Here is a 131,863-nt window from a genome sequence, read left to right on the forward strand (position 1 = left end):
AACAACAACCAATGAGGATGTCACTGACTCAGTGAAGGCTGCAGTCTTGCAAACCCCAATAGTGAGAGTAGCCAAATCCTATGGGTCACAATTACTCAGTTGATTTTACTGAGTTCTATTGGGTAATTTTATTAGGAGCCTCACATATTAACTGACATAATGCTAGACAGTTTAACGGATGTTACCGGGGCAATAAGGCATGTGCCAGACAGGGTGTCTGGGTGCTCCTCCACCTGTCGGACACATGAGGTCTCCCACACGGAGCCATTTTTATGATGTCTGGGCACAGCTTGCTCTGTGTGAGTGCCGGGGATTCTTGGTGTGAGCTAATTGCTCAAATCAGCAATGCCTTCATTTCCAACAGCACTGAACAACCCTCGCCATCAGCTATGAAGGTGTCTTCTTTAAAGTGTTTTACAGAAATGTTGTTTTCGAATAACGACGTGACACAGAGAAGGACTTCTTAAGCTTTCATCTCCAGGCACTGAAACTCCCTGCGGGGAGAAAACACCACTCCGTGTACTCGCAGCGCAGCGGAGGGCCCAGGCCCCACGGGGACTTCCCGCCGCCAGCCCCTGCAGCTCCCCACCTTCTCCTCCCCTCACCGCCGGCTGATGGCGGGGCAGGTGCGGCCATAGCGGCGCCACAGCCCGCCGGGGCGGGGCAGGCCCTTGTTGATGGTCTCCTAGCAACGGCTCAGCCAATGGGAGCAGGGCTGGGGCGGGGTCACGCTGGGGCAGGGGGGTCACCCCGCGGGGCCCGGGGAAGGGCTGGAGCGGTGGTCGCGGCAGCTGCGGGTTGTGGAGCCGAGCCGAGCCGAGCCAGGCAGAGTCGCACCCGCTCCGAGCCGCCTCTGTGCTGCTCCGCCGTGGCGCCGGCAGCAGCCGCAGCAGGTGGTGCTACGCGGATGGGTGCGCGGATCTCCCCTCACCGGCGCGTCGGGAGGAGGGTTCCGCGGGGCTGCGTCCCGCCCGCGAGGCGTGGCGGGTAACGGGCGCTCTGCGGCGCGGCGGGAGCGGGAGGTACCGGCGCTGCGCTGGGCTCTGCTCGCCCGGCCGTGGGAGCCCGGAGAGGGAAACGCCGGTTCCGCGGTCTGCGCTCGGCCGGGCCGGGGAAGGGCTGCGTGCGGCTGGGGAGCCTTTCTGGCCGCGGCGAGGCGGTGGATCTTAACGTGCTCCTTCTTACTAGGCTCCGGCTGATCGCAGGGACGAGGGAGAGCTAGGTTAGCGGCTTGGGTTTGCCGGCTGTCCCCCCGCTGGAAGGCCTAGCGATTTGTTGATCTCTGTGAAGCTACAAGCGTCAGATGCTCTAAGAGGTGAGAGCTGTAAAGGTTTCTACTGAGTCAGTGAATGTACGATTGCTCGGGTTGAGCTGGTAGTTTCACGTGATGTAAGAGTAGAGGTTCTGTAAAGAATTTTGTGTCTCTGTCTGTTTAAAAATATTTTTTCTTAATTACATCAAAGCCTATTTCAATTTGACAAGGTCTGTTCACAGTATTACTGCACTCCCTCTTTATGTAAAGCACTACTGCTTTCTATGCTGTCAATGAAATAGTTACATGGGGCTCCATATGCTACAGAGGTATGGTTAGAATTTTAGGGCAATGATTTAAAATAAGAGGCATGCAAAGTAAAATGTGAGCCTATTGCGTAAATTTTGATAATGAAGGTAGGAAACTGGGAGGCATTGATGGAGATTTGAGAGTGTAAGTATTGTGGGGGGGAAGATGGTTCATGTGTTTTTGTGAGAAAGCAGTGGTACTAATATAGAATCATGGAGTGGTTATCATTTGGACTTGAGAGAGTAATAGGCTCATTGGGGTCAACATCTTACCTGGAAGTGTATGGCAGCAGATGTAAAGATAAAGATTGTAAGTACAGGTTTGTTGTACAGTGATGCTTTTATCCATATATCCTTTTAGTATACTGCAGTTTGGAGCTAAAGGAGTTCTGAGCAGAGGTTGCATCTCTTTAATAGCTGCTGATAGGTGTTTTTTAATGAGTTGGAGCCAGTTTATATTTAGCATTCACAGCACCTCATGGTGATGTAAGTCCACTGTTTAACTGTTTTGTATGGAAAAAAGCTCTTATTTTCCAGTTGCGCTGAATGTTTCATTTCATTCTGCTTAACAGTTGTGTTATAAGAAGCAATGGGTATTTATTTTCTGTATGTTTGGCCTATTTATCTAGCTGCTGTCTCTTGTAGCTGAAAAGTTGTAGCTTAGTTTCTTGCATGAAAGCATTGGTTGACCTTCTTGCACCATTTTCAGGTCTGTTCTATCTTTTATACAGGGAAGGTATACCAGCATGTGGTGTTTCAGCTGGGGAAGCTTAGTGTTCTTAGAGACATCATGGTGATCCCTGTTCTCTGCTTCAATGTTCTGTTAGCTGTTATTTCCAGAGGACTAATCATAGTGACCCTGGGATCTCTTCCTGAATGATAATACCTAACTGGGGCTGTTGGTTTAAGCAGCTAATGGAGTTGTCTTTTTCATTGTGTTTGTTCTTATGAACATGGAATTTCAGCTGCTGATTTTATTGTGTATTTGCTTAGTATGAGGACGACCTTCTCCAGTTCTTGTCACTCAGTCTGGTTTTTATTTTTCTGAATAGCTCTGTACAGTACATGAGCTTTCTCACTTACCTACTCATCACCTTTTTAAATTTACTGAACAACAGAGATGCCTGCAAAGGCCCCTCTGTCTCTTTGGGATTTGCAGATGATATAATTTCATACCCTTTCCTTGCCATTCTTTGACTTATTCCTACAGTTCACCCTTCCCTATCCATAACTGGTCATTAATAAATCCCCTGACATCTCAGTTTAAGAGGTTTTGGAAGGAAACACTATGAAAAGCTTTTTGGAAATTCCTTTATGCTGTTTTGCCTAGGTATGTCTGCTTATTTTTTTCTTCCAGAGCACTGTGGTGGATGTGCTAGTGTGTGTTCCTTCCAGAGAAGGTATGCTGACCACCAGTCCTATTTGTTTCCAGTTACTAAGTCTGTTCTGTGACACTTCTGTTTTGCTCAGTAGAAACCTAGAATTTACATGAAAGCCTTTCCTTGAATTCCCTGGCAATCTTTAGAGAAATTAATTGCAGCTACCATCTTCCATTGTATGCCTGATCTAACCTGCAGGTTATACGCTACTGAAATGTGAGTTTCACAGTTTCTCAGATCTGGAATACTAGTTTAGGACTCTGCCCAGTAACTGTTACAAACTTTAGGAACTAAGGTTGTGGTTTGTTTTGTTGGTTATTGTTTGTGGGGCTCTTTTGTTTGTTTTGTTTTTTTCCCCTTTTAAAAACCTTGTCTGCTTGCAGAGACATCCAATCTATTTAAAGTTTGTCCAGAGTTAATCTTGGTGCAGGGGGAATGAAGAGGAACCGCAGGAGACAGTTCCCTGAGGTTTTTCTCATGGGTAGCAAAATGTTCTGGTCCAGCTACATGTAGTAAATCGTTTGTGAATGCAAACAGAGAAATGGAGTTCTGAATATTAACAAAAATAGTGCTATTGTTTAGTAATAAGGAAATGCTGAGTGTTAGTTCAAAATGGGGTAGGAATTTGGGAACATGAAACGTTTTCATGTGTTTCAACTTTTTCAGTGATTGCGTTAACAGGATTTCAGTTGTCTTGTGTTTTTAAAAGGTAGAGCTGAATCTTGAGGTAGTAGATCAGATTATGTGCCTTGTAACCTGAGTATTTGAGGCAATGACAGGACAGTCATTGAGCATTGGCTTTTATCAGATGTGAGAGTATATTCTTGTGTGGTTATATATGTTGAGACAATCAAATAAGACTTTATATTCTTCTTACTCTTTATTTTTTGTTTTGCTTTATAAGTAAAACAAAAATATAGTTGGGATTTTCTGAGTGTGATATGCTCAGAATCCAGCAGAGACTCAATACCCATAGGCTGGGTGGTTGACTTGCCTTTTCACATTACTTCTGGCAGCATGAGAAGTTTAGCTGGAAATTTGAGATTACTGAAAGTTCCCATTGAATGTGGGTAAGTGAAGGGAATTTCCCCACCCTCATTTTGCAGTTAATAGAATAACAATGAAATTGCCAGAGCCTCGTAAATGTGGGAGGAAAGATCCAGGGTCTTCCTTCGATTCCAACACCCATCATTAAAATTACAGTGTTAAATAAAGGTCACTAAAAGTGTAATAACTATAGTTGAAAGATTACCTTCCTCTAAGAATTTATCACTGGATATAAGCCTTTTTTAGTGCCAAATGTAAATTGTATTATTAAAACAGCTGTAGAGAGAGTGAATGTCAAAACTCTAGGGAGGAAATGCATGGACTTTTATGGTGCTCTTATGAATTAAAACAAGTATATGTCTCATGACTGTGTCAGGGATATATCTGTAAACCCACAATGTCATGACTGGAGTGTACCCTAAATTTACACAGCCTGATGTGCCTTTGTGTCTACCCAGATAAAAGCCATCTGTAAAAGGCATCTGGATTACTTGAAAAATGTAAAAGCTTTAAGCAGATTCACAACTCCTTTTGGGATATAATTTTTAGTAGAAGGAATCATATCGCCTTTTAAATAAATGCTAACTACGCCACCTCCCACCCCCAAGTTTTCCAAGTTGAGATGTATATATGTGCCAGCTTGTAGTAGTATTTGAAATATGCAGAGAAGGAATGTTTGACAATTTCTGATTGGTACTGACTTTTTACATTTTTTTCCAAGGCATTGCAGTGTTGGGGGCAGGTAGAAAACAGCTCTCTAAAAATTATCTTTCCCTATCTTCTCTGTGTTGGGGGGTGAAAAGTTTTCTGGGTTACCAGATACTGCATTTCCCATTTGTGTCACGCCCTATGTAGGTTCCAGATGACCAGATGGTGTAACATGATCACAGCACAGTGCTGTGACAAGGGATTCTCTTCTGATTGTCTGAATGAGTTTTTTACAAACCCAGTTACAACTACTCCTTTTCAAGTTCAAGCGTGATACTGAGAAACTCTTAAGTATGCTGCATTGTGTAAAGTGTATAATCCTATTTCTTACTGCTAGTGATACTTGAATTGTGATATGGTCTAAACTCAGGCTTACTTAATCATATTTCTGTCTGGAATCTTGGTACATTGATTGTCAACCCCTCCCCAGTCCCACAAACCACAAACCAGTAATTTTAAGAACAGCTCCTTTCAGCTCTCTGGGTTTGTGAAATGTACTATTTTTGAAGTTTAATCTACGTTTGCTCTTGAAAAGAAAGATGTATCTGTTAGTGAATCATGTAGGAGTTTGGAATTATTCCTGTAGGCTTGTGTCAAAAAATTCCCCAGGTGTCTTTCTAAGAATCAAGTTCTGCTATGCTATTACCATGAGAGTTTTGTGTGTTTTGTGTTTTTTGTTGTTTTGGGCTTTCTTTTTTTTTATACTTTACTTGTTCCAGCAAGCATTTGAATGCCTTGGTTTGATTACTGCTTCCTTGGTGTGAATCAAGCTCTCTGGTTTTAACTGGCTGTGCTTTGGGGAGGCCTGTGTTAACGGTTTTTTGTTTCCTTTGTTTTTAGGTTTCTGTTAGATTTTTTTTTTTTTTTTGACATTAGTGTGAGATGCTGGGAAAGTGCTTCCTGCTGCATGTTTTCCCAACCAGGATTTGAGGAGGGAAAAATACAAACAAAACAACACAAAACCCCTCCACCAAAACCACCCCACAAACCCCCCACAAAGCTTTACTGGTTTTGTTTGATTTAAGTTTTTCTGTGTTAACTAAGATAACCTTGGACATCCCTAAAGTACTTCTCAATTTTATGCATTTTATTATTCTTCCATAATTTTGCAAAATAGTGCTTCAGAGTAACACATTTTCCGCTTCTACATGAATATGTTCCTTGGTACGTTATGGTGGTTAAAGAGAGTGCTGTAGCGTACCAAAGGTTTAGGGTCCCTTCTGAATACAGTGAATCTAAATTAATTTTGCATCCACGCTGTCTTCATCAGGAATGCTTGTCTTCGGCTCTTGCATACTTCAGTGAGGCTATATTGAGCTGTGTTGCTACAGAGGAGCTGCCTAAGCTGGTAAGGAAATATAGCTAGTGGATCTTAATCACTAGACAGCTTTAGAGGTCATTGTGAAGGTCCTGAACTGGCAGTAGAAGCCATGTGGAACTGATAAAATGATCTTGGCATGGGACTAAATGCTTGTAGCATTCCCTTTTGTGTCTGACATGGGATTATCTTGTTCTGCACATCTGAGTTTAATTTTAAATACAGTATATAAAGATGCTTCAAGTACAGAGTGCTGAATTACTGCTTCAAAGCTACTGCTTTATTTGACACAGAACAACTTGGGGTACTTAAGGTAGTGGTTTAACAGTTGAAGGAAGTTTGAGTTTGGCACTTCCAAATAAAAAAAAAAAGAAATTGTTGAGGGTAATTTTTAATCTGATGTATTTTAAAACACTGTGCAGTGTACTGCAGGTGGCCTTTTCAAGACAAAAGGCTCTAGAACTTTCAAGACTGATTAATGTGGGAAGAATATAGTTGCATTATCTGGATTTTATTGTACTGCCTATGTATTCTTGCTTACTCTGTCTTCACTAGACGTGTTTCTGAACCTGAGTTTGTGTGTTAATTTTCTTTGTCCTTTTGTTGGTGTACCTAGAAGCGGCATGTCACTTGAGAGGAATCTTGATAAAGCATCTGAATGAATCTGCATGTGGCTTGTAGGGTTCAAATTTAGTCCCGGTGTGGGAACGCAATCATCCTTTAGTTCTGTTTCTGCTTCCAGTCAAACATTGTTTGGTGTGATAGATGCTGTGTCAGAATACTATTGTCAATGTAGAGAGGCCTGTGGGTTGGTAATACCATATGTTGAGGGAATCTGGGTGATAAGATCTCATAATGGGCATGCAGTCTATTGAAGAATAATAGCCAGTTGGTTTGAAAGTTACAGCATATCTGAAATGTGAATAGTATTTTTGTGGACTTTCCAGCAGTCCTTAATGGAATTTATGTCTTCAGTTTCTCCACGATCTTTTGAAATACTTTATTAGAATGCAGGATTGTAATGTCAGTAATAAGAATATACCTGTAGTTTAATTTGCTGCCTTTTCCCCTTGCATTTGCAGGTTTCTCTAATAGATCTAACAGAAATGAAACTGACATGTAAGATGTGTGTTCTCTTAATTCATAGATTGACTTTGAATTCCATTTTTAAAAGCATAGTTGTTTTGGATGGGTGTAAAAAACCAAACACCACCAGCCTACTGCTACCCCATCCCACCTTGCCTCCCTCCCCCCAGACCAAACCAACCCAAACAACACCACTGCCACAAACAACAAAACAAATCAACATTGGGCATCTTGGTTTTACCGGGGGGGGGGGGGACGATGGACTACCTGAGAAATGTGCATAAATGAATATGGGCAGAGAGAAAGCAGAAAAATCTGTTTCTAAAGAACAGCCATTAGATTGTCACATTGACTATGTTTTCTTGGTGCTTTAACCTGTACTTTCTGATATGTAGTTCAGCAGTTCCTGCAAGCTTTCAACTCATCTAAGGAACAGATGTTTACCTTTTTTTCCAAGTAAACTTATGAATCTGGAAGAATATCCAGCTGCTCATTTTATTTTATAGTGCTGAGCATTTTGTACACCGGTATGATCTCTTAAAAAATTGATGCTACTTTGGGCACTGTGTTCTTCACTTTAAAATGTTGATAAGGATTCTCACTGTCTCTGTTTTCAAGAGGTCTTTTTTCCCTCTTCCTTTCCTTTCTGCTCCCTTCCACAGGTAATAGCTTTTTCCACAGTGATAAAAATACAAGGTTTTTTGGTGTCAGAAACTTAGAAGTTGCTTATCCAGAGTGTATTTATTGGAACATTACTGGAAGGGCAGGGAAAAGATCCCTGTGCTCTAGAAGTCTACAGAGTCCGTCTAAAAGTGATGTGAGAATTTGTTCCAAAGTGCTAATTGAAAAAAAGGGTACTTTTTTCCTGCTAGGTGAAGAGTTTGTTTCCCTTAAGTATCATTGTTCATGAGGTGATGAGTTGTGCTGTCTGAATCTTAAACATCCAAGCTGGATTTTAAGTTTCCAGCAGTGTAGTAACTCTAATGCTATTACATGCCACCCTACTGTGCAGTGGAGGTAGGGTGAGGGGGCAGTCTGTTCTTTCTCATGACTGTGGCTTTCCTTTAGGGTAAGGGTTCTCCTATTTGTGTTCTTTAACAGTTTTGGATATTCTGCAAAAAAGAAAGCCAGGGAAAAGCAATATGGAATCCTAGAATAAACCAAATGTATAAGCTAAGTTAAATTTAAATGGCTAAATACCTATTAGAAGTTCATTTGTGCTCTGTCAATATATCTTCTCTTTATTATCCTTCTATTTAAGTAATAATCCCACTCACACAAATTTATGTTAAAACTTCGCGTAAGTTTACCTTAATAAAATTGCTTCCTAGCCATATGGCAGGAAAATATTTAATATTTGGTTTGCTGTGTTTCCTCTGATGTACATCAACAGAAGTAACTGAGTTATGTATAGTGTGAGTCTTTGTTTTCATGTGTTCATGGCATTCTAGCTTTAGTTAATGGCTTACAAGACTTAGTTAAGTTTAAGGCTAAATATAGATATATGCATCAGTTTTATGGCGTAATATTTACTGTACTTACTGTGTTCCAAATGTTGTGTGAAGAAGTAGAAAAATTTCATGTGGCTCAAGTCCAATAATCACTCCTTACGCCTACTTTAATCTTCTAGCTGTATTAGCTGCTATTGTTAATCTAAAATGCTCTTGCTATTTTAGGAGATGCCTACGTAACGCACATTGCCAGCAATTGTACTAAATACTTCACTGCTGAACCCGTTGCTCAGGTACCCTGCCTGTCTTTGTTGCTATGGGAGACTGGAAGACTATTACTGTGCCAGTGCTGTCATCAGGTAAACTGGTAATATTTTTGAATTTTTTGGGTTTGGTATCTTTACTGGTGATGTTATAGCACTTAAGAGAGTGATTGGAGTTTCATGCATGACATTTGACTAGTTAAGCAGACTATTTAAATAATATATAGTACTTGCAGTGCTTTGTTTTTTTCATTTTGGATTGTGTCTGTACAGATATGCTGCTGTAAAATACTGTCCTTAACATATGGTCACACCTTTCAGAATATGTTGTATTTTCAGAGGTTTCTTTACTTATTCTATGTTCTTTTTGCCTCATAAATTGATTACAGAAGTATCAAAGGAGTAAATGGTTTCTTTTACTTCTATATAGTGGAATAGTGAAATTTGTGGATCTTGGCAGATGAGTAAAATTTGAAAGGATTTAGTATCTTAAGATACTAAGTCTTTCAATCTTTGGTGGAAGCTTACGCCTTTTATTTTTTTATTATTTTTTTTTTAATTGTGAATTGTTCAGTATGTAGTTCCAAGTAACATTCTAAGCTCTAGAAGTGTAAATTTCTGTAAAGAATAATTTGGGTGGTAAGGGATTTGACTTTTTGTGTGTCCTAAACTATTAGCCCTGACTTGTTTCTTAATGTTTTTAACTTTTAGATAGCAAAAATACTTTTCAGTATACCTCAGATAAAAGTATTTCTTCCCCAAGTATGAACTCACAAGTGCTGCGTTTGTCACTGCCTTCATCCAAAAGTATGCATGACTTTCTCAGTGCCTTCTGCACAGAAGAGAATATTGAAGAGAGTGTATCCTATCTTGATAGGGTGAGTTCTTGCTGTTTATTGGTGATTGTGTGAAGGTGACATTACATCAGTTGCGGTCGTACAGATTCACTGGATTAAGAAGGCTTTTTTTCTCGATGCTCAGAAGCTGAAGTTGATGAGAAATAGGTTTTTCTGGGGAGATGGTGTGGGAATATAGGAGAAGATTAATATAGAATTGCACATGATACTGTTTCTCACTTTTGGAAAATTGTCGAAGATTGTTAGTTATTTATTCTCCACCCCCCTTGTCTTTTACCAGGAACTGACAACACTGGGTTTTCCCTCTATTTATGCTGAGTCCAAAGGAAAGGAATTAAACTTAATATCTATCATAAATTGCATGAATGAATTGCTTGTACTGCAGCACAAGAACCTTCGAGCTCAGGAAGAAGTAGAAATGCAGCATCTAAAACTGGGTAGTGATATGGATCACTTACAGAACTGCTATGCGAAATTAAAGGTAAAACCAAGATAGTTCCACAATTATTATTCAGTGCTTCTGTTTAACAGATTGTAACATTTTTAACAGTGAATGTTTGTTTTTTTTCCCCAGTACTAACGGGGAGTTGTATTTTAATGTGCAATTTGGGTTGGCTTTGGGAAGTATATTTCCAGTTGAAAGATGTGTAAAGTTAGTAAGTTTTCAGTTCTAATTCATATTTAGAATTATGGCCTCTTTAATCAAGGAAGAGGAGAGACTGTTAATGCATACTGTGGGTGAAAATGTTAAATAGTTCAGGTCACCATTCAGTACCACTTAAAAGAATTATGCCCACCTCTAAAAGTTGATTTCCTGATATAACTGTAACTAGTAAAACTGTAGTTAGCTTTTCTGTACTGTGTCACAGGGTTATTATCAGTCTTTCCCCTATCTGTAGCGCTTTGTGTGTGTGTGGATGGGTGTTTCTGTTTCTATTGTATTCCCTGGATAGCCAACTACAAGTTCTCTTCATACGAATTGCTCAAACTCTTGTCAAGCCTGAAGTTACTAAGCTTCATTTTATCACAAGATAAACACATACACAAGGCAAATCCCTGTGGAGTAGCTGATAAATTGGAAGTTCATATGCTAATTCATGGGCGCTTGCATGTGCAGTCATGTTAGTGTTGTCTTTCCCTTGATTCTGTCAGGAAAACAAAAACCATCAGTGTATGTTTCAGAGCTTTTCAGGCTAGTTTTTCACTGGAGCTGGCCAGCACTCTCTCCTTCACAAATACTGCTGTAGATTCTCAATATAGTAGGTCATCCACATAGAGGCATTTCTACAGGGTGTTAAAAATCGTGTGTAACTGCACTCAGTTTTTATACCAATACTATATAATGCTAGCTTCTGGGTAACCACTCCAGTTACTTTCCCTAGACAAATAGCATTAAGGTGATGGTGTTGGGATGGGTACGTTGTTAGTACAACTTCAATCCCAGGGCATTTAATTTAGCTGTCAGCTTGCAAAGTTTCTTGTGTAAATTCTTTCAGATACCATGCAGCAAACGTCTTGACTTACACTATTTTGTGCCTGTGTTCCAGTGTGGTTTGCTTAGAAATTCTTGTTACTTAAATATCTCTGCACATTCATAGCTCAATACTATATATACAAAGAAAAAGAGCTTGTATGTAGTGTTTGGCTCTGTCAATTAAGTTGGCATTTTTGGGTTTGAGTTCCACATTTGTGGAAAAAAGTCTAAAATTCTAGTTTTGCATAATGTGTTATAATGAGATCGCCTCTTTAGCCTTACTCTACGTATGTGCAATAGCTTGTTTGTTTTGCTGTGGTCACAGGCTACATATCTGTGTTAATTGTTCTCTTGATTATTTAACAGAAATACTCCAGTGGGACCATAGCCCCAAGTTCATACAGGTTGTTCAGTATCTGCCTCACCCTCCCAGTAAAGAAATGCTTACAGAATCCCAACTTAATGAAAAGTTTTCATTAAGTAATTTTAAGATTATTATTCAATTTGAGGTAATTCCTGTTAAAGACCAAGCCAAATTTTTGTTACCTGTGAGAAGGAGTGTTGCTTGTACTGGGGAATCATACTTCTTGCTCCAGGAAATAGAACTAAGTTGTCATTGAGAATGCAAGATCATCCCCAAAACATTGGAGAAATATATAGGAAAACTTACTTCAAGTGAGGTGGTTTGGCACTCTGGTCTGTATGTTCTGTTGTGGGTTTGTATGTTTAGTTTGTGGTTTTTTTTTTTTTTTTTATTTTTTTTTTTAGAGGGTGTGTTTTTTGTTAATCTTTTGCTGTTATTTCTTACTGATACTGAGCTATCAACACTCTTTCCTAGGAACAGTTGGAATTATCTAAAAGGGAGATAGTTGGACTTCAGGAAAGAGACAGACAACTGCAAAACAAGAACAGAAATTTGCACCAGTTACTTAAAAATGAAAAGGATGAAGTGAGTTGTCATGTACATTAACACAAGTCATTACCTAGATATTCAGCAACATATTTTTATTTTAGTGAGTCTTGTAATTGTTCACATTGAATTCTGATTTTCTTGGTAAATGTTACCTTTCACCAGAGTGAAATTGGCATGTTGCATATGGATACATAAGTTCTGTTAGGGATAGGTCCAAGTTATAATATTTGGAGAGAGTAGTGCAGAAATGCATATGTGCCATTTTCTGAGGCTTTCTGTACTTCTGAGCATAGCTTTATCGTAGAAGTTTAAAAGAAGAACCAAGATCAGAAGACACTTTGAAATTCAAGGTGCTGTTTAGTTTAGGATTTGTGTCCAGTGTGCTTCTCTCCCTCCCATCCCCTCTTCTGTACCACCTCCCGCACCTCCCCCTTGTTTATATGGCTCTTAAGTTTCTGTGAGGGTTCTCTGTGACCATAAAGCTATTCATGCAGTTAGTGATCACAGCACTATATATATATATAGTGAACATTCTGAAGTTGCAGCTTAAAATATTCAATGTGATGTATGTTTGTTTGTAAGCTTAAAACTGACGATTGAGGGGAGGGGAGAAAAAAAATACAAACCCAAGAAACAAAACAAAATCAAACCCCAAGCCGAGGTATTGGTAGTGCTGGCCAAAAAATTTGTTTTATGATATGTTTTAATGTTCTTTTAAACCAAATGGAATAATCTGTCTTCCAGCATCCTGCTGCCCAGAAGATTAGTACTTTATTATTTTTAGTGTAAACCTAACAAGTATTATAATATGTTGCTTGTGATACTGGTTTCTGCAGAAAAGACACCAAATGCCCTGAGAAGTCTGAGGTCAGAATCCATGGGCTGGGAGGGTTTTTCTGATTCCTTTTGTCACTTCCTTTCACCAGAAAGACAGTTTTAATTAGAAGTTATGATTTTGCTTCTTGTGTTTTGGTTTTCTGATAAATCTGTTGTAGTTACGCTTTAGTTGAAAAAAATACAGTTTTTGTGGCGTTGCTTTTAGGTACAGAAGTTGCAGAACATAATCTCAAGCAGAGCTACACAGTACAATCATGATATGAAGAGGAAAGAAAGAGAATATAACAAATTAAAGGAGCGCTTACATCAATTAGTCATGAACAAAAAGGACAAAAAGATAGGTAAGTAGCTCTGAATTTTACTACAGCAAACCAGCATATTCAATATGTTAACAATGCTTTTATGTTCTGGGTATCTTTAAAGTCAGTATGGCCCCTTGTAGGTCTTTAGATGTTAGAACATTATGTAAAGGATGTAATATTTCCAGTCAGCTGACTCTGTAAGGCTAACTTACATTGTTCTATAAGGTTTTTTACCAAGCACAAACCAAATGGAGATCATTCCAAAATGAGAGGGTTTTTTTACTGGGGGAATTATCTGGAATCAATTCCTGAGATAGAGCTGTCTCTCCTCTACTTTAGAATTGCTGCTGCCATCACGAGACCTTAGTGTTGTAAATATTTTATTATGCTCACCAGTTGCAATCAGGAAGGAACACTGCATGGCATTTTTTTCCACCCTTAAGATACTAAAGTCTACTTGTGTTAGGGACAAGCCTTGAGAAATTTTGGAGAGGAAGCTATATGACATATGTAGCACCTAGTGTTTTGTGAAATGAAATCTCCTTTATCATATGAGCACTCAGATGTTATGCTGCCTAAAAATTGTGTTCAAAGCATCAGTGCTATTTAACATGAGTATGGTTTTTGTGGTGTGCTGCTAAAAATGGGTATCAGTATTATGTATTAAGAAAAATATCTGCATGATTTGGTTCATATATCTTACCTTAGCGTATTTGTGTCATTTATCTCCAGTGGAAGTCCTGCTCTTCTTGTCTTATCCTTCCTGCCAGCCCCAAAACACTTAGCTGTTTTCTAGCTGTAGTGCATGTTGTGTTTTAGTAAGCTGGTTTAATTCACTAAGCCAGAAGAAAACTATTCATATTGTTGCCAAGCTGTTTTTCTGCTGGTTTAGTCTGCTGAAAGTGCTTGAGGGTAAGCTAAACCAGATTAGGATACTAGCAGGAACACCTATTCTGGCTTCAGAAAATCTTCAGGTGTCAGCTCAGTAATCTTTAGAAGCCTCACCCTGTGGTCAGCAAAATTTACCTGTGGCATGTTCTTGACTGCGGTTGGCTAGTACTAGCTCAACTATCAGTGAAGTCAAAATAGCAGGGGTTTAAATCTAGTTATTCTTTGCTTGATAGCAAACTAGAATTGTGCTTGGACCACTTATCTGTAGTGATGGGTCTGGGTTTTGTTTTCACGTGCTTTTGGGGTTGTCGTGTTTTGTGTGTGTTTTATTTAGATTTTTTTTTCTTTAAATGTGGAAAGAGAGGCCTCTTTGTTTTAAGGAGCATCTTGTGGCACATTAGGAAGTTGCTTACTCTAAACTGCAGGTATAACTGGCATTACTGGCAGAAGAGAGGTTAGAATTGATAAACCTCTGATGAAGGTTGAAATAGGGATGAAGATGTCATTAAGAAATACATAAGAAAGTATAAACCAGGATGAGAATACATCCCTCCATGAATTTCCAAACACAAATTTATTTTCTTTCCTTGGCTATTTTGTTCAGTTACTTTAAGCAGGGCAGTGTGGTTTCATATGGGTTGGAGGATTGAGGGGAATATTTGGGTAATGTGGTCTCTTGACAATAACTACATGTAAATGCAATGTCGTGTGAATGTTATGTATTTGCATGTTGTTCACGCTTTGAAATATCCTTTTCATTTGTAGCTATGGAAGTTCTAAATTATGTTGGTAGAGCTGATGGGAAGAGAGGTGCATGGAGGACTGATAAGACAGAAGCCAGGTAGTTGTCTTAGAACAACATTAATTGAAGTTTATGTTATGGCTGTTATGTTGTTACTGTAAGATTTCTTCCTCCAGAAATGAAGAAGAAATGTACAAAGTTCTGTTAAGTGATTATGAACAACGCCAAAAACAACTTCTAGTGGAAAATGCTGAGCTGAAAAAAGTTCTTCAGCAAATGAAGAAAGAGATTATTTCGCTTCTCCCACCACAGAAACAGAAACTTAAAGAACGGCCTGAAGATGGGCCGGTAAGTATTCTTCAGTTAAAATTAAATCTGTGTGGTGGTTTAGTGCTGGAGTCTTTTCACAATTATAAAAAGATGAAGTAAAAGTAAACTTTCATGTTTATTGTGGCTTGCACATCAGTTTAAACAAATCACTTAAACAAGTAACCTACTAACCGTTAACAATACCCAGAGTATTCTTCCCAGCCAGTCAATGGAAAGCTTGAAAGTATACTCCAAGCAAATTGTGAATGCAGTAGCTACCTGTATGTAGTTCTATGTATTGATGCATTTGGGATTTTGTTTGCCTTCCATACAAAATGTTGATGCTAGCTTTCAAGGTGCTTATGCAAAGAAACCAGGCTTTCCATAGGATCCTTGGAGCTGGAGGATATATAATTAGGATGTGCTCCTATATGGATTAGAGTAGTTGTTGGTTCCTTTTACAGAGCTGCTGGTAATTTCAAGGAAAATGTTCTGTGGGGTTTCTTGTTTGTTTTCAGGCTTTAGGTATTTCTTTGTTTACAGAGTGTGTGCATATGTATATATTTATTTTATGGAACAGTATGGGGCACATTCATTGTTTATCATTCAGTTTGCTGATTCCCTGCTAGAAGTTGCAGTTATGTCTTGATGTCAGAGTGAATTAGGGAATAATCTAGAAAGTTAACTGAGCTTTTGCTTAGCCAAGTCCCTGAGCATAAAAATAGAGTTGAAATACAGCAAACATGCATAAAAGCTAGATTCTAAGAATCACTCAAGATTGATGTACTGGTAGTAGGGTATTAAGAGAATACAGATACTCTACAGAACAAAGTATTAGGCATTTTATATTACAAATAGTACATGTTCATAAGAAAGAGTATGTGTAGATAGAGCCTGTCAGAGTGTACTCTTTTTGTGGGCTCTAGTGCTTGCTATTTGAGAAGATCAGCTGTCCTGTTGTCGTGGTTTAAACCCAGTCAGGTAACTCGTTCACTCACTCCCCCCTCTTCTTTCCCTCCCCCTACTCCCGGAGGGACGGAGAGGAGAATCGAAAAGAATGCAACTCCCACGGGTTGAGATAAGAACAGTTTAGTAACTAAGGTATAACACAAATCACTGCTGCTACCACCAATAATAACAATGATAAAGGAAATAACAAGGGAAGAGAATACAGCACCTCACCACCAGTCAACCGATAACTCGCCCCCCCCCCCAGCCCGACCAAGCACTGACCCATACCTCCTCCGACCCTGCAGACTCCCAGCCCTTCCGGGTAACTCTCAGTTACCTCCTGGGCATGACGTGCTGTGGTATGGAATACCTCTTTGGTCAGTTTGGGTCAGGTGTCCTGTCTCTGCTTCCTCCCGGCTTCTCCTCCTCCCTGGCAGAGCATGAGGCTCACAAAGTCCTTGGTCAGACTAAAACATCCTTGTTATCAGCTCTGTTCCCAGGCTGAAAGTCAAAACACAGCACTGCACCAGCTACCAAGAAGGAGAAAAATGACTGCTACTGCTGAACCCAGGACACCTGTTCAAGTTGCTGTACTATTCCTTTATTTCTGAGCTATCTAAGGTGCATTTGTTCAGCTTTAGAATGCACTGTGTAGGAAAAGCACTAGAGACTCTGGCCACACCTTCGTAAGGTGTGAATAAACTCTTTAACTTCACTGGATGACTTGCCCTGTATACCACACAGAATGACTCCCATGTGTATTTAGTACAGTAGTCTGTAATGTGCTGTGTGTTAACCTTTACTTTAGAAGTTGATTATGTAGATATAATTATTACTATAGCTCAGCAATGAGAAGTTGATCTTCTGTAATGGGTATCTGGTATAATTTGTAGTATAAAGCGTAATTGGATATCAGTTCTTTAAATGGTCCAGCTGTGAGGCCAAGAGAGTTTGGAACAGTCTTGAGTAAGCTGGTGAAAATCCAGCTGTGGGAATGGGGTCCTTATGAACTTGTGTATTGAAACAAACTTGGGAACAACAGGCTTAGTGCTCTGAAATTAACCACTGATTAGATGAGCATCTGTTAACTGTTGTAGTATTAATGGGCTACTATGGTTTTGTACTTCCCATCCAGTATTTCTTGCCTACTTGTAGATCAAGGGGATTGTGTAGAATGATTTAGATGCTTAAGAGTGGAATATTCATGCCAGTTATTCAAATGACTATAGCTTTTCAAATTAAACCTACTGAACTGTCCTGGGCTAGTTTTCTCTTTGCTATTTAGATTTCTATATGCTAGCTGTTCACTATAGCATTCAGGTTTGATGCTTGAACTGTAGCGAAAAATGGAAGAAGGAAGTGCTAGCTCCACTACTGTCAGTGTGGTAGTTTGGTTGGTTGGGGTTTGTTTTATCATCATGGAGAAAAATGAGGCAGAAACAAATTACTTAATTCTCAACAGGAGAAAATCTTTGTCTTTAAATCCTGTTCATGCTGCATAGTGAGTTTATGGGCAGCTACAGCTTAAGTTTGATAGCATAACTCAGCAGTCTGAACTCCTGGCTTGAATATGTGTGAGAGTAAGTCTTGCTAGCTGATATACTCCGTCTGTGGTGGGATTCTGGGGACTGCCAGGTCACTTCTGTCTCTTCAACATGCTGGTAAGGAGCTAAACTCCCTGACAGTCATATTTCCCTGGTTGGAAAAATCAGTCCTGTATAGAAGGGTTTTCTTCCCTTCAGTAAATTAAATCCGTATACATATTTAAATCAATGAGTGCATGTATTTGAAATAGTGGAGTGGTTTACACCTTCTTGTTTCTGCTTCTACAGGTGCTGTCAGACTTGGAAGAAGATATTGGAGAGTTAAATAAAGAGAATATGTGGGAACTGTCTTGTGAAACTGTGCGAGAACAGCTTACCAACAGCATTAGAAAACAGTGGAGAATGTTGAAAAATCATGTTGAAAAGCTAGATAACCAAGGTGAAGTTTATTTGTATTACATTTTCATGTAAAGTACTACTAATAATTCCATTTGGTATCATGCCCTGAAGACTTATTGTCTAAGCTAAAACGGAAGGAAGTACCTGGTAGCCTTTCTGAAAGGGCTTGTGATTTTTATAGTTTTTCTGTGTGAATTTCATTTGTAGGGAGTGATTGCATACCAAGCCTGTTGTTACGAGAAAGGACATGATTATATTTTGACACAGTAAACAGCAACTTTACAAAGACATAATTGTTTTTCTTTTGAGCATACATGCCCTGTACTACAATTTGTTGCCTTTGCCCAGCTTTTTGGAATGTTCAAGTAATGCAGATGTAATTTGAAGTGATTGGAGGCAAAATACATAAATCCATCTTGGGAGTCTAGGCTTGCCATAACCATACCTCTGAGGCTTCTGATGGCATTCTAAAGTGAACTGGCTGCTGGTGTGGTGATGAACCCTCCTTGTTTCCAGCTGTTAAACAGCATTAAAAGACAGCTAAAAATATATAAAATTCTTTCCTAGTATTATTTTCCCATGCAAGCAGATGCTGCTGCTTACAGGGATATCTGCAGTCAAGAATAAGACTGAGAAGGTCATGCATGCAATTGCAAATAAGAGCAGATGGTCTATGTGAGAATACATTTATGTCATAGGAAGGATTTGTTTTAAGTAATACTTGATCTGGTGTAGCTAACTGGAAAAATAATTGTAAGCAGCAGGAAAAATGTTTTGAGCATTTGCTGTTTTCTTGGAGTCACCTTTTGGTTTTTTTCTGATTTATAGAAATGGCCATAATGTAGTCCACCAGGTTTCAATTAATATTCAAACACTGACATCAGGGGATTGAAGTTTGGCTTATTACAATCACTGTGATAGCTATGCGTGAAATTAAAGCAGTATGTAATTACACAAAATAGATCTTATTCTTCTCTAATTCATTCTCTTACTGGGATGAGAATGTGCTTGTGATATTTGTTAGCTCCTTTCCTCCTTCACAGGATTTGAAGGAAAGATCTATCTTTTTATATCTGCGATAAATATAGTTGCTGTCATTTTTATGAACACACAAGCCCTTCAGAAGTGGGCTTGGAAGAATACACTAACAGCACTTTACTGAAAAGAAATTCTTCACTTGTTTTCTTTTAAATAACTGCTGAAACAAGTGGGGGGTTTTGTATGACGCTTATTGCAGTGCAGATGCTTGGTTTTCCTTTAGGGGTGTGAAATGGCTGTTTTCATTGCTATTTTTTTCCTGAGCTGGATTTAGTGCATAGCTATGTGTGTAGCACCAATTCTAGATCTCATCTCCAGTAGTGCTTTTGAACACTGTGTGTATATCTTTCAGGATGAAACAAACAGTCTAAAATCTTTTGGTATTGCTGTAAGTCCCTGATATGAGGGATTTTTGTTGTTTTGGTTTTGTATTTTTTCTTTTAAGCAGCTTTCTTCCTTCCCCTTAGTATCACGTGTACATTCAGGAGCTTTGAATGAGAGAGATGTCATTTCAAGAGAAGACCATGAGATGGAAACTGAAAAGCTAGAGCTGGAGATCCAGCAATGCAGAGAAATGATCAAAACTCAGCAACAGCTTTTACAGGTAGTAGACTTTAATTTTTCTTACTTTTTCTCATCTGAATCTAAGCTGGTTTTTTAACTTGTCACTTTTCTCACCTCTGAGCCTTTCTCATTTTTTTTAAATAATGCTTTTGAAATAAAACATCTCAATGGCTAGTCTGAGTATAGGTGTGCTAGTGGGCTGGTTAGTAGTTGAAAGAGCTGGTAATCCTGGTAAGAATAATTTGGGGGGATAAAGGTGAAGACGACTGATGGCATCAGCTGACTGACATTCTGCTTGCTATCTGGAACTCTTCCCCTACCAGCCACTAACTTGATACTCACTACGTTGCTTCTATTATAAACTTCAGCCATTTTTCTTTATAAAACTGAAAATCCATGGAAGTTCTTCTTCTCTTAACAGTCACTCCCAAATCAATGTTTGTATCTCTTTGCTTTATATCTGCAGCAGCAGCTCATGTGTCCATGTGATGATGACACCACTGTATTACTACAGGACTGCTATTTACTGGAAGAAAGAGAACGTCTTCAGGAAGAATGGAGACTATTTCGAGAACAAAGAAAGAATTTTGAGAAGGAACGAAGGAGTTTTACAGAAGCTGCTATTAGATTAGGACTTGAGGTATTAAAAAAGTGGGAAGGTGTTAGAAAAGGAAACTGCTATGGAAGATGAGTCATGATTAAGTAATTTTACTGCTATACACACCGAAGTGCAGCCATCCAACAATATCTGTTTGCTAAAATCTATAGAGAAAGATCATTCTCATACTATATGAAACATATCTTTGGTCATTGTAGATCATTCGGTTGGCATAAAAAAAAAACCAAAACCAACCAAACAAACAAAAAACTAAACCAAAGAAGTAGGATTTTTTTGTGTAATAGAAAATACAGTTGCTGCAATTGGAATGACTAATTTTTTGTTTCAGCAATATGTAAGTACTTCCAAAAATCAGTCCACTTAATCACAAAATCCTTTAGTAGATAATTCTTAAGCTTGGTTTCCTACAAAAGCAAGGTTTATGCAAGTTTTGGTCAGATTTGGCTGCATTCTCTGAGTTCTCAAAGGTACTAGATTCCTGAACTGTTGACTAAACCAGTGACTATTTCAGAAATGCAAAGTAATTGCTGCCTTTTCCTTAAGGTTATCTGTTCTTTTCTTGTAGTGAAGTTGGCCAGTAAGCACACATACTGGAACATGGCTGGCATAGATGTGTTTCTAAATGAGCTTGAGCATGTGTGTTCTTTGGTCCAGCCAGCAGTTATGGTTGAGTGCATGAAGAGGCTTACAAGTTTAGCAGGGGAAGGAGGCCACGATGATGTGTGTGGTCATGAAACTATGATTGTACAGTTACGGCAGGAAAATATTGAAGGAAAAAAGAAATGGACCTTAGATTTATTATTTAGAGAACTGCTTGCTTTGATATGCAGAGCAAAAAGTTGGAGTGGGATATGATTAAAATTGATAGAACTGTGGATTCATTTGGTCAGATAAAAGCAGTACTGTTCACCTAATCTCTTAAGGTTAGGACTAGAATGAACTTGTAGAACCTGTTTTACTGATGGATTTTTGAGATGAAATAGCTTGTTGCTTGATTCCAGAGGCATTGGATCTTCTTGGAGTTTGTCTTTTGCCATTATTTTCCTTGGGTTTTTTGTGCTCAATGACAGAAATAAAACAACCCCTTTCTGACACAGTTTCAGATGGAATTAATCAGTGTTATTTTCAGTATCACTTTTGTCAAGGAAAAGGCTCAGGGTTGAGGTTTAAGCAGTAATCCTTACTGGCAGCTGCGCAGAAATGGGGGCTACCTCCAAGAGGTAGTGCTACACTGAAGGGGAGCATAGGAGGTAGTGATAGGAGATGGTGTCACTGGAGTGGAGAACAGTAAAATGAAAGGATTAGTCAGACTTCAGTGAAACAAACCATGGGAGTTGGCTTGAAAATAAATACTTTCTCAGCTAATCCTTGTTGGATTCAAAAGCTTGTTCACATGACTGTAATTCTGTGTTAAACGGCTGTCTCTCCTGAATTACATGGACATGTTACAACTTTTTCTTAGTTGGAATAGCATGAACGTGGAGTAACTTTGTTCCTGTGGTTGTAAATGTAAACTGTCATTTCTTTTCTTAGAGAAAGGCATTTGAAGAAGATAGAGGAGCATGGCTGAAGCAACAGTTCTTAAGTATTTCTACTGATTACAAGCACTCTGAAAATGTGACAACTCCAAGTGCCTTCTTAGGAAGCAAGTATTTGGTTCAAACTATGTTCTTGTAATGTGCTTTTTCTCTCCCTTCCTCCTCCCTTCCCTCTTTTCTTTCAGTTAGAAGATGCAAATATAAACAAAACTATAAACCCCCCCCTCAAACCCAACACCCACCCTCCAAAAAAAAAAACAACAAAACAACAAAACCCCAAAACAACAGATAAAAACAACAAAAAAAAAACCAAACCCCAAAATCCCCCAACCTAACACTTCCCAAGGCAAATTTTACCAGGTATCTGTGCCTCTGCCTGTCAGGGCACATCTCCTTTTAAAAAGGGAATCGTTATAACTCCTTCCCTGATGATAATTATTTATGTAATGATTTTATATTTGTGAGGTGATGTGTTAAATGTCAAGTACCTGACAGTACAGCTGTTATGAACAGGGAGTTTCTAGAGTTATGAACATAAATGTAAGCATATTAATTGCCAAGGCAGTTGAAGAAATCATGACCTATAAAGATCTATATAGATAAGCAACAAGTTTTGGGAACAAGAACATCATAAGGTGGAGGTGGCAGCGTTAATGATGTAGTAATGAAACATGCATACATACATATTCAATAAGAAAAGAATCCTTTGGAAAAAAAAGTGAAAAGTGTAATGATTACAAATTTGAGCAATAAACAATTTTAAGATTTGTATCTCGATAAAGGAATAATGTCAGGGAAAAAAAATGACAAAATGGCCATGTTATGTATGCTTTAGAATACTTACTGAAAGTATTTCTTTTTTTTTTCTTTCAAACTGGTAAGCTCATTTCCCGTGCCCTCATTCCTGAATATGCACATGCAGTGTTTTGGTCTTCATCACTGAGTCTTCAGTACTTTCTAAGGGCTGTGTGGTGGGGTTGAGATCAAAAGTGAAGGAATGGGGGAGGAAAAAGTAACAACAATCTGTTAAAAAGATTCTTGTTATGGCAGCCAACAATTAAAAAATGTGTGAAACATCTATCAAGTGAAGATGGCTTGAATTTGTTTTCTTGTTGGGTAAACTAGCCAGCCTCATGTTCTGGGATTTCCTTGTTTCTTCTTTGTGCAGTTCTTTCTGTAAGCATGAAATGATCTTCCACAGTAGGAGAGCTTTTAGGAATAGAGCTAAAATTGTTTGACTGTTGCTCATGAAGAATGACTTGATTTAGTGATTTGTGAGCAACTTGAGATCTGTTTAACATTCATTGTATGCTGAAACTTTTTTTGATTTTTTAATTGCCTTTTTCCAAATTCTATTGTTTCTGGATGTATTTAATGTGATTTTTCTCTTCTAAATGGCATTCTTTGATCTTTTATATATCCTAATTGTAAGCTACTCGATAATAGTCATAGAAACAAAAATGTCTGCCACACAGAGTCCGAGCACCATTTGGATATTATTCCACAGTTTATTAGAGTTGTTTTCATGATGAATTTTTGGTTTTCACAACACTTGTCCAAAAGCTCTTAATTCTGTAGTGCTGTGATGGATGCTGCAGAATACAGAACCATTCTGTTTTTCCACTTCATATGAAAGCTTTGGAATCTAAGTGTGAGGAAGAGTTAGCAAGGATTGATCTGGCCCTGGCAAGTTTGGCCATTGTCTTTCCATCAACTTTAGTGATAGTTAAGTTCATATAAATGCTAAAGCATTTAACTTGGTGCTTCTACTTTTTCCCTGTACTCTGACAAGTTTGCATTTTTTCATGTTGGTATTGATTACTGTATCCACCATATGCTGGAAGAAACTTTTACTTTACTGAGTGGCTTTAAACTTGACTTTAATATGACTATGTGCAGTGATGATTGTATATGTAAATGCTTCACTTTCAAGTGTCGAATCCTAATCTGAACATAACTTCATTCAGTAGCATTACATGTGCTCATAAAATTTTATAGAAATCTGTAACAATAAGATTTATTATTCTAGGCATCCTGCAAGATATTTGGTGTTTTATATGAAGTAGAACATACAAAGAAGTGAGTCCTTCAGATGTTTTCGATTGCACTGTAGTTTAACTGTTGATATGTATCTCTCTTAGGTTCTGACCAAGACAATCGATTACTGAAATCTACATCTCGACAAAGAAAACCTCACTGTATGTTGGGTGGTCCTGTTTCAGCAGAACCTTGCCAGATATCTCAGTATATTGCACGTAACAGGTATCTGAAATGAGGTTGGTTTTATAGTGGTACACTCTACGCAGAGACTGAGTTGTGATAACTTACGGAAAGCCTAATCTGAAGTTTATGATTGTTACATTGCAAAATACATTAAATAAAAATGTCTATCCTAAGCATAATTTATTTGCATTATAACATTCGCCTTTTTTTTTCCCCAGTTCCAGTGCTGCATTAAGAAGACCTGCTGGAGATAGCATACCAAATCAGTGGGTGGAAAGTGACAAACAAACAGAGTAATGCACAAAGTCATGGGAAGACTCTGGAGTTGGCACTCTGCTATGTAGAAAACTTGCACATAAACTGCCTTAGACTTCCTAGGGTTGCCAGCTGGGTTTTTTTTTGGTTGGAGATTGGTTCATAAACTTCTCATTATAAAATGAAACAATGCCATGAGTTTGTTCTTCTAGAGGATTATGTGGTGATCTGAATTGTGGTGTGTATGTATGTGTGTGCACATGGCTTTTATTTTTTAGACCATTTTTGCTTCATTTTCTTGCAACTGTGAAAGAAGATAATTTAAAATATATAAAAGCTTTGATATTTTTTTAGTAATAAAGCTCTGATTCTGTGAATGAAGCAATAGTCTGACACTTTGACTGTAACAAAATATTGGATCCTTGTGTTCCTTTTCATCACAGGCAGAGATAGCACTTTTAGAAGTTGTTTAATTATTGGAAACCTTCAGTTATGTCTCAAGTGTAACTGGCATTAAACTTCTTTTGCCTCAACTTGAATGTACAGCATACTGTAGATTTTTAACAAAACAGGTTCTATATTTATTGTGTGATTTGAAAATACCTCTTTGATATTTCAGATGACTTAAAGTGCAGAATCTTTATATATTTGTAAATAGACAAAGTGGTTATGCTGAGAAACCATGAAATGAAACACATGCATACATAGTATTATTTTACATGGCATTTTAAATTTGTTTTATAGTGATACTGAGTTTACAGATGCATTAGGGCTTTCAGTGGTTCAGTGAGGAACCAGATTATTTCAAATGTGAACAATAAATGTGTAATTTTATTCTAAGAAACCTTGGTTCTCTCTTTTGTATGCACTAAGCTATCATGGATGTCAGGCTGTCTACTGACAACAAATCCGATGCTGCTTTGGAATTTTGTTAGTTTCACCTTGTAATCAATTCCAGATTTATTTTTTTTTGTAGCTTTTGGGAAATCTGTTTTGTTTATAATGTAATAAAAATAGCCAAGTGGAGGTAAGATGCTTCAGTCTCCTTCACCTGACTCCATGCATGCAGTTTTTCCTTGCCCATTACAAATCAATCTTGTCTTTGTTGGTTTTCCATGTGCCTGTGAATCCATGTGCATAGCTCTGATGCTTTTGGAAGATGCCTAAGAAACTTGTGCCTTTCTTACGTTCATAGGAAGGAAATTAACTCTGAAGCTTAGAATCCTTTACTGAAAACACACTGCTGCTCTGCCTATTATTTTCAGAATTGGATGTAATGGAGTGATTGGGCCACCTAGAGAAACAGGAATTGAGTATCATAGAAAAGAGAAGAAAGGGGGGATCTCCAGGAAGCTAAGACAACTGCAGTTTCTGCTGATTAGCTCTGCATATTGAGTGAGATGAAGTAGTGGCCAATGCAATCTGCATAGGATACTTGTATGGTTTTTGCAGAGCACCCTTAAGGAAGCAGAGATGTATATAATGTTCTTGGTCAGCTTTCTGCTGCAGAGGTAGTCAGGTTGGAAATACAAATATCATATTTCTTATCTTTTAGTTCTTCTACAGTTCTTTGTCAATAAATAGGTGATCATAGCAATGTCATCTGCTGAAAGCATTTAGTAGCGTGTAGTTACTGTTAGGCTTACACCTTCCCCACAATGTGCTGGACAGCTCTTGACTGAATTCTACCCATGGAAGAATAAATATACATATTCAGAAGGTGTATTTAAAGATGTAATGTGGAAAACTTAATATATTGACAGTACTTTACATGTAGAATTCTTACTTTCAAGTTGACATGTTATGTGAATCCATAGTTGAGGCGGTATCAGCATGCCACTAGGGGCTGCTACTGCTCTGAAGTATTACCGTGTGCTCGTTGGGGCTGTGATTATGATCCCTTAAGAGGCATTCAGTTTAGTGGGACTCTTACTAGACAGTTTTTCTTCATGATAGTAAGTTTTAGGATAATAATGCATTTGAAGAACTAAATTTACCTATTTAATGTTTTGTGCCTATTGAATTGTTAGTACAAAATGTTTGTTAATTGCTATTTTTTAATGTATCATGTCTGATAGAAGTGGAAAATTGTTTAAATGCCTCCATGAAAGAATCAACAGTGCTAGGTCTGTGCATGCAGTTGAGCCCTGAGCTGCCTCCTCAGACCTGGTCTGGAAGCCTGAGGCATAGGTTCTGTTCATAGCCCTGTCCCTATAAAGAAAGAAAATGATGCCTGAGTTTTTGGATTGCTCTCTATGCAGTGATGAGGAAGCTTTTTAAATCTGAAGCTACTGCTTATAATGGTAAGAACACTACAGATGGTCTGGTTGGTTAGTGCGGTGACACTGCAACACTTCACTGGGGTGGAAATGACTGGCATTTTTCTTAACTTGTAGAATGTGGAAGAGCAAAGGGAATTAACTGCTTGCAAGAATGTAGTATAGGTGCATTACTACACACAGGTGCATATGGCCTACTTCAGAAGGAACAAGAAGTACTGACTACCAGTGACTGATAGGCATGCAGCTACTGTTAGCTACCTATGCATGACATTGGAAAGATGAGTGGTTCTCTTAAACCACTGTATTTCATGTCACAGAATCTTTAAAAATAATATGCATTGCTGCTTTTTCAGTCTACATGATGAGAGAGTTCTTTTACCATAAATACCATGCTTAATGCTTTCTTCCTCCAAAACAGCCACACTCCTCCTGACTTGAAGAACTGCTTCCACCAGCTTCTGCAGATCCACAGAAGGACAAAAAATTGCAGTTAGAGGAGGACAAAACTATTCCCATGTGTATGGCAAAACCACCCCCCGTAACCTAGCTTTTCCTTAGGGTTTATTGTATGTACACTTTATACAGGCCAAGGTAACTAATACATTCACAAGATCTATCAATTTAAGGAGGTAATTCTTAAAAGGAAAATAAATATATATGCAGAGTAATGGCAATGCTGTGTATGTTGAATTGGCTTAGCTGCTCCTTGTGCTGCTGCTTTATTTTTGTAATTTTTTTTTGTACTTTGCGGTTTTTGTCTGTGAAGACATTGAAGACATCTACTTTCATCCCTTCCTCTACACTCCATGTGACTTGTGAGAGAAGTAGACAGCAAAACATGAAAGGCTGATCTAGTTACATGCAAAAACTGATGCCCAAAGAAAACTTCAGACTGTCAGATGATTTATTTTTTGCATTCAGGCACTATCTGTGACCTCTCTTGTTCACAGTTGCACTGTAATTAAAATAATGAAAATCCCACAGTCTGCATTTTGTTGCAGTTTTCAGCCTGATGCAGTACCCATGTTCCTTTTTTGTGCAAGTTTTGACTTGTACAAGACATACAGCTAAATGGAATGTGTAACAGGTAAGCTTGTTTTAATGAAACATCCAATAAAAAAAGTTACAGTTGTATGGAAGAGCTTGACAACATAATAAAGAAAAGTTTGTCACCTGTGATGTATAATAAATTCATAATCATGAAGGTATTTCTTGATAATGTCCCCCCAAAAATGTGGTTGGATGACCCCCTTTGGAAGACTGTAACTTTTCTGGGACACACCAAAACTAACTTTTCCTTTTTTTTTTTTTTTTTTTGATTATCAGTGTATTACCATACCCAAAAAGGGCAAATGTGTTTTGTGCATCTCCGCTTGCCTCCATGCCCCTGACATTTCTAAAAGAGAACGCTTACGTGAATCTGTTCCTGGCCTGTCACTGTAAATCAGTGATGCCTGCCTATGTCAGGCACTTGGCTACATTTTGAATTTTGCTCCTTAGCAAATGTAAAAGATCTAGCTGACCTGCACTCCTGTTCCCCCTGCTTCCCTGCTGCCGCTCTCTGCAGCTTTTCATTGTTCATGTTTAGCTGTCATTTACCTTAGAAGATAAAATATTTACAGATTGCTTATGAAATCTTTGTGCATTTAAAAAATATTCATGGTCAGTGTGACCAGAGCTGAAAGGGCATGCTGATCCCTGGGTTTGTTATTTTGAATACACCTGTATATTTTCCATATATACAGGTTTTCAGTAGGATGTTAGGTCAGATTATAATATGTAAGACTAGCAAAGGTTTAGCTGTCCTTGTCTCCTGCCTACAGTGCTAACTGTAAACCAATGCTGAGTGAAGAGAAAGGGCATTCTTAATGCATGTGACACTGATGCTACTTTGTTAATTGGGCCACTATCAGTGAGATAACAGTTTGGGTCAGATGCCAGGTCAGCATAACCAGGGCACAAACAAGCTGATCTGTGACTGAATACCAGCAGCCAGCTGGTGACACAATCTAGGAAATTAAGTAATGTGTTTATTATAAATTTATTGTAAACAGCCTGGTAAAATTGTTTTACTGGGATAAACAGAAACCTTTGAACAATCTAGCAAAGGGCTTATATGAAAAAATCAGTGAGATGCCAAGGTATGATTTGATTTCCATTATTCCATCTGAAGAGAAAGTATGATTGCAAGAAGTGTTTACATAAACTGATAAAAAACTTGAGAATTCAGCAGAACCTGGCCACGTGTTCCTGAGCTTTCTTCCATAAAAGTCTCACCATGACAAGCAGAGCCCCATTCACCTTCACTATGAAGGGAATCATACTTGCACTAGCGCTCGCCTTTGTAGGTAAGCCTACATATCCCTTAATCTCTTTTTCCCAAAATTTCCTTAAGGCCAATGGCAACAATTTGATCTAGACAAACAGTTACTCATCTGTTTTCTGTCTCTTTTTGCAGGTAGCCAGAAGGTTGATATTGGTAAGTAAATTTCCTTTTATGGCCTTCTTTTGGTGACTTTGTTGTAATTTCTACTTCCTGGAACGTGCTTGCAAGTATTGTGAAAAATTGTTCTTGTTTCCCCACAGACCCTGGATTCAGTAGCAGAAAGAGCCACTTGTACAGCTATGAAGGCTGGGTGTTGAATGGGCTTCCAGAAAAAGATTTAGCCAAAGTTGGCGTGCGCTTGAGCAGCAAAGTAGAGATCAGTGGGCTGTCAGAGAGCACTTACCTCCTCAAGGTACTGTGTCTACTACCAAATGTACTATGCAACAGTAGACTATAAATCACAGTTATAACTGCATCTGGTGAATCTGTGGTTTAGGAAAGCTATTGGAAATACAACTAGAGCCTTAGTGCTGTAGATAAAATCATAGAATAGTTAGGGTTGGAAAGGACCTTAAGATCATCTAATTCCAACCCCCCTGCCATGGGCAGGGACACCTCACACTAAACCATGTCATCCAAGGCTCTGTCCAACCTGGCCTTGAACACTGCCAGGGGTGGAGCATTCACAGCTTCCCTGGGCAACCCATTCCAGTGCCTCACCACCCTCACAGTAAAGAACTTCTTCCTTATATCCAATGAAACTTCCCCTGTTTAAGTTTTAACCCATTACCCCTTGTCCTGTCACTACAGTCCCTAATGAAGAGTCCCTCCCCAGCATCCCTGTAGGCCCCCTTCATATACTGGAAGGCTGCTGTGAGGTCTCCATGCAGCCTTCTCTTCTCCAGGCTGAACAGCCCCAGCTCTCTCAGCCTGTCTTCATACGGGAGGTGCTCCAGTCCCCTGATCATCCTTGTGACACCCTCAATGTCAGGGAATGATCTCAAGCTAAAGTCTTGGAAGTGACAAGTGATTTAGCATCCAGTCACCAGTGTTCGCTGTGGAAATTGTTTGTTTGTAGCAGATGTTCCTCAATACTTTATGAGGGAAATAGAGGTGCCAAAATCAGGGGTTCTGCTAGAAAATCGCTGTTTCTAACTCAAAGCATTCAAGCCTCCTCTGTGTTTAAGATTTGCTTCTAGTCTCAACACACATTTCCAGTCTCTGTGGGAAGCCAGACTTGGGTATGCAGAGTTATTGTCATGCTGGAAATTACTAAATGTAGACTTAAAAAATGATACAAGCTAAAAATAAAAAGTGATACGTGATGAAAGATTTAAAAATGAAAGGCATCAAAAAGGAGCATGTAATAACATGTAGTGTTTGGATAATGCAGAGAGAGATCTGTACATGTGCAATCATGCCTCTGACAGCATCAGTAGAGATAGGACCTGACCCATCTGAAATAAATATGTTTGTTTCAGAAAAAAATCCTTTATTTCTCTTTTTAATTTAGTTACAAATCAGAGTTTCTTTTCTGGGCACTGAGTTCAGTGGCAGAGCTCTTGCTGGTTGTAGCCGAGTGGTAGATCTGGTAGATCTTTCACTGATGAGAGCAAGGTGTCAAAATTATGGGCTAGGCATTGCAACCAGTTTAGTAAAAAAAAAAGAAATAATATTGGAAAACAGAACTTTAGAAAGTTGTTTTTTTTTGTTTGTTTTTTTACATTTAGAATGCCATTGATCTTTTAAATACAGAATTTCACCTAGAGCAAAATACTTATTTTGAGGCTGAATTGAAATTTTTATATTACTTTTTGAATCAGCCTTTCTCTGTATACAGTTAATGCAAGTAAAATGTTTAAAAGGTCCATATGAGGTAATAGCAATACGTCAACTGCATCTGTAAGATGAAATACCAGTGCTGATCCTACAGGGTTTGTACTGGTTTTATAATAGTGTAAGCAAGAGACAAAAGAATAAACTGCTGAATGAATTCCTAAGCCTACATCTGGAAAGAAAGAGTGTATAACTAGTGATTATGTTAATTTCTTCCAATCTATTTGCATATATAGTATCAAGGTAATTTTATTCACTTACATATCTTTTCTTTATTTCCTCCCAGATCCGCTCTCCACAATTCCAGGAATACAATGGCGTCTGGCCAAGGGACCCATTTACTCAGTCGTCCAAAATCACCCAGATAGTTTCTTCATGTTTTAGCCGGCCCTTCAAGTTTGAATACGATAGTGGACGGGTTGGAAACATTTATGGCCCGGAAGACTGCCCCAATATGTGTATTAACATAGTGAGAGGAATACTGAACTTGATACAGATAACCATTAAAAAGTCACAGAATGTGTATGAATTGCAAGAGGTTTGTTTTTCCATTCTAAAACTACTTTACTGAATGTATTCTCTTTAGGTGCTCTTCCTAGAAGTTTCTGTTTGTTTGCATCTACTTTCGAATGTTCATCATCAAAAAAAAGATAATTTTCATTCACGCAGAAGAAAATGTGTGCATATGTGTTGAACAAAGTATCGGGGCTGGATTCTTTTTAAGACTTAACATACAATTCTTTCAAGAAAAATGAATAATTAGCTATGGAAGTATCTGTTATATGGCTTCCCTGAGTCAGCTACTTGATCCATTTTACTTGCTCATTGTTGACATTAGTTAATTGATTACTTTTTCATTTTTAACTCTTATCCCCTGACTATTTTTCATATGTTTATTGTTTAGTTCAATAGGATTAAATATGTGTAATGGTTAAAGGTTTCAAAACGTAATTAAGACATTTCAGTAGGTCCTTACCCTCATGCTGCTCCTTCAGAATCTTTGTTCAGTAAAACTTCTCACACAGTGAAATACTGGCATAATTGGGAAGTCTCATTATCTATTGATCTGCTAGGCTGGAATTGGAGGTGTTTGCCATACAAGGTACATCATCCAGGAAGACAGGAAGAATCACCGAGTCTCTGTTACCAAAACCGTGGACCAAAATAATTGCCAGGAAAAAGTCACCAAGAGTGTTGGAATGGCTTACATCTATCCTTGTCCAGTTGACGTGATGGTATGTGAGACATGAAGAAAATCTTTATTACAAGCCTGGCCATTCTGCTCCTGTTCACTATTTGGATCTCTCTGTCCTCCTCCAGAAAGCAAGGCTCATAAAGGGGACTGCAGCTTTCTCCTACAAACTGAAGCAGTCAGACAGCGGCACTCTGATCACAGAAGTAGTGTCACGGCAAGTCTATCAGATCTCGCCATTCAGTGAACCTACTGGTGTTGCTGTCATGGAAGCAAGGTAGGCAGAGTAAGGATTCTGGCAGTCCCTTTCACCCCCAGTGGAAGTGAAATGAGAATTGAGTTCCACAGCAGTTCTGTAAAGCTGCGAGTACTCATACTCGGGGTTTCCACACTCCTAAAAATTCAGTGAACAGTTCTTTATTTGTGCCCTGGTGAACTTGGCACTATGGGTATATGGAAGAAAAGGAGAAAAACTCTTTTGCTTGCTTATACTGTAAGAATGCAACTTTACTACTCTGTCCTAAAAAAGGTCTAATTTATAGTGTTACGAGGAAGATGTTGCATGTAGAAATAAGATCATTGATTACAGAACTATTTTGTTCCAATTAAGAGGCTTTGTCCATTAGCAAACTGTAATATTTTACTGTGATAAGAATTATTAAAGAGTAAAACTAATACTGTCACAGTATTGCTGAATCAACAAACAGCCAAGGCAGATGGAGGAAGAGAGCTAATTCATTCCTCTGGTGACACTTGTCTCTTGACAGACAACAACTTGCCTTGCTTGAAGTGAGAAGTGAACGGGGGAGTGCCCCAGACATTTCCATGCAGGGCTATGGAGGCCTTCGTTATGACTTCTCAGCACTGCCACAAATGCCACTGCAGCTGATCAAGATGAAGAACCCCGAGCAACGGGTATTGTATTTTTAGGTCTTCAAATTGCTTTCCTAATTGAAAAAAAATAATAGAAGAGTGATGATCATAAATTCTAAAGGATTTAATTACATATGCCCTCTCTCTTTCATGTTTTGTAACAGATAGTAGAAACGCTGCAACACATAGTCCAGAATAACCAACAAGATTTCCACGATGATGTTCCATACAGATTCTTGGAGCTTGTCCAGCTCTGCCGGATAGCAAGCACTGATACTCTTGAATCCACCTGGAAGCAATTTTCAGATAAACCCCGCTACAGGTATTTCATTGTATTAACTTACAAGAACCTTTTCCATTTTTGGAGAATCAAGAGCTAACACTTAGGTGTTTTTTTTTAACCTGCTTGCAGGCGATGGCTGCTGAGTGCAGTTTCTGCAACAGGCACTGCAGAAGCACTCAAATTCATTAAGACCAGAATTCGTAACGATGACCTTAACTACATTCAGACTCTTCTAAGTGTTTCTTTTGCTCTTCATTTAATGAAAGCTGATGAAAACACCGTTCCAATAGCAGCAGTGAGTAAACCTGTGTGAATCTTCACTATCTGATTATAAAAGGAATGAAAACTGACAACAGCCTTTGATTGTTCAGTACATCAGAGACTGGATACTCCTCTCATGTACACTACTTTTATGCAAATGTTGAGCCATGGAATTCTTTTGGCATTACATATGAGAGGGGAGTTCAGTTTTGTGTCTTCACTTTGCTACATGGATACGCAAGTCTTTTTCCCATAACAGTGTCAGAGAATAACTCCCATTTTAGTTTGCTGGGATCACATCATGCCTTCTGCAGACTACGTTTTGTCCACTTCAATCACTTACTTCTGAAACAAATGGTGATTTGCGTGTAATGTCATTTAAAAAGAGTAGCTCTTTTAACTGCAAACTATTCCTATGAACCAGAAGTGCAAGTAGTAGTGCAAACATCAACTATTTTGATACAATAATGAATCATGTATTCTGAACATTTTGCCACCTCTAGTCAATATTATTCTTCTTAAATAGGGAAAAATGATATGATGTGAGAATGCATCATTAATGTAACCTATCAATCTCCATTATAATCTCCATTAATATAATGGAGTTGCGCATTTTTCTAAGCACGTTCCATTTATACACTGATGTTCACCCATAATCTTTGTATTTTCAGAGACAGGCTTAGTTGAGGAAAATCAAGATGGCGCTTTGCAAACCTATATATACATTGAGAATAATGGAGAATTAAACTCCTAAGCAAATATGATGTCTACACACTGATTTAATTTGTTTGGATATGAACAATAATTGAAATTGCTCCCCTTAGATAAGCTCTGATGATTTTCCTGCTCTGAAAGCTATATGAAGCACCATATTAAATAGCAATTTTTTTTTTCCTCCTTTTTTTTCCCCCATAGGATTTAGTAACCAGTTCTCGAATCCAGAAAAGTCCCATGCTTCAGCAAGTTGCCTGCTTGGGATACAGTTCTGTGGTCAATAAATACTGCTCTCAGGCCTCATCTTGTCCTAAAGAAGTTCTTCAGGTAGGTGTCTTTTTGTCAAGTTGTTCTTAATAGAAAGGCAATTAATTAATTAATTTGCTTTTTCACTGAAAACAGTTTTCACATTGTAAGATAAAATCCTGAGAAAAGCCATCACTGAGTGATGTTATTAAATCAGGTGGCTTTATTGTGATAGGCTTTTCAGTGGGGAAGGGGAACACTGTGGATAATCTGTATGTTAGGAAGACTGAACTGCTCTGTCTATAGCCCATCCATGATCTGGCAGATGAAGCAATCAGCAGGGGCCGCGAAGACAAAATGAAATTAGCTCTGAAATGCATTGGCAACATGGGAGAACCAGCCAGCATCAAGCGCATCCAGAAGTTCCTTCCCATATCTGCATCAAGTGCTTCTGACATCCCCATCCACATTCAGATTGATGCCATAATGGCTTTGAGAAAAATAGCTTGGAAAGACTCCAAAACAGTAAGTAAGATCTGCCAGGGAAGTGAATTAGAGAATATATACTGTAAGGGTAATGAGCTTAATGGTATCATGTGCATGGATTCAGCATGGTTAAAAAAAAATAAATATATATGTATTATTTTTAAGACCAGCACAGTACAGTTTTATATTTAAGCTGATGTTTTCTGCTAAGCTGTAATAGTTATTAGTCAGTAAGATATCAGCAGTGTTTCTTTAGTCATCTGTCATAACGGACATAGCCTATGCTGTGGTGGAAATTTAGCCACCTAAAAGTCAGACATTTAATTTAAACTGCCTTGATAGTTAGAAGGAGAGAGACACTTCCTATTGAACTCCTGGGCAAAATGTTGACATGGCTCTGCCTCTTCTAGACCTTTCCCACTGACCACCTGTGGAGGTTGCTCATGTGTTGAGCATGAGCAAGACTTCTGCCTTTCAGATGGTTTAGATATAGGAGATGTGTGAGACAGCAGATAGCATCCACTCAGTCTTCGGTGAGCTGCTGAAGCTCCCCTTTTAAAAGTGATCTAAAAAATAGTGAGGCATGCTCACCAAATCAGTGGAGCTACTCCAAAAAATGAATCTGCCTTACCATTTACTGTTGTTTCTTCCAAAGTTATTCACTGCTCTTTGACCACAATGCAAAAATCTATGCTGATGTTTTTTTGGTTGTGGTGAGTTGACCTAATATATTCATACATGGATGTTTATTTCAGATTCAGTGCCAGCCGTTCTCCATGGGGCTGTTCCTCCATGGCCTCTTCTTAGTAAAATTATGTGGAACCATGCAGTAAAAAAGATTAGGAAACCTTTCTGCAGGGATAATGACCCCCTTTCCCATATTTCTTGTGGGTTATGTGTGGATCCAGTCTGTAAAAAAAAAAAGTCTCAATTACTGGTAATTTCAGTCACTGTTTTCTCTCTGAAGGTGCAGGGACATCTCATCCAGATCCTTGCAGACAAGTCGCTTCCTCCGGAAGTGCGAATGATGGCTTGTGCTATTATCTTTGAGACAAGGCCTGCCCTTCCTTTGATAACAACAATAGCTAATGTGGCAATGAAAGAGAGCAATTTGCAAGTGGCCAGTTTTGTGTATTCCCACATGAAGGCTTTGTCGAAGAGCAGACTGCCATACTTGTACAACATGTAAGTAGAGACAGGAGCGAAGTTGGCAATCTGCAGATAGTAAATTCTGTTATGTTCTTGTTGGTGAGCACTGCATGTGCTGACAAACTGAATTCAGTTCATATTCTGATGGGGGTGCATCTTATTTTTGAATATTATTACCTTTCCCATTTTGTTTAGATCTTCAGCTTGCAATATTGCCCTTAAGCTGCTGGCCCCCAAACTGGACAGGCTCAGCTATCGGTATAGCAAGGTCGTGCGTATTGGTGGTTACTTTGGTGAGTAAAAGCATTTCATTGACCAGGAAATTTACATTTCAGAAACCCATTCTTAACAGACATTAAGTCCTTGGAGAAATATGTCATTCTGCATTTCAATAAGATACTGAATTAAATGTGACAGTCATATATTTGAAAACACATGAATAGCCATTTATTAATTTGTGCCTAAAAAGATTTACATAATGATACATCAGCGCTGGCAATGGAAAAAGCTGCAGAAATATGATCTTGAGTCATAAACGGAATGGTTATTAAAAAAAGATGTCTTTTCTTTACTTCTGCTATAGATAACTATAAAGTTGGTGCTGCTGGAGATGTCTTTGTTATGAACAGCCCAGGAACAATGTTCCCATCAGCAATAATTTCCAAGCTGATGGCATATTCTGCAGGGTCAGTGGCTGATTTGGTGGAGGTAAATATTTACCTGAATTATTAATCAGGCAAATTGAAATTAAAATTGACCACAGTTTCATCTCTGTAAGTTTCAGACTGCTATTTCTTGTGTTGTTTTGGTAGGCTGGTGTCCGTGTGGAAGGCCTCACAGATGTTATCACAAAACGGAATATCCCGTTTGCTGAATATCCTGCATACAAAAAGATAAAGGAGATTGGAAAAGCTGTAGGTATTTTTAGTAATGCAATGTATGCATTATATGAAGGGGTATTTAGTGAGGTTTCTCATATTAGTTAGGCCCTGTCTCAGAAGGTAAATACCTGCCTAGCAGTCAACTCAAGTACTTCTGTGAAAGCAAGATCTGCAGTGGAACTGCTGGAGACATCACTCCCATGATGTTTGCAACAGCTTCTGCAAATTCTCGCTCTGGCCCAGCCTCTCCCCAGCTTCATGTACGGCTGCACAATGAGCATTGGGAGGAGACAGGGGAGGCAGGCATCACGTGTGTTTCATGGCTGGCAGGTTTCCCCATCCTTCCCTTCATCTACCTCACTTAGTTTACAAGAACATACCTTTGTCTTCGGAGAAAAGGTGATTTGTTGCTGTGCTTTCAAACTGGGTTTGGTGGTACTAGTGGCCCAGGCCTTCAGGCCTTCTGTGTAAATGTTACTGAATCAGAATACTAAACACATGAGGATACTCATGGGCACCATGATGAGAGGGGAAGTCTGAATTAGTGACACTGTGCTACCTACGAAACAGCAAAGAAACACCAGCAGCAATGGAAGATTGCAGCTTGGTCAGTGATGGCTTTGATCACCTTGCTGAATTACCATTTGTAAAGTGTTGCATTGAGGAACTTTGCTTATTTCTTTATCTGCTCCCTAGCTGCTGGGATGGAAAGAGCTGCCGACAGAAACCCCATTGATATCAGCCTACTTGAAACTATTTGGCCAAGAGCTGGCCTATGTCAGCATCAATAAGGAAGTCCTGCATCAGATTGTGAAGGTACCAGGGACCCCTACTTCTCTTTGCAAGATCTGACAGCATTGTACTTTTATATCTCAACCTCTTGGATCTCCGTTTTACTGCAGGCTGTGCTAGAACCAGCTGACAGGAGCACGACGATAAAGAAAGTTGCCAGCCAAATCCGCAATGGCATTGCAGGACAATGGACGCAGCCGGTGTGGCTTGGAGAGCTGCGCTACGTCGTTCCTACCTGCACTGGCCTGCCGCTGGAGTACGGGTCATACACGAGTGCTCTGGCACGAGCGGCAGCCAGCGGTGAGTGGGAAGTACAGGATCAGGAGGCTGAGAGGGACAGGCCAAGGTGGGCTGGAGAAAGAAGTGGAAAACCAGGAAGTTAGAAAAAGAACTAATTTTTGTAGTGGAGAGGAAGTAGTGAAGATGCTTGAAGAGAGGCTGGACACACCTGATTTCTGACTCATCTTTGGATGGATTGGAGACAGAGAAGTTGAGGTGGAAATCTAAGAAACCAGAGAGAAAGATCATAGTGTTCAAGGGCAGAGATAAACATGGAGAGCTGAGATAAACATGGGCAGAAGGGGGTGGCTCCCAAGAGATGCACACACAGGCTAAGCAGGATTCAATGGTGATTTAATCGGAGGAAAAAATAGAAGACAATCAAAGGGGAACTACCAGTAATGTTAGAGAAGGCATGAAGAGAAGAAGGCTTGTGAAAAGAGGCAGAGAGCTCTGTTTTAAAACAGTAAATATGCAAGTACAAATACTTATCAAGAAGTTAATTCAGTGATCGTACTGTGTTGTGCAGCAGACTTTTAGTTTAGGCAAAACTGACCCTTGTTTCTGCTGACACCACATGAGGAGTCTCTTTACACAGAAGTCTTGTATATGCCCACTCTTCACTGCTCTTAGTGTGTGGTTTATTAGTTTGTTTTAATAACAACTTTGAATACCCGCCTCTTGTTTTGTGGATATTTTTATTTATCTATTTTTGTTTAAATAACATCCTTGTAGCCAAGCTGGGAAGGTATGGATTGAACGGATGGGTTACAAAGTAAGGCTGTCTGGATTGCTGATCCTCCAACAGTAGTCAACAGGTGAAAGTCTAATTGGTGGCTCATTGTGAGTTACTCATGACAAGCTTCTCAGCATTTGTTCATTGTCTCATCTAGCAATCTGAACTTTGGAAAAGTAGGCTCCCTCAACAAATCTGTGTCAATGATGACAGTGAATTGGTGGGAGCAGTCACTGCACTGGGGGGTCAGGCTGTCATCCTAGGGGTCCCTGACAGGCTGGAGGGGATGGCCTGACAAATGTGTGATGAAATTCAGCAAAGGCAATGCAAAGTTCTTCACCTGGGATGAAGTAACCCATGCAAGTGCATAGGCTGGGCATCACCCAGACAAAGCAGCTTTGCAGAAAAGGGCTGGAGAGGCCTGGAGGACAAGCTAGTATAATGAATCAGCAGTGTGCTCTTGTGGTGATGAAGGCCAACTGCACTATTGGCTGCAACAGTGAGAGCAGAGCTAGCATGAAAATTACTCTTTCCCTCTATTTAGCACATCTGAGGCTGCATCTGGATTTCAATATCCAGTTTTGTGTCTGCAGTACAAGAAAGATATTCACACTTGATATGAGTAAAGATTGGAGAGCAGGGTTTGCTCACCATTCACTCTGTCTTCTGGCTCCTTGCATTTCTGGAATTTTAATGTTATACTGATTAACAAACTTTCAATTTGGGTCAGCTCTTTCTTTCTTCCTATATTTTTATTTCCACTTTCAGTTGCATCATAACCTTTTACCATGTTCAAATGTTGTCCTGTCATTTGCAGTTGATGGAAAGATAACCCCCCCTGTAACTGGAGACTTTAGACCTTCCCAGTTGCTTGAATCCACCGTGCAGATTCGAGCAGACATAAGCCCAAGGTATGGCAGGTTTTTAAGGCTTTACACTTGATGGAGTTCTATGAAAAGGCACAACCACGTGTTGAAAAGGAGCATCTTTCTTAACACCTGACTGCTTCACTCTGTTTCAGCTTGTATGTACATACAGTCGCAACAATGGGTGTCAACACGGAATACTTTCAACATGCTGTTGAAATTCAAGGCAAGGTCCTGGCAAGACTGCCAATCAAGTTTGATGCCAAGATAGATGTGAAACAGAAGAACATCAAGATTGAAACAAATCCATGCCATGAGGAAACTGAGATAGTGGCTGGAAGGTATGGTAGTCTTATTTCAGAATAATTTCTGTTGCTGAAACCTTACCAAGTTTGCAATTTGCTGATGTCTTACAGAGGTTTCTAGATAGGCAGAGTGACTTTTCAGTGCGTAGCAGAACTTTTGGGATAAAGAGCAAGGAAGAGAAATAGAGGAGTTAAAAGTCAAAAGCTACCTAAATTATTTAGAAATTTAATTTTTATTTTAATTTGCCTGTTATTGTGTGGGTTTAATTTTTTATTATTATTATTTTATTGACTTTCAAGGGGGGTTAAATTTTTGTTTTTAAATGAATGCCTTTCATATTTTGGAAATTTGTTTAAATTCATCCTGATTTTGAAAAATTTCCTGTGATACAAGAAACTGATATTTGTCATGAACTCTTACGTCTTTAATATTTCTGTTTATAGTTGCATATAAAATCTCTATGTTCAGACATCATATCTCTGTGCTGTCACATGATACTGACAAGGATGTATTTCATGTAATCTAAAGACAAGGGGTCAGAGTAATTCAGCATTTTTTGCACATATCTCAACAGACATAAAGCTTTTGCTGTATCAAGAAATATAGGAGAACTAGGTGTTGAAAAGAGGACCTCAATTCTTCCAGAAGATGCTTCATCAGATATTGTGGAAGAACCTTTCAAACCAGCAGAGAGAGCTTCCAGAGAAGGTTTCACAATGGTAACCTATTGATTTTTTTTGCTTATATGGTAATATTTACCCTCTCCATGATGCACATATGTGCAGTTTTACTCTTGCCTATGGTATGCTCCCAATGGTATTCACATACTCATCTCCAATGCAGCAAGAAGCTGACAGCATGCCAAGGAAACATGCCTATAGCTCTCAAGAGGATCTTCGCCATGGCATAGGAAGAAAAATTCATAAACAAGATATTTGCATCAAACTGTATCGCCTTGGTTGTCAGCTCTGCTTTTCCAGAAGGTCACGAGATGCCAGCTTCCTAAAAAACACATATTTGCACAGATTAATTGGAGAACACGAAGCTAAAATAGTCTTGCTGCCAGGTACAATACTGAGCACAAGCCTTGTCATCTTAGGTTTGTCAGTGCTGTTTGAAGCAGTACAACATTCTAATGTGTGCAATTGGTGTGTAGTTCGAACAGATGCTGATATCGACAAAATTCAGCTGGAGATTCAGGCAGGATCCAGAGCAGCTTCCAAAATAATTCATGAGGTAAACTCGGATTCTGAGGAAGAGGATGAATCATCTCCATATGAGGACATTAAAGCGAAGCTGAAAAAGATTCTAGGCATTGAAAAGGTGTTCAAGGTAAGAGGCTTTGAGCATGGGAAAAGGGAGTATTTTCCCATAGATGAAGCCAAGAATTTGAAGTTCCATGTGGAAAGCTGATGTGTGAAAGCAAGGATGGGGTTAGTTTGAAAGGTGCCAGTGCCAGGCCTGTAAGCCAAAGCCACATCTGGAGGGACTGATGCTACGGAGGGCATCCAGCTTGGGCTGATCCTCTGTGCTGAGCTAGATTTCAGCTGGGCAGAGTGGATATAAGGGAGTTCTGCAGCTTCTGCAGTGAGTGAAGCAGGGAAGTTATTCCTTGAAAGGCTGATGTGAGCAGCTTGTCTGACGCTCAGAGAAGTCCTACTTTGTAAATACCGAACCAGATGTATCACATCTCTTGCATTTTAATTTGAACTGTTTTTGCAGGCTGCAAATAAAACACGACATCAGAAGAAGCAACCTTCTAAGAAAGGAAACACTATGCTAACAGAGCTTGAGATAGACCCCAAGGCAAAAAATCCCTCCAGTTCATCTTCTGCCTCCTCAACTGTCTCCTCTTCCTCATCATCTGCTGCTTCTCCTGATCGTAAAAAGGCTGTGGATGAAGATGAGAATGATGAAGTAAAGCAAGCAAGAAACAAAGACACAAGCAGTAAGAGTAGTAGCAAGAGCAGCAGCAGCAAGAGCAGTAGCAGCAGCAGCAAGAGCAGTAGCAGCAGCAGCAAGAGCAGTAGCAGCAGCAGCAAGAGCAGTAGTAGCAAAAGCAGCAGCAGCAGGAGCAGTAGTAGCAAAAGCAGCAGCAGCAGGAGCAGCAACAGGAAGAGTAGTAGTAGGAGCAGTAGCAGCAGCAGTAGTAGTAGTAGGAGCAGTAGCAGCAGCAGTAGTAGTAGTAGGAGCAGTAGCAGCAGCAGTAGTAGTAGCAGCAGTAGCAGCAGCAGTAGTAGTAGGAGCAGCAGCAGTAGGAGGAGGAGGAGCAGTAGTAGTAGTAGTAGTAGTAGTAGTAGGAGCAGTGGCAGCAGCAGCAAGTCATCGAGTCACCATAGCCACGGGCATCACTCAAGGTATCTGAATGACAGCAGCAGCAGTAGCCACAGCAGTAGCAGCAGCAGCAGTAGCAGCAGCAGCAAGTCATCAAGTCACCATAGCCATAGGCATCATTCAGGACATCTGGAAGGTGGCAGCAGCAGCAGATATTCCAAAATATGGGTAACTTTGCCAGTAAATTGACTGATGCTGCTAATGTTTGTGAATCATATTCCTGATGGCAGTTGGCTTTGCATAAATCCTGAAATTATGAATTGACACAGTAAATTTTAGCAACATAAAATTTCAATATTAATTCTGCAAGCACACCTGCAATCACTTGCTCAGATGTCTAGTTCAGAACACCTCAAATATGTGAAACTTTTGCTATAGGCATGGAACCATTTTTTTGCTAATTTATTGCTTTCTGTGAGTATATATTGCAGGTTTCTGTCTTAATTTTGCAGCAGGAACATGTTTTATATAAACTACTTCATGTCGTGCATTATGTGCTTGTGACTAAGCATACAGAGCTACATATGAATGATAATTAGTAAAATCCTTACTTAATTCCCAGTGCTTAGATTTCAATGTAATTACAGCATTTCTTTTCTTCTGAGACTTTTCATCTTCTTGTGGTTTTTTTTTTGTGTGGTTTTTTTTTTATTTTCAAAGGAAGATGATGATATTTATCTGTACCGCTTTAAATCAGCGCATAGACAAGAGGTGAGATTTTCTTTCCTCAGTAAATTAAGTATGGAATTTGTTGTGAGTCAAATGGAAAGCTTAAAGGCAACTTGTCTTTTTTGAGGAAAATTACAGTACTGATAACATTTAGAACACCAAATCAACCATGGTGGCTCTTCTAAGCTGCATAAAGACAAAGAGCTGTGTTCTCCTTTATGTTCTCCACATGATGCAATTTATGGCTCTGCAAACTAGATGCAAAGTTCTATCAAAGCAGTACAAGGGACTGGGGATGCACACTTTAGAGGAGCAAAGGTTCTACCATCAGAGCTTGGGTCATTTGACTGGCTTTGATCACTTTGTTTCTTGGGCTGGAATCACTGTCGATTCACACCAGGATAGTGGTGTTGACAAACACGGGAGGATACCGTATTTTAGGGTACTTTAGTATAGCAGAAGTTTCTTCCTAGGGTGTGGGCCAGCCAGGAGCTGTATGCTTGATATTAGTGTTTCTTAAAAAGTAGGAAGTTCAGCTGTGTGTCCATTCAGTTGGTCCATTCAGTGTGTCTTCCAGTTGATCAGGCCCTTCCATAAGCAAAAAGTTCTCATCTTTCATGTTGAATCCAGAGGCTGGTTCAATTTGACTCCCTCTGGTCATCATTTTTTGACACAGGGAATTCTTATCTAGACACTTTCTTATATGTCTCTTCTGAGGGGTGAGATATATTTGGGTAAAGAAGATTTTTCAGAGTTAGATCACATGTACTAAGCAGGACAAAGCATACTGCAAGTCATTGAGCTGTTCAGAGTTCGAATGCAAGTTTACCAACACCAAGTGCCAGGACAGAGAGTATTCTGCAGCACTGCCTTGTGCAATTTGTACAAGCATGCTTTTAAGTTACCCTCTACAGCATGACGTGTTTTCTTCTTGCAGTTCCCAAAAACGAAACTCCCAGCTGACCGACTTAGCAGCACGTATGCCTCTACCAGATCCATTCATGCCTCATCTCGAGCTGCTTCCCGGGTTAGTTGCATCATTTCTAGGGGATTTTGTCAGCTTGGAAGAATGGCAGAGTGGCCTTGTGCTTGCAGTAATTGTACAGCTAGGATAATGGGAAGAGAGACATAACAACCTCTCAAGTCTCACCTACCTCTCAAGTCTCACCTATCAGTTAAGAGTGAGACACGCATCTTAGTTCCCATATGCACTTTCCTCAGCAGTGAGGTGAGGATCCTTCTTACTTGCACTACAATCCTTCCCTCATGGTACTGCTAGCCAACAGAAGCTGCAGAGACTGATCCTGTGACCTCTGCAACAAGGAGGGAAGTTGAGGTGCTGCAGTGCCAGTGCAAGGATGGTGGTGGAGGCCGAGGCTAAAAAGAGCCTCAGTGGAAGGCATGCTCCAGAAGCGACATGTAGCACTTTGGCTCCTCACCACCACACAGCCTGATGCATGCAGGCTTCCTTACTGGGCAAAGTGAAGTCTAACAATAGAGTGAAGGAATTACAGGTCACAACATGCTTAAGGCCCTGCTCTCAAGGGGGGAGGTTCTTGATGAAGACAACGTCCTGGAGGATTATATTTTGTGCCAGGGTACTGCCTGCCCCACTGAACTCACAGCTGAAGTGGGAGGTGAAAGCCAACAGACCAGGCAGGCAGGCAAAAAGCAGGTGAATATATGAAGCCCAAACCATAGTCATTACTGTAACCTAATAATATGAATATTTCCACAGCATGAACTGTAGCTTGGGAAATGGCAAAAATTTTAGCCCATATAGAATGAGCCATGCACATTAAAGACATACATGTTATAGGCATGTATTTGTGTGTGGCACATATGCTGGTGCATATTTGCAATTCAGTTGCTTATTTTTCATTTTCCATCTAGATCTTGCATCTAAAATGTTAACCCTTTTATAATTCTATTCTTTGCATACTTTCTCTCCCTTCTTAGCCTAAGTTTTTGGGAGATGTTAAAACACCAGTATTAGCTGTTTTTCTTCATGGCATTCGTAATGGTGAAAAGATAGGAGGCCTCCAGCTTGTGGTATATGCTGATATTGACTCCGTCAGGCCCCGGATGCAAGTATTTGTGTCAAACCTCACAGATTCAAGCAAGTGGAAACTCTGTGCTGATGCTTCAGTCCTCAATGCTCACAAGGCAGTGGTAAGGCTCAAAAATAGTTACATACAGCTGTATGCATCATAGGAAAACCATGTTCCATGCATTTAGAAATGGACTGTTTCTCTCTCCATTATAGGCTTATCTGAAATGGGGCCGGAATTGCCAGGACTACAAGATTTCAACTGAGCTGGTAACTGGGCGGTTTGCTGCCCACCCAGCTGCACAAGTGAAAGTGGAGTGGCCTAAAGTTCCTTCAAGGGTCAGATCCATAGCAGAATGGTGAGGTTTTAGTCTTTAATGACACTCATCTGTTGTATCGGTCAGCTGGGAAAAATCAGCATCCACTCATGAGGATTAAACTGAGTGGTTAAAGTACTGATTATTATTTTATTCTTTGATCTGTCTGAATACTGCACTTGGACATAAAAGCTGAGTTGGGAGATCATAGCCATGCTACCGTAATGTACACTAATCTTTATACTGGGCATAATTGCTGAAAACTGAGGAACAGATCCTTCCTGTCACTGAAGACTTGATAAGTAAAGCAGAGAGTCATCATGGGGACCTCATCAGTTACCCTGAAGACTCCCTGTGCTACTTACAGATGTGAAGCAATCTGTTTGGGATGTGTGCTGGTTTTTGCTTCTCTATTTCACCAGATCTTTCTGATTTGAATTTTTGAAGGTTTTACAAGTTTGTTCCTGGGGCTGCATTTATGTTGGGCTTCTCTGAAAAAGCAGACAAGAATCCTTCTCGACAAGCCAGGGTGATCGTGGCTCTAACTTCTCCAAGGACGTGTGATGTTGTTGTCAAGCTTCCTGATGTAATTGCAAAATATTATTATCACTTTCCTATTTTTTCCTATTAGAAAAGTGAGGCTGTTGCATTTTTATTACAGTGGGTCAATTCTAAGAATGAAAAATTAAGTAAGCATCAGGTTGGGTGCAAATGATTAAAACAACTTTTGGTTATTTTCAACCTTTTTATATTACATCCAAGAATATTTATAGAATGATTTTGTTCATGGAAAGGGAGAGTGTTGTGGGTACTTATAATGACACGTTTCCATCTGTAATAGCTCCGTAAGTGTTCACCTAACCACCTCTGAAGTGTCACCTCTGAATAATTCTTTCCCTAATAATATCTGACTGACAACCCACACTATGAGAGAAAACTGTAAGCAGAAGCAAAAGAACTCATGGTCAGATGACTTGTGTTTACATAAAGTCTTTGTGAGCCAAAGTAGAAGAAATTGAAATAAAATTCCAAGTAGGAGAAAAAGTTCATCTCAGCTGTTTGCTGAATATGAATTGTGAATACCTGGTACAATTTTTGAGTGTGTTTTTGAATTCTTTTTCAGATGATCCTCTATGAAAAAGCCATGAGGCTTCCCCTGCCACTCCCTGTAGGTCCGAGGATACCAGCTTCAGAGCTGCAGCCTCCCATATGGGACTTCTTTGCTGAAGCCCCCTCTGCAGTGCTTGAGAATTTGAAAGGTCAGGGTCTAACTGGTTTCAGAAGCATGACATCCTCTGTCTCCTGAATTAAATGAGCATCTTCTGAATTTTTCTGGGATTATTTGTCTCCAGTTAATTAAAACATGTGATATAATAATGTGAGGATGGTTCTACTGGGAGAGAATATTATGCATACAGTACAGAAATCATAAACATTTCAGGGATCAAGGTACAATAAACTTTCTGGAATTATTTTCTGACAAAGGAGTATATTTTCCATGCCTTTTTTAGAATTTATGGGTGCTTAGTAGCCAAAAGCCCCTGTAATCCATGCAAAAATATCACAGAGTGGAAAAAAAATATAAAGCTAAAATAATATAGCACTAAAAATATTCCATTTAATGACTTTCTTTTCATGGAAAAGCAAATACTCACTGGCATTTTATTTAACCAGCTCGCTGCTCAGTTTCCCACAACAAGATAACAACCTTTAACGAAGTTCAGTTTAACTACACAATGCCAGCAAACTGCTACCACATCTTGGCTCAGGACTGCAGCTCTGACCTTAAGTTCCTGGTGATGATGAGGAATGTTGAAGAAGCTGTGGACTTGAAAGCAATCAACATCAAGCTTGGCAATCAGTAAGTAACTCCTGCCAGATGCTGGGAGCATGAGGGACTACGTTGTCCATACTTAATATCAGAGGAGCTTACATCTGAGCTTCACTGTTATGGTTAGCAGCCTATGGGATTTCAGCATTTCCCTTATTTACTTTCCATGTGATGCTGATGATGTTATCCTGCATCTTATGTAACAGGAATACCCCTGATGTAATTTAAGTAGTTGAAATGAGGTTATACTGTGACCAGTGATACTCAGTGGGCAGGAAAATATCTTTGTCACTGTATGCATGTAAATGTCATACAAACAGGGTATGAACACTCTTCTTGTTAACAGTGAAATTGACATGCGCCCTGTGAGAGGACAGGTGAAACTGCTGGTAGATGGGGTTGAAAGCCCCACGACGAATGTTTCATATGCATCTGCTGGTAAGTGAAGCAGCACCTGTTGTTTCATTTTCACATGTTCTAGGAAAAAAAGGTACAGGAGGACCTTGTTTCATCTTGTGCTATGCAGTCAGTGACTATATACAGTGCAGGTATTTCCTGTAGAGCTGTAGTATTCGAACTGGGCTACATCTTACTGATTGTGTTAGCAACTGCCAGTGCTGAGCTCTGTCCTATTTCTTATGTCCTAGGGAAGTTATAATTGTGGTAGAAATGGCTCCAGTGACAGTCATGGTGTTCTTCATATTTTCTTACTCCTATATAATATACTCAGGGCCTTGTACAACTGTACAGATAATATAGGCAGATCTAATAATTTCTAGAAATAGATATATTACTAATCCAAAGAAAAATGAATAAACCCCTGATCACTAAAATTGTTTTCCACCATTTACAAACACCTAATCTTTATAAGTGTTTTTTACACTTTTCTACATTGTTTTGCTGTATGTTTCATTTCTTGAATAGAAAAAATTGAGGAATTTCAAGGAAAATAACATTTTAGAAACATGACAGTTGCTTTCTTTTTTTCTTAAAGAAGTTAAGTTGGGTCTGTTCTGGATTTGGTTTTGCTTTGTTTAATATTATTTTCTTCCAGGTGCTCCTCTGTGGATCTACAGTGAAAATCAATGGCTTGTACTTGTTGCCCCAGCCTATGGCATTGACAAATTGTACTTTGATGGATACACATTCAAGGTATCTTTCTACCTATTCATAAGCTTGTGTGTTGAGAAATTTCCATAGATTCCCTTAAATCTGTATGTATGAGTGCAAGAGTATACAGTGGCAAAGCCAAATACGGGCAGGGCCCAAAAAAAGACCCAAAGGGAAGATGACACTACAGGTCTGCACAGTCCTGCTCTTTATTTCTGAGCAGAAGTAAGAATCTTTCACCAACAAAAATACCTTATTCTTGCAGTACAGGTGTATGTTGGGAAATGGGCTTGTGAGTGCACGCACACTGAGTCGGCACTGCATTTGCAATAAAGATGAGTTTCAGTTCCTGCCCACTCTTCTTACAGCTGTTTAGATCTTCAGATCAGCAAAAATGAAGCCCTTCTTAGAGATGAATGAATGCTTTAAAGGCTGCACTAAAAATAATGTGAAAATGGAATGTAAGAAATCAGTAAACCAGACTATATCTATCGTCTGTACTATGAAAACATCTACCAAGCAAAAGCTTCAGCCTATTAATAGTCTAGATTATTAATAACTTAACATACCAGACTGGCACAGTAGGTTTTAAAGGCTGGAGCAGTTAAAGACACTGCAGCACCACAGGGCTTTGCCATCTGACAGACAGATGTTTTGAATTCTTACCAAAGAGATTTTAAATGTTCGTGTAATCGCTTATACTGGAAGAGACCTGATAGCAAAAATCTGCTCCATAGGTGTCACTTTTTTTCTAACTTGAAATGGTTCTCACTATTTTTCTCACAGATTCAAGTTGCTTTATGGATGGCAGGGAAAACATGTGGGATATGTGGAAAATATGATGCAGAGTGTGAAGAAGAATATCGGATGCCCAATGGATATCTAGCTAAAGATGCAGTGAGCTTTGCACATTCTTGGATTTTGGAGGAAAAGCCATGCACAGGAGGTATGCAACCTCTAATAAATTTAATATATTATTGCAGTTGTTTAGAAAATATAGAATCTGTTTATAAAATATTAAATCTGTAAACATTTTGGAAATAAAAAAAATTATAAGAATTCATTATTAACTAATATATTAAGTATTAAAATTACTTGCCAGTTTAGAAGGAAGTAAGAAGTCTCAAGTTAAATAAATGAGGCAAAATACACCAGTCCGTTGACATCTTTGTTTCAGTTTTGAAGTATTTTAGATGATCAGGAAAAGAAATATAAGAGGATAAACTCACATGGAATGCTTTGATTTAGACATAACATTTCCCAGACATCAATTTCCAGCATTTGACTCATCAAAAAATCAGGTGGAGATTAGTAATGATTACCATGTCTGACCATCTGATTTTTGGACTAGTGCAACCCGTCAAGCAAAGCATTCAAGTGCATGAACAGTTCCAGGGAATTAATTACATTGCTGAAATAAAAAAAGCTGTCTTTTAAGTGTTTCAGTAGATTAGGATCTTATGGTGTGCTGCTGCTGTCAGCTGAGGTTCTGATGCAACAGCATTCCACAGTGCTGCAAGGAGAACCAGCACGTTCCCTTTGTGAAGAAGATTTGTCCTGGTCGGAAGGACTTCCTTGACCCCTGGAGATGGCTTCTATATGTTTAGCTGTGCATTAACTCTTATCCTTCTATGTCTTTGTCACTTATACTGGGCATCAAACTTGCTATAGATGGCTATAGAGTCCACATGCAAGTACACAATAACAATGCCATGATTGGTAGTGACCACATATTGTGTTTCCTTTTAACATATGGCGGAAATGGATGGAATTTTAGAGACTAAAGCTTATGATCAGGAATAAATTGTGGTCCATTTAGTTTCTCACACACATGTAACTGCTTGTCTTGAGAATCCAAAATGTGGTCAATATTACTGGCTGGGAGCAATGACTTTTGATCTCTCTCAGCAGCAATTCTGTGTCTGAATGACAGTGGTAATAGCATAATTCTTTAGTGATTACTTCTATTTGGGCAGAAATCCCCCCCTTTATTTCCACTGCTGAGTATTCAACATTTTCAAATTCTTTTGCAGCTATTCAGTAAGCCAGTTTACTTTGAAATACGTTTCTTATAAAGTAAATTACTTTGTTTCTACATGCTAATCTAGAAATAAACCAGTTGCATTTGAAATTAAGTTTATGTGGCTTTTTAAATCAGCTAATTCGATAGGGAGCTACAAAAAGTTAATTTCAAATGCAACTGGTTTATTTCTAGGTTAGCGTGTAGGAACAAAGTCCAATGTATTTTATAATAAACATTTTCCAAAGTCAGCTATGCTGCTTCACTTCTGATCAAAATACAGTTTTCAGAGAGGCAAGTTGTTTGGAAATCGCCGGCGTTGGCAGATGGGTCCTTCTGGGGAGATCTGAAGATTTTGAATGTAAGCTCATAAACTATCACCAATGATTGTGTTGCAGTCTGCAAACTGAGGCGCTCATTTGTGAAGCTTGAGAAGACCGTTCAGCTTGCGGGTGTAGAGTCCAAGTGCTATTCTACAGAGCCTGTGCTGCGCTGTATGAAAGGATGCTCTGCCACCAAGACTACTTCTGTCACTGTTGGTTTCCACTGTCTCCCAGCAGGTAAATCAACAGAAATCTTACTGAATAGGAGCTGCACAAAATACTTAATAGATTGTGCCTTGACTTAGTTATTCCACTGTAAATGTATGAATAATCTAATACATTCACAGCTAGAGACTTTCTGCAATATTGATTGAAGACCTTTTCCTGTTTCACTAATATGTAAACCTTCCTTTAGTGAGAGAGATTTTTTTTTTGTTGTAATTTTACTGTGGTTTTCATTATACCAAAATTTAAAATCCAAACTGAACTCTCCTTCATGGTGCTTTGAGCTACCAAGGTAGGGTCAGGGTAACAGCACAGCTGTGTGTTACAGCCCGTGAGGATTCAGCCACATCTGATCATGTGCAGCACCCTGAAACAGGGATTGTCGCCTTGTATATTTTTATATATCACACTTCAGGTGTGATCCTATTTCACTGAACTGATTTAGGCAGTAGAAGGGCAGGTGTGGACAAGATTCCTGCATACAGGTGCAGCAATATAGGAGGATGTCCTTTTTATAGGTATGTGGTAGATTATAAGATATTAGATAAGGTAGATACAGTTTATATAGATGATAGGTTCCTGTCTGTGTCCCAGGCTTCCTTTAAGTTCATAATATCCTTCCCTAAACGTATTATTAATAAAATTCTACGCGGAAGTAGTAGTTTTAAAGGTAGAACTGGCTTATTAATTAAGCAGGTTTCCTGGAACATCTCTGTGTGACTTCTTAGGCAAATATGTGAACCAGCCAGGAGAAGCCAAGCCTGCTGTAATTAATGACTAGTGTATGGTAAATACTGTACCTTGCAAAATGACTTCTGAGGTAGACTGTTTATTTGCATTTCTTGTTGCCCATCAGATTCTGCTACCAGTCTGACAGACAAACAGATGAAGTTCGACCAGAAGTCAGAGGATATTCAGGACACTGTTGATGCACACATAGCATGTTCTTGTGAGAACGAAGACTGCAGTGCGTGAAGCTGTACATTGCAACACAGGAAAAAACAGAAACACTTTAGTATTTTTATTGTGTGGTGTAAGAAAACTCATCCTAAGGAATAACAGAGATACTATATTAAGTGTTGTGTGGAATCTTCCCAAGTAATTTAAAGTATTAAACTTTATTATTGTAGAAACTGTTATGATTTCCTATAAATATCTGATTTGGTAATAAATCCATGCATGGAAAAATGATGAAGACTTCCTTATTTTGCTGGTTATGGAAGCAGAGGTCTGTGTTGCTTCTTTTCATCCCCAATTTCATAGACTTCTTGAGTCTGTGACTGTCTTCTGTGCACCAGGCACGTGTCCATGTCAGGCCCCATCACAGATATGGGTTGGGTAGCTGTCATAGCAGTTTGCTGCTTGTGTCTCCCAGTGCTTGCCTCCCTGGTGCTGGGATCCTGTGCACTCAGAGAAGCAACTGCTCACTTCTGTGTGGTGCAGCACCCACACAGCTGTGGTAGTCTGCAATAACTACATGTGTGCCAGTGCTGCCAGTGGGATCAAGATCGGAAACTAAGCCTGAATGTCATGCCACTGAACAAGGCTGCTCTGAGACTCAAGAACATATTATGCTTCTGATGCACCACATGCAGAAGCTAGTACAAATTAGGGGACTTTGGATAGGACATGGTGGAGCTACCCAAATATGCCACCTGCCAAAGGGTCCGAAGCAGAGCCAGACCTTTGTGTTTTGGGTGAGATGCCCCAGCCCCTGTGCCCAGCACAAGCCATCGCTGTGGCCACCATCAGCCTCCTGCACACCTGCTGCAGGGATCTCTGGGTACTGGTGAGGGACATGCTCATCTGCTGTGAGCACTGGAGCCCAAAGGATTCTAGTGGATTTGGAAGGTGTTTTCTGCTTGCTCAAGTCACCATTTTTGCACAATTTTCAATAGAAATGGTATTGTACTTTCTTAAGTTTATCTAATTTAATTCATCCTCATTCTTCCAATTAATATACATCCGGTCCAGCCATTTTAGTTACTGACTGGAAAAACATTCATTTCTTATGTAGAAGTCTGTTAATGCAAAGCTGAATGTGATCCTACCAAATAGGTAAAAATGTAGCTCTTCAGTATATTACTGGGGAAAAGAAAAGAAAGAAAAAATTGAAGCAAGTTATTCGATTCTTAAAACCAGTAGAAAGCAATGAAGAAAAGTGGCACTTACCTATGACCATGTGGGGTGAAGAGGTAGTCACTGGCCAGTTCTTGAAAGGACTTGAGAGCATTCTGTAAAAATTGTGTCATTCTGCTTTCCCCAGCACCTTTGGTACCTTCAGTGGATGCGAGTTTCATTGTTTGGATGTGAGTTTTATAGTTTGGAAGTTAATGTTGTTTGTACCAAAAGAAGTATTTTTGAGAGACAGGCATAAATACACATTGACATAAAGTTTAATTGCTGTCATGGTGCCTTGCACTGCAAAGTGACAGGCAGTGTTTGGGCACTACCTGGCAGCAGTATAGTGATGAGTTGGTGGGTTTGCTGTTTGCCTGGAAGTCACAGTGATGGGGTACCGACCAGTGATGGGAAGTGCAGTACAGTGATGGAAAGTCACATGGAGCACAGACATTCCAGGTAACCCCCGAGGCTTAATCCAGAGGAAGCCAGGGCTTTGCATGACCCCTGGAGGATGGGCTCTAGCGGTCTCTGGCATGAGCTCCAGGCTCCAGTGGGGCCAGCCCACACTGCTCCCCTCCTCCCAGCCTGCCGAGGCTGGAGCATAGTTTTGGGTATCTTCCTCCCCCTGTGTTCAGGTGTGAGGGGTTCAACGAGCTTGGCAGGAGATCTGTGAGTGAGCATCGCTCAGCCACCATGGCAGTCAGAGCACCCATGGGGCTGTGGGGGAATGCAGACTACGGGTGTCCACCTTGTGAAGAGCTGTGGGGAGGCCCCAGCCAGCCTCTGCCCCTCTCCTCCACTGCCACTGTAGAAAGAGTTGAGTACAGCTCGAAGGAAATGCTATCCAGGGCAGCTCCTGGGCACAGCAAAGTGGTTCATTACCCTCGGGATTTTCTTAGGATTTCTTTTTTTTCTCTTTCTTTTTTTAATTCAGGCTATATCCTTTGGAGAAATGCGAAGCATGAAAGGGCTGTGAGTGTATGGGCAGAGAGCCTGGGTGCTGAAGTTGTTATCGATGTTCAAAATGTTTTTATAGAACTTGACTTCCAGTTCTATGAAGAAACACCAGAAGACTAAACCCTCACAGACGGGTTTTTGCTTACACCTGGAGAAGCATAGATGATGCCATGCCATGGCAGCGGCATGGCCAGGGATGCAACGTTTGCTGCCCAGAGCGTGGGACGGGTGGGATGGGGCGAGACTCTGCAAGCCCTGGGCTGGGGGATGTGGGGATTGTGGGAAGAGCCTGCCCTTGCAGCCAGGCACAGCCTGTACAGTCCCTGGGGAGGACCCTTATTTCATGCACACTTCTCAGTGTCACTGTTGTAGTGTGGTGTTTCAGTGATATAGTGTTATAGTTTTGAGACACTGAATACAAGCATTGTTGCATTAAATCTGCCATCACAGCAGATCGTATCAAGCTCTTCTGCTTGTGCTGCCCCTGACCTCAAATCCTCCCTGAGCATGGTGGGGTTTTTGTTTATAATAAAACCTGCAGCTGCTCATAGTTACACCATAATACATTAGCTTTTGAGCCTTAATTACCACTCACCACTAGCTGTGTACTCAAATCCTTTAGCTACGTTTACCATATGCCAAATCTGCAAAGACATGACACAACTCGTTAGTGAATGGCTTGGCTTTTCTAACTTGGGCCATCAGTTTCACATGAGAAGGGCTAAACCAAGTGGGACCAGATTATAGTGCTGGTAAAAACACGGTGAAATATTTGCCATGCTTGAAAATTATTTTTTTTTACCCTATAGATGTAATCTTTGTTCTAGGAACCAAACCCACAGTTTGTCAGACATAAATTATACCCCAACTGCCAGTTATAAAAGCCCCCATCAGCTAAAGAGCATTGTGAAAACTAAGCTGCCTTGGATAGCAGCTAGTGATCTGCTGCTGAGAACCTGCATCCAGTCCCTTCCCACCGTGACCTGGGCAGCAGCTTCGGTTCCCCACCCACCGAGGGGAAGGTTGGTGAGCAACGTGAACCTCTCAGCCAGAACGCTCCTCCTGCAGGTTCCTGATGGGAATGGTCCAGGAGGCTCTGGCTGAGCCCACCTCCATGCCCCTGCTGTAGGGGATCCAGGGACTAGGCCAAACCCCAGAGCCAGGAGCAGCCTGAGGGACCTGTGGGTCTGCTCCAAAGGGACAGGGGAAAGGCCTACCCATGGGAGAGGGGAGCTTCACCATGCGGTGAAGATGCCGCCCTTTGCTGCGTGATGTGAAATGAGTTTGGGTGAGCTGCACTTCGAGCACCTTTGTAAACCAAGAGGCTTGTGTCTGTAAGGCCCATTCAGCCTCCCCTGTCCCACCTCGCACGGCTAATCCCAACAGTGAAAGGGGCTGATGCTTCAGCCCTGGAAGAGAAGGCAGGTGAAGGAAGCACGAGCTTCAGTGGTGTTTAGCCATGGCCTTGTGACAATGACGGGAGGTTTGTGTTACAGGGTGAGGCCACTGTCCCCCGAGAGCAGCACTGTGGTGACAGCCTGTCCTGCTCGGCCCGGTGTCACAGGAGGGCTGCCTGGGCATTTTGCACAATCCTGCTGGGGAACTATCAGTTAGATAAGCTGTGTGCCTTATGGCCAGGTCAGGGTAACCTGGGCAAAGTCAGCACAGACTGCAATAGCACTGGCTTCTTCCAGTGAATAAGGATAATCAGTAGTTTTTCTTGCATGATAAATATTTTGACTTTAACCATACCTTAATACTTTCAAGCCCTTGTTTCTAAAGGCACTTTCAGTGAATTCAGTTGGTGAAGTAAGAACAAAAGTGCCTGTGATGGTTTTGGTTCATAAAAACAGCTGGCACCTTGTCCCTGACCCCCTGCCCTCAAAGGGCTTGAGTGGTTGATAAAAAGTTGATAACTCGACAAAATTCACTGTGCCTGTTAATAATTCTTCTATAAAAGCCATGCATTTTCTTCTGCAGTCTTCAGTTGCTTTTAGCATGAAGGGACTCATCCTGGCCCTGGTGTTCACCCTCGTGGGTAAGTTGAAGCTTTCCCAGCACTGATGATAGCCACTGCAATCCTGAGCAAACTGCATCTCCTCCGGGCCTTTTAGAGATATTTACAGCTCAATTTGCTGAGGCCCTTTTGTGACTTTGCTGCAACCTACTAGATTTCTGTGCCTAAGATTAACAGCAGGGGAAAAGCCAAGCAAGGAGCAGCTAGTGAGTGAGGCTGCCATGGGCTTTGTGTCCCTGGGGTGTGGGGGGCACCTCGGGAGCCCATTTCTGGTTGTTTGCCAACCATTAGCATACTGAGTAAATGAATCATAAATTAAAGGATCCACAGAGATGTTGTTTTTTTTTCTCATGAATCCTTCTCTTTCCTTCCACACAGGGGCCCAGAAGCAGGACCTTGGTAAGTGCACTCCCACCACCAGCGAGCAGCTCCCACTCTGCCCTCCCCTGCGGCCATGCCTCGCCCACTGCTCTCATCTACTTTTTTGGCAGTAGCAGCCTCACCCTTCTTTGCTGGGATGGTTCTTGCAACTTACATCACAACAGCTATAGCGAAGGAGATGTTTCTGTCCTGTCTTTTGTTTTTGAATAGAGCCCATTTTTCATACTGGCAAGACTTACCTGTATAGCTATGAAAGCTTCATCCTGCATGGGCTGCCCAACAGAGGCATGGCAATGGCTGGAGTGAAGCTGACCTGCAGGGTGGAGATCAGCCATGTGTCTCACAGTGACCACCTTCTCCAGGTAAACCACCATGGATGTGGGAACCCACTCACCCGCCTGCATCAGGTGGTGGATCTTACCTCTGGGCTGGTAAAATAAACAACAAAGGATGCAGAGCTCACATGAAAACTTAGGGCCCTGCCCAGTGCCAAGAAGACCCCATAAGCAGAATGTCAGAGCAAGCAGCTTTGCCCAGGCAGTTATGATATCCCCAGCACAAGGAGAGGTGTGGGCATGGGCACTGAGCTTTGTATCCATACCCCCGAGTCACACTGGGGGAGAGGCGAGGGCATCACTGGAGTGTCTACAGGTGCAGTCAAACTGCTTTTGGTTACAGGTAGTGACCTACAGACAGTACCACAGGCTTCCTTGCAGCCCCCACTTCTGGGCAGCGGGAGCCAGAGCTGCTCCAACTCTGTGGCCATTAGCACTTTTCCTTGACAAAAGCTGCCTTAGGTTCATCTCTATGCAGAATGACAGCAGGCAGCTGCTTTGAAGAAATGTCCTTAATATACAGTATATATATTAATATAGTTTCATTAAGGCAATATGAAGCTTGAGTATGAAAATGAGAATTCATGCTTGAAATATCCATGTTTTTCAACCTGGTCTATAGCCTGAGAAAAGCTCGGTGCTGGAATTCAGATATCACATGAGGAAGTCCCATCTGTCTCCATTATCTTCCTTTTGATGTTCTTCACATAGGCATTAATTCAAATGTGAAGGATTGTAATGGTAATGCTTGTGTTTGGCATAATGATATCAGATCTGGAAGCACTGTTACTCATCAAAAAGATTAAACCAAACAGTTTAAAATACTGGCACAGAATGAAAGGCAACAGAAAAAGGGATCCAGAAGACACCACGTGGGGAGAAAGCTGTAAGAGATGCCCTTAGCGTTCATCCTTGGAGTTTACTCTATCTGTACTCCTTGCATATATTATTGAAACAGCTTGAAGGAATACCTGTTATCAAACTTAACACACTGCTGCAATTGCAGGCTCCATGTACCTTGCTAGAGTTGCTATAACTTTAGCAATTGCAGACAATAGTCTTGAGTAGGATTTAATTTGAGAAAGGTGTCAAGAGGCAAGCCACCCTTGCAGCACTGACTATAAACGCCTAGAATAAATCAGAGCACTAAACCTACACCATTTCCCTCTATGCAGGAACATGTACTTTTATGTACAGGGGTGGGTGATGTGTGTGTATGTGACTAGATATGTATGTGACTAGATACGTACGTGCATGCAGGCATGTGTTTCCCACTAGGTAGCAGTCAAGGACTTGTATGCAAGCTTTTACAGCTTGGTAAGCTTAAAATGATGACAGCTGCATCCAAAGTAAGAGACTCAGCTCCTGCTGGCCCATCTCCCATGCGAGATCTGTGGTCAACTCTGCTTCTTCATCCATTGTGCCACAGCTCTGGAGCTCTGGGACCTGCCAGACCTAAAGCAGCAACCAAAATAGTCCCCACGTGTTTAAGTAAGCAGCTTGAGCAATGGCTTGGTTGCCTTGCAGACTGAAGGGAGATCTCACTGGACATGTGGGGAAAATGGGTGAGTATCCTTTCCGTACAGACTGCTGGCAGCTGGTGGTTCACTCACCCAGCAAGCTTCACCAGACTTGCTGAAGTGCTGAATGCTGTTTGCATAATCCTATTCTTCTGGCAGAGATCCTTCATGGAAACTGTGTTTTCAAGGAAACTTCCTAGGCCCAGCACAGGAGTCTGAGGAGGAAAACATTTCCTGTGGTACTGGACAAGTGGCTTGTGCCTGGCTATGGACTGGAAATGTCCAGTTTCCCTCTTATTATTGCACTGTTTCGAACTGATGGTGAACAGGATAAATGTTTTCCTAATTTTGTTTACAGATTCAGTCACCGAAGCTGGAGGAATACAATGGCTTCTGGCCCACAGACTCCTTCACCCCGTCTTCAAGGCTCTCAGAGATCCTTGCTGCATGCTTCAGCCAAGCCTTTAAGTTTGAATACACTGAAGGAAGGGTTGGAAGTATTTTTGCTCCTGAGGACTGTCCCATCCTGTGCATTAACCTAGTGAGAGGGATTCTAAACATGGTGCAGATAACCATCAAAAAGTCACAAAATGTGTATGAACTACAGGAGGTTTGTTTTTTTCCATTCTAATTTTACTTTAATTCTCATTTTACTGTTAAATAGTAACTTGCCTGTACATACACCTCCCAGGCAATTTTCTTTAACCTATTTACTGCTGTTTCAAGTGGAAAGTTCATTGTGTTTAATCAATACTCACAGGCTGGGATTGAAGGCATCTGCCGAACCAGATACATTATCCAGGATGACAGCAAGAATAACCGTGCCACCATTTACAAAAGCAAGGACCTGACAGACTGCCAGGAGAAAGCGGTGAAGAACATAGGAATGTCATACATCCGCCCCTGCCCCACCTGCCCCCTGGTACGAGCAGTACACAGCTCTGCTGCCATGCTTGAGCATAAGGCACTGCTAAACACCATGCATCATGGTGCATGCTAGTAGGGAGTTTGACTCATTTGTGATGTGTGAGTAGTTAACTCAGTGATAGTTAACTACTGCCTATTCGTATTTCTGAGTGGGTCTCTTTGCACTTCTAGAAAATCAGAAACATGAAGGGCACGGTGATGTTCACCTACATGATGAAGTATGATGACAGTGGGACATCACTGACATCTGCTGCGTCTCAGCAGGTGTACCAGATCTCTCCCTTCAATGAACGCAATGGGGCAACAGCTATGGAGGCAAGGTAAGCACTGTGCGTGTCTTTTTGTTAGCTGTGATTATCAGAACCAGGAGATGCCTAAAACATATTTACTGTTGATCTGTGAGTTAACAAGAAGCATCTGGCCTGTAGGCTGCAAAAAGCCAAGGCAGCATACATCCCTTGGAATGCTGAGCCAGATCCCATGCCCTGCTGTTTGAGGGGTTTGCTGGGCCACCTGAAACATTTACCCAACCTCCCAGAGACCCTGACAAACTCTAACAAAAGCTCTCACCAGCCCTATGACTGATAATCCTGAGCAATGCATAAACAGAGAAGTCCACAATCCATTTGCGGTCAATGCAATGGCCCTGCTGTGCGCCCCTCAGTCTGCTACAACTGCTGTACATGTCCTCCATATACACAACGTGGTTAAAGGCTACTGATGAATTTCCTTCTTTCCCTTGAAGACAAGAACTGTCTCTGGTCAGCATTAAAAGGACTCCTCTCAGTGCCCCAAAAATTCAGCTGCAAAACCAGGGGAGTCTTCGTTATCATTTCTCAGAAGAGCTACTCCAGATGCCAATTCCTCTAATAAGGATTAAAAATCCAGATTTACAGGTATTAGAGACTTACTTTTCATACTCTTTCATTATTTCTAAGGCTAACAGGTCAGCACATAATTATTTTAGACATGGTTCCTTCCAACTGTCTGTTTTTCCCATAGTTAACAGAAACACTGCGACAATTAGTTCAGAATAATGAGGAAGGAGACACTACAGAAGCTTCAGCCAAATTCTTACAAATGATCCAGCTTTTTCGTATAGTGACCTTTGATCAAATTGAGTCTTTGTGGATGCTGTTTGGCAGCAACCCTCCCTACAGGTAACTGTATTGCCTTCAGCCAGGATTTCCAATCATAGGCACACTGGGCAATGGAGATAATGAATCCATCTCTCTGTGGCAGGCACTGGCTCCTGAGCGCCACTTGTGCTGCTGGAGCTACTGACACATTCAGATTCCTGAAGCAAAAAATCCATGATGAGAAGCTGAACATCTGGGAAGCAGCTGTTACACTCCCTCTCGCCTTCCATTTTGTTTCAATCAACAAGCAAACCCTAGAAATTGCCTCAGTGAGTACACATCATTCTTCCTATTTCCCTCTTACTCCTGTGAATTCACAGGATTATAAGTGAAAGACGCAACATATTTCCTTCTCAATTTGTAAAATGCAAGGTAGTAACAAAAATAGGGAATGCTGTAGAAAATGTTTCCAAACACTTGTTGCCAAAATTTTTCATGGCTTTGATATTTGAAATTAAAACCCTAAAATCCTAATGAAGTTGCTATTGAGAAATATATATATATTTAATAGACAAACTCATAGAATCAGACAATGGCTAAGGCTGGAAAAGACCTTGGGATCATCCAGCTCCAACCCCCGCCATGGGCAGGGATGCCTCACACTAGACCATGTCGCCCAAGGTCCTGTCCAGCCTGGCCTTGAACACTGCCAGGGATGGCGCATTTACCAGCTCTTTGGGCAACCTGCGCCAGTGCCTCACCACCCTCACAGTCAAGAAAATCGCGTCACGTAACCAAAATCTGAATACATACAGTATAACTGGAGTGAGTCCATTTACTTTTATTGCACCTAAATGACTAAAGTTTGATTTAACTTCTGAAAATGTTTAGGAAAAATCCGAAGAAGTTCTATCTATTCTCCAGTCATTTTGATGGCATGGTTCTGAGTTATCAGCTGGGCTTAAACCATGACAATTTCTCAAATGCAATTTTCACTAAATACCACTCTAATTACTAGAGATACTAAAGACTACTACTGAAGACTACTACTTCTTTCTCCTGCAGACTTTTCTGACCTGTCCCCAAATCCGGAAATTACCAATGCATCGAGTAATTGTTTACCTGGGATATGGTAGCATGGTAAATAAATACTGTGCTCAAACATCAGTTTGTCCAGATGAACTCCTTCAGGTAGGTCACTCTCATTTCTTATTCACAAGGGGTGAAGAAATTGTTAAAATGACTCTAATTTAGGTCTCACTATGCTGGCAATTAGGAAACTCACTGTTTACAGGGAGGTAACTCTCCTCACTCTTAGCTGTGATTGCCTGCAAAATTACAAAGACAAAATGAAACCCCAAGCTGGTGCCTTTGAAAAGATCTGGTCTTAACAGTTCAGAATTTCAAATGTAAGTGCTAGAAGCCTGTGGGGACAATGGATATTACAGACTACCTGAAACTGAGTTTAGGTATGACAAATTCAGGGGTTAAGCAAAATAGTTATGATTCTTCCCTCTACTTTCATATTAGGCAGAGCGTACTTAAAAAATCCATTAAAAAGGCAGTGTGAATATAAGCAAAGCTCTAGCTATGTCACAGGTTAGGGCTTCCAAAGAGGCCCTGCTACATAATTGCATATCACTATCAGAAATATTCAGGACATTGTCCTCTGACTATGGTGCTCTGGCTCCCTACTCAGAAGGACCACAGCACTGAGATGGCCTGTTGGTGTTTGATGTGTTGAAATCTCCCGAAAGAGTGAAACAAAGCCAAGCCAAGCCACCAGAAGGGTAATTCGTCTGCTCAGAACAGCAAAGCTGTTTAAGTAAACTTGCTATCGCTATAGGAAGTGAAAAATACACAAGTGTAATCCTGCAACTGCGTAGACCCTGGGGGCTGCAGTCTGGCAGGGCCCATGGAGGTGGCCCAGGGAGCCACTGAACCCAGCAGCAGCTCAGTGCTGTTCTTGAGCTGGGAACAGACTCTTTGGTGCAGGCATCCACATAGGATTGTCTCCCATGCTCAGGCTCAGGCAAAATTTAAAGTCAATTACAACACTGTGTAAGGAGAAAACCAGGTTTGCTTGTATGTTCTGCATTTGGCATCCTGACGATGATAATGAGATTTTTACTGGGAGAAAAACTTATTCTGGGCTTTGTATCAGTTGTAGTAGTTTCGATTGCTATGGCAATGCATGTATTGCCATATTACTATAATATGCGTTATTACAAGGTCATTACCCAGAAAGATTAACACAGTCTGCTCTGTTTGCAGCCACTCCATGACCTTGCTACAGAAGCCACCAGCAAAGGTGATGCCAAAGACATGGCATTGGCCCTGAAAGCCATCAGCAATGCAGGAGAGCCGGCCAGTATCAAACGCATCCTGAAGTTTTTGCCAACATTTTCCCAGGCTGCAGCTTCATTACCAAACAGAATTCATGCTGATGCCATATTGGCCTTGAGGAAAATTGCCAGAAAAGCTCCTGCAAAAGTAACTGAAATTATCACTTAAGCGAATATTTTATGGGGTATGATTTGCATTGACTTAGTGATTCAGGAATAACAAAGCCATCAGGTTATGTTAGCAACCCTGGACAGATTTCTCAGCTGCCCCCACTGCAGTTTCCTGGCATCCTTGCTGACATTCTGGGAAAGAGGTTGCTTTACTCGCTGTAACACCAGGCCCACTACTAACTGTTGTTTCTTCCAGCCCTGTTCACCGTGCACCCAGCAATATCTTCATTTTCTGTGATATGTCCCATGCTCCAACTTCTAGGACTTAGTTCTCCACTCACTGCAGGTCACACAGGTACAGCTCAGGAACCACTCATCAATGAGAAGTTATAAGGTACTCACAGGCTGTATTTTCCTCCTCTAGGTAAGGGAGATCACTCTCCAGGTCTTTATGGACAACACACTTGCTCCTAATGTCCGAATGGTGGCTTGTATTGTCCTCTTTGAAACTAAGCCTGCTCTTCCAACTGTAACAGCAATGGCCAGCTCGCTGCTGACGGAGCCCAGTTTACAAGTAGCCAGTTTCACATATTCGCACATGAAGGCTTTGGCAGCAGGAAGGATCCCACAGCTCTATAATCTGTAAGTAGAGGAAGAAATGCATTTTTCAGTAGCAAATCGTGATTCTTTTCTTGCAGTTTTCTAAGAATTTGGACCCAGTTGGCTAACTTCATATGATCTTAACTCTTTATTACTCAGATCTGCTTCTTGCAACATTGCCATCAAACTACTGAGTCCCAGACTTGACAGGTTGAGCTATCGCTACAGCAAGGTCATTCATGTTGGTGATTATTCCTGTGAGTACCAGGTGCCTTGTTCACTGCTTCAGCTAACACAGCCAAATGCCTTTTACTGTGTTCCATGATTTTTATAAAAAATCTAATCACAATCTGTGAGTTTAGTCTACTCTTGGGATAGAAAAAGCACAAGAGCCTCCAAACATAAAAAAATCTCCTGAGGGTGTTGTACTACTCTCTGGGTATCTGCTGTGGAAAGGGGTGCCTGTGCATAGATTTAGGCCTCCTTCTTCAGTCACTGTGGTTGAGTTGACTCTGCCCTAGAACAAAGTTCTCCTTTTAAGGCTGCAAACTAGAGGACCTGTGAGACTGAATTCTTGACGTACTCCTTGTGATCTACTACAGCATGTACCTGAGGTGGCTTATGTGCACCAGACACCTCAGAAACCCTAACCAAAATCTCTGCTGCTTTTTATTCCTGTCATAGCTAAATATCAGGCTGGTGCCATTTGGAGGGTCTATCTCATGAACAGTCCCAACAGCATATTTCCATCTGATATAATCACAAAAGTAAGAGGATATTATGCAAATACTGCAACGGATATTATTGAGGTAAGTATTACATTAAAATAGCCAGCTAGATGAAAGCCAGCCACAGATAGTATTACTTGTTAAGCCATTTGGACTGTGATGTAGTGTTTAATTCCATCTCTGGCTGTGAGGGCAGACATGAAAGAAAATTTTGATAATTATTATGATTTTACTTAAGTTTCTTTTATTTGGGCTTCTTGACACATACACTCATCAATGAACACATTCAGTATAGGCATGAAAATCTAAGAGAGCGGAGGACAGCTTATGCAGCAGAACACTCATCTGCCAACCTACAGTCACGTGGCATCTGGGGTATTTTGTGTAAGTACAGGAAAATAGCATCTGAAATTAAATTTCAGCCAGAAGTGCAGCCAGGGAGGCATGAAGCTCCGTGTGACAGCAGGCAGGTATTTACACAGCTTCTTGAGCAAGCTTTGCAGCCTTGAGCTCTTGTGCTGCCCTAAAATTATCTCTGCTGACTAACTCAAAGCTGGCTCAGCACATCCTCAGCACCTGCAGGCATAGCCCGCAGTCATCTGCCAGGTAGACACAGCCTTATAAGTGCAATGGCTTCATGAAGTATGTATTTAGAGCAGCCTCAGTGAGTGTAATATTAGGTACAAAGGTTTTCCTCCGCTCTCTTGTACTTGATCTGTGACACCTGACTCTGTTTCTTACAGGTGGCTCTCCGGTCACAAAGCCTAACCAAGTTTATCAGCAATCAGAATATTCCCTTTGCCGAGTACGATACGCACAAGACGTTGAAGGAACTTGGTAAAACAGTATGTCTCTGCGCTCCCTTCTGACCTGTTTGCAACATAGAATTCCTGCCAGCACCAGAGTTGCATCACACCCCACACACCAAGCCATTCCTTTGATGTTTCAGTGAGAAAGGAGTCTGTCATTCTGTTTGGTTGTGGATAGATACATTTACACTGTACTTACACTGTCAAGAGATGCCACCTTTTCAGGCAACATGTGTCAGTCCTTAACGTACAGTACAAAAGATGATGACGGTGCTGGTAGCCAAAATTCATCTGTTTTAAAACACATGTTAAAACCCAGTTAGTGCTTGCTCTTCTTTAAAATTACTATTGAACAAGATTTTTGTTCATGAGTTCTTGGGTGTCACCCACCACTTACAGCAGCAGAAATTACCAAGTCCTTACCTCAACCTTACATAGGGAAACTCCCACTGATGTCAGATCTGCAACCTAAGAAAGGCCACATTGGGTCAGACCTGTAGTTGTCTAATATTTTTTTGGCAAAGGAACCATGGTTAGCATCCTTCAGATGGGATTTACTCTTCACTAATACATTACTGTATTTTAAATGACATCATCTGCTTCTTCCCTTTCTCCCCATCTCTCCTTAACACCACAGCTTCTGGGATGGAAAGAACTGCCTCCCGAGAACCCTCTGGTGTCTGCTTACATCAGGATACTGGGCCAAGAGATCGCGTTTGTTGACATCAATAAAAATGCCATTGAGCAGACCATGACGGTACTGACAAGACTGTTGTCTTTTCTGTCTGCAATGCTCAATAATTTCCCTTCCTTGTTTCTTCTTACTTTCTAACCCAACCCATTTCTCTGTTTTCAGAGTCTAACTGGATCATCAAACTGGCAGGTGGTGGTGAAAAAAGTGGTGGAAGAAGTCCAGAGAGGCATTTCAGCCCGATGGACCCTGCCACTGATGGTAGGCGAGCTGCGGCACATTGTCCCCACGGTGGTCGGCGTCCCACTGGAGCTCAGTCTGTGTGGTGCCATGCTGGCCCAGGCTGTGGCCGATGGTGAGCTTGGGACACCCAACTGAGCAGTCTCCCCAAAATAATTGTGGGTCCAATCCCTCTGCTGAAATTGAATCCCTCTATAATCTTGAAAAATACTCTTGTAAATCGGAAACATTAGTGTTTAGCTACCTCCAAAGGGTTTGACAAGTAATTAGCATATTTCACCTGGGACATATTTGTATAACTCTGGTTTGGAGTAGCAATCTTTAAATAATCATGTAAAGTATTTCAAAAGGTAAAAGCACTGCTCTCATGTGTTAACTACTATGCTCATTGAAAACATTGCATCTCCAGCATTTACTCTTTCTCTGTTCACGTAACTCCTGTCTGTCTTTTGCAGTGGATATACATATATCACCACAATTACCTGACGACTTCAGACCTTCACAGCTGTTGGAAACCAACATGGATATTCATGCTGACATCAAGCCAAAGTAAAAATTACATATAGTTTCACATATACACAAAAGCATTAATATTAATGTTTATGTTTATGTTTTTATTTCTATCTACTTACATTTACATTTATATTTGAAATAGATATGTGATCTATATATGTTGTCATATATGGGTCCTGCTTGTCCCAGATTTGGGATGGCTGTGCTAATCCAGAGCAGTGGAGTTGTGAGAAAGCAGCACAATCACCTGATGCTTCACAACCCTGCAAACAGAGCAGTGTGCACTATACCCCACAGGATGCTGTTGTGTTCTTCCATTGCTAAAAATGCTCACATCTGTACCTGTCCTGTGACTGAAGATAGTAAGCTGTGAAGATAGATACATTTTCTTATGCATGAACAGATTTTTACATGTTCAACATAGAATCGCATCACCACCTGGCACAAGCTGGAGGAAAAGGAAAGTATTTCTTCATCTGCAAAAGCAAAAACAACAGTGCTGATAATGATAATAATAATAGTTATAATAATAGTAAAATAGGCACAATCTGAAGCTAGAAGATTCTGGCATTAACTTGTCTGCAGGCCATATATCAGTGACAAAGTGGTAAGAGGGTCTGCTAGCTTTGTTCATCAGATAAATCCCTTCACTTCTTTCAGTGGCACTTCAGCTTTTTCTTATCCTGTTATGGTACATCTCTTCATCCATCAGTGGTGGCTCTTACAATAAAGAGAACAGCATGAAAATGAAATTTTGCATTTCAAAGTAAAATATGTGCATATTAATCTGTAATTATGCATGGTTTCGTTTCCACTCCTTCAGGACATATTTTCATATGATTGCGATGATGGGGATTAATACACAATACTTTCAGAGTGGTCTTGAATTTCACGCAGAGTTCAGTGCCAACACTACGATGAAATTTGATGCCAGGATCAATATGAAAGAGAATAATCTGAAGATTGAAACCCTTCCCTGCCGTCAGAAGGTTGAGCTCGCAGCTGTGAGGTACACGGCTTGTGGCATTTTGCTTGTTATGTGTTACTGATTGTGAATTATAAAACCATGAACATACAGCTCTTTGTTAGGGTCTACCTGCACCTTGGCAGCCACAGAAAGCTTAGTATTGTCTTTTTTGCACCAGTAAAGTCAGGTAAGCAAAATCAGATGATGTTACTTGTGTGCCATTTATCATCTCCACAGGAGTGAAGTTTATGCTATTTCAAGGAATATAGAAGAAGATTCTGAAAAGAAATCCCAGATTCTTCCCGAAGGAGAACTACCAAGTATCTCCAACCAGCCATTTCAGCCACCAGAAAGGTCTCCAAGACCTAACAGCTGGAAGGTAAGGAGGCCTCTCACCATCTGTATTGCAGAGAGGTAGAGAACATACAGCTCCTCAGAGGGATTGGGCACCCCCAACACAGTAGCTGGTTAACCAGATCACAAACACAGAAACAGAGACTCAGCTGGTGCCTGGCATATCCCATACCAAGCCTAACAAGTCCCAGTGGGTTCAGGACACGATCATGCGCATTCTGCTCACTATCATCATATCATGCAGGTAGGGTTGCTTTGACAATAGATCTTCATATTTCTTTACAGTCATGGGGAGGGTGAGTGAAATTCATAACCTTTGTACAATATCCCTTTTTCTCTGAGCCAGAGCAATATGGAAAAGATGGCTCTTGAGCAGAATATACATTTTTCTTCCCAAACCCAGAGGTAATCCCTGCAGTGGGTTGCAGAAACCCATTCTCTTATGTGTTCTTCAGCTTCTGAGGCTGGCATGAGAAGCCTAGGTTGACTTGCAACAGGAGGGCTAGTAGCCCAAAACTGATGCAGAGAGATAGCCCCTCCAAAGAGCCCTCAGAATCTCATGGGGAAGTGTGTTTGTGAAACACTGCCTGGGAAAGGCTGATCAGCCCTCTTCCACAGAGCACGTTGGAGGAACCCCACTGCTTCCAGTGCTTGGATCTCCAGTTTCAAGCACTGCTTCCTTACGTAAGCAGGATTGTCATCATTCTCTTCATTAATAGGAGGAAGTATTTTAGAAGCGTGACTTTTTTTTTTTTTGTGGAAAATATCTTTATTTGCCATATTTTGTTTAATGCAGCAAAGCAATATTCCTAATGTGATATCCAAAGGATACCAGCAAGGCTCAGAAGAGGCACATCACCCCAGTGTAGGAGGAAGATTTTACACACGCACCCTCTGTAGGAAATTTGAGAGTTTGGGATGTTCTGCTTGTCTCAGCCTAAAGTCACAAAATTCTGCTTTCTTAAGAACTACCCATCTGCACAAACTGCTTGGAGAATTTGAAGCCAAAATAATTTTGAAGCCAGGTACAGCCACCACAACAAGCTTTTCTGTCAATCTCTGTGAATGCTGCTCAAGCAGCACAACCCTGGGATGTAAGTATCTTTACTTTATTTAGTTCACACAGATGCTGATATTGACAAAATTCAGCTGGAAATTCAGGCAGGATCCAAAGCAGCTTCCAAAATAATTGATGTAGCAAGCTCAGGGTCTAAGGAAGAGGATGAGACAACCCCGTACAAGGATATTAAGGCTAAACTAAAGAAGATTCTAGGCATTGAAAACGTGTTCAAGGTAAGAGGTTCTGAGCATGGGAGGGGGAAATATTTTCCTATAAATGAAGTCAAGGGTTTCCAGTGTGGAGGAATGGCCTGGGAAAGCAAGGATTTTAGCTTGGAGGAATGGGGTTGGCTGAGTTCTGGTGCACCTTCTGCAGTGTGCAGGGCCAGGAAATTGTATTTCTTTGAAAGCCTGTGGTGAGCAGCTTGTCTGACACCCAGAGAAATGTTACAGAACAAGCTATAAATACATAATGCTTTGAACTGTTTTTGGAGGTCTCAAATAAAACACGGCGCCACAGGAAACGGGTTCACAGAACTGAAGAGGCTGCAAATAGAACCCTCTGGGCAGATCCCAGGGCACCGCCCCTCTCCAGTTCATTCTCTTCTTCCACTGCTTCCTCTGCTGATGGTAAAGGGCCTGGAAATGAACACAAGGGAGATGAAACAAGGCAATCTGGGAAGAAGCGTGGCAACAGCAGCAAGAGCAGCAGCAGAAGTAGCAGTGGCAGGAGAAGCAGCAGCAGCAGTGGCAGGTCTGCTAGCAGTAAAAGCTGTAGCAGCAGCAGAGAAGGCAGCTCTGGAGAGAGGCACTGCAGTGGGGACAGTAAATATTCCAACCAACAGGTAATTCACACAGACTGGACCTTTTTATATTTCTTGTGGTGAATGTTTTATATATCAGGAAATTGTGCCCATAGACATGGACCAAAGAAAGAAAACCAGACCAGACTATTGAGGGTTGCTGCTTGCTGCAGGGTGGATGCGGTAACCACCTACCAGAGCTTTTCCCCCTTTTTAACCTGTCTGGTTCTCTGCAGCATTTCAATTCACATGTTTCACATTTCAGAAGGTTTCAGCTTAAAATATTTAAAAAAAAAAGAATTTTGTTTTGCTTTTTTTTTTCTCCTATACTCAATACTGGACTTTTTAATACATTTGTCAAAAGTTAGCTCTTCATCTTCTTTTACATAGTTCTTACATTCTATCTATTTTCACAGGCAAGTCTACCTATTTACCGGTTTTGGTTCGAACCAGCAGATGACCAGGTACAGTCACTGTTTATACCGTGAGCAGGGCCTACAACTGTTCTCACTAGCTTTCCTCCTATTAGAACTTACTTGAGAATAAAAGTACAAGAAATTAATTCTGCAACAACTTCTAATGGTAAGCAACTTGCTTCAAGGTGATTCCCTGTTTTTGTAGGAGCCAGGAAGGGAAGCCCTGAACAACAGCATGGGCTCCTCTTCAGCTAGTGATGAAAGCATCTTTAGAGCTCAGGTGAGTGTCTTAGCCTACAACAACAACAACAAAAATGTTTACTTTGGATTTCCAGTTATTCTATGTTTATAACAGAATAGGGAAAATATGATGATTTAGCATATTAGATAATATATAGAAATTAAACTGTTTCCCATTTTGTAAAGATGAGCACATTGGATAGCCATGGAATGTTTCTTTAATATTCATCCAAAACAGGCTACGTTTTCTAATAAAACTGGAAAATATTGCCATTTATGTTGAAATCTGTGTTAGCCAGCAATTCTCTATAACAATTAGAACACATCAGGTGCGCTGACCTGCTTATCAGAAGCTGTTTTCAGATGTACTTTTTTTTTTTTGCATATCTCTCTGTAAAAGTTCAGGAATTGGCTTTGCCACTCTTTTAGGTTTTCACTGCCAAGCACTTCTGTGCGTGTTACTAGGACCATATAAGGCTTTTGAAAAGACCCTGATTTTGCAGTAAGGCTCCGACTTTAGAGCAATCCAGGTGTTTATTCAGGAATGACTGCATGGCACAAAGTTAACGGTACCTAGTCCTTCTTTGAGAACTTTTGTAAGAACAGATGGAATCTGCAGCAAATTTCATCAAACAAAATTTTCACACACTTCAGACAGGGACCTACATGTCTACAAAATAGTAAGCATTACTTTGCAGAGGCACCCCTTTTGCACCAGCAGCTCACAGCTGTTAGTGCAAGTAGCTTGCAGAATAAAAGCAAACAGATCGACCTTTTCCTCCTTCGTCTCCCTGTCCCATTTCCACGTAACTTGAATTCACCTCTCTTGTCCATCTTTTCACCACATCACTATTTTCCTGAACTCTTCCCAACACTACTGCTTTACTTACGCAGGTCATGACAGCTCTCCCTTGAAAGACTGTGGCAAATCTATATATGAACTGAATAGATCAAGTGATGATCTAAGATGCTGTCCCATACTTCACATAAAATGACTTTCTGAATGAAACTTTTCCTTTATAAATACTTTTTTGTCTGTGGTTTTAATATAGTAATTTTAATGCTTTGTTTATGTCGTTGGTCTCTACCTTCTCTCTATTGACGTAAGCCTAAATTCCTGGGAGACAGTAAGCCACCAATACTGGCTGCAGTCCTTCGTGCCATCCACAGAAACAAGCAGCCAACGGGATTACAGCTTGTACTGTACACTGACACACAACGCAGGAGATGGAGGGTACAGATGTTCGTTTCAAGCATCACAATATCAAACAGATGGAAAGTCTGTGCTGATGCTTCAGTAATAAATGCCCATAAAGTATTGGTAAGTTTAAAATAACAATCAGCTCAAATGTAAATGAAATAAAATGATCTTCCTATCTTTTATACTAGTACATATATATTCCCCTCTACTAGGGTTTTCTTAAATGGGGTAAAGATTGCCAGGACTACTGGATTGCTACTCATATTGCAACAGGACAATTTGCTACTTATCCAGCTATGCAGATGAAGCTGGAGTGGCCTAAAGTACCTTCAACAGTCCGAACAACAGCAAGATGGTGAGATTTTACTTTAATTTTTGAAATAATCACCTGTGTCAATGCTCTGGATAATTACAGATTCAGTTCTAGAAAAATTCCCCTTAATCAGTATGATATAAAATAAGTGTTCTTTCTGTGTATTCATTCTCTCAAAGCATACACATTTCTGCTTGCAGAAAACCACAAGAAACAAAGGGGAAAACGGGGTTCACCTAATCTATTGTAGACTCTTAAAGTGCCTGAATTAGGAAATTGGTCTCCTGATGCTTCCTATTTAACGGAGGGTCAAAGCAGAAGCCTAACCTTGGTTCTGTGAAGGAGTCTGTCTCTTACTGACTGTACAGGAAGAGCAATTTCCTAATGTAGGCACCTTATCTCAGCTTCTGAAGAAGGTGATAAAAATACTTCCCATAAGGTTTACTGCCCACTAAATAGCAAATATTGTGTGACTCGTAGTGTAAGGAAGCTGTAACTGCTGGATTCAGTTCTGTCTATCCATATGCATGTATCTATTGTATTCATTCATTCATTGTATTCATAGATGCATTTGCCCACAATAATATATAGATCCATATCAAAGCCTGGTCTTTTTTCATATCGCTGCCAAAATACGAACAGACGCAACAACTCAGCTATCTAAATATGCATGGAAGAAAAGCTTTCCCATTAAAGACATACAGGTGATTTTGTTAACAAATGTCTACCGAAGGGGTAATTTTTTATATTAGATTGAATTACCTGAAGTGCTATTATCTGCCCTTATTAAACCATCCAACTGACTATCCTGGAGCGAAGCCACAGAACTCAGCTTTTTTTTCAGCTCTGAGACTATGCCTTTTCTTAAAGGAGTATTTTCTGTATTTCTCTATTTGAGTCCATGTACGTAAAGGAACCCAATTATAGAGATCCCTCTGTAAACTCATTGACAATCTTAGTAGGCAAAGGATCCTTGCTAAAGATACCACTGCTTTACGGGGGTATTTTAGTCTGAAGAAATAATAACCAATTTTTTTCAAAGACAGATCATTTTAATGACTTTATTTCCTTTTCTAGGTTCTACTCGTTTCTTCCAGAAGCTGCATATCTGCTTGGTTACTCTCAAAGGCAACAGTATGGTCCCTCTTACCAGGCAACCCTGGTTATGGCTCTGACATCTCCCAGAACCTGCAGTGTGATCCTCAAGCTACCTGAGGTAAATATTTCTGCTGTCTTCTTTCCCAGGGCATCCAGGTCTTACGAAATCAAAGGTTAACAGTTTCTTTAACTCACTGTTTGTTTGGTTTTTTTAATTTATTAAGCTATAAAGATGTGCCATCACAAGGATATTACATTCACACAGTTGGTTCCATTGTGAAAATACCTTACAACATATTCCCCTTTCTCTTGTAGCATGCAAACACATGAAATAAGAAACAGGTTACAAAACAACCATCACGATTGATAGCATGTTAACAATAACTTATTAAAAAGACCACCTCTCCCCAAATCTTCAGGAAGATGATAGGTTTTCCTGTGTCCTGGAAAAGATATTAAGACCAGGCTGCAGAGAAGCATGATGGCCAAATAGCAGCCCTCAATGTATAGGCAAGGAGAGGGTGTGCATCTCAGGTAAGAAACTGTTCAGACTGTGAGCAAATGTGATGTACAACTCCACAGAAAGCAACAAAATAGTGAATATCAAACGTAATTTATAGCACTGCTATTCTATAGATTACAGATGTGTCAAACTGCTGTTTCATGTTGTACACAGAGGATTTGATTTGATTTAATTTTAGCTCTCACCTAAATCTAGATTCTAATTTAGATCTCAGTCAGTGCAGTCTTCTTTGACTATTATAGAAAAATGCTATCTTATCTCTACACCATATTTTGCATTTACATTGATGTTTGTTTTCTAACTGATTTTCAGCTCACAATCTATGACAGAGCCATCAGGCTTCCCCTGCCATTCCCTTCAAGTCCAGGTACACTGATTACAACAGTACCATCCCCTGACCAGAATGTCTTTATCCAAGCAACACTTTTAATCACTGAAAACCTTAAAGGTCAGCAATTAACTATCTGCACAAGCATTGATTGACTTTGCACATTTTGTAAACATGATTTATACTTTGACATAGCTTGAAATTATTTTACATTCACTTGAAAAATGAGTTGGACTTCAGATAGAAATAAATCTGTATGAAAATCTGTGAGGCTGCAAAGATGTAAAGGAAAGGAAATTTGTACTAGTAAGATTAAATATTCACTTGCCTGCCTAACAGTGATTCCAATGCATCCATTCCCAAATGCATCCATTTCATCTTCACGGCAGAGATTGCTTGTGAGGAATAAACGTTACAAAATTTGTGAGAGAGACATCTGAGTGACCCCAGATTTGGGATGCTCTGCTTGCTTAAGTGCTGATAGTGCAGATGCTTCAATAGTATACACATTAATTTCACCTCCTGCACTTGATTTTGAAGGGATTATTGTTTTATTAATGCTGTATTAAGAGCTAATTACTTTATACTTACTTTAGGGAAAAACTTTATGTAATCCTGGGATAAGGAGTCACATTTTGCTTGAAATCAGTGGGCTAATGTCATGCCTATGCATATTTATTTGATAAACACCAAAATTAAATTCATATTAATCAAAATTGATGTAAAATAATTTCCAAACAGAGATGGTAGGATTTCTAGCAAAATACCATACAGTGAAAAAGGGAGAAGTTTACTCTAGTGTGGCTTTTTTTTTTTTTCCCATCTTCTAACTACTTCTAATCCTTATTAGGACTCAATAAAGGTGGCAGCATTTTAGTAAATTTCCTCTAGTACTAGTCATAGAATCACAGAATGTTTTGGGTTGGAAAGGACCTTAAAGCTCATCCAGTTCCAACCCCCTTCCACAAGCAGGGACATCTTTCTCTAGACCAGGTTGCTCCAAGCCCCATCCAACCTGGCCTTGAACACTTCCAGGGATGGGGCAGCCGCAGCTTCTCTGGGCAACCTGTGCCAGGGCCTCAGCACCTTCACCCTCTCAGTGAAGAATGACACGTGAGTTGTTAACATTTGAGAAATTCTTTTGACTACAACAAAGTTACAAAAGCCAAAAGCCCAAAGAGAGTTGCACCAGCACCAGCTGTGAGCACAACTCATCTCACGCAATGCTTGAATCAGGAGTGGATTGCCTGGCTGTCTGGGGCTAGCAAAGTTCTACTTTTGCATTACTGCAAATACAGTATTTCTTCTGAAAGAATCAAATTGTTTTTATGTGGGAATAGGTAAAACCAGAAAACGGGTCTTTTTTTATCATTATTGTTTAAATTGCAACTCTAAAATAGAATAACTGTCTTATATGAATTATAAAAGGCTTGCTTTTGACTGGTTGGTTGTTTTTTTTTTTCAGCTCGTTGCTCAGTTTTCCAAAATGTCATCACAACCTTCAATGGTGTTAAATTCAACTATTCAATGCCTGCAAATTGCTACCATGTGTTGGCGCAGGACTGTAGTCCAGAACTGAGATTCCTGGTGATGATGAAAAGACCTGAAGAGTCTGCTGACTTTACAGCAATAAATGTCAGGCTTGCCAGCCAGTAAGTAATTGCAAACTTAATGACAAATAGATGTCAAGCTGAATACCCTATAAATGTGAAGACCAGACTGTCAGAGCAGATTGGTGCTAGCTTAAGACTCATGCAAAAACTACTAATGTCAATGGAATGATTTCTAGGAGTGCCACTGGGATCTGGGACTTTGCCTTTCAAAAGTGCTTCTAAAATGTATCTGAGATTGACCAGTAATCTGAAGTTTTTACTGCCCAAAATTCATCATTAATTTGCTAGCATTTAACCATCTCATTTCAGTTCTTCGTAATTATGTAGACATACAAACTATAAATCCAAAAGGGACTATTGTAATCATTTAGTCTGGCCTCCTACACTAAGATAATAATTAGAACTAATTAGCACCCACAATCATGTCAGCAGAGATGCTGAGAAGTGGACATGCCTAAAAAGGAAATTACTTATTCCAGATTAGAGGCACTCTCTTAGGTCATCCCTTAGCTGGTTCATAATGTTCTAATCTATTTGAAATTAACTTAAGACACACTTTGTTTCATCTTGGAGCCATCACCTCTGCCATCATAGGTTCTTTATAATCTGATACTGTAAATTGCATGGGATTATGCGTACCAAAATCATTGTAGTGAGTGTTCTTCAAAGCACATAAATAGGCTTTGATCTGTAAGGTTTCATTACAAATAATTATTTATTTCTGTAAATTGCGTGACTAACTGTGCCATAATGTTGGAGAAACAGAGAGAAACTAGTATACTCTGCACCTGTTTTGTGGAAGAATGAAGGATGCTTGTTTCATAGACTATCTTTCATGCTATCCTTGTCACTGCATCATTCCTGATTGTTTCATACAACCCTATGGATGTACTTTCGGTGTGCCTGAGCTTCATATTTCTTCATTAGATCAAACACTGCTCTGAAGAAAATACTATAATGCACAGACTATTCAGGCTGTAAGAAAACTGCCGTAGGGTATCCAATCTTCCTTTGAAATGTAAAGCACCTTCAATTAATGCGAATGTAACAGCAATTACACTGTTCCACAGCGAGGGTCCCTGTAGCCTGCCTGAACCATGGCCACAAGCAGACACTCAGAGATGAGTAAAGGTGTATTGTGAGCATTCTTGGCATGCTTTCCTGGGCTTTCTCCATCTTCCTCCCAATAGGGAGCAGGTGATTCATGCCAGAATGATATGAGCATCCTTCAGTGTTGGTTCTATCAGAACTAGAAACTGTGAGCTGAGTAGGGCAAAGGAGAAGCATTTGTTTATATTCATTTCTTTTACTTAAAGTGAGATTGACATGTATGTTTCCAATGGACTCATCCAGTTGAAGATTAATGGTGTTCAAGCCCCAACAGACATTCCATACACGTCTAATTCTGGTAAGAGACCCATCCTTATATTTCACTTCATCTTTTCTGAGCTTTTGAAGGAGAGCTCATGATCCTGCAAACACTTCTCAAGATAAAGATTGCCCTACTTTGAGAAACAAATAGGTGATTTTAATATACCTTCATGCTAGCTTTCATAAGGGGTGGCCAGAAAGGTGAGCAAAGAAGATGCTGATCCTGTGCATCTCTGCACAAGCCAAACCATGCAGGGTCATACACAGTACCTTGTGCTGGTCACAAAAACCACAGAACAAGTATCTAGACATGCCCTGGCCGTGGCCACCCTTGTCACAGTGCTTCAGGGCAGGGGCAGTAAGTACGGTCCTTCTCATTTCACCCATCTCTTTCATGATACATTAGACATGCATTAAGTTCCCAGGAATTTAACGAGTGGTTCAGGTTGGACCCTAAACCAGTAACTTCCTTTTAAAAGAAATCCCTTTTTGCTTTTCGCTGCAGATGCAAACATGCTGATTAGCAGTGAAAAGGAAGGCCTGTCACTAACAGCTCCGGATTATGGCATAGATAAAATATATTATGATGGCCATAGACTTGAGGTATTTTTTATATTATTATTAATTTCAGTAGGTTTATTTTCAGAAGAAAACCAATTAAATGCAGCTTTTCTTTATTTCCACAAAGATTCAGGTTGCTTTCTGGATGGCTGGAAAAACATGTGGTATCTGTGGAAAATATGATGCTGAGAAGGAAAGGGAATATCAAATGCCCAGTGGATATTTAGCTAAAGATGCAGTGAGTTTTGGTCAGTCCTGGATCATCTCAGAAGACCCCTGTGCTGGAGGTACATATATTAATGTCATTGCCTTTGACTAATTAATTAGTCACACGAATAGATGATTTATCTTAATTGTAGCACAATCATCTTATGTTTTACTATTTTTGTAATTAGTGGCCATAGACTAAAAAAGAAAAATCTGTTCTTCCCGAGTTTGGTAGTTCACTGCAAGTTCTGCTTTTGTTGCATTTTTATATCAACTTCCTCTGCACTACGTAGTTACCTGAAGTTTGTGTGTTCCAGATAAAATTATAAACTTAGAACTCCCTAAAATGATAAATTAGTACAAAAAGCAGACAGTTTGACTTGACAAAAGATGTTTTGTGACACCCTTAATAGTTTCATACTTTATTTCCGTTCTGCTATTTCCAGACTTTTAGTTTCTCAGAAAAATAAAAAATACAAGTATCTGGCCCTGGCTATCAAACTTGAGGGCGTTTGAGGTGGGAAATACCTGATTTATTTCCTTAGCCTGAAGATGAACTTAATCTGAAACCTTCAGCCCATAAATGGTTGTTCTTCCAGCTCCTATATAAAACCAACATGACCATTTTGGTAACATTAGGGTCCACAGCATTTTATGTGGAACCCAACCCTCTGGGTACGTGGTGGCCTTTTTGGAATATATCCTATACTCTTGGATAAAGCTCCCTGGGGGGACTGGTTCAGGAAAGCCTGGATCACAGAAGCTTAAGGACTAAGCTACTCAGCCATGGAAAAGGTGTGATGCTAGGCACAGCACAGAAGTGGATATACAGATGTCTAGGAGCCACTACTGCCCCCAGATGAAGTGCTGTCACAGTTTGGGTAAAGTTGAGTGTCAGCTGGACAAAGTTTTCACATGTATCTTGTTGGATTCGGACACCTGTGTCCTACCTAAATCTTATTTGGCAATCCTCTGTCCTTGGGACTGCGCCCCATATGCCCGATTTTCTCACAGCCTGAGCCACTGACAGAAAATTGACTCACTTCAATCATGTTACTTTCAAGCTGGTTCATCCCTTGGTCCTGCCTGTTGCTAACTCTACAGATTAAGTCCATAATGTAACTTATATAAACTTATATAAATTATGTAGGTGCTTTAAGAGAATTCATGTTTTATAGCTTGCAAGCTGCAGCGGAGATTTGTCAAAATTGACAAGCCCGTCGCATTTGAGAAGGCGGCAGCAAAATGCTTCTCCATGGAGCCCATTCTACACTGCGCAGAAGGCTGTTCAGCAACCAGGACTCTTCCCGTCTCCGTGGGCTTCCACTGCGTGCCAGCTGGTGAGTGCAGAACGGGTACTAGTGCACAGCACAGCCACTGTGACCGACTGTAAGAAGCCTGAAGGTTGACCACACACAAGTACCTCAATGGACAACCCTCCCCTCACACTACTTCTTTTTTCTTCTTTTCTCGTTTACAGACTCCATCCTCAGCCTGGAAGGGCAGAAGAGGCTAGACCAGAAATCCGAGGACGCCGTGAGCACGGTTTCTGCTCACACAGCGTGCTCCTGCCAGCAGCAGTCCTGCCCGCCGTGAGGCTCCGCTCCACAGGCTCCGCTCGCTTCCGGGTGTCGGTGTCCGCCCGAACCGCCCGCGGCCCTGCGGCACGGCTGGTTTGGGCAGCGAGAACAAGGCCCTGTCCTCTTCAGGAGACCGTTCTTCTCTAGTTCTTCTAGAGACCGTGACAGTACACCTGGACACCCTTCGCGGGGCTTCATCCTTTAATAAAACGTTGGTCTCACAAATGGGTCCGCCAAGATGTCCCCTCTCTATACCAGCAGCTCTCCCAGACGGCGCCTCCCAGGGCCCCGCCGGAGGACGTCGACCCACCCATGACCACCCCCGCGTGAAGCCTCCTGCCCGCCCCTCACTCCGGGAGCCGTCGCGGGCTTACCCCGCCCCTCGGCGGGGCTTCCCAGAGCTCTCCCCCGCGGGGCGGAGCTCAGAGGCCGGGCTGTCCTGGCGCGCCCCGCCCGCCGGCACTGCGGGCCCGAGGCGTGAGCCTGGCCATGGGGGGGCCGTGGGGTCGGTGGCTGCTGGCGCTCGGCCTCCTGCGGCTGCTGGGCCGCCTCGCCGCCGGTGCGTGCCCCTGCCAGGACACGCGGCTCTGCCGCCCCGTCACGGGCACCGGCGGCTTCGAGGTGCGCGTCCCCGGCAGCTCTGCCCCCCGCGCGTCGCGGTGAGGCTGGGGAGGGCGGCCCGGGAGAGGCGCGGTTAGCGGCGTGTTGAACGCACCGCGCGGCGCCGCCTGATCTTGATCGTCTGCGTTAGAGCGGAAGAGGTTTTAAAAGGGTGGGTGCATGTGGTTCACAGGGAAGCGTCAGGGTTTGGCTCTGAAGGGTAAAGTGTTGCATCCAGCTGCTGCGAGCCCTTACCGTTCCCAGCCCGGCTGCTAGGCCACTGCGCCCTGGCCTGGGAAGCGGTTCCGGGAAGCTGGTCTCCAGAAACACAAGTCATGTACCTTTTTAGTAGGCGTTTAATCGTCCTGCTGAGAAGTGTAAGGAGCTGGTGAAGGTGCTTTCTACCCGTTTCCAGGTCTTCGTGTTCGATGTGGGAAAGGAAACCTGGAAATCCTATGACTGGTCAAAAATTACAACTGTGGCAGCTTTTGGAAAGTATGATCCTGAGCTCATGTGCTATGCTCACTCTAAAGGCTCCAGGATTGTGCTGAAAGGTTGGTTACACTGTGAAAATGTGGACGTTTTATGTGATACATGAATAAGAACATGATGTACAAAGGGCTATAATACATTTTGCGTGTGCTGGTATGCAGGGTATTAAAAAGAAAACCGGCCTGTGGCTTCTGCAACAGTGGTAACAAACCATTGTCAAAATTATGCTTGGGAAAAGAAGTTAAGTCCTTTGCATTTTGCCGGTATGGGTGTGGGGATTTTTTTAATTGTGATTGGTTGTTGGTTTAGTAAAGATAAACCTTTCCTCCTTACTGTTACTGTGTGCAAATATGTGTTAACTCTTGAAGGTCTCTTGTCTAGGTGATGTACCTCTTCAGGAAATTGTTGATCCTGCTAAAAGAGCAGCATGGATATCCCAACAGGTGGACCTTGCAAAAAAACAGTATATGGATGGGATTAACATAGATATAGAGCAAGAAGTTAATGAAACCTCTCCTGAGTATTATGCATTAACAGACCTTGTTAAAGAAACTACAGATGCTTTTCACAGAGAAATACCAGGATCACAGGTAATAATAATCTACTTTCCACAAGCATTGACTTCATGAAATGTGAGCAGTTTTAGAGTGCTGTTTAGTATATGAATATGAAAAATTTTGTGCAGATCTAAAGTGTGATATTCTCAAGAATGTTCAATTAGAAAATTAGCTGTCATACTCTGTCATAAGAATCGCTCTTTTTGACCTGTATGAATTTAAATTGAGTAAGGATTTCACTGAGATTTGTAGATAAGAATGTTATTGCCCTGTGGAGCTGGCAGTTATTAGTGTGGCTTAATGAATCTTTTGAAAGTAGGGCACATACAGCCTTCTGGTCCAAAAGCTTGACAATCTTTTGGTAAACCCATCACTGAAGTTTTAAAGATTTGCATCATGCTTCAGATTTTTGATCAGATGGTTTTCATGTTATAATTTCTTTGCTGTTGTGAGTCACTGATGGGGCACTCACTGTTTATGATCTATTTTTTTATCACCTGAGCAGCTGGTTCTGTAGTTCATTAGTATCATGGTGTGTTAAACACTTAGCAACATTGCAGAAACACTGTCCTTAGAAGTTACAGGTTTTTCTAAAGAGAAAACAAGAGCACCCAAGTGCCATGCATGGTACTGACTTGTACCTTTTTCCTGCAGGTAACATTTGATGTGGCTTGGTCTCCTGCATGCATAGATAGAAGGTGTTACAACTATACTGGGATTGCAGATGCGTGTGACTTTTTATTTGTGATGTCATATGATGAACAGAGCCAGATCTGGACAGACTGTATTGCAAAAGCCAATGCTCCTTACCTGCAGACTTTGGCTGGTGAGGACAAAACACCTTGCCGGGAGTCAGGACATTTCCATTTGTTCACATGAATAGATGGCAAAGATTGCCTTTTCTTTTTTGGTTGTGTAAGGCTTTCTCAAGTGTGCTCAAATATGTGTTGTTCTAATGTGAAATAGTATCTCAGACCCTCATGACACTACAGGTAGACCTTTAGTAGTTGTGTGTTGTCACTTGTAATTGTCTAGGTCTTTAATTGTTAGGAACACATTTAGAATGACAAACGGCAGCCCAAGTGTTGCAGAATGACTTTAAGAGCAGAACCATAGAGTTCTGGAGGACTGTGCAAGCAAGGCAGGGGGTGGCCCCCACAGGTGGGGGCCAAATAAATAAGTGGCTGAATACCACTCCTATATATGTGTGAACTGCGTCACAAATAAACCAGAAGTTGCTTATCACCCATATTGGGTTGGCCTGTCTGCTTCTCCTCGCCGCTTACACCCAAGCAATGGTGTCTGCCTGGGCTTGCAAAGAACTGGAAACATGTCTCTCAACCTTGTGAACTGCTACTATGGGCAGCTGGTTTTAAGTGTGAACAGCTAGAGCAGTAACTAAAATCTGAACCGAACAGGTCTAGGAATATGCAGGTGGGAGGTACAGCAGAGCTTGCACCTCAGCCTCTGTCTGGGATCATCCAAGTCCTATCTTGACTCTGGCTTTAGATTAGTTTTAGGAATAAAAAACGTGGAAATGCAATAGTGCATCTGAATTTGTATTTCCTTCAAAACTAGGATATGAAGAGTACATTACTATGGGCATTGATCCTAAGAAGCTTGTGATGGGTGTCCCCTGGTATGGCTATGACTATGTCTGCCAAAACCTGTCTAAGGTGAGATGAAGATTATTTATTTGCAATCATACTGTTACTTTTTTTTGGAAAGAGATACCTAGAATTTGGTGATACGGTTTTTGGACTAGAAATAACTGTGGCCTGATGAATAGAGAGTATAAAGCTGGGGCTCAGGACAGAGGCTTTTGATGGGCTGGTAACTGATAAGCAGTGTGGTACCAAACAAGGCGTTTTATCTCTCCGTAGGCAACCTGAACCCCATGATACCCAAGCACCGTGTTTGACTAAGGAGCTGTAGACATTATCTGTAGAAGAGATGATGTCCAAAGGCACCACAATGCTTGTTTCTGTCTGCCTTCTCAACAGAATCACTAAGCTCACTGCTTAAAGACTACGTGCAACGAACCATAGAGTGCTAAAACCATATGACTGTTAAAAGTATAACAGTTTATGGATAAATTACGCAGTCTCAAAGATCATATGTGTGACAAACGTAACAGAGTATTAAAGGGGAAAAGATAAGACAACTGTGTAAGCTGAGTGATGTCCATCCTATCTTCTATTACTACACAATAAACAAAATCTAACTGTTTTAATTAAATCTGTCCATACATACAGGTATTTTTGAAGAGTTTGGATTTTTTAGACCTGTTTGTGATTTCGTTTTTGGCTGTACTGCTATTTTGGAGTTCAGTAAATCTAGGTAAGGTGAAACTCATACCTTCTGCTTTTTTTTCCAGGATCATGTTTGCTCCCTTTCCAAAGTACCTTTCCGTGGGGCTCCTTGCAGTGATGCTGCAGGGAGTCAGGTCCCCTACAGAGCAATCATGAAGCAGGTGAACAGTTCCCTTTCAGGGATGCTATGGGATGAGGTACAGAAGTCTCCATTTTATGAATACAAGGTAAGAGTCTTTTTATAAGACACCATGTTGTGGAGTAAATGTTCATGAACCATAGTTCTTTGATTATGAAGGGTTGGATTCTCCTGTTTGTTTTCTACATTTTTTGTGTGTAGTAAAAGTTATCTGGATTTCCGTCTCTTAAATTTCTGTTCTGAAAGAGGGGTGCAGTGACTGAAGACTACAGGAGTAATAAAAATCTTTATTACCATGCAGTTTTCTCAAGAGATTCTATCATGTCAAAAAAGACGTTTTGGCATAAAGAAATCCTATAGCTCCGTTCTTCACTGCTACAGCTACTTTTATTAAGTTGATGACTTCAAAACAGATTCTGAGGTGCTCTTAAGTTTTTCCAACACAGTGGCTAGCATGCATGTTCTCGAATGATTATGCTTACATGGACTACACAATGTATGCATTTCATCTTGTGTCTGTAGACATAATTTGAAGTTTCACATGTAGATGATTAAAAGGTGTTGTAAGCAATGACCACGTCAAAGCAACATTACTTTTACAAAATTCTATAACCTTCTCTAAAACTGCTTATTGCTGGAAAAAAAGCACTGAATCTCTAACTAAATTCACCTGTTAGGTTAGATAGTGCGTCTGGGATTTTAGCTGATTCAAAATCATATTAAAATACAAATTAGCTCAGTCTTTTTATTTAACTTCAGTAAGATGTGACACTGTTTTATAAGTTAGATTCTACAAGTAAAAAAAATAGCCACATATTTGACTTTAAATTTTAAATTGTGTGTAAAAAATCATTTGTAAATCAGGAAAGCGTCATTATGGAAATCTACACAGCTTGTGTATCTCAGTTTTTACTTGTACTTTTTACTGCATTCAACAGAAAATGCAGTCAAAACTCAATGAACTTTAATTTATCATGTTTATATAGATAAGTAGATACTGACACGAGTGTTTAAATATTTCCTAGGATTCTCTTGGTCACTTCCACCAAGTATGGTATGATGACCCTCGCAGCATCTCTCTAAAAGCAGCATACGCAAAGAATCAAGGTTTAAGAGGCATTGGCATGTGGAACGGAAATAGTCTTGACTATTCCAGGGAAGCTGTAGCAGAACAACAAACTGAAGCCATGTGGCAGGCCCTGACACCATAAGAACTATTTGAACCCTTGATTTAAAATGGTAGAATTGGTAATTTTTTATTATGGCTTATACTATCATAATTTTGGCTTTATATAAAAATACCATGATTAAAAAAAAAAATTGAGAACTAGCCGAGTTCATCTTGTTATTTTGTAAGCAAAGCTGTATTTTCATGCTTCCAGAAGTTCCAGTGTTACTTTAGCAGTGTGTTTTTTAAAGCCTGCTCATCTTTTTCATTTTTCACAACTACTGTAAGTTGGTTGAAGCTTGAACCCAGCGTGTACCTGGTAACAAGTAAATCCAAGTGGTGGATTTACAGGGGCAATCTCCTAAAGATCCTTTGCTAAGGCTGTCTGGTGCAGCAAGTATTGATTCTGGGGTCACATGGTGCAGCTTTCCGACTTCCCACCCCAACTTGTATTTTACACAAGTAAGTCACTTGCAGATCCGATTGAACTCAGAATACTGGAGACACAGGCCGTTGCTTATATGCAACTTGGTGAAACTTGTGCTTGTCCTTGGTTACTTTTCTAGAGATTAAAATATTTTATGGGCTAAAGAAATTATATAACATGAAGTAGTTGCCATTAAGGTTTCTATCGGGCTTGCTGCTGGAAAAGAATGCTCAGTAAACTCCAGTTTCACCATGTTTATGTATCAGTAAATTCCTTAGTTTCAAAAGCCAAAAATCTTGGACCTTATCATGAAGAAGGAGCATTAACAGGGAGAGGACTTGGATGATGTCTTCTTCCATTTCAAACTTCTTTACTTCCTGAAAACTAGAACTCGGAAGCTTATTTAATGAGCTGCTAATTTCCACACACTTTATTCAGTAGCCTGTTGTTACTTTTTTTTTGTGCAGTATTGCCTTTGAGATGAGATGTATTTTCTTTCTAGTTCATATTTTTCTTAATTAACCTAGAGAAATTGGCTAACTTTTTAAAATATATGTAGTGGTAGAAAGATTGGTGTTTACAGGATTTTTTTTGCTAAATAAAATGCTTTCTTCATTAAGATTGGTAAACAGCATTGGCTGTTTATGCTTTACTTGTTCCACAGCTTACAGCGCACACTGCTTCTCTGCTTCTCAGGCCTCTTTCACAACCAGATTAAAGTGCCCTGCTTAAGTTGACTCCATTAATTAAACATTTTATTTAATTAGATATATGTTGTCAGTTGTGGGTTTTTTTGGTTGGTTGGGTTCAGCTTTTTCCCCTTGGTGAATATTTACACCATAGAATAGCAGCATTACCATAATGGCTACTGAGGAGAAGACTAGAAGACTTCATGTGAGTGTCTGACCAGTTGATATTACTGAAAATGGAAAGCAGACCATGAAGCATACTGCTCTCATATAAGGAAAAGCAATCTCTTGGAAAATCAGAGGGCTCTCTGCTAGAACTAGTCAGGAGAAACTGTTAAATTTACCTGACATACAGACACTTCAGAATTTGTATTACTATTTATATTCATATGGTAACATACTGAGAGAGAGATACTTTTGAAACTGAGAGGTCTTCTGGAGTGGATCATCTGACCTACAGATTCCTAACTGAAGGCCAAATAACTTTAGAGATTTAATACTTTCCCGCTAAAATATTTGGTAAATTCTATCTTGAAGAAAATAAATTGGATAAAGGGTGGTTTGTCTAAGACGTTTGAAATTAGTCCTTTTGAGAGTTGCATAATTTTCTTGGTTTATTACTGATTTCCCATTAGTGTTTCACTTCCACCAATAAATACAGCCTTTTATGTGACATTAATTCCTAGCATATTATTTGTTCTGCTTAAGATAATAACATTGGGTACTGCAAAGAGGCAAAGATGAGAACTAGAAAAAGAGAATTGTTATGTAAGCACAATCATGAGCTTGAATTTAAAGAAAGGCAGAATATGCAATACTGTAAATTGGACCAGGATCATCATCATAGCTTGTACAAGACATAGCTTGCTGCCTCTATTAACTACATAAGATGGTTAATGTCCATGTGGCTTTCTTAATTAGAAAGGGAACAAAAATGGTTAGATATGAAATAAAGTAAGAGCATCTGAGATTTTGTTCATACTTAATATGGCAATTTATAGATAAGCATACTTATAGTGACAAAAATGTATTTCAATAAATAGCTAAATAAAGGATTCTTGGTGGTGTAGTTCTATAGAAGATTGATTTTAATCATTTTCCAAAAATGTATTGTGCGTGCCTGAAAATAAGAACAGGAAGTTATAGATTATAGGTTTATTTTCTTAGTAGGTATTTTGTTAATGAAAGAACATCAGCATACCAATGTGATGTTACACAATTCACTAATTGGCACTTTTAAAATCACTTTGTTTTAGACATGTTACTAGGTTAAACTGTATATTTAAGTAGCTGACTAATGTTATATTAAAAGTGAGATGTAAAAAGTGAGCCGCAGTACCTCAGTACCCTATTATACAAATTCCACAACATTTATATAGTTGGTGTCTTTTTACAAGATAATTTCAAGAACATACAGGCAAATGTTCTGTAATTCTGATCTTCTATAAACATTACAGAGCTTCTGGGGACTTTATGGCTGTTAAAGCATGCCATCCTCTTAAATCCCTCATTTTCTGGACCGGCGAATTAAAGCTGAATGAATCTTCTTCTGTGTCAGTTCTGCTCTCAGCACTCGTAAATCAGATGCTGCCTGCTTTCTCATCTGCAGAAGAACCAGTAGTTTAAGGAATTTCAATTTAAGGAAATTTTTGGAGTTGACATGCATATGGGTTTATATAACTAAGACTGAATTTTACATAGGATGGCTGAATACAGGATACATCTTTCATCCTTAAAATTTTACATGTCTAATTAGGTAGCCTAGTTCTAGCAACACTTTCTTCTGTAGTGGTCTGGTGTTTTTAAGAGACAACTGTGCAATTCATTGTTCTTTCCACTCCTTGTTATACAATGGAGGAGGCATAATGAGTACATCCAGCCTCCATTACACAGTAAACAGGGGCATGGGCAGTTCCTGTGATGTAGAGGCCTCCTATTTCAAGCACTCAAAGCTGAAAAGCTGTCCAGTATGAAGGTCTATACCATTATCTTCCTTCCAAAGGGAGCCATAGGCAGCACTGGTATGGAATAAAGCAGATGAAGAGGACTGCTGTCTGCTTTGAGAGATATTCTCTTTTTTAATTTTTTACTTTTTTATTCTTAGCCACAGTCTTAATACTGACCAGTGCCTCATCAATATGTTCCTTCAGTTACCTCTTAAGTGAAATGGCATTTTATGAAAGACTGTGAAGCTCAGCCTACATAGTAACTTGAAAGTCTAAGTTGGTTGAATGCTAGACATTCAAAATCATTTAATAACCTGGTGTTCTGGAGAAATTTGGCTCAAGTGATAAAGTTACAATGGCAACTAACACCATAAAGCTAACACATAAAACAAAAACTCTTTAGGAAATCATTTTATGTTTGGGAAGATCTAAGGGTTTTTTTATACATAGTAACATTTTGACTGTTTTAATTAAAAGGCAGAGCACCTTAATTACTATTACAAGTTTCATTTTTGTATCATCCAGCTTCCTCCTCAGTAGGACGAGTTCATGCTGCACTGTAGTAATCTGGATGATTGTATAATTCTATATTGAAAAGAACAGAAATAACAAAAGGTAAAAGTACAGCATTAGTGCATTTCACCACTCAGAAACAATTCTCTAAACTCATTCCAGCTCCCCTACTTTCCTCCAGTCGTCAAAGTGTACTGGGCTGTCTCTGGTCTGTAAGCAGTCAGCTCTCCAAGAGGGGGCAGCTCCCTTCTGCTGTCAGCCTTTCAGCTGGGTACAGTTTTTTCCACTCCCTTTTGCTTTAGGAAGTTAAGATCCAGATCAGTTCTCCTGAGTAACAGCACACTGTTTTGCAATTATCTTTTATGGCTACTCCCCATTTATAATAAAAAGCCATACGTCAAATAATTTCTTTCTCAGGCTTAGCATCACTCTGTCACTGTACATTTATTGATGGAATTACTACATTCATATAATGTTTAGTGCAGATGATCTCCAGTTTATACAGCACATAATTTCAGCAGTAGGTGTGGGTGGGCCTATCACTGAATTAACCTGTAAAACTGAAATTCATGTTTTCAAATGTGGGTTCTGAAGTCAGCCATGGTCCCTTGATGTCAGTAACACAGTGGTGGGTGTGGATGTGCATGTGGTAATCTCTTGATGTTCCAAGCCATTAAAAATTCTATTAAAGTGACACCTGAAGCAAATAATGCAATCAAGTTGCCATACAAGGAATCATTAAGTGGTATCTGCAGCCTCTCATCTGTGAGCTCCTGCTGGAAGCTTCTTCCCACCCAGAGGTGTAGCTGCCTGAGTGCAAGGGTCCAAGTCCCAGCTCTGACACTGCATGGCTGTGTAACCCTGGCCCAGACCACTAAGAAAGCATGAAAGGTACACTGTCATGCAGGAGGAAACCAGGCAGGGCTGTCAGATTAGTTGGGGGCTACTGAGGAATCACTGTGGTGTTGGGTTGAGTCACCAGTGAAGACAAAGCTGGTGGAAGAGGGGAAACCAGCAACAGTGGGATCTGTTCCCCAGAGCCCAACTCTTCCCACCTGACTGATGCCTGCCCAGCACGTAGCTTACAAGGGGTGGAGAGGATACTTGTGCTTAGCCTAATAGCTAATTAAATCCTTGCTATCTATCTTCTGTGTGCCAGCCAATAAATAACCACTATAGGCATGTTAACCTGTGCATATCCTCCGCATAAGGACTCTTTGTGCCTAGCCAGAGAGACCTAAAAAAAACCTTGGTATCTCCCCCCAAAAGGAGCAATAAAATATCTGAACATAGCTGATTATATAATGTAATACCAACCCTAATAATATTTTTATATTGTAGGTATTTATATTCACATAGGTCAAATAATACACATTTGTATATAATATATACTCTTAGATTGTATACACACTCTCCAACTTTTCAGATACAAGAAAGGGACACTGGTTTTTCCTAGTCTAGCTTCAGATTTGCCAACAGACCTGATTTCATTAACACATTTACAGATACAACTGTTGTGAAGTGCGTTTCCCCCTCTCATCTTTTTTTAATTCCTCTCTGAACATCCTGTGATTTGGCACCCAGATAATGTGAGACTCGATTGCACAATAGTTCAGGTGCAACCACCCTACAAGCCTCAGACACGTCTCGTCCTCCCAAACAGGATTCACTACCTCTGTAAGTGAAATTTGGGATGAAAACAATATAGAACTGAACAATTCATTAATCATACTGAATGAAAGGCATTTAGTTACAAGAAGGTATTGTGGAAGCACAAAGCATGAAGAATCAAATGCTCAGACTCAAGAACTTCTTTTTAAGAAGTGTGGGCTGAAGGAATTCTATATACTATATTTGGCTGTTAAAGCTAGTTTACATTGTTTGGTGATTAATTTCTTACTTTATAGAAAAAAAAAACAAATAGGCTGTGTAAAAAGAGAGATTAAAATCACACAAGCAAATACCTTGGAGTTTGTCATATTATTTGGTCGTTTTCGGCTATCTCTGGCTTCCTGTTGCAAGAGTAATTTCTGGTGGTAAAGCTCTAAATCTTGCTGCAGTTTGTTTAAAGCATCCTCCAGGGGAACCGTAGCTTTCTTAGTTTCAAAATACTGCTTTTTCCATTCCTCACAAACTGCACAGGAAAACAGTAATACTTTTTGGTCTTGTTCATCTTATCATAAGGTTTGCTGAAGACAGTAATGACCAACTGACCTAAAAAGATGCAGTTGGCCAATGCACACATTAAAAGATGGCAGTAGGTTTCTTTTTAAAAAAGCATTTAGTGAAAAATCTTCATTGAAATTACATTCACTGTAAATGCAACTGGCTTTCTGCACAATCACCTGCAACAAAAGGCTCTCTCTGTCCACCAAGATACCACACAAGGTCCAACCCCAAAATTTCAGCTTGGGTGGTGTTCTGCAGGTTTCAGCTGCACAGTAGGTGCTGCTGACCTGTGAGGACCTGATGCCCACCACAGCCTGAAGTTCATGCCTTTACTGTAGCAGGATATTTATCACTGTAGACTTACACAAAATTTGAGCTCTGCAGGGCCAGAGAATTTGAACAGTACGAAAGCCCCAAGATTATGGGAAACAGTTATTTACCTGTACACTTAACTATGATTCCTCCTATGTTGACAATGTGATGTCTACAGCTAGCACACAATTTCCCCTGTATTTAGTGTGGCTGTCTTACAGCCACATACATCTACTAGTCTGCAGTGTCTTAAGTGATTCCTTCTTTCAAAACATAGTTTAGGAAACCAGGACAACTGCTGCTCAGAAACTTACCTAAAAGAACCCAGCTCCTGGAGGACTATACAGTATGTAACTGGGCATGGCAGCATGGCAGCCTTAGGAGGCTATTAAATATAGACAAGATAGCTGTTCCTACAGAACATGCCCTTCTCTTCATACCTTGTGAAGAGGCATGTTTGCAAATGCACTTACTCACGAAACTCTACAGGTCTGATAAAAATATTTCAGAGGTGAAGACACTTCTTAAAAAACCTGCAGAAGCTGTTTGAATGCATGTGAAATAACCTTTATTTTACCTAACTGTATAACATAATTTAAGACAACACAGGAGCAACTTAGGGCTTACCTCAACGGGGTAAATTAGCTTGCCTTGAAGCTCCATGCTACTACAGATTCACTGCTTCAAGTACTTAAGTTTTTGTTGTGTTTTTTTTCCAACCTCACCATGCTGGAGAGTGCAGTGTAAAACCATGCCCTTGGAAAATAACTGGAAGAATTGTCTTCTCGTTTCAACAAAGCTACAAATAATAGCTGAGACTCCTAGTGATTTAGCTGTACTTAAATACAAAGAGAATGCTCTCAAACATCCAAGTGATTAAACCTCATTTCTGGTTAACTGGAATGTGACTTAGGGAGGATAACTTAAGTATAAACTTGAAAATAATTTTACAAAGAAAATTTGGGTGGGATTTAAATGAGATTTTAACTTATTAAAAAAAAAAACAAGGTTTGTCAAGCTTGCCATGACAGGTTTGTAACTTCCATGCCATAAACTGAATACCATGAGATAGGAGGAACAAGAAGTATTACGCTGGCCATTTAACTAGAAGCTCTATCAGCACAGTAAAAACCTCTGTAAGCACCAGCTACAGGCAGGTTTAGAGTATGTCAGCTTCCCTGGGCTTCAAAGAGTGGAGGGGCCTGCAGTAACTTTCCAGTCACTGTATGACCTGGGATAAAAGCAGGATATTTTTAGGTTTATAAGACTATCACAAAAGTGGAAGGAAACATTGCAACCTTCAATCTTTTCAACACGCTGTTAGACAAGTGAGCCTTGTTGGAGCTATTGGTTAGCAAACTACTCTCTCTGCAATTAAGCTCACTGATAAGGAGACAAATATTTTCATATTGGTTTCAGTGTCATTTCTCTATCATTCCAAATTACAAAATAAATTAAAAGCATACCATGGCATCTTTTCAGCTTATGTTGTTCCAGTAGCTCTTTAACTTTTCTGATCAGTTCTTCTCTATTTTTTTCCATGTGCATTCTGTCTTTCTTCATTTGTTGCAATTGTTCTACCATCTTGCTTTCTAAAGATATATTTAGTAAGCACCAGGATACTATCAATGAAGATTTTTGTAATGCATCAATCATAACCATATGAAGCCAAAAAAGCCTCCAAAAGACTATTACCTGCTCAAAATATGTTGTGATAGAAACTGCAGTGAAATCTTGCCTTGAACTCCAGGTTGTCGTAAGCAGAACAGACTTCCACTAGTCACAACAGGTCAGTAACTTCTCACTATCCTCCTACTTCACCACTACTGTAGAGAATCCTCAGCAATACTGCTACTGTTTTTTCTTAGCTACATTCTCACTTAAGTGAGCAGTATTTCATTTGATCTCCCCACTTTTCTCCTTTCATCCCCAAGTCCACAAACTGGGTTTTGTAGTGCTGGGAAACTGCCATGCTTTATGAACAGCCCAAAATAGCTGGAACTTTCCCACCACAAACTAAAATTTGTAACAATACTAGAAATGAATGAATGTACAAATTCTTTCACAAACCAGGTATTTCTGTCTTCATTAACTATTCAGTCTTGATTGTTATCATAGAATCATAGCACAGTTTGGGTTAGAAGGGACCTTAAAGCTCATCCAGTTCCAACCCCAGCCATGGGCAGAGACACCTTCCACTAGACCAGGTTGCTCCAAGCCCTGTCCAACCTGGCCTTGAACACTGCCAGGGATGGGGCAGCCACAGCTTCTACACAACTTGTACCAGTGCCTCAGCACCCTCACAGGAAAGAATTTTGTCCTAACAGCTAATATAAATCTACCTTATATCAGTTTAAAGCCATTCCCCCTTTCCCTATTACTATGTGCCCTTGTAAAAAGTCCCTCTTCAGCTTTCTTGTCAGCCCCTTTAGGTACTGAAAGGCAGCAGGGTTTCCTGAAAGGGTTTCCCTGGGTTCTTCTCTTCTTTAGGCTGAACATCCCCAATTCCCTCAGCCTGTTTTCACTTCATGCAATTTCTTGGAATCATATACTCACTTGCTGTCTGAATTGCAGGAACTTGATCTGGATTTACAGAAAATGTCAGGAAAGGTAGATTAGGAGGTGAAATATATTCTTTTGGACAACTAAGAGGATTTTGCTTGTTTTCACCAGCCTAGAGTCAAAAGACACAACTGTAAATACATAACCCATAATCCTGAATAGCTCCATTAGACATATGCTCTGAAAGTGGTCTGACTGAACATGAGGGATGAATTTGAATTCTGCATATAAGCTTTTTTATTCTGTTACCAGTACAAATGATTACTAAATTACAAACAGATGGACCTCTGCAAATAAAACCAGAACACTGAACACTTGCATCACAGAGAACATGCGGACAAAAACAAAGACTATGGCTAATTGTTCTTGTCCATGTCCACAACCCTACAAGTCATTGACACTCTCTGCAAGACGAGGAATAACAGGCTAACATTAATAAGACTGAGATAGTTATTGTATATGTAGTTCCTGTTAAATTATGACTAGAGTTATAACTTCTGATGATTTCATTGTTGAGAAATATAGGTGATTTTTCTTTACCAAAAAGTAGCAGTGCATGAATTGACTTTTCTCAATTACTCTCAAATCTACATTTGAGAATTTAATCTCTCTAGTGACTTACCTCTCTTATAAAATATGTCTAGGTGGAGAACTATGTTTATTGCTCAATATTACTGAGAATATGTTACCTTGAAAAACATACCTGATTATCCAGTTTTTTACCAGGATTAGCTATAGACTTGCTAGTTCTGTACTGCAACAAGCTAAAATTAAATCAAAGCAGCAAGTGAAAATTTGTGTAATTAATTCCACACCCCCCCCCCCCCCCCCATTTTCCTTCATTTATCTGAAGTCTGGTTATGAATTAATATTATCCAAATGTTTTAGTAGAATCATTATTTACTAACCTTTGTTTTTTGCATGCATATTCTGTGGCTTGGTCTTCCATTATTTTAAGAATTCCAGCATCCTGTGTTCTGTCTTTTCTTAGTTTGGTATCTTTTAAGTGGTGATTATTATCCATGTTTGTTAGTTCTGTGACAGGATAGTGATGATCAAAATATATAGATTACACTCATAAAATTCAAGATGTTCTGACTGTTAATGCCTGGGCTTTCCAACCTGTATTACAAATTTAGTGAATTGATCCAATAAATAATGTTATCTCTGGGGTTTGGAAATGGGTGAATAACAGAAGAAAGAAATAAAGGGAAGAAAAAAAATAAAAACCAAGGTGGTTTTATTTGGAGAATTTGTATCTAATTAGTTGTGGTAACCAGTACAAGAAACATTCTGACAGATAAGGAAACCACTCAGTTATTTCACCCTCCCTACACTAATTCCTTATCTAATGCTTTCTGCCTTTTAGAGACTGAAGATCCCCTACAGAGGAGGGAGCAGCATAGAAAGGGAGAGCAAAATGTTTTGAATTTAAATGTTAACGAATAAATGGTTTTTGCTTTAAAATATATACAATAAGTATTTCAAAATAAAATTGCTGACAGACTTTACCTTTACTACTACAAAATCCTATATCCTTCACCATTCAAAATAAAGTTATGGAAAACTTTTCAGTTATACCTTTACATATATAGATTTGTGTATTAAGTGGTTTCATACATAATACGAGTTAACATGATGATGAAGGGATAGAGCTATTCTTAACAGGTTATGATTGGAAACTGAAATTACTGATAATTCATCCATAAAAACATTTTCTAATAAACTCTCCACACACACCTCAAAGAATATGTCATTTAAGTAATATTATTATATTACTTATTATATTATATTAATATAATTAGGCAAATGTATCAATTATTGTGGTGTTTCCCTATATCAGTACACAGTGATAAAGAAGGACTGTAGTGACAGGACAAGGGGTAACAGGTTAAAATTTCAACAGAGGAAGATTAGACTGGATATAAGGAAGAAGTTCTTTCCTGTTAGGGTGGTGAGGCACTGGAATGGGTTGACCAAGGAAGCTGTAAATGCTCCATCCCTGGCAGTGTTCAAGGCCAGGTTGGACAGAGCCTTGGGTGACCTGGTTTAGTGGGAGGTGTCCCTGCCCATGGTAGGGGGGTTGGAACTTAAAGATCTTAAGGTCCTTTCCAACCCTAACTTCTCTATGATTCTATGACTTACCCAATTTAAAACTATAGCTCTTTGAAAGACATTATTATTATTTTAAAAATCAGAATATTGTTCTGATAGCAGTATTACAACCCATGCTTTAATTATAGATTTCTTAAAACTAAGCTTTACTCTGCCCACTTTCTAAATACATGTTTTAGCAGAAGGATGACAATAAACAGTTGTACCCTTTTGGTGCTTGATGTGATTTTGGGGTGTTTGATTATTCTGGCATTGTTCATCACTGTGGTTTACATGAAGAATAAGAGTGGTTCCTTTGGCTTCGTCATTCCACTTAGGAGTGTTATGCTCTTTTTGATCTTGGCTGAGATTTTGCTGAGAGGTCTGTAATACCATATCACTCTTTCCAGACTCCAAATCATCTGCAGGATTTGACTGATTTGGTGTGATGAAAGATCCATTGGATCCATTTTGATCTGCATAATAATTGATATTAGAAAACAGAAATGTTATTTTACAGTAAATGTTAACCATAGTATTTATGCTTCTCCTTCATCGTCCTCCTTCACTACATTGGTTAAACTTACCTTCTTCTCTAAGCTGTATATGATTTTCTTGAATCCTGTTGTTATGGTCTTGCTTATTATTTGTGTGCAAAACTGGAACAGGTTCTTTCTCTCCCCATTCCACAGGACCGTGCACTTCTTTATTTTCTAGCTGATTACTGCTTTGTATGCTTTCTAAAAACTGTTTGCTTGTTTCAGGTTTTTGTTGGGGAAGACTGGATAATCCTGATTTATGATCAGGCCTGTTAGCTTCTCCATTAAAGTGATGGCTTTGTTGAGTTGATGCTGATAATGCATAAACACCTTCAAAGTATTCCACTTCAGGTAATAAATATAATTCAGGATAAAGTGCCTAAAATATGCAGTATATTCATCAGACATGAGATGACATGTACAATGTAAAAAATTTCTGAAAATGATACCTTAAAAGCCATTCAATACATACATAAGGTGGAGCAAACGACTTCAGTTCCAGCTCTGTTTCTTGTTTTGCTTTCACCTTGGAAGGTAAAGTATGGAAGTGTAACCAATAAAATACTTTTTTATCAACAATGTTGCATATCACTTAATTTCTTTATTCTATCATCCTCTTTACATAGTACATTTTTTCAGAACCAGCACTATTTGTCTTCTGTAATGGCCTCATGGGGAGGAAGGAACACAGACTGCTATTGTATTTTCTGACATAGCACTGAAACTTTATTTTGTTTGTTTTTCAAAATCTCAGACCCACAAGAGTGCATGGATGTACTCAATATATTTTGCACTTTCTCTTATGGTCCAAGGAAGCTGATCCAACAGTCACAGCAGAAGAAAGTCACTGACTTTCTTTACCAGTAGTTGCTTCAAGATGAATCTGACTAGAAATGCTGACTCTCACATAATTTTCTCTATTTACCTAATACTGCAAAATATTTAATGTATGTAGAAAAAAATATCTATACTATCTATTTATACTCTTCATATGATAGAAACATCCTTTTAGATTTCAACAAATTTTGTCCTACAAACAAAGTCTAAGATAAATCAATGTAAATTTGTAAGATGAGATGAAAAAAAAAACAAAAACAAAACACCAATAAATAAAATCTGTGTTTACATTTAAATAATGAAATTGAACTAAACATGGTGCCTAATTTTATTCTCAGTAATGGCCAGGCAATGCCACTATTAGAGACATGGGCTATATGCAAGAAAAATAAGAGCAAATGAACATTATGTTGGTTTACATTTCTTTTCCACTTAAAGACCCTTACTTGCAAGTTGGGTACAGCTGTTAACATTGCTTACATTGTTACTGTTGTGAAACAGAAGACTGGGGGTTAAGAAACCAGTCAACAAATATTTGATCATGGAGATAATGATTCAATGAGGTTACCATGACCCTAAATAACAAATAAACCAGTTAGTTGGTTTATTGCTTTCCACTTTGTTATAATGTTAAACATCGAGCAACAGTAAATGTGCCAACAAAATTATATGTCTAACTCATCACTAAAAATCTTTACTTGTATCTACCAATATCTTTAATTCTCTATTAAAATAAAATATTTTATTAATTCGCTGACATTCTAAAAGAAGCTGGAAAATTTCTCCATTTATCTCAGAACTATCAGTGGGAAAGAAAATACACCATCTTACTTATGGTCATCCAGTTTAAGACCTGAATTCTTTGAAGACATATGCACATTTTCAGATTCAGATTGTGTCCCAGTCTAAGTTTTTCCACCTGTTTTTTTGCATATTACTCGATATCTACTTTAGTCTTCTGTGTGAGTAATTTTAGTGGTAACTAAAAGAATGACACCAAATTTCCAGTCTGGAATTAATTTACAGGTCCACGAGAGACAGGTGAAATGAGAGGAGAAAGAAGTATTCTATACTTGCACATACGACTTAAGTCTGTGCATGTTACAAGAAGAAACTTTCAGTTGGACTGATTTTCAAGGGTATTTAATCTTTAGCTATAGTTTCTAAGGTATAAATATACAAAGAATCAACATGAGGAATAGCTATGATTCAGAAATTTAGGGGGTTGATTACATGCATTTCAGGCTGTAGTACTGGACTAATTAGTGGAACACATGTACATCCAGAGACTCATCTTTTAAAGGCTTTTGGGCAGGTCACAGCAAGAACCATTAGAGGAACTCTGACTTACTCAGCTACCCTTGTAAATTCTTCAACTTCCATCTTCCCAAACATGTACTGGTAATAATGACCTTAAGGGGATTTTTTTTAATGCAACAAGATTTGTCATATTTAATCCACTGACTTATCAAAACTAACATGTTTTCACTGGATGGCAACTAATTACATATGATGGTTTAAAGGGCGTTTCTAATATACCTGTCCAGCTGTGCCTTTGTATTTGGAGATGTGTTCTTACAGGAACTTACACTCCGGCATGTTTAAAAAACCAAAATGGTAACAGTGCTCCTGAGGTTATCTCCTTTTTATGTATTTTGTTTATCTAATCTAATCTGCAGGAACGTGGTTGACATTGTAAAACAAAAGAGCATTAAAAAAAAAATTTTAACTTACCACTGCTAGTCTTTTCCCAACGCATTTTAAAAATCTGAATTTATCTGCAGCTGAAACTCCACCCAGGTACTCTCCAAGCTTCTCCCGTAGCACTCTTAATGTGATGTGAGGAGATACCCTAGAATGTTGTTATTCATTAATACATCTGTAAGATCAAATAACGATGGCTAGTTAGTAAGAGGGGGAAGATAATGCTATATACATACTGGCTTGCATGGACAGAATGACCAAAAATGGGAACTATGTCCTAGAACTGACTACTGTCCAACTACATATAGGCCAGAAAGTCCTTGTGTGCTAGAGTCAGAACATCGTATCAGGTTATGGTAGACTGTATTACAAAGGCTGTCATGACATTAACTAGCAACATTCATATTTTAGGAACCCCATAAAAAGGGATAATATGGAAATAGCTGAAATTTGAAAACTGCTCCTTCAGAATGCTCTTGCTCATCTGCAGATGGGTAACAGAAACATTAGAAACTACAATCATGTGTTTCCATATAGGTGATGATGTTTCATGGGGCCAGTCTAAGACTGTAGAACATACCCCTTCAAGCACTAAGGGCTAGAGAAGACTACTTTACTGTCCACTTTAAATAGCAGGCACAGTTCTTTCATTTTGTCTTCTCCAACACAAATTGACAGTTGGGTGTGTGCATGTGTACATGCATTTTAAATCAAAACCAAACACTGCAGTGTGAACATTTCCACCCTAATTTGAGGATGAAAGAGCTGATGCAAATATGAATTGCATCATTTAATGTACTACTGGAAACCATGCAAATATTAAAGTAATGAGTTCAGTATAAAAATCACTGTAGAATAAAAAGCTCCACAGAATAAAACCAAATGTGCAAGAGGCACGCAAAAGCTCTCTAGGACATCAGAAGCAATTCTAATTGCTCCTGTCATAAACTGGGGAACAAATTCAGGCCTGAGACTGTTAATCACCCATGCTGATTGTTAGTATAATACCTAGGCATGATTTTGGCTCAGGCAGCTATCTCTCTTCAAGCAATGCACAGACATAGCTTGGGGGATAGCACATGCCATTCTCACTAAACAGTATGGACAAGAACATGCCATCCCTTCAACTTCGGTCTTCAACTTTAACCTGTTAGGGTTTGTTTCCACTTTCAGACAGACCTATTTGCTTTCATTTCACACCCTATGTATGTAAAACCACCGCCAGTTTCATATCATAAACACAGTACTTCAATGGGCTACAATGATTCCCTTGCATGATTTAAAACACCTTGGACTTAGAGCATCTCCCCAAGGGGATAAATCTGCCTTGTAGCACAGGCATGCAGCAGAGGAGACCAAAGTTTGCAGAGAGGAGACATTGAGGCCACACTGCTTGGTGCCTCCCTCTTACATTTAGCTCCTGTTTATTTCTTCCCCAGCCATTTTTTGCCCACACTTGCTGCAGATATTAGCCCTAATGTCAATTATTTCAAACGTATAAAGAAATATGTGATAGATACATAACTCAATACACACCCTTCCAGGGTCTTATGTGAGACCACATATGATCCGTAATTCAGGTATCTCTCATGCACTATCCTTTCTTCAAGCTGATGTCTCAGAGAAGACATACTCCTTCAATTGTCTTCCAAAACCCAATAAATGCAAGCTCTTTCAGAGGAAATTCTATCATGGCACATCCTTCATTGGTAATGCCTGTCCAAAACAGCCTAGAAATCTTTATCTATGTTTTTATGAACAGCAGGGAAAACATCTAAGTAACTACAATGTACCCTGTGAGAAAACTATCTAGGCAGAACCTCAGATATAGGACAGCAATTTATCTGCAAATTATTTGCCTGTGCAATGCCTAGGAGCATGTTATGATATATTTCTTATTCTCTGCCACTGGCTAGCAGAAGACTAGTCCTTTGCTTCAGGGTGTTCCTTTAAAGATAATGCAAACTAGAGTTCATTGCAGCTATCTCATCTGGAAACAGCAAACATATGGCTTCTGTGGTGAGGAATGAGGAATAAATAAAAGATCACAGAGGCTGAGAAATCAAGTTCATGGGAACAAGAGCTCAGGGCCACAGACAATTACATACTTAATACTTTCCTCTAATTTCATAGTTAATGGAAGTGGCCTGTACTTAGTCCTAGGAATCCTTTGTTAAGCTGACTCAGACAGTACTAGGATTGTCAAGCTGACTGGACAGTGCTATCAACAATGTCCAAACAGCATTTGTACCAGCAAGGCTGTTCTCTCCCCCTCTCCATAGTAAGCTTTTTTAAAATAATTTTGTTTTTAAAGACAGTGATACAATGGCCAGGTGCTAGTTATTGCTAATGCAATGTACTGCAGCATTGCTGATTATCCATAGAATAATTTATTAGCAATTATTTAAAACTCATTAGAAAGCAACAAATACCCCATCAGATATAAACCCACCAAATTTAAGTTGATGCCTCAGAACTGAGCCTCAGGGAAATAAATTTACACTAGAGAACAGAGGGCAGTGACAGATGTGCAATCATATGAAATGATCTGAAGTTACCACTCCAGCTGTAGGCATTTTGCACCTCTGCTGGAGACTAGAACAGCAAACAAAACAGATACATACACTTATTTCCTCTGGTTTTGAGCAGCCTTTCAACAAAAGAAGCTGTGAGAATGAATACATTCTGCCCCACATGCTCATACCTGACTGCTGTCAATCTTTTCAGCTACACAGTGTATTAAGTAGACAATACAACCCTAATTTAAAGTAGTTAAAACCCATATTCCCTGTAGTTTAAGCCAAATTGTCAGGTTTTGCTCAGGAGCAGACAAGGTGCATGTAAAAGCTCCACTTATCTTTACATTATTTGATTTTTCTACAACTTGTTATCACACTAGATACACACAGAATTTGTGAGTAAAGTGTTTAGGGGTACAAAACAAACTTTCAAAGCTGTGAAAGATTACAACTGCAGCTCATTGCGCCAGGTTTGGGCCTAGGACATGGGATATTCTTTCACTAATTCCTCTAAACAGCTACTTGAAAGCACACATGGCACATGGTGTTGTGTGCAATCTTTCAGAAATACTACTGAAGAAGAAAGAAGATGTGCTGGTAGTTGTACGGGATGTGATGCTTTGCCTTGAGAAACATGGCTCAAGCTTTTTATTTGGACTGAGAGAACTCAGATCATCATATCCCTGTTCCTGGGAACTAACAGGCTATCCTATCTTCATCAAGCCACTCTGTCTTAAGGCTGGTCCATATGCAAAAAGAACTCAAGACTTTGATAAGTGGGCTCAAGTAGACAGAAAGAATGCAAGACTGTGATTTAAGAACATAAATTATTCTGCAGAAATACTAGCATTGCTCTGGAAGTACGTTTCAGTGGTTTACACCAAGGGCTGCAATGGAGCTAAGCCTGATACAAATCCAAATAAACCTAACACTAGTCATGGGCATCACTTACTCTCCAGAAATTATTAAAGAACAAGTCTCTTCTGACAGATGTAATCGTGCTTCACAGAGCAACAGCTCAACTAAATTATTAAAGGACAATGTAAAGGACCTACCATGTACATGAACCCTAAGACTATACCCACCTTATAAATCCGGCTGAGATGAATTTGCTAGTAAGAGCTACAGGAACTGTATTCAGCTTGAAGTTCCACACTTCTTCTGGGACATAAAAAACATGAAACTCCACCAACTAAATAAAGAACATATAATCATAACTGTAGATATATTATAACCCTCTTATTTTCCCTTATTTTGCTTAGGTGGACTTTCAAATTCTGGAGGCAGGAATGGTTTCTTCGATAGACTAGAAGAGTGAGCACCCATCTGACAGTGATGACTAAATAGTGAGAACAGCAATGAGTAGAGCAGTTTGTGACTGAATGATAGCTGACAACATCAAACTAAGTCACATTAGAAATGCTCACCAGTGGAAATCAGAGAAAAGAGAGCCTGGGCTACGGCTCTATGTCACTATGACAGCAACAGACAGTTTACCAAAAACACTTGATACTCTGGAGCATGTCCTGGTTACATAAATACTTCAGCTGAAATCCTGCCTTTGTTCTTCTTATAAATAATGCAAAGTCCTGAAAGCTGTATCCAAATAGCACCATAACTTGACCTTGCCAGAAGAAAAAGAATTCAAAATATTTCTGGCAGTTCTTAATAATATTAGTTACCTTGGAAGCACAGAAATGCTCCTGGTAATGGCTGCAAAAAGAGTAACTAAGCACGCTCTGAACAAGGTTCACTTAGACTGCGTTCAAACCTGTGGCGGGTGTGGGACTGTTAATGTCCAGATCTTGATACTTTTACTGAAAATTAGATGGTATTGATAAGGATGAAACATTTCCCATAACTAGAAGCCATGGAAATAAGCTGTATTACATATTCCAGCAATTGTTGTGTTATTAAACTTAACTAGAAAATTAGAAAATGTTACTAAATGTACTAGAAAACAATAATTTCTATATATGCTATGTTAAAAGCACTTTTTTCCCCTCTCATGTCTCCTAGAAATGGTGCAGTGTCACTTCTCAGAATATTTTATATCTTTAAATGTGAAATCAAAAAACACTTCATGGAAAAGTACAAGAACTCTCACCTGGGATGTCTGAGGTCTCCTTTGACTGAACAACATGTTGCTCCCTGTACTTGATCACAGCAAATGACAGGTGGCTTTATAATTTTGAGTTAATCAGTCTTTAAGAATGAGTTTCATGATTGATGATGTTACAAGAGCAGTTACTCCATTAATATCCTTTATTTTCACTTACTGTTCTTCTTTCCATTTATGAAAATGGGAAAGTAGTTTCTGTGCTGAAACGGAAAGTTCCAGCTAACTGCAGACAAACAAGACTCAACCACACCTTCTACACAATGAGTATCACCTAAGTAACCGGGGGAACTGCTAATCACAGCCCTGAAGCTCCCACAGATCTGCGCTGGAGTGTTTTCTCTTACCATTTTCTCCCCTTTCATAAAGGCTCTTTGATTGCATGTGGTTTTCTACACATTGTACTGCTTTCCTAAAAACAAAGACCTAAATCCCCACAAAATGGGATTCTTGCAGGATCTGTGTTTATCTCTGATAAAGGGACAATTACTGTGAACTGCAGCCAAGCCACATGTACAGCATATTGTGCTGGCCAAACACAGTATTCCAAGCAAACCTGACTGTTCTGGGTGACCATGCCAGAAAAATCCTTCCATAAACCATGGTTTTGCCTTAACCTTTTTATGAGTTTCCTCTCTTTGGAGGCTCTTCCAGCACCTCAGAAGTTACAAACCGCCTGATTTTCAGCCTGCTCAATGCCTCGCTGTTGTCCTGATCATCTTGCAGCTCTCCCTCATACTCCTGCTATTTCCAATTCACTTTTTCTTGGGCACATGTGACCAGACCTTCCAGACAACCTTCCAAGTCTCGCCCTGGCTCCATGAGGTGGACATAAGATTTCCCCATGTCAGCAGAAAGCACCAGCTTACAAAGGTCTTTACTTGCCCCTTCACAAGTACACCACACAAGCTCTCACAACCAACCTCACTGTAACATCCCATCTTTTCCCCAGTTATTCCCAACCAAAGACACAGCAGGTTACAGCACAGGTTCCTCCCATTAGTCCCTGTACACATGCAGGTTACTGCACTTTGCATGACAACATGTTTTGCCCCATGCCATTAGCCAAGGCTTCACCGTCACTCCTGGGCACATTTTGTGGTGAACACCCTTCACCTCTAGGCTGCTGTCAGGACCCGAACATGCTGACAGGAGCAAAGTTGGTAACTCCATTGCATCTCAAAATAAGCTCCAAACTAGTAACTCACTGGATATTATCTCCAAGATTCCCCACCTTGGTCTTACCAGTCTTATTTTAAACCCACTTTATAGACGCATGGGGACGGAGGCGTTTCGTTTCTGTGCTTCCAGGCGGTGCCCCCTCCCGGGCACACCGAGCTCGCACCGAACACCCACTGCCCACAGGGCATCACACCCGCCCGCCAGCGGTCCCGCAGCGCCCCCCGCGGCACCGGCACCCCCGGCCCTGGGCGCGGCGGCCCTTGCGCAGGCGCCGCCTGGTCGGAGAGTTTGGGACGCGCCGGGAAGTTGTGCTGGGTGTGCAGCCGCTGCCGCTCCCACCATGTCGGGTTCCTCCAACGTGGCGGCCATGAAGAAGGTGGTGCAGCAGCTGCGCCTGGAGGCCAGCGTCACTCGCGTTAAGGTGAGAAGCGGAGCTGGGACGGGGCGGACGTGCCGCCATTACACCGCCCCTGGGGCGCGCCCCACGGCGCTCCTCGGAGGCGGCCCGGCGGGGATGGGGCTGGGCAGGGTCGGGACCGCCTGCCCCGACCTAGCTTACCCCATCACAGGTTATAGCCCACGGCTCCGTCGGGCCGAGCAGAGGTCCGGGGTGGCTGCGCAGCCGCCTCTTCTACCGCTGCCGCCGCCCCGGAGCTCGGCCCGTGCGAGGCCCGCGTCGCCCCCTCGCTTCCTGCAGCCTCCCGGGTACCCGGAGGCCGGTGTGCGGCCGAAACGCTCCCCGGGATGGTGGCTGTGCCCTTCCCTTTAATTTCCTTTTTCTGAGAAGCGTCTTCTTCCATCGCTCTCTTGGGAAAGGGCCGCTAGAGTAGGGTTCACAACAGGTTGCCCCGGCTAGCCTGGCACTGTAAAATGGAGACTTTGCTGCAAGACGTACCGAGTACATTGAACTTGTGCGGTTTGGGGTTGAGATGGGGCCCTGCCAAATTAAGGGAAACTCTGGGCAAACCGCAAGTACAAGATACCAGTGAAGATGCTACTTTCTGAAACTTTGATCCGTATTTTTTACAAGTTCAGAGTTACAATAGAGAAAAGAATGACAAAAGAGCTCTTACTGCCTTGTCTTTAGGTACTACCTACCAAAACCACTATCTCATCATTAGTATAGGTTTCCAATGGAAGATAAACTAGCAGTTCAGTGAAGTAGAGCATCTTACACTGTAAGCTGTATTTTTACACAATTTATGTTAGTACAAGGTTCTTCATATATTTAACAAACCCATCTCCAAGATGTTTCTCATCTTTCACTCTTCAGGCTTGAAAGGTTAATGTGAACATTTTCCAAATTCTCACTCTATTACTGCGCAAATTCTTAAACCAAAAAAATGACAATGGAAGCACTGTATAAAATCTAAACAAGCTGTACTGCAGAATGATTAGCAGTATTCTTTATACTTTTGATGTAGTTACATCCTCAGTAACGAGTGGTCAGTGAATTCTAATGCCAACTTTTATTATGACTAGGTTTCCCAGGCTGCAGCAGACTTGAAGCAATTCTGCCTGCAAAATGCACAGCATGATCCCCTACTGACAGGAGTATCATCGAGTACAAACCCCTTCAGACCCCAGAAAGTTTGTTCATTTTTGTAATTACATGAACTACTTCGGTATCTTTCAGTGGTAAGTTATTGAATTACTATTCAAAAATGGTTCTGTCATTAAAAACAGCTGGCTTTAACTGAATGAGACTGCCTGTATTAAAAGTATTCAGAAGAGACATCTGACTTCTGCAGCTGGTACTGGTCTAGATCCCCGTTTTGTGCTCCTCCTCCCCCCCTGTTCTGGTCATAGCTCTGTGCTGGACACATGCTGTTCATAAGTATTATGAGCAGTATTTATGTTGCAGGCCTTCCTTCTACCTGTCTGTTGCTGCAGCAAAGTAGTAGTGGAGCCAGCTACTACTGTTAGGACCAACCTGGTTGTGCTGTATTTTCCTTCTGTGTAAGGGTGTTACTTCCCTTTTTGCATGTAGAATTACTTGCCTGACAGCATACATGGTGAATCCTGACTGTGACAGATAAAGCAAACTTTCATTCTTAAACTTTTAAAGAGCACTATCAAAGATGAGTGGTAGCCTCCAAGAGCACTGTCCCCTTACAGGGCGTGCCCTCTAAGCCACAAGGAAAAAAGAATTTTGTGAAGGCCCATACTCCACTCACACAAGCTACTACATGGCTAGAAAGTTTAAGTTAAATGGAAACACTTGAATACTCATTTGACTTTTCATTCCGTAACTTTTATAACTTCAGTAGCAATACTGCTATCACTATGAAGACTACTCACCTGGTATTCCTTGGAAATTCTGATTAGATTGTAGACTAACCTTTCAGAAAGGTGAGTTGTAGATCGACAGTAGTCTCACTGAAACTCAAAATAGTTTGCTATTTTGCCCTCAGTAAACGCATGATAATTTTACCATGTCCCCTCCTCCCCACTGCCCTTTGATTTGGATCTGTTGGTGGTGAGGGCATATACGTTATTTCAAAGCATCAGATACGCAGTGAACCATAGTGCACAATCCTTACACATCTTGTAGTGAGCCTTAACCTTAAAGAATCCTGGTTTTGTAGCTGACTTACATCACCCAAATAATTGTAATTTGCTAGATTTGCATTGTGATATTTAGGCAGCTTTACAGAAAAGTGACTACAGTCAGACTGGGTTGTTAGAATTGTTCTTTAAAACTGTTATCCCCTCAAGCAGACTGTAGAAAACTTCTAAAAAGTTTGTGTATAAACAACGTGGTTTGTGCTAGTAATAACAGTATAGAGATTGATGCTTAACTATATACACTTCCCCCATTTGTGCATTGAATTACAGCAGTGTAACTGAAGTGTGATTTAGAGTTCTTGCAGCTTTTAAAGTTATTTTTATTGTGAATTTTATCAACTATTCTTATTTAAAAGATTTTATTCTTGGGCACTGACTTGTGTTCACACTACTGTAGCATCAACACCAAGCAGTAATTCAAGGAAATCAGATCATGTGTAAACATTATAAACTGCTAACCTATAAAAAGACAAACTCTACTTTTATCAGTGACGCATACTTGCCCACTGAGGTTTGCCAAGGTCTAGTAGTTCCTGGGTGTGGATGTCAGGAAATAACTATCCTCTATCTTGCACACGCAGGGCATAAAAGGCTTATTATTTTCTTTCTCAACTACAAGCCTTATCTTCCATCTTTCTGAATTTGGAGCAGAGCACTTACTTCTGCTGAAGTTACAGGCAGAAGTCGTAACAGCAGCTTAAGTTACACTACCTATACGGAAAATGTCTTTGACTTTATCTCTTGCAAGCACATCCTCAAAATAGGCAATTTCTTAGTTGTAATCCTGGTGTTTTCACAATGAACCCATGGAATTCATGTTTACAGTTAGTACCACCTCTGTAGAGTGAAAAGTGTAACTTATTAGTTACAGACTTCCCCTGCTTTTCAAAGGCAAAGTAGATACCTGGCATTTCTGTAGGTGCCAAGTGATTTGGAACAACTTTTTCTGTCCTTCCACTTTTCAGTTCTTTTCCAACAGCTTTGATTATCGTTTTGTGCCCTTGGGCTTCATGATTTGAAAAGTTTATTCTATAAACCAATAGCAGTTTCGTAAGACAGCTGTGGAAAAAAAAGAGGATTTTGTTTTTTCTAAATAGCAGTACATGGCATACTCTGAAGGTGCCTGTTCTTAGAGTTGCTTTATTTAGAACTGATACTTTTCTAACTATATTTTGTTTTTTATTTTCAGATCTTTTAGCATCTTTTCCTAGCTGCTGATGTGTGTATGGGCAGAGTGCCTCAAGGAGTGGCCTGTTTTGAAGTCTGTACAAAAGCTTAGCTTTCATGTGCCAAATCTAACTGTAAAATTGCTACTGTCGTCAAACTTCTTACCATCTACCTCTCCAAATGAACTGTATGCTAGTAAAATACTTCTGTTTCATAAGGGAATCAGTTTTATATGCCAAGCAAAAAATAAAAGTGTCTTGACTTAGTCTGGTCTTGAAATTACTGTAAAAAGTTGATTAACACCTGGCTACGTTGACACCTCACCAGTTACTGCATCACTACAGCAGCTAGGCAGTATACAGAGGAGTCTGTCTTTACATATTCCATGCTGCTGCAAGTTTTCCTGGGGTCTTACAGAACAACGAATATTCATCAGTACTATATTCAGAAGCATAAAAGAAAAATAAAAAATAATTCAACTATACAGCCTGTCCCATATCATAGACGGGACAGAGTAACTTTATCTTGTTCTACCCTAATAGATGACTTACTCTATCAGCCATCTGACTCTTTTTAGATGAGTATGAAAAAGCTCTTACTATAGCTGCATATGAAAAGGCAATTCAAAGAAAACATCTTTAGCTGCCAGTGAATGTGTAAAACCTAAGGCAGAACAATATTCTGCAGATAATACCCACTCGAGTATAGCTGTGAGGCTGAAGAACCATATTTAAAGTTTTAGTGGGGAAAACCCTGCTCAGAGACCTGACTGTTCAGCTGAGCAGCATTTTTAGATGAGACTGCTTTATGGCCTTATGAATTCTTTCCCAGTGTTACTTCTTTTCAATTGCTTTGGGTATACACCTCTTCTAAACAGGACATGTACAGAAGAGATACCTTTAAGAGTCGAATGCATTTTTGTAACTTCAGCAACACAGCTGTCTTACGCAAGATGTTCATGAAATAAAATACCACAAGACTTCCTTGGTCAATACTGGATTGCATACAACCTTCTCAGTGTTCTCTAGATAGGAGACTATTTTTGGAAACCTATCACCATACTGTAAGTCAGAAAGAGGTTTAAAATATTTCTGTCTTACCTCATAAATGAAAGACATCAGGGTTTAGCTGCTGAAGAGAAAGAAAAATAAAAAGCTGTATAACAAATATTTTATTTTGAGAATATCTTTAAACAAAATATTTACTGTCTTTGATGTTACAAAGTGTAACCTATCTCTACAGCACAGCAGCAGTCATGGCACATCTTCAGTGATAGCTAAATTACAGGCTGCTTTGGCACTGCCATAGTTTTTCCTGCTAAACTGGAAAACAGTCACTGTCCTCCTCATGTTGGATTAGCTACAAACATAGGAAGAAAGATGCATCCTACTTGATGTGCTCCTGTAGAGTTTTAATGTTTGTATCCGCAGACAGATAATGTTCAGTATCATTATCATTCATTAGGAGTCTCAGATAATCCGTAGTTCGAAGCAGTTGTATTTCTGGCCACCAGCAATTGGCAGATAGCTGTCCCTTACAAGTGAAATTTTCTTCTATTTGTGTCCATTTCTCGTCGCTGAAATTCAAAAGAAAAGTTACCAACCAGCAAATTCATGCAACAGGATACAAACAAGGATGACCAGTTTATAGTGGGGTAGGCAGTGAAATCTGTCACAGTTATACTATAGTTCATCGAATCCTTATAGTCACCTTTTCAAGACTAACAAGGGAAAAGAATTAAGAGATTAATAGTTTAGAACTAACAAACATGCAGCAGTTCTCTGTCCATTAGAGTAGACAAAGTGTCTTTAAAACAAACAAGCTTATCCATTTCAGGGACTACACCAGGAGTATTAACTTCTGGTATAGCTTGGACACTCCCTTCTAAGTTTTGCCCATGAACTGTAATGCCATGGTAGAAATTACTGGAAAAGTAATTTATCACTGCCTAGAGTAATACTTCCATTTTTGAAGATGTACTGATGTCAGTGTTAATTTCCACTCACTATTAAGAAGTGATACTAAGTAGCTTAATCATTTTTTACATTATGATCCTTGTACTCAACCTTGAACAAAACCAGGTCTAGTCAAGTTTACCAGGCTTCCAGTAATAGCTTATACCAGGAGAGCATTTTTCACATTTGCTTATATGGTGTATGTTAAAAAAACTGCACTCTGCAAGTAAGTAGTCATGGTACATTGATATTCATCATCTTTGCTATTTTTATTTTTTACTTGCTATATTGCTTCTACTTTGCGTATTTCTCAAAATATACCTCTAAATATTTCAGTTAAACATGTACTGAGAACTGCATTTATACTGCTTTTTTAGGCTCAGATTTGTGGTTACACTTCATGTCAGATTTAGCCTCCCTCCCCAAGCAGGACTACTTCACTAGACATACCTTATGAATCCATTCATATTCACCAAATTTGGAATCAAAGGTTCCTTTTTGAAGAGACCTCAGCTTTAATGTAAAACGTGGCCCAAGTTCTTGAATTCCTACTTTCTTCTCACTCTTGAAGATATATCTTGGGGAAATAAAAAATAAAAAAAAAAAACTTAAGAAGCAATTTACGAGAACATTTGCCCAGAGAAGCTGTGGCTGCCCCATCCCTGGCAGTGTTCAAGGCCAGGTTGGACAGGGCGTGGAGAAACCTGGTCTAGTAGAAGGTGTCCCTGCCTGTGGCAGGCTGTTGGAACTGGATAAGCTCTAAGGTCCCTTCCAACCCAAACCATTCTGTGAATCTATCTACAAACATTCTCATTTGTGAGTTTTGTGGAAAGCATCACCTGTGGAATCTGAAAAAGATGTAGTCTCGCTGGTTGTGAAATGTAGCTACTTGTCTTCCAATGAACTGAGGATCATGTGGGAAGAGAGAGGCAAACATGCGACCAATAGAATGGCCAAGTCGTGTTGTGAAATTATTCAGGATTACTTCAGGTACGTGTTCTGTGGGCTCTTTCCCTTTTCGCTGAAATGAAAGTAACAGGTAAGAATGCAAAGAACAGATTTAATACAAAAGGATTTTAATATATTATCAAAAAGGAATCTGAAATAAAAGGGGGAAGACAACCATGGCCAGCCTCTCACAACAGGGCTAGTGTTATTAAGGCATGTTTTTAAATGCCTCAAACAAACTTAAGTTCATATACAAGTAAAGGAGCAACTAGTAACATCAGGATCTTTGGTTCAACAATGTAAATTGAATGAAAAATGACAATCTTACATTTCCTCTCTCCTGCATCTATTTACACTCATGGCAGCATCTGTTACAGCAAATAATGTCCTCTACCTGCCACAGGACTCTTCTCTATATTAACGCCAACTAAGAGTGTATAGGATTCTTATTAAAGAAGAACAGTGAAGTTTAAAAATTACTTATTTCAAACGAGAAAAAAAAACATTTTACTGCAAATTATTTAGGGCTAAGTAAGCACTACTTACTACAGAAGAGGTAACAAGGCTGTAAGAGTAAGAAAAACTAGGTTTACTTTAGGAACTACATCTATTGAAATCTTTTATCCCTTTGTATACTTTTATACACATCCTATTGTGCGTATACTTGTATACTTCTAGTATACTTTTATACACCCCCCCTATTTGTGTGTATACTATACATTGGGTATTCCCTATTGATGTAAGGTTATCAGCTGCTATTTATTTGCATGACTGTAGGAACACTTGTCAGCCAGTTAAAGAAATTCAGCAAATAACTATGCAAATGGAAGTGTTTTGCTTATGGAAGTAGACTATACTAGTCCTTGGCCTCCTGTCAGCTTACGAAAAGCAACGTTTGCAAGATCAGCTAAATGGTACAACAGCGCAGGTTTGACAGTTCAAATAGACTGAACATATTTATTAATAAAAAACAGACTACCCCTTTGGGTTTTTTTTAAGTTTTATTGGAGTCTCACCTTTATTTCTTTACGCAACCGGACACTACTCATTCTAAAATGAGCAGTTGGGCCATCAGGCAGATGACTTAAAACAAGACCATCTGTTCACTGAGTTAAAAAAAAAGAAGGCTGGTAAAATTCAACACGTAGTTTATAGAAGAACATTAACTGCAAAATGCAGTATTAAAGTACATCCATACTCCATGCCTGATTTACAAGGTTTCATTATATTTTTGAACATAGTTTCATAAACTAGCTGGTGTTCTGAAGGATGTCCATTAAATATTGTTTGTCGCTAACCAGTTACCGTTTATCGCTTCTTCATTTATCAATTAGTAATGTTTTATCTAGTCAGCAAAACTAAAGGGAATTTCCTGGTCAGAAAAACTTGTTAATTAAGCTGTTAAATTTATCCATGCATTACAAACTAAACTAAAAAAGCCAATACACTTTAATAATTTCACATTCCATTAGCCATCAGAGACACAAGTTGGCACAGTGATTTATAATGGTAGTTACACTGTAAGCTGCACAGTGAAGAGAAAAAAAGCCAGAATAAAGTAGATCTTTGATGCACACCACAGAATTATTTTCCTTCCCTAACAGGCCCAGGGCTAGTATATCTATTTTAATAAACGCACAAAAGGATACTTGGTATTTTGCGATCTTCATTAATGACTATTAAATCCGTGAAGTCCCTTGCAATACACTGTGGAATAATTCTTTTCAAAGCCAGTCCTCTTCGATAGTAGACATGTGAGTTAGGTATAACAGTAGACAGTTGTTCACAGAATCTCACTGTTCTCTGCAAAACAGGTGAGTTAAATTGCAATGTGGTAATTAGAGCAACAAATTCAAGTATTAGGAGAATGGAGGGTTGCTTGTTCCAACTGGCTGCTGATGGTATGTTACCAGCTTCTCTATAAACATATGAAGACAAGCTATTAAATTACTTTGTTCAGTCAGTGGAAAAGAAAATTACTCGCAATAAAGACTGCAGCACACCAAGGATATTTTGGTAATTTTTAAAGGACTTTTTTTCCCTCCCTTCATCACAGTAAAGCAGGAAAATCCCAAAAGCAAAAAATTCACAACATTTCAAAATACAATATATCTATTACATCAGGTAGTATTGTATGACTTTCCAGATAAACTATTTGAAGTGTACTTTCCCTATTTTTAAAACTACTTCTTTTATGGTTCTTACGAAAGTCAGTAATCTTCCAAATTAGTTATTGCAGGTAATTTGCATACAAAAACACATGCATGAGGTTTGGATTCTGTTATGATGGCACAAGCAGTTCTAGAGAAACGAACAGATTACACACATATACAAGGTTATTGATGGTCACTACATAAAACAGCACAAAAAAGTCCATGTGAAAGCTAGTATTTTAAAACTTTCATTTCCCAATCATAGGACGAAAACCTTGACATCTTACAACCAGCTGATTGCTTAGAATGATAGAAGTAAAAGACACGTACCCCACGAGGTCTGTCTGATGTTGTAATAAGAATTTTGGGAACCGTCTGTCTGTTGAAGTATGGTGCAAATTCATCAGTTGCTTCATCAAAAGCAACCTGGAAGAACAGAAGTCTCATTAATACACCATATGTGAAATAATTGAAGAGCAATTGTTTGATACGATCTAAATTCTGATTTAGTTAAGAAAAATTTCAATTCTTGAAATTTACCCTATAATTAATCATCACAAGGCATGTAGGGTTTGCATTTGTAAGAACCTAATGTGATGAACACTGGCAGGTTATACTATCAACAACAGTAAATTAAAATTATCTCATAAGATAATGAAAGAATGGCATCACCTCTTAAGTGAACCCAGCACATGTAAAAAGTAATGAACACCTTAACGGGAGAGTGGTGAACGTTAAGTTTCATCAGTCTATTTAATGACACTTCTTGGAAAACAAAGGAGAAATAAAAAAAAAAAAAAATCACCACCCCAATCAACGTTTAACTTAACAGCACATGCAGAAATTAAGCAGTTACCTCTTCATCATTGGGATCTACAGTTGTTTCATCGTACACTCTCTGATTTTCAATAGTCTTTGGTATGGCTTTTGGAGGGGCCTAAAATAAGTAAGTTCATTAACTTATTATATCCATGTGATGTTTAAGTGTATTGCAAAACCACATCCATACTGCCATGATACAGTGTACACTTCTACACAGAACTAGAAATATTATTTGTTATATGTGAGCTCTTAAAAAACAAGTTACAATATCACCTTGGTTAAAAACAGGCACTAGTACTGGGACACCAGGGAGCATCACAAAGAGAAGTACTGCTACCACAGTAACACTGCTTGATTTCAGTCTTATTAAGAAACAGGCTTCCAAAACAAAAAGAGGGGAACTTTCTATCCACTTCTGTGGAAGAAAAAAGCTCTACTTTTCAACAGCAATGCATTTTAGCCTTGACATCTACAACTGAACAACTAGTAGCCTATGTTTACCCCATTTACTTGCACTGCTCTTGGGAGATTATGATAATACAGGAACTTACAGCTGTCAACTGTCAAAACACTTTTTGGAAGGAAAGGAAAAGAAGCAAACACCTTGTTAGTGGCTAGGCTTGGAAACAACTGAACAACTGGTCTGGGCAGGGTTTTGGCCAGATCTGACTGTTTTAATTTAGATAAAAATTACTTACCAGAGGGTAATTCTTAACACCATCAACACAGTACAACAGCAATCACATTGGCCAGAAATTACTTTTCAGGAAGGGCCTGCTTTTATGCCCTCATTAGCCTGAAACTCACCCTGCCCGCCCACAGCATCATTGAGCTCAGTACCAACGACATTCCCAAGCTCAGCTGTTTGATACCTCCACTACACAGCACAGTGCCGCTGAAGGCTACCACAGCCAGCAGGCACTGAGACCACTTCTCCACTGGAGTCTGTGCAGGCCCCGTCTGACTCGACACTGAAGAACCCCAGCACAAGACTGATGAAGAATTATCAGAGGCGAGCTGCCCCCCCCGCCGGCGCGGAGTACCACGTCCCCGCGGCGGGGCGGCCTCACCACGACGCGGGACCCGGAGACCTTACTTTGTCTCCGAGGGCTTCTCGCTCTTTTCTCCGCTTCTTCTTGGCGGCGAGTTTCTCCTACCGAGAGAGGGAGAGCGGTCCGTTAGCCAGACAGGGCCGGGCATCCCCCGCCCTCCCGCCAGGCCGCCGCGAGGGTCCCTCCTCTCCCCACCTTCCTCTGCTGCTGCTTCCATCGAAGGAACATGAAGTGCCGCCGCTGCTTGTTCTTGATCTCGGACACGCTGAAGGTCGGCGGGAAGAGAACCCGCGCCGGGGCCGATGACCCCGCATCCTTGGGCACCGCGCCGCGCCGGGGCCGATGTGGCTGAGCTGGTTGCTCAGCAGGGAGCAAACTTGGAGATAAGATGAGGGGATTGAAAAGAAATTACTACTAAAGTGTAACTTATAATCAGGGGTAACAATACTAAGCTTTGAACAAACATGACACACCGGCGGATTTACATTAATGATAGTAAAAGCATCATGACCCAGCAGTGTTTTCCCATGAGCATACGTTTTGCATCCAGACGTTTATTTGCTCACAGTGGGCTAGGCTGTGGGAAGCATCTGTTTGAAAGGAACCCCAGGGGGGTTTTGTGGTGATGCTCCTGAAAATCATTTTTATTCCATTAAAGCCTGTTAAAACTTAGGTGAAAATGCAAGAACCCCTACAGCTAATGAAAGAGATTTAATTGAAGAAAAGCTAGAAATTAGTTTTTCTGTTCCTGATCTGATGTTCCAGCTTAGAGGTGTGCAGGTGTTGCTGCACAGTAAAGGCTACTCTGGTGTATAGAAATTGAGTACTCAGTGATTGGGAGAGTGATGGAAGCTGCGTTGTTAGAGGCATTTTTAATCCCAGACTGCAAAATTCTGAGCCTGAGACTGACTAGTTCCATGTGTCCCAAGGATTGTCTTAAAGCTTGGAAAACATCTAATTTATATACAAATACTATTTTGTATTACTAAGTTTCTCTTACCAGACAAGTGAAAAAGAACTCTGTTAATATAAACGCGTGAAGATAGTGGAAAAAGATCTAGAACTTGAGACATTGTCTTAAACAATGTCTGAAACCTACTGCTGTCCTATAAACAAATTTAACTCTGTAGGTTGCTTCTCTACCTACAGGTTATTTCTACTTAACATAGATGTAAATGAAAGATCAAAAGCCTCATTATGCACAATCCCCCGTTTTTCTGGCTTCACTCCCACTTTTGTCAAGAGAAAATATTTCAGCTCTCCTGGGTGCCTTAAGGATAAGTAGTTTCCATGGTAATTAAGGTTTGGGGATTTAGTTGAGAATGTGTTAAGCGAAGACTTTCTGTAACTTTATCTCCCTGGCTGATGCAAATATCTGAAGTTGCAAGGGCACCTCCAAAAGTCATTAGCAGAAATGCTCAGTGCTGTACTTAGTAGACCTATTAGGGAGTTCTTTGTAGTTCCAGTTGGCAATGGTGTTTTTGTCGGGATGGTTGCAAACTGATGTGCATCGTAATGCCGTGAAGCTCATTGAAGTAGTTGTGTATTGAAAAAAACACATTCTCTTCCTCCCTCCCAGCAAAAGAGAAGGCAATCTCCTAGTATGATTCAAAGACTTTTCTCCTAAGGTCTCACAGGAGCAAAATAATGATATGCAATAATACAGGAACTTTCTAGGGCAGGGGAGGGGCAATAAAAAGATGCCAGAAGCACATTGTGGACTTCGTAAAAATAAGATCACTAACAAAGTACAATCATAACTTCAATAGAAGGCCCAACTAATAAAGGCATTCTTTGCATTAGTTTCATCACAGAGAAGGTTCCAGGGATTTATGCTTATTTTAGCTACAAGCTCTGGCTAAAGTCCTACAAGTTCTGCACAAAGTTGTATTTTTTTAAAAAAGTCATAGAATCAAAGAAAATCGTAGAATAGTTAGGGTTGGAAAGGACCTTAAGATCATCTCGTTCAAGCCCCCTGCCATGGGCAGAGACACCTCACACTAAACAGTGCCACCCAAGGCTCTGCCCAACCTGGTCTTGAACACTGCCAGGGATGGAGCATTCACAGCTTCCCTGGGCAACCCATTCCAGTGCCTCACCACCCTTACAGTAAAGAATTTCTTATATCCAATCTAAACTTCCCCTGTTTAAGTTTGAACCTGTTACCCCTTGTCCTGTCACTACAGTCCCTAATGAAGAGTCCCTCACCAGCATCCTTACAGGCCCCCTTCAGATAGTGTAAGGCTGCTACGAGGTCTCCATGCAGCCTTCTCTTCTCCAGGCTGAACAGCCCAAACTTCCTCAGCCTGTCTTCATACAGGAGGTGCTCCAGTCCCCTGATCATCCTTGTGGCCCTTCTCTGGACTTGTCCCAACAGTTCCATGTCCTTTTCATGTTGAGGACGCCAGCACTGCACACAATACTCCAAGTGAGGTCTCACGAGAGCAGAATAGAGGGGCAGGATCACCTCCTTCGACCTGCTGGTCACGCTCCTTTTGATGCAGCCCAGGATACGGTTGGCTTTCTGGGCTGTGAGCGCGTACTGAAGCCAGCTCATGTTCAGTTTCTCATCAACCAACACCCCTAAGTCTTTCTCCATGGGGCTGCTCTGAATCTCTTCTTTGCCCAACTTGTAGCTGTGCCTGGGATTGCCCCAACTCAGGTGTAGGACCTTGCACTTGGCATGGTTAAACTTCATGAGGTTGGCATCAGCCCACCTCACAAGCGTGTCGAGGTCCCTCTGGATGGCATTCCTTCCCTCCAGGGTATCAACTGAGCCACACAGCTTGGTGTCATCGGCAAACTTGCTGAGGGCACACTCAATCCCACTGTCCATGTCAGCGACAAAGATGTTGAACAAGACCGGTCCCAACACCGATCCCTGAGGGACATCACTCGTTACTGGTCTCCAGCTGGACACTGAGCCATTGACCAAAACCCTTTGCATGCGGCCCTCCAGCCAGTTCTTTATCCACCGAGTGGTCCATCCATCAAATTGATGTCTCTCCAATTTAGAGACAAGGATGTCATGCGGGACAGTGTCAAACACTTTGCACAAGTCCTGGTAGATGACATCAACAGCTCTGCTGCTGTCCATCAGTTCCATAAACTAATTACAATTAATGCAGCATTACAGGGAAACTGCCTTCTAAAGGAGTTGCCTGGTTAAAAACAAAACAAAACACTCCCCAACACCCCACCCAAAAAAAAACAAAACAACCAACCAACAAAAAAAAACAAAAAAAAAGACAAAAAAAAAGAAAAAAAACCCAAACAAACAGAAAACACCAGTAGCTTTGATTCGTGTAAACCAGCAAGTAAGTTCGCCAGTGGAGTCAGAACTAAGGAACTTTGAAGGAGACCTTCCTGTACATTACCACTGACGCTGCTGCAGTAGTGGAAGCACCATTTTGAGTTGTGTCAGTGGAGCACCAGAGGGGTTTCTGCTGCTCTCTCATTTTAAACAATTGAAAAATATTTCTGTGCTTAAGTTGAAAGGAGAAAAATTCATCTGGGGAAAGGAAATGGAGTTAGAAAATCTTTATGAAAGATGAGAGAAAAAGGGTAAGGTGCTTCTGGATTCAAGAATTTATTAGAAAGAGAACTGGTTTTCGGCAGGTTTTTTTTTTTGTTTATTGGTTGGGGATTTTTTAGTAATAACCAACATTTTGCTATTTTCCTGTTTTGTTTTTCTTAATTACATTACCTGAAGGGAGAGAAGACATGCTACTTGTCTTCAGGATTCATTACACTGAACAGAATACCCCAGAAAACACAGTGCTCCAAACCAAGCAAACTCTTGTCTACGTTGGAAGAGAGACAAGACCTACGGGCTTCTTTATTTCTTTCTTCCTACAGAATACTGGTTTTCTCCTGAAAAAATAAAACAAAAGCTGTTGTATGTTTTAAAATGGATTTATTTTAACTGCAGTTATGTTGTTAATATGGCAAAGCAATTTCCCTTGGAATCAGTGTGCCAGAGTTCTTTGTGGTTGTTGTTAAAACAGATAACCATCAATTGGTAATAGTAAATTGAAGACTGCAAGTTTCATGGGCACAGTCTCTGTAATATCTCAATTGTGAGAATTCTTGGTGTGTGAGTAGAGGACAAGAGAGAAGTGACTAATTTTCCTCTAGAGCAAATCCCCAAAGTTACACGATTGGAAACAGTATTGTCATGGATCTAAAATTGGTGAGGAGAGGGGAAATGCAAGGAATGTGAGGGCACAAGAAAACACAAGAAAGAAGTGAGATGGCTCAAGGTTCCCTCAAGGGTTAGCTTTGTTGAGGTCCATGTTTATGGCCCTCAAAACCTTTTGCAACATCCCTAGGCCCTCTGGACTCTGTTGGTGGTGAAGAATATGCCTGAACTGTTGAAGTTAGTGCTACGTACTGATAAGCAAGTGAAGTCAGAGAGGCTCATGCATTTAAACAGGCAGCAAAAGGCAGCATAGAACAGAAATGCAACTTGGAGCCTTGCAGTGTGGGTGCTTGCTGTTGCAGCAGGCACCCTTTGTTCAGCTGCCCATGAGGCCTAATTGACAGGAGCCAGGACTGAAGTGCATTCTTCTTCTTCTTGCATTCACAGCTAGCTCTCCCATCCTTTCATGGTGCTGTGTAGGTAAGTTCTACCCCAAAGGTCTGGCTTTTGTTATGCCTGTAAGCACCTCAGCCTTGAGACTGCAGAGCGGTTAGTACAGCTTTGATTGTGTCAGAGCCTTACTAGGCCCTCAAAATAGATGTTCTCTGCACTCTTGCTTGCAGCCTCTCTCTGTAAGCATCCCTGGGGACTGTCTAACCACATTGACTGTGTAGCGATTAAAAATTAGTGATAGTAGCTTTCCTTAACTGGCAGTTCAAAAGTTATTCACATTTGATACAGAAGACTTTCTAGCCTCTGGAGATTGACACTCAACGTCTTTCCTTTCAGTACAATCAAACCACAGGCCTGCAGGTTTTTCAGAGGTGAAAACTGTCCTCATTCTTCCAACTGAAGCTATTGTTGCATACAGAGTAAGATGCTGAAAACACTAGACCAAATATCCAGTGGTTGGGTCAGTGTCTTAGAGGAAGGACTGTTGGATTCCTAGCTAGGTTTCAATCCTCTCCCTGTAGTTTACTTTAAACAGTTATGCAGCAAAGCAAAAACAAGCTATAGAGAATGGATTGTAACCAAGTTCAGTCTCCAGGTGTGTGCCCTCATCACTGGGCTGAAGAATCTGATTCCTTTTACACCTCTGTCCTGCTGCTCTCTTGTTTTTTGCCCAGTGAAGAACAGGTAGCGTGGTCTCACCACCCTGGTGGTGGGAGACACGCCATGTGGCAAGGGAATCTGTTTGAGCCCACATCTGTTTAGCCGAGGAAATAGTTGAACATGGGCCCACCACAGTATGCTGCCATAAAAAAAATGGACACCTATACCATCACCGAGAGAAAGCCTGTGTTATGTTTTGCAGGGAGTCTGGTTCTGTGATGCTTCTCACATGTTACTGTACCTAGCCATCCAGGATCTCTGCTGTAGAAAAGTCTCTTGTTTATCCAGCTAAAGGCATAATCATGAAGTAAATGCTAAACTGCTTAGCTCTGTCCACACTGAGGCATACCCAAAGCTATTTCTCCAGGGGAACATTATGTAGAGGAGCGAAGTAAAATTACAAGGTGCCTATGCAGGAACTGTGGGTAGTTTCCAAGATCATATATTTGGAACTTATGGGCTTGCATTCCTCAGTGGATCTTGTTTACAGCCTTTAATTTCAATATTTTCAGTCACCTAAGGCAATCTCTCCAATGGATAAAATGGGGATCATGCTCAGTAAGGTTGGGTATTATTTAGCATTTCATGATGAAAACTAGACCTTACTATGTTCTCTCAGTGCCTGTCCTCATCCTGTAGCACAAAAATTAATTATTTCATATGCTTTTCTGGGTTACTCTTCTTTTAGTATCTGAGCTGTCTACAGACATTAAGGTGCTTATTGGAAAGAGTGTATTATGTCAATTTGCAGATGGGAAAATTAAATTTAAGCAAGTTTGTCAAAACAAAATTTATCAAAGGTATCTATGACTTTAGAATGCCCAGTGTAAGACATGCAAAGCTGGATATTGCGAGAATATTTAATGCCATACGTTCAAACCACAACTGTGTTCAATTAGGTTCACAATTAACTTCACCACATTCAGGATCATGCTAGATATCAGATGCCAGATATCTCAAGTTCAGCACCCAGCAAATGAGGATTGCAGACTTACTGTGCATCTCTAAAGTAATTATTGTTAAACTACAGGAGAGTAAGGAGAGCAAATGAAATTTTGTTAGTCAGTTTTCATTCTGTAATGCCCTCAGTCTTCAGAATTTCTTTATGATCTCTGTGGTTTTTACAGTTCTTTACAGTGTATAAAGTCCTAGGTTTAAGCAAGCCAACAGTGGTAAAAAAAACGCAGGCCCCTCTGAATAGCAGCTTTAATTTATCGAGTATTAATACTCCCTCCCCCAGCAGGTATCACACCAGGACTGAGAGCACACTCTGTTATCTCATCTAGGTCCTTAGTGAGGATATGAAGAGTTGTGGCCCCTGCATGGGTCTCTGAGGAACACCAGTAGTAACCAGCCATCTTTTTGTTGGACTTTGCACGGCTGATCGACACCCATTGTACTCCACAGGGCAGCTGATTATCCATCCAGCTTGTGTAATATTTTTCCACTCCATATTTCACCAGTTTGACTGTAAGGGTACTGTAAGACACCATTCTGAAGGCCTTCCTGAAGTCAAGGTAAACACCTCTGCTGAGTCAGACTTCCCATCAAAGAGTGGCCCTTGGTAAAGCCACCCTACACCAGCTGTTCTCAATCGCCTTTGTGTCCCTCAGGTGCCTGGAAATGTCTTCCAGGAGGATTTGCTCTACAATCATCCTGGGGATGGAGGTGAGGCTGACAGTCCCTGACTTCTCCATCCTGCCCTCCTTGAAGTTGCAAGCTTAGTGTAACCCTTGTGCTATAACATGCAAAAGGCAGTGATTACTGATGCATTCAAGTGGTCTGTGTCCAAATCTCAGAATGTGTATGTATGTGCATGTGAGAAAGAAAAAGAAGCAAAGCTGTCAGAAGCCTGAGAGAGAAAAACTTAAATAATCAAAAAATGAAGCAAAGGAGAACATGTCAAAAAAAAAGTATTTTATGTGATATTCTTAAAAAAAATAAGTCTTGCAAATGTATTCTTTAAAAAGTATGGAAACCATACCATGGAGACCAGTAACGAGTGGTGTCCCTCAGGGATCCGTATTGGGACCGGTCTTGTTCAACATCTTTGTTGGTGACATGGACAGTGGGATTGAGTGCGCCCTCAGCAAGTTTGCCGATGACACCAAGATGTGTGGTTGGGTTGATACCCTGGAGGGAAGGAATGCCATCCAGAGGGACCTTGACACGCTTGTGAGGTGGGCTGATGCCAACCTCATGAGGTTTAACCATGACAAGTGCAAGGTCCTGCACCTGGGTCAGAGCAATCCCAGGCACAGCTACAGGTTGGGCAGAGAAGAGATTCAGAGCAGCCCTGCGGAGAAGGACTTAGGGGTGTTGGTTGATGAGAAACTGAACGTGAGCCGGCAGCGTGCGCTCGCAGCCCAGAAAGCCAACCATATCCTGGGCTGCATCAAAAGGAGCATGACCAGCAGGTCGAAGGAGGTGATCCTGCCCCTCTACTCTGCTCTTGTGAGACCTCACCTGGAGTATTGTGTGCAGTGCTGGAGTCCTCATAGCAGACTTCCAGTATCTGAGGGGGGCCTATAGGAATGCTGGCGAGAGACTCTTCAGTAGGGACTGTAGTGATAGGACAAGGCGTAAGGTGTTAAAACAGGTGAAGTTTAGATTGGATATGAGTAAGAAATTCTTTACTGTGAGGGTGGTGAGGCACTGGAATGGGTTGCCCAGGGAAGTTGTGAATGCTCCATCCCTGGTGGTGTTCAAGGCCAGGTTGGGCAGAGCCTTGGGTGGCATGGTTTATTGTGAGGTGTCCCTGCCCATGGCAGGGGTGTTGGAACTAGATGATCTTAAGGTCCTTTCCAACCCTAACTATTCTATGATTCTATGATTTTAAATTCCAGTGTCTGCTGCATATAAGTGTCCAGTTTTAAAACTGTTTAAAGTTTAAAAAATTACTTTGCAGCTGCTCTGTGGATGTCGACACAATCTTAACTGCGTAGTTTTAACTAACATTACAATAATTTATTCCCACAGGACCTATCAAGATGGCGTAGCTGGCCATTATCCTAATCTGGGCAGATCAGCTTGATGAATACTGGATGCTTAATTTACTACAAGTCCGTCAGCACTTCTGGTTAGTTAGTACATTAAAACTACTAGATAATGCAATCGTCTGTAAGCCAAAAAAAAAAAAATTAGAAAAGATCGTTTGGTAGAGCTTCAGGTGCCTTGTGCAGAAAGGTGAAATACTTCCCCACGTAGAAATTCTATAAATGAGAAAATTGTAATTTGATTCATTTAGACCTTTTGAGCAGTTTATGCTATAGCTGCCCATGGCAAAGTACTGAAGAAGCATCTAGTGCTTCCAACATGGTATTCTGCTGAATTGATGTTGCTGCTTTTGGAGATCACTATCTTTTTCTAAAGAATTGCCCTGTAAAAGGGAAGGCAGTCAATGGCAGCATTTCATCAGCTTTGTGGGTATGGAAGAACTTGAGTTTCTTGAGGGGTGTGGTCCTCTTTGTAGGAAGTAATGATAGTATCTTTTTGGTGGTGGAAATTACACATCGCTTGGGCTACCTTAATAAAACATTCCTTCATGTACTGAAGGAGAAAGGGTTTATCCAGCATTAGAATATGACTCATTTCTATCCAGATATTTTTCAGAATATGCCACATTGTGCTTTTATTTATTGACTTGCTGTTATTTTATATTAAGTCATACTTGTGCTGTAGTAGAATATTTTCACTGTAATAAATAGAACTTGGTACAGCAAACAATTTTGCTTCTTTTTCTGCTTGCCCTAAGAATTTTCTCCCTGTTCAAAATCATTGCAATGTAATTTGTAGTTGTTACTATAGAAACAAGGTAACTAATTTGTTACAGAATAAAATACCTGAAATGAACCTGTTGTTCCCCTTGCCTATCACTTTTAACTCTATGGTATCAACACACATTATCAACAATTAAGGAAAGTATATTGATGAAATAGACTTCTATTTTAATTCATTTCAGTGTCTGGCTATATTAATCTTTAGCTCTTAGTAGATACTTTACATTTTAAATTGGGGAAAAATAGGATCATTTTCTACTTGGCGTTGTTAAGAAGTCAGAAGTATTTAAAAATGGCTAATATTAGTTAGTTTACAATTTTGTAAGATAATATTTGCATTAGAAACAGAAGTTGTGCAGTGATGCATGATGAGGATTTGTTCCACATTGTTGCCAGAATCTTTGGTAAGGTGAGCTAATTTGAATGATGTGCATTTAAATATAGTTAATTGCAGGCTAATATTTCTAGGAAAGAAAAATGTAGATCAGTTATCTGATGGAGAACTGTATGAAGAGTAGGGATACAGAAAAGCAATTAAGAGCACATGGAAATGCAATCCTTGTGGATAAATGTGGGGAGCGCACTGTAGCAACAGGGTTTTGTCGGTGGAGCAGTATGTCTTGGCCTGATACCGAGACAAAAATTGCAGATCTTGTTAAGCAGAACTATACGGTTGATTTGGGATCTTGAAACCCTTCTTATAGAAGAGACTTAAAAAGCTTAATCTCTTTAGTCCATCAATTAATCACATAAGAGCTAACTCGCCTGGAATTATATAAATAAAGAGCATCATTGTAATCACAGAAATCTTCAGTTTAACAGACAAACCTTTAAAAGATGTAGCACTTGAAAGCTGAGTCAAGAGACTTCTTTTTAATTAAAAAAAAAAAACAAAACTAAAACCAGCAAAAAACTAACTACACTGGAATAAAAAATAACGAATAAAAAAAAAAAAAATTAAAAAAAATAGGCCTGTGAAGTATTCCTTGTTACCTGAAATCTTTAGATCAAGAAGGTGGATTTTTCCAAAGGAAGTGTTCTGGCTCTTACAGAAATTATATAGACATCACTTGATCCAATTGTCACCTGTATTGTGCAAAAGGTCAGGCTGGAGAATCAGGAGGCTTTCTTCTCACTTGGAAACCTGTGATGCTATGAAACATCAAAATGGAGAAAAACCCCAAACCTTTAAAATGCTTTATAAGAATTTCAGAATATCTGCCGTAATACTCAAATAGTATGTGGTTAGACACTGAAATGAATGGATTTTTAAAATAATTCAATGTAACAGACATTTTAAGCTCCATTACAGGGTGTTTTTTCATGTTTGTATTGCTAAGTTTTGATAAATAATCACTGGAAAATTGCAGTATCTCTTTTATTTAAGGCTACACAGAACCTTTTCCCTCATGAGATTCTGTTTGCTTTCCTCACTGGGTTATCAGAATTTTTAGGACTGATATTTCCATGCTGGGTGTTCACTTTCTCGAAAGCATACTTTTGTATTTGGTAGTGTTTATAACCAACATCAAAAGCAAAATCACTAAAGCTAATAGAAACACACACTAATGCAAGAAGCAGTTCCAAAATATTAGACAGATCGCTGGCATAATTTTGAGATTTACCAGGAGATTTCCTTCTCTTTTATATATAAACTCTAAGTGGCAGATTTTTTTTTATGTGTTGATAAAATATGAACAAGCTTTTGGATGTTTGTAAGTGCTAATCACAAAATAACAAAGGTAATGAGCACTGCAAGACACTTAGCCAGCAACATATAATAATCCAATGTCAGGTAAACTCTTTTTTCCAGTATGCATATGTAGCTCTTACTAATGAAACTGAAGCAGTACCTAATTACTAGTAACAGAAGATCACTCGCGTTTACCTCCCACATATAGAGTCACACCTTGCCCTCCAGGAAATCCAGAGAGCTTCCCAAGAACTATTCCTAGCTCTGGCCTAGATTTCAGCATTTTGCAGCAGAAATTCATCAGAGCAAACATGTCTGGTGCACATGGCTGAACTGATTGGAGAAATTAAAATCATCATGAAATCCGGTTTTGAGTTATACTTTTTAGTAGAGTAAGTCTTTTGTTTGGTCTCCAGAGTTCAGCAAGTTTGGTGCTCTACCCAACACAGACTGATGCCAAAAGATATCGCTGTTCCTGAAGTAAGAGAAAGAGGACAGAATCAAAAGCACCAATTCAGTAAAAGTTAGTGTACAAAATTACAAGGAAGAATTAGCTAAGATACTATTTTCCTTTGTCTATATTTTCCATTTGATCATATTTTCCTCCTGCTGGGAAAATACCTTGTTTCTGAAGTTTGTGAGGGTTTACCTATGAAAGGGAAGGTACAAATGATTACCTTTGCAGGAGAGAGTTAGGCTAAATGGTTCAAGCCCTATTTTTTTGTTTCACCAGAAGAGTTTCAAATCTGGAAAGAAATTATAGCATTCAGTCTGATATTGGGATTGTATCCACCAGCTGACAATGCATCCCATTTGCCTCCGCAACCCTACTTCAGATGTAAATGTGCAGTACTAGTGCCAGTACAGGACTCAGGAGACCTGTCCTGTTCTCAGATTCCTTCTTCACAAATACTTCATGATAACTTCCCGTAAGTCCCTTTGTGCCTTATTCTTCTACAGAATTAGTGTGAAAGCATTTTTGCCTTTTATGGATATATAAGCATAATTTATATTCTAGAAAGAAGAACAATGGCCCAGCAAATCTCACAGGGAGTCCTCTCCTGGGACTGGAGTTGGAGTTGGAGACCATAGTCGCTACTTCTCTGACGTGGTGACTAGAATAGGGAATTTAGCTCTTGATTGCCCAAGCCAGTAAATACTGAGAAAGAACAGAGAGGTTCATACTTCCATAGCTGGCAGTGGTGCACTGTAAAGTGGGATGCTGTAGATGGGCTTCATGTCCTAAATTCAAAAAGAGTGATGAAAAATTAGAGGGATTTCATAGAATAGACATAAGACATGATGAAAGGATTAGGATACTCTCCTCAAGGATTTCCACCTATTTACCTTATCAAAGAGAAAGTTAATGGAGGCCTTTTACATACCCTTCTATGTACTAAATATCCATTTCAAAACTCATGGCTTACCTTTGGCAGACAAAGATCCAAGACATGCAATCTTAATTTGTAGCTACCCAGAAGTCACCATTGAGAGGGTTACCAATAGTTATGGTAACTTTGCTGATGATATTTATATCAAGATGTGATGTTTCCCCCTTAAAATGATACAATCTAGTTCAAACAGGAACTGGTTCAGGGAAATCTGCTTTCCATTACTCAGGACATCAGACTAGCAGATCACACAGGTCACTTCAGTATTTCTAGTTTGTTAATTAAATAATTTATATAAATTCATTTTAATGGCTTCTGAGATTGTTAACGAACAGCATTTTTAATGTTTCATGTTTGACTGCAGCCTTACCTGATCTCAATTGTTTCTTACTGTATCTGGGTTGTGGGACTTTGTCATCCTACCAGCACCTCCACCTTCATCCCTAAGGATTGCATCATTATCTTGTTACACCACCTGCAGGGTTGATATTGTTGATACGATGCTAACCACAGAATCATTGAGAGATGGAGCAATGGCATTGCTGGAGATCCCAACAAAACTGCACACAAGGTGTTAATCAAGACCAAGTTCTGTTGTACTTTTAAAAACTTAACTAGAATGTACTGCTCAGATGATTGTAGTCTCTTTGCAGGTCTCCACTGAGGATTTTTAGCATGTCATTCCAGATGTTTTTTTACAACTAAATGTATCATTTTCTAGGGTTTCATACAGGCTGAGGCTGATATTTAAAATTTTATTCTCACTTGTTCATTCATCTGTATTTTGCTTGGTAGTTCTGGGAACAGGCTGTCACCCTGACAAGGATGAACCACATCCACTGGCCATGCTGTTGTTTCTCTGCACACTCTGCCAGCTTTGCATGGAAAGCAGCCTGTCCTTAGTACCACCTCATGAGGAAGCAGTCTTTACTTTTGGGGACACAACAATTTGCTTTCCTTTGGGCTCAAGATCTTTCATTTCATTTTGCCTGCTGGCAGATACTAAATAAGGTAATTTTGTTGCTTCAGGCAAGATGTCAGTCTGGTACCCCCATATACTGGTTGTGTTTCTAGGTATTATCCTACTTTAGGAAGAGGCAGGCACTCCACAACTTTCTGCAGTTCAAAACTCTTTGAAAAGTGATTTGCACTCATGTTTACATTCACAAATTGTTTCATTTTTCTTATTTAAAAAAGCAAGCTGCAGAAGATAACCCTCTTCTTTCTTTTTGTTGTCCCACATTTTGTTGCCAGTTAATCTCCTGTTAGCTTCCTGAACCATCTGGCCTTTAAATACTTCTTACATTTCCAAGAATTTTTAACAGTCACCACTTAAAACTTCAGTGCTACTGGATATTCCAGTGTATTCTCAAACTGAGCTACTGTGATTTGGAAAAGACATTTACATATGTATAGTACTAGCAGAGGACTGTGTAGCAGAAACCAAACTATGTACTTGGGTTGAAAAGCATTTCAACAGGTTTTAAGAAAAGCTTTGTTACTAGGTAAAGGCTTAGCATGAAGCCAGGATAATCTTGTGACTAATAATATATTAAAGTCAGAAAAAATTGTTTAGGAGCAGAACTTGCTACAGTATACCAGAAGGGAACCCGCAGAAGGAAGGAAATGAACTGTTTGAGTCTGTTACTGGTAAATACTATTTATTCCTCCACCCATAGGCATACATCTTACTTGTACCACTACTACACATCCTAGACCAAACATGAGAACCATAACGCTTCAGGGAGCTAAACATATAAAACTCCCATGACAGAATGAGCTCTTGGGACAGAGCTGCTAATGAGCAATAAATAATGCCTGAAGATTTACACTTAATAAAAAGGATTAAACCCCAGCAAAACCCCTACCCATTATCTGTAGATTTTGTACACAACATGGAAGATGTTCCAGTTGTAAAGGATAACCAAGTCAAAGTTGCACAGACAAATGTAGTTCTATATTTCCTCATTTTGAAATGCTTTATTTTACATTACCGGATCTCTTCAGTTATAAGTTTCTCTTTATATATAGCATGCTCATACATCCATATACAAGACTTACTAGAATCTTTTTCAGTATTAAGCCATCTGGGACACAGTGCTATGGGAGCTTGGAATAAAGGAATCCGAATATCTGTTCTGGTAAAAGTGCTTTCTGTTGAGGCCAAGAGTTGTTTTTAATATGCCTAAAGAAGAAACAAACAAACAAACCACAAAATGTAGATGTAGTTATGGTGAAGTAAGCTGGGGCATGTAATCTCTGCAATGGAGGCTGATGGCTGAGCTGCATAGAAAGCCAGTCATTTGGCAGACTCTGGGGCATCTGCATTGACAACCTCCTTCTGGGAGTACCCAAACCACAAAATCCGAAGCAGTAGCAGATACAAACTGTATCAGCAATCAAAAAAAAAATAGCCTAGGTTGCTTTTTTTTTCCCTTTAATAGCAAAACCATGAGTTAGAATAGAGAATATTGGCAAAAAGTGTCTACATTGTAAAGGCTTAAGCCTTTGAATGAATTAGGTCCGATTTGCAGGGCTGTCGACACCTTGCCAATTGCATAATTTCCAGTTGTAATTATGAGATATTGCTGCCAGAAAAAGCTGACTTTCCTTTTGAAAGCCCAGTCCTGGGAAGGTACTGGAAAACCAAGACTCACCTTCAGTATTTCTGACCATCCTTTAACAGTTTCTCCTGATGGCGTAACACTGGTTACATAATTGCTTTGCTAGAGAGCTTTTGAAAACTGGTCTCTCAAGCTTAGAAAACCTGCGTGAAGAAAGTAATAGTTATCATTCAGACTTGACGCCAGACTCTAATTACTACTTCAAACACAAGAACACAGCATCAACAGGATTTGTTTTAATCTCTTTGGAACATTGCGGTAGCCACACCTACATCCTCTTAGAAGAAACGTATTTCTCTTTTCCTGAATACTTTGCACAAACACGTATTGCTGCGTGCAGTGCATTTGTAACTGTCCAGAGTTCAGCTTTTCTAGTTTTTTACTCAGCTGATCTCGTTGTCATGCTTCATACAATACTGCATTTAAATTACACTAACCTTACTTCAGATGCTGTTACCCTTCAAAATTTCCCTTGGTTAGGAAAGATACTGTGCTGATGGTATACGTGGTAAGGGCCATAAAGCTACTTGGTTTCACTTTGCCCTTGCCACATTGGTTTAACTAATCTAATCAACTTGGTTGTGCTCAGTAGCATTATGTTGAAGAGTGTCACTTGATCGCGCGATGCGCTGGGCTCATATACCCAGACAAGATGGGGGCCAGGAAATTAAGATTAGTTTCTTATCTGCAATGCTGTGTTTCACCTTTATTGCACTATCTGTCTAGCTGTCAGTCAATTTAGGTAAGCCCACAAATAGCATTATTATATGATTTTCAAAGCAGCCAAACCACACACCTCATTCCTCATTTCTTAGACTGATTGTATGCACGCTGGTTGTTAAAAATGAGGCCACTAGACACCAAAGGAATTTAGCGTTAAAGAAATACCGTGTTTTATTGAAGAAAATATTGAAACCCTAAATTCTCTGTTCCTGCAAGATCCTGAGCAGTTCTCACTCTCTCTCAAAAAAAAAAACCAAACCAAAAAACCAAAACCCAACAACCCAAGTCCCCAGTTGTATCTTTTGACATAAAATACAGGTCTGACTTGCAAAAAGCACAGGCTTTGAAATTTTCCTATAGTTTTCCAATACAGGCACAGGCTTCCTTAAGTTTAATGTATAGAAAATATGTGTGAACTTGTATTTTGTGGTTTTCTTCAAGGTTGCCCATAGACCTCTCTGCAGCCAGGGACTGAAAATCACTGCCATGTAGTACACAGACATATTAGCATAGTAAACGTATTTCTTTTAAAGGGGCTTTTCTGAAAATGTTTGAAGTTTTCTTCTGGACATGACCTGCAGTGCACCAATGGTGTGGATCCCAATGGAATATAATCTGAAGTTACTGAGAAAGCCTTAGCTGGGGTACACACTCCCACAGAACATTTCCCCAAAACACCTACCATGGTCTGGAGTTTGGTTTATTTGAAAGAGTCTGTGCTGTCAGACTGATCTTGGTGATCACTTAGGAAGAACAGAGGGGGACTTTTCTTTAAGGAGCTAAAATAGGACTCTGAGGAGCTGGTTGTTTGTGGGGCAGATGGACTTTATCCTTAAAGAGTGTAACAACCTCTCCATGTTGTACCTTATGCACATTGTCATACAGTGACTTGATAGTGTGTTTTATTATGCAATCTGAGGATTGGGAGAAGCATAAGGGGTCATCCAAAGGGAAGAGAGGGGAGCTACTAATGCTGTTAGCAGAATTTCTACTTTGCAGTACCAAAACAAGACCTGCAGAGATGCTTGGGAATGAGTTCCCTCATCTTCGCTTTACCATGTTCGTTTTTCACAGCATTTAGCAGGCAGACTGCACCCAGGACATGTTCTTAGTCCTCGAGTAAGGTCTTGAATCTCCCTGGAGAAGACAGTAACACAAGACAGGACTGGGGAGATACAGCATTCAGTCTTCATTCTGCCAGAGACAGGCTTCAAAAGAACATCTTAAATAACTGATACGTAAAATGACACCTATAAAAGGGATATAACTTCTTCCTTATTTGGGCACTGAAAATAAAGCCATGAACAGCAAAAGAGACAGTGTTCACCGTGAGGAGGTTCCTCTCTGCCCAGCTCCTGCATGGTCCTGCTTCAGAGAGGTTCTTCTGCCAAAGAAACTGCCCACACATGTAGCTGCTCTGATGTCCGTCCTAACAGCTACACAGGAGCACCAGGGACAAGTCTGTGGCCAAGCCAAGGAGGTGGAACTCCTGCTGGGGACATTTTGACAGTGTCGGGACTACACTACCATCCTCTAAATACAGTTTGTGTCATAGACCACGAAAGGTTCTGATTTTATCCTTCAGGTTTCATGGGTGATTCCAATGTCTTTGAAGTTCTGTTCCCACTGAAGATGAAGGCAAATTCCCACTGAAGATGAAGGCAAATTCCCACTGATATTAATGGGGTTAGGCTGTGTCCTTGTCTCTATTTTTGCTGTTGTTTCCTTTGTTGCAGAAGACCTATTCCTTTATTAAAGCTTTGCCTGGAGGGGGGAACAAAAGCCAGGTTACTAAACTAATTATGAAATATTTACATTTCTGAAGCCAACCCCTTATGCCTAGCTCCTCCTCTGATATTAAGATGACACTTTTTATAGAGCTACAGCTTCTATACTGCCATTACTCCTCTGTGGGATCCAAGACCTGGAGGTGACAAAACAGCAGGCCACCATGAGCCAAGTGACGGTAAGTAGTATTTAGGAATGCTTGCTGATTTTGACTCAGTGCAGTTAGAAACAACTATGTTAGACCAGTGGTGATTTGCTTAGTGTTGGATCAGAGATGAAACCAAAAATGGTATAAAACTGGGGAGGTTTCTAAACTAAGATTGATTTTTACCTAAGAATAAAAGGCCTTATGTTGCAGGTATGTCTGTAGTAATAATCTTGCCAGCAAACTGTTAAAGGC

General features: G+C 40.1%; 7 protein-coding genes across 10 annotated transcripts; 5 read left to right on the forward strand and 2 right to left on the reverse strand.

Moving 5' to 3' along the window:
* Window positions 1–769: 769 nt before the first annotated feature.
* SSX2IP (SSX family member 2 interacting protein) lies at window positions 770–25,112 on the forward strand. Of its 2 annotated transcripts, none has more exons than XM_062611200.1 (15): window positions 770–893; window positions 1,189–1,315; window positions 8,775–8,908; window positions 9,524–9,690; window positions 9,950–10,150; window positions 11,982–12,092; window positions 13,099–13,234; window positions 14,852–14,927; window positions 15,005–15,176; window positions 17,921–18,071; window positions 19,537–19,673; window positions 20,100–20,273; window positions 21,786–21,897; window positions 23,932–24,052; window positions 24,232–25,112. In XM_062611200.1, exons 3-15 carry the CDS (start codon window positions 8,866–8,868, stop codon window positions 24,308–24,310), a joined length of 1,680 nt encoding a protein of 559 aa, XP_062467184.1. In that variant the 5' UTR covers window positions 770–893; window positions 1,189–1,315; window positions 8,775–8,865; the 3' UTR covers window positions 24,311–25,112. The 2 variants fall into 2 exon arrangements, with proteins under 2 accessions (XP_062467184.1, XP_062467185.1); XM_062611201.1 differs by having other exon boundaries at window positions 834–911.
* Window positions 25,113–28,813: 3,701 nt separating this feature from the next.
* Window positions 28,814–51,846, forward strand: LOC134159819 (vitellogenin-2-like). The gene is made up of 35 exons (XM_062611203.1): window positions 28,814–28,898; window positions 29,009–29,029; window positions 29,137–29,288; window positions 30,999–31,250; window positions 31,786–31,947; window positions 32,033–32,181; window positions 32,672–32,819; window positions 32,942–33,099; window positions 33,190–33,355; window positions 34,237–34,362; window positions 34,588–34,806; window positions 35,735–35,952; window positions 36,112–36,209; window positions 36,500–36,624; window positions 36,729–36,830; window positions 37,494–37,613; window positions 37,700–37,889; window positions 39,422–39,515; window positions 39,626–39,811; window positions 40,351–40,495; window positions 40,620–40,842; window positions 40,933–41,108; window positions 41,499–42,278; window positions 42,771–42,821; window positions 43,717–43,806; window positions 44,739–44,951; window positions 45,046–45,188; window positions 45,594–45,732; window positions 46,270–46,405; window positions 46,821–47,007; window positions 47,324–47,415; window positions 48,032–48,129; window positions 48,874–49,033; window positions 50,506–50,667; window positions 51,512–51,846. The coding sequence occupies exons 1-35, from the start codon at window positions 28,829–28,831 to the stop codon at window positions 51,628–51,630; spliced, it is 5,670 nt and encodes a 1,889-aa protein (XP_062467187.1). The 5' UTR covers window positions 28,814–28,828; the 3' UTR covers window positions 51,631–51,846.
* Window positions 51,847–55,716: 3,870 nt separating this feature from the next.
* Window positions 55,717–78,892, forward strand: LOC134159820 (vitellogenin-2-like). Its single transcript, XM_062611204.1, has 35 exons — window positions 55,717–55,774; window positions 56,132–56,152; window positions 56,345–56,496; window positions 58,348–58,599; window positions 58,750–58,911; window positions 59,088–59,236; window positions 59,662–59,812; window positions 59,919–60,076; window positions 60,159–60,324; window positions 61,061–61,186; window positions 62,270–62,488; window positions 62,876–63,093; window positions 63,211–63,308; window positions 63,736–63,860; window positions 64,523–64,624; window positions 65,226–65,345; window positions 65,445–65,634; window positions 65,975–66,068; window positions 66,856–67,041; window positions 67,237–67,378; window positions 68,150–68,378; window positions 68,471–68,646; window positions 68,907–69,257; window positions 69,632–69,679; window positions 69,837–69,911; window positions 70,980–71,192; window positions 71,285–71,427; window positions 72,463–72,601; window positions 73,319–73,454; window positions 74,800–74,986; window positions 76,264–76,355; window positions 76,824–76,921; window positions 77,007–77,166; window positions 78,265–78,426; window positions 78,567–78,892. The coding sequence occupies exons 1-35, from the start codon at window positions 55,735–55,737 to the stop codon at window positions 78,680–78,682; spliced, it is 5,196 nt and encodes a 1,731-aa protein (XP_062467188.1). The 5' UTR covers window positions 55,717–55,734; the 3' UTR covers window positions 78,683–78,892.
* Window positions 78,893–79,109: 217 nt separating this feature from the next.
* Window positions 79,110–84,096, forward strand: CTBS (chitobiase). The gene is made up of 7 exons (XM_062611227.1): window positions 79,110–79,287; window positions 79,682–79,820; window positions 80,140–80,348; window positions 80,970–81,138; window positions 81,891–81,991; window positions 82,693–82,854; window positions 83,792–84,096. Exons 1-7 carry the CDS (start codon window positions 79,156–79,158, stop codon window positions 83,975–83,977), a joined length of 1,098 nt encoding a protein of 365 aa, XP_062467211.1. The 5' UTR covers window positions 79,110–79,155; the 3' UTR covers window positions 83,978–84,096.
* A 2,019-nt stretch (window positions 84,097–86,115) lies between these two features.
* SPATA1 (spermatogenesis associated 1) lies at window positions 86,116–103,766 on the reverse strand. 3 transcript variants are annotated; one of them, XM_062611217.1, is made up of 13 exons: window positions 102,353–103,766; window positions 101,331–101,437; window positions 97,757–97,874; window positions 95,658–95,711; window positions 95,234–95,564; window positions 94,874–95,122; window positions 93,461–93,587; window positions 93,256–93,316; window positions 92,547–92,664; window positions 91,457–91,582; window positions 89,474–89,643; window positions 87,483–87,581; window positions 86,116–86,653 (listed from the first exon to the last, which is right to left on the reverse strand). In XM_062611217.1, exons 1-13 carry the CDS (start codon window positions 102,386–102,388, stop codon window positions 86,558–86,560), a joined length of 1,692 nt encoding a protein of 563 aa, XP_062467201.1. In that variant the 5' UTR covers window positions 102,389–103,766; the 3' UTR covers window positions 86,116–86,557. The 3 variants fall into 3 exon arrangements, with proteins under 3 accessions (XP_062467201.1, XP_062467203.1, XP_062467202.1); XM_062611219.1 differs by lacking the exon at window positions 91,457–91,582; XM_062611218.1 differs by lacking the exon at window positions 95,658–95,711 and having other exon boundaries at window positions 102,353–103,656.
* Window positions 103,767–103,785: 19 nt separating this feature from the next.
* GNG5 (G protein subunit gamma 5) lies at window positions 103,786–107,546 on the forward strand. Its single transcript, XM_062611239.1, has 3 exons — window positions 103,786–103,967; window positions 105,029–105,184; window positions 107,304–107,546. The coding sequence occupies exons 1-2, from the start codon at window positions 103,887–103,889 to the stop codon at window positions 105,152–105,154; spliced, it is 207 nt and encodes a 68-aa protein (XP_062467223.1). The 5' UTR covers window positions 103,786–103,886; the 3' UTR covers window positions 105,155–105,184; window positions 107,304–107,546.
* An 891-nt stretch (window positions 107,547–108,437) lies between these two features.
* Window positions 108,438–119,530, reverse strand: RPF1 (ribosome production factor 1 homolog). Its single transcript, XM_062611285.1, has 10 exons — window positions 119,505–119,530; window positions 114,407–114,587; window positions 114,256–114,312; window positions 113,194–113,274; window positions 112,668–112,763; window positions 111,834–111,987; window positions 111,201–111,283; window positions 110,076–110,257; window positions 109,687–109,813; window positions 108,438–108,857 (listed from the first exon to the last, which is right to left on the reverse strand). The coding sequence occupies exons 1-10, from the start codon at window positions 119,528–119,530 to the stop codon at window positions 108,816–108,818; spliced, it is 1,029 nt and encodes a 342-aa protein (XP_062467269.1). The 3' UTR covers window positions 108,438–108,815.
* Window positions 119,531–131,863: the final 12,333 nt, after the last annotated feature.

The sequence above is a fragment of the Pezoporus occidentalis genome, unplaced genomic scaffold (genome assembly GCF_034315485.1).
Source record: "Pezoporus occidentalis ecotype Australia unplaced genomic scaffold, CSIRO_AGI_Poc_V1 ctg151, whole genome shotgun sequence".
Classification (NCBI taxonomy): domain Eukaryota; kingdom Metazoa; phylum Chordata; class Aves; order Psittaciformes; family Psittacidae; genus Pezoporus; species Pezoporus occidentalis.

Bases quoted from the DNA above. Each gene is read 5' to 3' on its own strand.
- SSX2IP (XM_062611200.1), top strand. From the start codon at position 8,866: ATGGGAGACTGGAAGACTATTACTGTGCCAGTGCTGTCATCAG. The intron at 13,235-14,851 runs GTAAGTAGCTCT...TTTCATTTGTAG, and splicing joins CAAAAAGGACAAAAAGATAG to CTATGGAAGTTCTAAATTAT. The intron at 20,274-21,785 runs GTATTAAAAAAG...TTCTTTTCTTAG, and splicing joins CTATTAGATTAGGACTTGAG to AGAAAGGCATTTGAAGAAGA.
- LOC134159819 (XM_062611203.1), top strand. From the start codon at position 28,829: ATGACAAGCAGAGCCCCATTCACCTTCACTATGAAGGGAATCATACTT. The intron at 34,807-35,734 runs GTAAGTAAGATC...TTCTCTCTGAAG, and splicing joins CTTGGAAAGACTCCAAAACA to GTGCAGGGACATCTCATCCA. The intron at 45,733-46,269 runs GTAATTGCAAAA...ATTCTTTTTCAG, and splicing joins TTGTTGTCAAGCTTCCTGAT to ATGATCCTCTATGAAAAAGC.
- LOC134159820 (XM_062611204.1), top strand. From the start codon at position 55,735: ATGAAGGGACTCATCCTGGCCCTGGTGTTCACCCTCGTGG. The intron at 65,346-65,444 runs GTACTGACAAGA...CTCTGTTTTCAG, and splicing joins CCATTGAGCAGACCATGACG to AGTCTAACTGGATCATCAAA. The intron at 73,455-74,799 runs GTCAGCAATTAA...TTTTTTTTTCAG, and splicing joins AATCACTGAAAACCTTAAAG to CTCGTTGCTCAGTTTTCCAA.
- CTBS (XM_062611227.1), top strand. From the start codon at position 79,156: ATGGGGGGGCCGTGGGGTCGGTGGCTGCTGGCGCTCGGCCTCCTGCGG. The intron at 79,288-79,681 runs GTGCGCGTCCCC...ACCCGTTTCCAG, and splicing joins CGGGCACCGGCGGCTTCGAG to GTCTTCGTGTTCGATGTGGG. The intron at 80,349-80,969 runs GTAATAATAATC...TTTTTCCTGCAG, and splicing joins GAGAAATACCAGGATCACAG to GTAACATTTGATGTGGCTTG.
- SPATA1 (XM_062611217.1), bottom strand. From the start codon at position 102,388: ATGTTGTTCAGTCAAAGGAGACCTCAGACATCCCAG. The intron at 95,123-95,233 runs GTAAGTTTAACC...ATTATTATGCAG, and splicing joins TATACAGCTTAGAGAAGAAG to ATCAAAATGGATCCAATGGA. The intron at 86,654-87,482 runs GTGCTCTGCCTT...GTTCTTCTGCAG, and splicing joins AACTTGTAATAGTAATTAAG to ATGAGAAAGCAGGCAGCATC.
- GNG5 (XM_062611239.1), top strand. From the start codon at position 103,887: ATGTCGGGTTCCTCCAACGTGGCGGCCATGAAGAAGGTGGTGCAGCAG. The intron at 103,968-105,028 runs GTGAGAAGCGGA...TATTATGACTAG, and splicing joins CCAGCGTCACTCGCGTTAAG to GTTTCCCAGGCTGCAGCAGA.
- RPF1 (XM_062611285.1), bottom strand. From the start codon at position 119,530: ATGGCGTGTCTCCCACCACCAGGGTG. The intron at 114,313-114,406 runs GTGGGGAGAGGA...CTCTCTCGGTAG, and splicing joins GGAAGCAGCAGCAGAGGAAG to GAGAAACTCGCCGCCAAGAA. The intron at 113,275-114,255 runs GTAAGGTCTCCG...TACTTATTTTAG, and splicing joins GAGAAGCCCTCGGAGACAAA to GCCCCTCCAAAAGCCATACC.